Source organism: Gambusia affinis, linkage group LG14 (genome assembly GCF_019740435.1).
Source record: "Gambusia affinis linkage group LG14, SWU_Gaff_1.0, whole genome shotgun sequence".
NCBI lineage: Eukaryota > Metazoa > Chordata > Actinopteri > Cyprinodontiformes > Poeciliidae > Gambusia > Gambusia affinis.
This window is the reverse complement of record NC_057881.1, coordinates 26,528,090-26,672,268: the sequence shown is the minus strand read 5'-3', so window position 1 is coordinate 26,672,268 and position 144,179 is coordinate 26,528,090. Positions and strand designations below refer to the sequence as shown.

The window sequence follows — 144,179 nt, the reverse complement described above, 5'->3', positions numbered from 1 at the left end:
TTTCCTTTGTTTTGAGTTACTAATTTGTTTTCTTTTGTATTGCATGTTTTGTTTGTTCTTTCTTTTTTTTTTTTTTGGGGAATAATTTATATTGTCCTTATTTCTTTTGATTCCTTTTCTTCCTAGGGGCCGAGTAGTGGGCCTGAAGCCATGTTTTAATGCAATTGTTTAATAAATCATTGTGGACGATTCCGTGCTCTAGTGTGTCTTGTTTACAAAGGTCAACCCCTCTGGTCACATTAGCGTTGATGCTAATTTTCAGCATCAGAACGTGGGTTCCAACGGACGGGCACACTTTGGCAGGCCCCAGTTAAATTTCTTCAGGAATTTTAGAGTTTTATGTTAAAATGCATGATAAAGATCCCTCGGGTGCTTTCTGCAGTGCTCATGGCTTTATAATGCTAGGATTTTCGTAAGTAAAGACATTACTAAAACCACGTCTTCTGAACTGTGACCATAATGTTTGATCTGCCTTCAATCTTTTGTACTCTAACACGAAAAAACCCCCAACAAAAATCGGGTGGTTAATAAAATATTATTTTCCGGTTTTAAACCGAGAGCAAATAAAGTTGGCATCACCTAATCCAGGAAACTCTTCGAGTAGTTGTATTGTAACATATTTAAAGTCGTGAAAGATCCTGAAAGCCCATCTAACATCAAAAACACAGTTTTCAGCTCCTGTCAAAGTAACGCCGCTCTCTGTCCACATACAAACAGGAGTTCCTCTGGCCAATCAAATTTCTCTCCTCTCCACCGCGGAAAGTACTGACCAATCAAATATCGGCCTGAGTCTGCTTTAGAAACGAACAGCCACTCGTTTGTTAGTCTGGTTTTCATGAGTAACTGTCAGACCAATGAGCGTTCCTACTGTTTGCAACGAAGGGATGAGAGTCTGTCGAGGCCCAATCAGCGTGTCAGTGCTGCCTGCCGGTGCCGGGGACTGGTGGTGAGAATCCGCTGCAACGCGTCAGGGGGACCGGACCGTGAACCCGGAGACGGTACACAAGGAGGCGAAACGACACACAGGTGAGTCCGAGGACTTGCACAAGGCCTGACTTTGGGCTGAGATGTTTTAAAATCTCGACGGTGGAGTTCGATTTGCAGTAGAACGGCTAATTAGTTGCTGTGTCGGTTTTCTGCTGGTGGATTTGCTGATATGCTATCAGACAATAGAGTGCATTGGCTTTGCTATTTATTGATGCAGGCTGACATTTTTGCGACCAGCTCCGCCGCCTTGAACTGTTCATTTACCTTTAAAGGGATTGAGTCATAAGAAAATAGGTATTGTTGTCTTGACGGCTGCGGTGTTGTGTGTTTGTTTTCTTTTATAATAGCATTGTCAACAGAGATTTTATGACGTTGTGATGGAAGCGGGTTTTTTTTATTTGGAAAGCCTCCAGTTCTTTTCATTGTTTGATCCAGAGTCTCAAGGGGTTAACCGAAGACTGGAGAAAGAGCTGTGCTCATCTAAAAAGCCTACTTAACACTGCTGTTTGAAAGCGCACAGTAACGAATCGAGATGTTTTACATGGTTCATCCAGCAGTACTGCAGGGAGAGGCGGTTTTAAACGCGTCAGGAGGAGGCCCTGAGTCCTGATGGCCCTCGGCAATTAGGAAGAAAAAATTCTAAATGCATCAGCCATTTACGTGGAGACTCAACTAGCTCCATATGCACCTAAATGGCTGCCTGGCGCCTGACGGCATAACCAGCATTTTACAGTAGGGACAAAGCATTACGGAGACCAAGCGAACGTTTGCATCCTAATCGGCGGTTCAAGAGCAGTAGGTGAATTCCGAAGTGAAATCCATTTTTGATGCTTTCTGTTATTATTCTGCTACTCATAGTGGCTCATTTAGTGTAGAGATTGTGTTGTCCTGCTGCTCTGCTCCACTCGATTTGCATGCATGTGTCTAAAGCAATTTGAATGTTAGGGTCTGTGTTACTCAGATTTTTCTGGTATGAGCCATTGTTGATATGCAGCTTATAAAAGACATGTTTCTACAAAGGTTATCCGTTTGACCAAACTACAGACTTACGCTTATTATGTAGATGTATTTTGTATGCTTACCATATTTTTATGAGAAATCTGATCTTGATCAAAGCTGCTGAATGTAAAATACTACATCTCATCATTTTAAACATGTACAAGTGTGGACTCTGATCTTGCTGTTTTTCTCTCTCTCTTTTTTTAAGGGTTTTTGTAATCTCTTTAGGACAATATGCCACTAGCACTTGTCATCAGAAGTAATCACAAACCCTAATTCTGTGCTGACCATTGTATGTACAGTCAGGTCCCTGTATGATCTTCCCTCCCCCCTCCCCTTCAGGGAGTAATGGTGGGTCTGTATGAATGAACTGGTGGAAGAGCATGAATGAAGCGTGCTCTTTGTGTTCGAATTTTTGCTTTGTGGAATTTTCGTACTATCTTTATTCTCCTTTCTTGAAAACAACTATTTTATATGGCATATTCACTCAAAAGTTTTGACTATTTGATACAGGTGATTAAAAAGTTTTTACACACAGAAATTTACCTTAATCAGACTTATTCAGACAAAATAATGTTATAAAATAAGCTCTGTTTTTGAGGACATCCAAATATTATGATTTGTGAAGTTGCTGGGATAAATCAGTGTTGTGTTTAAAACAGTTTTACAAAATTGCAAAAAATGTATGTCTATATGTTTCACCTCACCATTGTCCGATTTTGATGCTGACTGCCTTTATCTGCCATTTGCTTATTGCTTTTTAGCCATGTCCAAAAAACATATAACTATTAATTATGATCTGTTAACATAAGTTGGGTATAATGATAAGTTTATTAATTGATCCACGGCTTGACACTGACACTAGCTACATGCATTGCAGGTAGATTGTAGTTTTGAGTAGTAAAACATTTACTACTCAAAACTAGTAGTTTTCTTCACACTGTAAGATTTTAAAATTAGTAGACCTATCCATTGTTTTTTGCACATTAAAACAGTGAAAACTTAATTATATAATTAACCATTGACGTTAAATGAAACAACAGAACAAAAAACACAGTGTAACAAATGTTAACGATGAAAAAAACAGAACAACTTACCTCCATGTATTAGTGCAGCTGCTGCTCGTACTGTCTCCACTCTTATCCACTGCCTTTTATTTTTGTTACGTCTTTTATTGCTAAGAATAAGTCCACAAACTATAGCTATTGTTTCTACATCATCGGCCATGTTTATTTACTTTAAATTCATATGATGTGGTGGGGTTTTACAGAATTTTATGTCTGGAATCAAAATGTTTGTGAGTGAAATCAGTTCATGTGTGGTGTGTTGTTCTTGCTATGTGGCTGGACACCACACAAGATACAATCAAACATGTTGTACTTAAGATTTGATCAAACTCCTCCTAGGGATTTTGATCAATTGGGTTCAAACTTGGTCAGTTTGTTCATAAGGAATGGCTGAATCAAAGTTATCAAAACGGTGATTTTTCTTGCATGCTGAAGGTGAATGGCCAGGCCTCAAAGTTTCACATTTTGCCATGAAACACAAAATTATCTCCTACACATAAACTCATGGCAACACCAAACCTTTGGTGATTGATCACCATCAAGTTCCCTGCAATACCCAATGGGAAAATGATGACATCACTTAAGCCACGCCCACCAAGAACAGGAAGTGTAATGTTTTACAATGATCTGTCCCTGTCTGAGCCCTTTGACCTAAACAACATGAAAGAGTGTCCAGTAACAGAAGACATGTTGATACTGGTTTCAACAGTGGTCAAGAGTGTGAGCAGCAAGGGCCATATTTAGCTGCTTGCAGGTTTGATGACGATTCTTCTGTCAAATGAATTGGCTTTTTGGAGGCCTTAACTAGGGATGCACAATATTATTGACATGGTATCGGTATCAGCCGATACTAGCTATAAAATGTAATCTACCATTCCGTTATAATAACTCACCGATATAAAAGGTGTAGTTTTTATATGACAAACCATTGACAAAGTTGTACTGTTTGTGTCATTGTCTTAGAAAGAGCTTATGTCATGAATATATGTAACATTAAACATAATGCAAGTTGAAAGTGTTGCAACATTTTCAGCGTCCATTTTACCTTTGCATTTGGCAGCAGGCTAAATTGACAAAGATGATGCAATATTTTAATTCCACACCAGAGAAAGCCATATAGTTTCAGTAAGTATGTCCATCCATCCATACATTTTCTGAACACCCTTCGGACCCCATTAGGGACAATGGGGTCGGGAGAGTTGCTGGTGCCTATCTCCAGCTGCGTCCCGGGCGAGAGGCGGGTTCACCCTGGACAGGTCGCCAGTCTGTCGCAGGGCAACACAGAGACATACAAGACAAACAACCATGCACACACACACTCACACCTAGGGAGAATTTAGAGAGACCAATTAATCTGACAGTCATTTTTTTGGACTGTGGGAGGAAGCCAGAGAACCCACCCATACACAGGGAGAACATGCAAACTCCATGCAGAAAGACCCCGGGCTGGGAATCGAACCCAGGACCTTCTTGCTGCAAGGCAACAGCTCTACCAACTGCGCCACTGTGCAGCCCTGTCAGTAAGTATGTATAGTAAAAAAATATTGATATTGGTGTCTGTTATCAGCCAAATGAGTTTTAGTATATCGGCATGTCAGATGTCGACCAAAGATCCAACTTTGTGCATCCTAGCCTTAACATATCTGAAAACTCACAAAATGTGGTGGACACATCAGGCCTGCATAAAAATGATGCATTTTAATGTTATTGCAAAAATCACAACAAAAATGCTTCAACAGCTCCCCCAGGCAACTTTCAAAACACCACATTGACCTTATTTTATCATAGACGCATGGAATTTGGCACACTTATAGAACTCTGGAAGACCTACAGAACCATGGTTTACACCAGGGGTGGACACTCCTGGTCCTCGAGGGCCGTCTCCTGCAACTTTTAGATGTATTTCTATTTCAACACACTTGAGTCAAGTAATGAGGTCATTAGCAGGTCTTTGGAGAACCTGACAGCATTTAGGAGGTGATTCAGCTATTGGATTCTGGTGTGTTGGACCAGGGAGACATCTAAGAGAGACATTTCCAAATGGAGACTGATCATAAACCTCTTCTGAATCTGTTGAGTTCCCAGATGTTAGATGCTCTTCCACCACGTATTCAGCGCTGTAGAATGTACCTCATCCTATTCCATCTCATATGTGTCAGGGAGACACCGGCCCTCGAGGACCAGGGCCGGTGTCCTGCTCTACACCCAACAGGAAATCGGCCATTTTGGGTTGAATTTTGGATTTTCACCCCATTTTCGCCGTTTACAGCCTCTGCATTTGATAGAACTCCTCCTAGAGATTTCAATCGATCGATTTCAGACTTGGTCAGTTTGTTCATAAGGCATGGCTCAATAATGGCTATCAAAACGGTGACTTTCTATGTCTCATTACAGACCAGCCCTCATTACATTGACATGGTCGTTTGGTGGTATCACTTAAGCCTTTTTCTTACTTTTACTCTTTGATTCATATAGGTGTAAACCTGTGCCAAGTGACATAAAAACACATGATGATGAACAGTCTCAATACTGGCTGTTGGCTGACACGTGTGGGCATGGCAGAATGGGAATTTCAGGCTCTCACCATTTGTAGAGATTGCAAATGGTGAGAGACCCTTGAAATTGGGTGTCTAGAACAAGATAACCACTTCACTGGGTTAATGTTGAACGTTAAAGCGCTCTAAAGCTTATATGCATCATCCAATTTGCACCAAACTGTTTATGAATGACCTTTGTTAACCTATAAGAGCTCAAGTGTTTGTATTGAAATTTGACTCCATGACACCCCCTAGGTGATTCTAACAGCTATTTCTCCCCGATGCATCATCTGGTCTGCTCCAGATTTTTTATGCATCATCATGAAGCATAGCTCCATTGTGGTACATTAATGATGTGACCAAAGCCCACCCATTCAGAGAAAATACTAGGGATTAATGGACTACTCATCCTTCATTCTGAATGTGATGTAAAATTGAAGCTGTATCCACTAACAGTGGATAACAACACATGAGAGCCATGTCCGAATCCAAGGGCTGCATCCTTCGAAGGCTGGATTCATAGACGACTTGCGTCACGGCACGGCAACAAGGCCTGTCTGAATTTGAAGACTTCTTCATCTGTGGCCTCCAAATGCATTCTTCTTTTCCCCACATTTTAAGGATGGGTCTGGTGTATTCTTCACAGCCCATCATATCCCATAGTTCATTGAGAGTCCAAACCAGATTTCAGGCAAAGCGGCGGTGCTGAGCGATAAATTATTTTGATATATTACACTTATCTGCTCATTTCATCAATGCATCACCTAATTGCAATATTGCACCAACATTTTCAGAGATGTCACGCTGCATTAACAGCAAGCTCCCCTTGTCAGCTCCACCCGCTAGCTTTCCCCAATAAGTGGAAGTTAAGCACCGATATTATTCACTCAGATAGTATCTAGTTGTAAAATGTTTGGTTTACTAAAGTATCTTATGTATGCCTGAGCAAATCGATTTGACTGATTAAAGTTAAGCCTTCAAACGTAATATTTGTTTCTATTCATTCATTGTAGGAATGTGCAATGCATGTTTGAACATTTTAGAATCAAACATTTTTTTTTCTATGGAACAACGTTTAATACAAAAGTTGAAGAATAATACAGAAATCAGGAGTAATACATGGCTAAAACACAGTGACGTGCGGTGAGGTTCATGGCTGCTGAGGCACTGACTTAATCAAAATCAAAATCATAAAACCAAAATCATGCTATTGTTTACATACGGAAATTTTGTGCATCCGGACAACATTGAAGGGCAAAAAGACTATACTTTCACATGCCATCCATGGCAGTATAGCCGTGCTGCCATGGTAGAATAATTTCGTTAATGCAATGAAACTTGGAAATATAAATATTATTAATTTAGTGCTATGGTGCACAGCAAAGGGAAACCGATTGAAGTACAACCCAAAAACACATTTTTCTTGCTCTCTGTTTCGGCCAAGCTGCACATAGAATCGTTGCGTGTAGCTGTGCTTATTTACTGTATGGTTAGCTGTTGTTACTGTCTCTTACTTTGCAGTTGTGGAGTCACAATGTCTGGGATCATGAGCGCCCCCTGTCATGAGGCAAGAGAACTGCCTGCCTCACCTCGAATCTATTTTCTGCCATTTCTGATCGCTCCTCAGTACACAAAACATGTTACACACACCGTTGGTGACAACAAACACTGTACATTATTTAGATAAGCTAAATTATGGAAAATCAGTTTAAATATTAAATGTTCTTTAGCCATTTTATTGGCGACGTACAGACAGGAGGAGCATGCTCTCATAGAATTGGAGCCAGTGCTTAGCGAGAGGTTGCGCAATCGCAGGTGAGGCTCAGCTCACTGCTGCCTCACCAGTTGCACTTCTGAACATTTGAATGGGAAATTGCAAAAATTTAGCAATTTTGAAGAAAAAATAATCAAAATTGGTGAAGCTAAATGAAAAATAAATACTTTACAGTACAAAACAAAGGATAAAAATAGGAATATAAATTATCTTATATTTTCCTTCCATGATGATCCTCCCCTGACTGCACATCACTGCTAAAACACAAACTTCAGCTCCGTTTTTTTTCCTGCTCTGTGCTTCACGTTGCTACGATTGCTAGGCAACATGAGTTGCACTGAAGTGGAGGCTAGACAGACCTGTCCAAATTCGAATTTGAAGACCGAAGAGGGACCCGGTCTATGCATGTCCTTCAAATATAGGCATAACTTTCTGAAGGACTGGTGGGGACATGTCCACACCAACATTGGCCAGATGGGGACTGTCCCCACCAATATTTCCTCCATCTTTTTTCCGTTGTGTACAGTAACTCGGCAGTAGTTGCAAGCTGTATTCAAAGCATTAACAGCCAGGTAACACTTCTTAAAATTTCTTTGTAAAACGTAAATGGCAAGTCCGCTCAGTGATCTAGTGACTTACTATGTGCAGCAGTTAGCCACATGCACTGTTGCTTCACATTGAGTCAAGAATATCGGTGGATGGGAAAATGACACAATCAAGCAATGAATCTGAAAAAGGGATGCAATGTTTTGATATTTAATGTCAATACTACGACAGCAAAATAAGGCCCAAGGGAATTATATTTCACAGGTCAGGTTTTACACTGATTTAATGGAAATGATGTAATAATGCATGCGATTTCCTGCCAAAGATAGATGCACTTTATTTTCAAAAGAACACTTAACACTGGAACCGATAAACAAAATGAACAAAACAACCAAAAACAAAACTAAAATGGATTCTCAGTCTCCATTAACAAAAATGTACTTGAATAAAAACACCAAAGTGGAAATAAATACTGCATTCAACCAAAAGAGTGCAGATTATGAAGACTGTAAACCATATTGCCCTTCAGTAATCATTAGATTTAAATAGAGAAGATGGAACATCGACTACCTGATGCAATCTCAGAACTTTGGCGTTCTAAGATTATCGCTTGTGATTTTGTAATGATCATCCTGCAGTGTGTGGTGCATTACGGTAGATCGTTGTGACCGCTCCGATCTAAATCAGGGGTTTTGTCGACTGGGAACCAAACTGCTCTTCCTGAATCCGGGGTTCAACAATCCAACGGACCCTCCACTCCAGAACCTCCGAATAGACCTTACCAGGGAGGCTTAAGAGTGTGACCCCACTGTAATTGGAGCACACCCTCCAGTCCCCCTTTTTGAACAGGAGGACCACCACCCCAGTCTGCCAATTCAGGGGAACTGCCCCCGATGTCCATGCGATGTTGAAGAGTTGCGTCAGCCAACACAACCCTACAACATCCAGAGCCTTAAAGACCACCGGGCGGATCTCAACCACCCCCGGGGCCCTGCCACCGAGGAGCTTTTTGACCATCTCGGCGACCTCGACCTGGCAGAACAGTAACGTCTGCCATCAAATAAAGACACATTTAAAAAAAAAAAACAAATATCCATGCAGCATTATTGTTGGATGATTTTCTGTATGCTCTCTGTCTGCTGGTGGTATGGGTGTGTTGTCTCAATGACAGGCCGCCCCACTTGGATAGTGGTAGGGGAAGCACTTCTGTTTTCAGCAGTGTCATTATACACTTATTAAACAACTTGAGTAAAATATGTGGAACTCTGGGAGCAGCAGGTAGGTACCAATCCAAGCAGAATGTAGCTTTGGTGATCACTGAGTAAAAACTTGCACATTGGAGGAGCACGTTTAGGCAATCAGGCAATCCAGAAGACTCGCTAAACCCAGAGGTTGGGGCACTGAGGCGTGCACCAGCAGTGCAACAGTGGTCCACCGGCGGTCCAACGTGCTTTTGTATTAAAAGATATTAAGTTGACAAGAAATTTAGATATATGTCACTGGAAGACATTGCAGACAATACTTAAACCCACAATGGAATCTTTAAAACAACAAATAAAAAAATACAATTAAAATAAAGAATTATTTGCACTTCTGTCTGGAAACAATCTTCATACATTGTTTTGTTACCATATCTACAATCTGATGCTCTGAGTTTAATCTTGGAGTGGGAGCTCTTTTTGTTCACAAATACAAATTAGTAAACTGCAAGTATTACTTGTCTGCACAGTGGCGCAGTTGGTAGAGCTGTTGCCTTGCAGCAAGAAGGTCTTGGGTTCGATTCCCGGCCCGGCTCTTTCTTTGTGGAGTTTGAATGTTCTCCCTGTGCATGCGTGGGCTCTCTCCGGGTACTCCGGCTTCCTCCCACAGTCCAAAAAGTGTTAGGTTAATTGGTTTCTCTAAATTCTCCCTAGGTGTGAATCTGTGAGTGTATGGTTGTTTGTCCTGTTTGTCTCTGTGTTGCCCTCCGACAGACTGGCAACCTGTCAAGGGTGTACCCTGCCTCTCACCCAAAACGTTCGCTTGAGATGGGCACCAGCAGTGTGTCACTAGTGGACAACGGATGGATAAATAAATATTTAATCCTTCTTAAATTTTTAGCAAAATATTTACACAAATTACTTTATTTCCTTTAGCTACAATTTCAGTCTATCTGGTTTCACAACTCGTCTCTCAAACCTGGTGCTAGGAGTAGGTGAGAGTTCAGGAAACCTCTGCAGTGAAGGTTTTTCAGGACTCTGTTAAACTTGTTCTGCAGCAACATCACCTTCCGGTACTGCTAGGTCTGCCTTGGTCTTTAATCCACACACCTTGTCCTGGAGTAAGTTTGCTGAGAACTCTTGCTCGGTGGCGTGAATCATATCTCTCTGCATCTTTTATCGTTCTCTCCTGTTCTTTTTGAGTTACGATCTTACTGTTCAGAAGATATTGCTTCAACAAAGATCGAAGTGTTGGCACCATCACGCAAAGTCTTCTTCCCATAAGGAGCTCTGCTGGACTGTATCCATTCCAGAGTGGTGTTGCACTATAGGCAAGTAAGGCGAGATATGGATCAGCTGGCTTCTTCAAAAAGTTCTTGTTTTAACAGCATGTTCAGCTTCCCTGTTACTTTGGGGATATTTTGGGCTACTTGTAATATGGTGAAATCAATGTAACTTTGCAAATGTAACATAAGCAGCACAGGAAAACTGAGGACCATTATTGTGATCATTACTTCTGGAATGCCTTGATGTGCAAACAGAGATTTCTGGTGAGGAATCATCTGCTGATCTTGTGGGACTTAGTTGAGCAATTTTCACAAATCTGTCCGTTCATCCATCCATCATGCCAGATACGTTCCGGGCAAGAGGCAGGGTACACCCTGGACAGGTCACCAGTCTGTCACAGGGCAACACAGAGACAGACAGGACAAACAACCATGCACACACTCACACCAAAGGTGAATTTAGAGAGACCAATTACCCTGACAGTCATGTTTTTGAACTGTGGGAGGAAGCCGGAGTGCTTGGAGAGAACCCATGCATGCACAGGGAGAACATGCAAACTCCATGCAGAAAGACCCCGGGCTGGGAATCGAACCCAGGACCTTCTTGCTGCAAGGCATAATCCACAACCAGAATATAATTTTTCCCAGTGGCTCATGTGATTTTCTTTCTCTCTGTTGCAGGTGTGGCATTTTAGAACCAGTTCCTTTAGCTGCTGGCTCAGTCGAGGCCACAACATTGACTGCCATGCTCGTTCTCAACATTTCACCATTTCCTGATGTCCTTCATGTAATCTCATGATGGACATTTCTCATAGTTGAAGGAATAACAAGTATTTCCCCCTTTAACAAAAGACTATCATTCACTGTAAGAAATGCCTTTTCAATCCAATACAGCCTGAGTGCTGGTTCACTTTTGTAGTGTGTCCCTACACACTACAACATCCTTCCTTACATAGCTGCATCACATGTGCACATATCCCTTTCCTTTTCAGCTCCTCTCTCAGCTCTTCAAGGTAACCCATGCTTGCAGGTAAGTTTTGTATCACACTATCCACATAAATATTATTTTCAGTTTCTGTTAAGTTTTCTGTGATGGGGGTATGTGACAGCGTATCAGCTGTCCACAGACGCTTCCCTGGCACATATGAGATGGAATAGGATGAGGTACATTCTACAGCGCTGAATACGTGGTGGAAGAGCATCTAACATCTGGGAACTCAACAGATTCAGAAGAGGTTTATGATCAGTCTCCATTTGGAAATGTTTGCCAATAAACCTTTCAGACACCCGCGTAAGACTCAAAGCTTCTTTTTCCATCCATCCATCTTCTTCCGCTTATCCGGGGTCGGGTCGCGGGGGTAGCAGCTTCAGAAGGGAGGCCCAGACTTCCCTCTTCCCAGCCACTTCTTCCAGCTCCTCCTGAGGAATCCCAAGGCGTTCCCAGGCCAGCCGAGAGACATAGTCTCTCCAGCGTGTCCTGGGTCTTCCCCGAGGCCTCCTCCCGGTGGAACGTGCCCGGAACACCTCACCAGGGAGGCGTCCAGGAGGCATCCTAACCAGATGCCCGAGCCACCTCAGCTGGCCCCTCTTGACGTGAAGGAGCAGCGGCTCTACTCTCAGTCCCTCCCGGATGACTGAGCTTCTCACTCTATCTCTAAGGGAGAGCCCAGACACCCTACGGAGAAAACCCATTTCGGCCACTTGTATCCGCAATCTCGTTCTTTCGGTCATGACCCAAAGCTCATGACCATAGATAAGGGTGGGAACGTAGATCGACCGGTAAATCGAGAGCTTCACTTTTTGGCTCAGCTCTCTCTTCACCACAACAGACCGGTACAGTGCCCGCTTGATGGCAGATGCTGCACCAATCTGCCTGTCGATCTCCCGCTTCCTACTTCCCTCATTCGTGAACAAGATCGAGATACTTGAACTCCTCCAGGACACCCCCCCTGACCCGGAGAAGGCACTCTACCCTTTTCCAGCTTCTTTTTCCACTTGTGCGAATCTCTGCTCAGTCTGTGTTAGACATCATGACATGTATGCAACAGGTCTCCATTCCTGACCCCATTTTTGAAGCAGCACAGTCCCCCCAACCATAAGCATACTAACTACATTCCCAGTTAGTATTGTACATAGCCAACACTGGTGGAGATGAAAGCATCTCTTTCAGTTCTTGAAATGCTCTGGCCTGATCAGCTCCCCATATCCAACAGTTTTTCTTTGACAAGAGATTCCTCAAAGGCTTGTCTCACTCCTTCACTGTGGAATAAACTTCCCCATATTTCTTTGTACATGGCATAAGGCAGAACTGTAACATCAGCACCAATGTCAATCTTGAATGAGATGTTTCTGTTATTTATTTCAACATCCCCCCTCCAAGGTTAATTTGTAATGCTGCCTAAGAACAAAGAATCGTCATCTTTTTCATCAGCATGCAGTCTTGAACGTCCTTCTACACAGTCTTTTGTAGTGTCCCTGTTTTCCACATAAATTACATTTCCCCCCGTTGAGTGGACGTAACGTTTGAGATTGGGTGAAGAACTGCCACACTTATAACACTGACAAATCTTCCCTTTATTATTTGTAGTAGTGTGTGACTTGGGTTGATATTTAGAATGGGCATGCTGCTTTTTGTATACCCTTTCAACAGATTTTCCATTTTCTATATTTGATCAGGCAGGATTGCTGCCGTTTCACCTCTTCACTTTGACTTGCCAAATTAAAGGCCTTTTCCAGTGTCAAATCTGGGTCAAGCTTTATACGTTCAGATAAATTTTATCCTGCATTCCCACCACCAATGTGTCGCAAATCAATTTATCATGTAGCGCGTCATAACTGCAATGTTCTGCTACCGCATACAGTGAAGTAACAAAGGCATCTACAGTTTCATGCTCCTCTTGTTTGCGCATGTTGAACCTGGCTCGCTCATAAATGACATTTTTCTTGACAACCAAGAAAGCTTGAAAACCATCACAAACTCCTTGATACATGTTTCTTTGATAGTCCCAGCAGAACATCATCTGCCGCATTTTCCATGCAATAAATGAGCATGTTAACTTGGTTCTCCTCAGGACTAGAGTTCAGGTTAGTTGTCAAATGAAACCGTTCGAATAGTCGTATCCACTTGGCCCACTCCTGCGGCTTTGTGAAGTTGAAAGACTTTGGTGGCTGGATGCTGAACGTTGCAGACGGACCAGCAGAAGCGACTCTGTGCGTTGTCATTAGCCATGTCTCCAGTACCTGAATAGAGTTGCAGCCTCACAATGACCTACAGCACTCCAGACACCAGGTTGTATTATTGAAAAGAGTGCGCTGAATCAGACTGTATCATCATGATTAGTTTATTCAGGATCAACAAACTTCCAGCATAGGCATCATCATAATAATCAGCTTCATCAGTACTACCCGACGCTCCTTTATGGTGTCATCACAAGTGGCCATTTGTAGTTTTCAACCATACTGAACATTAACACCACAACAGACAAATTAGTTTTTTAGGAGTTTGTGTGGAGAGACCTTTGATGTATGTTGACATGAAGTCCTTAGTGCAATTATTTTGCTCTTTGTCTTCAACTGCACATTCACTCACCTACCCAAAAATAGGTTGTCGTATTCTAAATATTGTCCTTTTCTCTTATCAGTACCAATTACCTTAACTTAAACTCCCCATACCTCAGGAAACAACAGAACAGGAATTGATTAGTGCTCTGGCTTAAAATAGATGACTGGTTGTCATAGCGACATTCACAATGATCTGTTGTCTAATGTAATAATAGAGCTGCGACTATCACTTTACCCATTTTATGGAAAGTGTGTATTGCCTTATACAGTAAACTGGCAATTTAAAGACAAGTAAATTTATATTAGTCTAGACTTAACTCATATTTTATCTTGGCTGACAACAAAACTTGTTAGTTAACTCATGTTATGGTCATTCCAAAGAGAGGCTTTGAAATGTTTTTAAAAAATCAAAACATTTTCCAGTCTTCCTTCTTTGCGCAGATTTGTGCAAATGAAATTCTCCTTCTTAAAGAGGGATGAGGGGAGAAACTTTTATGAAATTGTCATAGCCTTCTGTCATGTCATGTTATTCTCTCATCAAAAACATTCATGTGGCTTTGATTCTTTCATGCATGTTTGAGAAATAATGCAATAAAATGTTGTTTATAACTTTATGTAAATTTCAAAGTGCTACAGCATTACAATAAAAACCAATGTAAAAACAAAAACTTATTAAATATTAATCATAAGATCTTTGGAACAAGAAGTTCTTTTTTACTTTTTATTTTCAATACCTTTCTTTTACAAAAATATATACATGTCCACCTTTGTTACATCTCACATTTTGCATCTTATTAATCTATCGATGGAGAAAAAAAGCAAGCAAATAAATTTGCCTTCGATAAACATTAGCCCCATTAAGAGAAGCCAATATTCATTAACAACATCCATATATAAATCAATGATAATTACAGTGAAAGGGACAACAGTAAGCATAATCCAAATAAAGACTAGAGTAATAAAAGTACATAATAATAATAATAATAATAATAATAATAATAATAATAATAATACAAAACAAACTCTAAAGGTATCCACGCAAGTAAATAGAGGTGCCAAGGTTACAATATGAATCTAGTATTACGTTTCTACTTAGATTCAATTGTCTCTTTTTTAAGTTGTAGTTTTGATGTTTTTTTCTTAATAATGTGGACCTTTTTAATTCTATATCTCCACTGTGTAATACTGGAAGGCTGTGGTCTTAACCAAGTATATGCTATACACTCTTTGTCGAGCGTATCCAAGAAAATTATCCCTAAGATATACAGATGGGTCCAAATCTAAATAAATGCCTAAAATACTTTTTATATCTGCACATTTTTTTCAAAACCCGGCCACCTTCGGACAATCCTAAAAAGTTGGAGTGAAGTCCTCCAACTTTCCACAATTTCTCCAACAAAGCTGAAATGTCTTACCATGTTTAGATGTGGTAATTGGAGAATTAATCTTAACTTTCCAGTCAAACTCCCTCCATGATGGGCTTAGTTAATTTGTGGCCAGAGCTAAATGTTCCTCCCCAATCTTCATCTGCTGTTATTATATTAGCCTCCAATTCACACTTCTCCTTAATCTCCTTATTGTTAACATTGGATTCATATTGTAGGCTTTTGTATAGTTTTGAGATCAGACCTTTTTTTTTTGGTTCACCTTTGCTATCGATAAGAGAATTTCTTCAGTCTTGGTCTTATCTGTTGAACTTTTCTGCCATTCACTATGATTCTGGAGATAATGTCTAAGTTGAAGATATCTATAAAAAGTTGTTTGTAGATTAAATTCCTGTTGAAGTTGTTAAAAGATTTCTGGATCTGGATTCCTAGCTAGTTTTGATATAGAGTCAGGTAAATTGAATTTCTTTTTTAATCTTGACCAAATATTGTTCCTAAATCCAGTAATTTTGAATCCTGAGACTTTTTTGTAACCATCTTTGTTGTAAAGGTCAGTTTATCTGGAGACATATTTGGGCAGGCCCTTTGCTCCTTATCTAACCATATTGTCTCCTGATCCTTTGCTAGCCATAGGATTAGGATTCTGTTGACCAGCCCAGTAATAGTTCCTTAATTCAGGTAAACCTAGCCCTCCATTATTCTTTGAGGACTGAAGTATTTTGAGTTTCATTCTTGCCTTTTTATTTTGCCACACAAACCTTGATAATCTTTTATCCTGCTCTTTATAAAAGGAGTTGGGAGTGATTGGAACCTGGGAGTAATTGGAATACAAACAATAATCTTGGCAAGACATTCATCCTCATTAATTCTACCCTTCCACCTAGGGTCAGTGGTAAAATCTCCCATCTTCCTAGGTCTTTTATAATTTCCTTCATCAGCTTTTCATAATTTGCTTTGAATAACTGTGAAATTGGAAGTGTGATGCCCAAGTATCGGAACCCTTTATTTGTCCATTTGAACTTTACTTTTTCTTTTAGGCATTAACCTGATAACATTTTTGGTACGGATTTACTTTCGTTAGTCATATATCCAGAAATATTCCCGTACTCTTTAAGACTTTCTAATAGAGCTGGTACTGACCAGAGTGGTTCTGTTAATGCCACTAATAAATCATTGGCAAGCAATGATATTTTATGTTCCACCCCTCCCTCATCTCTTGATTTCTTTGACAATATTTTCATTACATATGATTGATACATTCATTCTTCAATATCTGAAACTAGGTTCATTGCCTATGCTTAAAGTTAACAAAAATATTTTCTATCTTACATTTTAGTTTCTTGTGTATATGTTGCCGAGATGTATACAAATAATCTATTTGAGAATAACTTTTATGTGGATTTGAGTAGAATGTGTAGTCTATTTTATTGAGGTTGATATTTTTCCAGGCATCAATGAGACTAAGATTTTGAATACTATTTAGCATTCTAGATTTTGTTGTCTGTGGTCCATAGTCAGAAGGGTACCTGTCTAATATATTATTTTGAACCGTATTGAAGTCTCCCTCATTAGTATCATTCCTCAAGAAAGTGTCCTTCTCCTCATTTGGGAAATGTACATACTGAAATTGTCATGTCTCCTATGTGTCATACAATTAGGCCTGTCGCGATAAACGATAAATCAATTAATCGTACAATAAATTAAAACTATTGACGTTATTTTAAATATCGGCATTATCATCTCTTCCGGCTTTTTTCTCTTTCTGTTGACACTAAGTGAAAAAAGGCTCAACTCCCGTGCTCTCCTCTAACCCCCCCTTCCTCACTTCCTTAGTGTAATGCCCAGCGCACACTGCACGATTTTAGAGCTGTCTGCCCATTTTCAAAACCTGAGAGACCACACTAGCCGACAGAAATCCTAGGTATAACGGTTCGATCTTGCCGTGTGGTGTCCAATAATGGGCACAAAATAATTGCTACAAGTCCAGTGAAATCATTTTAAAACCATACCTGCAATGCTCTAGTGTCAGCGTAACGTCCTGACTGAATGAAAATCATTATAAACTATTTATGTCACGTTAAGGAAGAACAGCTGAAAAGTTACCGGGTTCATCAACTGCATAGCAATTTTGCTCCAACTCCTCCCCTCCTCATTTCTATATTCTTTGCACGTAATGTTTTATAAACATTAATGTTGTTTCCACATATCATCTCCAATGTCCACTGCACTTTGGGTTGCGCCGTGTCAGCTGTTTGGGATTCCCCTCTGTAATTTTCCCTCAGAAAGCAGGAGGAGAATCCGCGCTTTCTGATTGGCTACCTGTCACATTCAACAGGCTGCGTTAACGCTCCCAGTCAGGGAAAACCTCTGATTTAGATCGGAGCGGCCACAACGATCTACCGTAACGCACCACACACTACAGGATGATCGGTTACGAAATGAGAAGCGACATACTTGGAACGATCAATGTTCTAAGATTGTCGTAAGGGGAAAATGTAGGTGTGAACTAAACCCATCCGCCTCATCCTCAACTCTTAAGTCGCTCCATTTCTCTGAAAGTTTGTTTCCCAGAGTAGAAATGTCACAGCCCTCTCCATCTGCCTCATTTTGTCTTCAGTATTTTCTAATCTTTCCTCCATGTGAACTACTTTCTGTTCTAGAGATATTGTCCTGTTCAGGAGCTCCTTAACACTTGTTTTGAGCCTAGCCAGTGCTCTCTTGTTGTGTCCTACTGGTTCCACATGTTCTTTTCGTGCTCGTGAAGTATAGCCGAATCCCGGTCTTTGTTCGGCGGCTTCAAGTGTTCCACTGCATGCCTTTGTACTGCCGCCATTCCAATACTCTTTTCTCTTGTGCCTTTATCTTCCGTACTCTTTACTTTTTTAACCATATTTTCCATGAGTTTTAATATCACTTTAAGAGTGGATTTTCCTTATGTTGTTTTTACCTTATTTTAATGCTAGTTTTGTTGTTGTTCTTCAGAGCAGCCTTTTCTCCTGCCTTTTACAGCATGGCGCCACCCCAGAAGTCCTCAGCTATTTTTTGAAAGACTTCATGGTCTGCAGTGCCCTCAGGTGGTTTGGAAGCTCATTTGTCATGGAGCAACCCGTCTCCCATTGATGTCAACTTTGTTTGAGGAGTATGAAGACGAAAAGAGCCAGCTACCTCCTCTGGTAGCAGCCTTTCAGGGTGCCTAAATTCTTGCTCATACAAAGCGTCTCCGATTCCCACAAAGCTCCTTCTTGGAGTTGCAGTCCACAGCACAGCTTCTGCCCCACATAGTTGTCCTCCTCCCCCATGCCTTCCCCACACAGCACTTCCAGTCTAGCAGCAATTATTAGCTAACACCTGGTGAAACTGAGTCTGCTGAGCTCATCACCCAAACTACTTCTCAGTCCAACACTCCTAAGAGCAGTTTCTCATGTGTGCAGGTAAGGTATGATAAACAGCAACTTTCTGTCTCTCACACATATTCGCACTCAATGATAAACAATCAAGTGTCCCTTTTTTTTTGTCTTAACCATCCTGCTACATGGGTATCTCTTCACCTGATTGGACAATATAATATGAACAAATAAAACTATATCGCTTTTACTACATTTAACTGGCCCCTGAGAATAGTTGTGTGTTTGTTCTTGCATTGACAAGGAGGAGAAAAGATGAATGTTTGAAAAATTGGGGGAAGGTAGAGAGGGGTTTCTTTGCAATAGTGTACAGCAAGGGCAGAAACAAAGTTTTGGAAAAAAAAATCCTGTTGGAAAGCTTTCAATCAGTTAGTTTAGTTCAGAAGGCTGTATCGTTTGTAGACGCTTTCACCACAAATTCTTCCAAATGTTATGTGAAGTTTCACTTCGGTTTATTTTTCCTGAGAGGGAAAGAGAGGGCAAAAAAGGGAGACAGGAAAAATACTTTCTGGCTCATTCAATGTAAAGGTGGTGTGTGCTTTTCTTCTAGCAGTTGGAAGCCAGGTCTCCTCTGCATGTTTTGTGCATGTTTATTTGGAAAAAGGAGCATTGGGAATAATGCAGAACCCCCAGGACCCAAATGTCAAAACTGAATTGCTTGATTTATAAGTGGTTAGTGCAGAGGTCACGCTACACTTCTTCGTTGTCTGTAATTTTGACTGATGGGGTCAAAAAATCCAATCATAACCCATTTTTACCCATCTATTTTTTAAATTGATATTTAGACTTAGACTTAGACAGACTTTATTGTCATTTTGTATGCACAGGGGTGTATACATAACGAAATTTCGTTGCATACGGCTCAGGACAATGTTTTGAGGTTTCAATGAGGTTACTCAGAATAAATAAGACACACAATAAAATATAAATATTAAATATTTAAATATAAAGTGCAGGAGTGACAGGTAAATAGAAGTTATTTAGCTATGTACATGAAGTGGAGACCAGTTATTTCGAGTGCAGTCCAGTTAAGAGTTCAGCAGTCTGATGGCAAGTGGGAAAAAGCTGTTTCTGAATCTGGTGGACCTGCACCGGATGCTGCGGAACCTCTTTCCAGAGGGCAGCAGGGAGAACAGTCTATGGTGGGGGTGTGAAGGGTCACTGACAATGTTTTGGCCTCAGGACACGCAGCGCTGGGATGAAATCTCCTGAATGGAGGGAAGGGGAGCCCCGATGATCCTCTCTGCCGTCCGCACCACTCTCCTCACGTTCTTCCAGTCGGAGGCGCTGCAGCCTCCACACCACACAGAGAGGCAGCTGGTCAGAATGCTCTCTATGGTGCTTCTGTAGAACGTCTTGAGGATGGGCGGGGGCAGGTGTGCTCTCCTCATCCTCCGCAGGAAATACAAACGTTTCTGTGCCCTCTTGACCAGAGTCGTGGTGTTCACAGTCCAGGTGAGGTCATTTGTGATGTGCACCCCCAGGAATTTGGTGCTGCTGACCACCTCCACAGCCGAGCTGTTGATGAGCAGTGGAGCGTGGCTGGGCCGGTTCTTCCTGAAGTCGACAATCATCTCCTTTGTCTTGTCAACGTTCAGGATCAGGCTGTTGTCTCTGCACCAGTCCACCAGCTGCTCCACCTCCTCTCTGTAGTCCAGGTCGTTGTCATCTCTGATGAGGCCCACCACCGTTGTGTCGTCCGCGAACTTCACGATGTAATTGGTGGCGAACCTGGGGGCGCAGTCGTGCGTCATCAGAGTGAACAGCAGAGGGCTCAGGACGCAGCCCTGAGGGGAGCCTGTGCTGAGGGTGATGACATCGGAGGTGTGTTGTCCGATCCGGACTGACTGAGGTCTGTCGGTGAGGAAGTCTAGTAGCCAGTTTCGCAAGGGGGTGCTGAAGCCCAGGTGTCCCAGTTTTCCTGCCAGATGTTGTGGGATGATTGTGTTGAATGCTGAGCTGAAGTCCAGGAACAACATCCGCACATGAGTGTTCTTCTCCTCCAGGTGAGCCAGGCTCAGGTGTAGGACGGAGGAGACGGCGTCCTCAGTGGAGCGGTGTGGGCGGTACACAAACTGGAACGGGTCGAATGTGGAGGGGAATCTGGAGACGATGTGTTCTTTTACCAGCCTTTCAAAGCACTTCATCATGATGGGAGTCAGTGGCACAGGCCGGTAATCGTTGAAAGAGGTGACTTAAGGTTTCTTTGGCACCGGAATGATGGAGGCAGTTTTGAGGCAGGCTGGCACTGTGGCTTGGTCCAGTGAGGTGTTAAAAATGTCTGTTAGGACACCAGCCAGCTGACCTGCGCATTCCCTGAACACCCGCCCAGGTATGTTGTCGGGGCCTGGGGCCTTCCGTGGGTTGACTCTTTTCAGAGTCTTCAACACATCAGCTGTGTCCAGACAGAGTGCTTCCTCTTCCTGGTGGGGAACAGTTTTCTTTGCCGGAGTACTGTTCAGTGCCTCGAACCTCCCATAGAAGTTATTGAGTCCATTTAGAAAGTCGGTATCAACTTCGCCCACTGGAGGGGAGGATGGATTGTAACCTGTGATGGCCCGTATGCCTTGCCACATACTCCTGGTGTTGCTGGTGTCGTGGAAAAACTCCTGTATTTTCTGACTGTGAGTACGCTTTACTAACCTGATAGCACGGTTCAAGTTGGCTCTTGCTGTCCTCAGTGTCTCCTTGTCGCCAGACTTGAAGGCTGAGTTCCGTGCTTTTAGCATTTCCCGTACCTCCTTAGTCATCCAGGGTTGTTGGTTGGCCCGGGTGATGATGTTCTTAGTGATGCTGACGTCCTCTATGCACTTGTTGATGTAGGCTGACACAGTCATGGCGTACTCATCGATGTTGATCTGGTCGTTGTAAGTGGCTGCTTCCTTGAACATCTCCCAGTCAGAGCACTCAAAGCAGTCCTGGAGTGCCTCCATGGCCCCCTCAGTCCACACCCTCACCTGTTTCACTGTAGGTTTAGTTTTGATCAGCAGGGGCTTGTATGCAGGAATTAACATGACAGATAGGTGGTCTGAAGAGCCAAGGTGGGGGCGGGGGGCTGCTCTGAATGCTTCTTTGATGTTGGTGTAGGCCTGGTCTAGAGTATTCCCTCCCCTGGTTGGAAAGTCCACATACTGGTTGAAATGAGGGAGAACAGTCTTCATGTTGGCCTGATTAAAATCCCCAGCAATGATGAAAACGCCCTCTGTGTGTGAGGATTGCAACTCACTGATGGTCCGGTAGAGAACAGTCATAGCCTCTTTAGTGTTAGCACTGGGGGGCACATACACAGCAGTGATGCTAACAACAGTAAACTCCCTGGGCAGGTAGAATGGTCTGCAGTTAACAGTCAGAAACTCGATGTCCGGGGAGCAGTAACTGGCGACAGTCATGGCATTTTTACACCAGTTGTTGTTGATGTAAATACACAGCCCCCCTCCTCGGGTTTTACCTCTGAGAGCGCTGCTCCTGTCTGCGCGGAATGTAGCGAGTCCCTCCAGGCTAACCACGTGCTTACGTATTTAAGTTGCATTTAATTGTCATTCGGTTTAATACTCAACAAGTTGAACAGATTATTTACATTTTGTGATCACACACCAAGCAGATGAATACATGTGACTTTTTCTCTGCAGTGACAAAGTTTTGAAATCAGGAAATATTTCTCCAGTTGAAGTGATCAGGAGTTGGCAAGAGTCTCTGTCATCTGAGTCCAAAACAACTCTTCTCAGCAGAAGAATCCAGCTGCAGTGGGGCAGCTGCATCACCCACTGTCCAAAGTTTATCATTCTTCAACATGACGCTGTCTACTCCCAGATAGCAAGATGCATGGTTCAGTGTCCAGAACAGAGATGATATTCTGAGGAAATTTTTCTTTTCTTGATTCATTTAAGTTACCTCCATGATATAACTTATTCTCTGTGCATAAAGTTAAACATGTCTGCACGGCAGCACCAAATGGTCAGGTCTGTGAAATCTGTTAAAATGATGGATGGCCGTCAGATTTTTCCATCATTGTTTGAAAAAGACCCTGTCAGACAGAAATATTTTGGTGAATATGACCAAAGTGGTAGTGTAGGTCCGTGTAACTCTTGTTCACTTATTTTTAGATGATAATAAGAAATTAAAAAATTAAACAACTTAATCATTTTCACGAGATTCAAAGAATACAGTATAGATGTTTTTGGTATTTTCAATGTAATCATCACATCAAAAATCAAACATTTATGAAATGTCCCTAAACCTTATTTGATTTTGTTGTTTTTTTAACATCAGGGAAAAACTTCTTTTCCCCTGCAAACACTGCAGTCAACAAGGTTTGAATCCCACAGTGTGCACAGCATTGATGGCTTAGCTGTTTCACATGGCTGAAATAGGTACCCTAAATGCAACGTAGATAGTTGTGTATGATGTGAAGAATGAACTACCCAAGGCATGAGATCATATTGAAATGGAAAGAGTATCATATCACCGTCTGATACTCCTTCCATTTCAATATGAGGCAAATCAACCAAGACCCTGCCGTCCCTCTAAACTTTCATATGGAACAAGGAGGAGACTGATCAGACATGCAGCCAGGAGGCCCATGATTATTCTGGATGAATTGCAGAACTCTGCAGCTGAGGTGGGAGAGTTTGTCCATAGGACAACAATCAATTGTACACTGTAGAAATCTGGCCTTAATGGAAGAGTGGCAAGAAGAAAGCCATAAAAAGTCTTGTATGCAACAAGACACCTGGGAAACGCACCAAACAAGTGGAAGAAGGTGTTCTGGTCAAATAAAACCAAAATCAAACTTTTTGGCCACAATGCAAAACGTTATGTTTGGTGTAAAAGCAACACAGCTCATCAGCCTGAACACACCATCCCCACTGTCAAACATGGTAGTGGCAGCATCATGGTTTGGGCTTGGTTTTCTTCAGCAGAGACAGGGAAGATGGTTAAAATTGAGGGGAAGATGGATGGAGCCAAATACAAGGCCATTCTAGAAGAAAACCTGTTGGAGTCTGTAAAAGACCTGAAACTGAGACGGAGATTTATCTTCCAACAAGACAATGACCCCAAACATAAAGCAAAATCTGCAATGGAATAAACGTATCCAGGTGTTATGGCCAAGTCAAAGTCCAGACCTGAATCCAATCGAGAATCTGTGGAAAGAGCTGAAAACTGCTGTTCACAAGTGTTCTCCATCCAACCTCACTGAGCTCCAGCTGTTTTGCAAGGAAGGATGGGCAAGAATTTCCGTCTCTCAATGTGCAAAACTGATAGAGACAAACCCAAGCAACTTACAGCTGTAATCACAGCAAAAGATGGCGCTACACAGTATTAACGCAAGGGAGCCGAATAATATTGTACTTCCCACTTTGCAGTTTTTTATTTGTTAAAGTTTAAAATATCCAATAAAATATCCAGACATCCCTCAAGCAGTTTTCTCGAAGCTTCTGCTCCACCTTCCTCCTGTAGCAATCTTGTTCTTCCCTCAGGCAACATTCCACTTCCCTCTGGAGTCCTAAAAGCCTTCTTCTTCTGGTTGAGTACAGTCAGGACTCCCTGTGTTACCCATAGTTTCTTTTTTGGGTAACATTGAACTGGGGTGGGAGAGAAGAATATTAAGATATGTCTGTGAATTTTGATCACACAGAAATTTAAATAATTTGTTAGACACTAAGTCATCCCTTCAATACCCTCACATACCAGATTGTTATATTATAATTGTCTCTCAGGGCCTCCTCTGCTTCAGGACTCTGTCTTCTGATAGAATGAGTGGAGACACCCTGCCTTTGGACCATGTGGCTGTACTGGGGCTGACTTGCCCAGTGGGGGAAGGGCAACAGCCCTGTATGCGCCATTTACATCAGAATAAATCAATTATCTTGTTTCTCCTGGTGGGACAATTGACAACCTGATGAAAATAAGCCATGGAATCCAAGGTGTGACATGATTTAAAAATAAATATAGACATGAATATCAGGGAGAAAATGCATATCCTGTCTGACCATTTGGTGCATTATCACCACCTTGCTGTTGTGTTTTAAGGAATGCATTACTACCATATTGTGTGGAAGGAAAAAATCCTGCTTAGCAAAGTGGTTCATTGTTTGACTTTGCTATTCAGTGACTATTTGGACTTTTAAAACTCAATGCACATTTTGATTTTGTAGTTTTGAGCAGCTGCTGTTTCATATATTTTGTTTGTATCATGTATCAATCTGCTTTGTCTCTTTTCACTTGAACAAACTTTAAGAGGATGTCACTTTTGAGGAGGAACAACAAAGATTTTGTCGAAATAGACCTGCACAACTAGACCTGAATGCAATATCACAATTGTAAAAGACTACTTCGATTATTTGGCAGTCTATAATGATTCATGCATCTGTGCATGTTGATATTTTGTTTGGTCAGTTAGTTGAACACCAACTACCCTTAATGTCAAAATGTGATGGTTCATTTTAGTGGCGAGATGCCAAAGCTCACTGTTTGTGTGGAGGGGAGGGATACTGTGCAATTAAATATTTTGGTCATATTGTACATCTCCTGTTAAAAACTGAAGTGTGGTGACTCAGACCAACAAAGAGTAGTTTTGGACCCTTTTGTCTTAAATCTGTGACTGAAGGCATGGTTAGTTTGTCTAATCTGACTTTGTTAATGCTTTTATTTCTCTCTCTCTTTAACCTCATAGGATGGAGCGGATGTCTGATGATACACTGAGGCTCAACCTGTTAAAGCGAGGTCTAGAGTCATCCAGTGAGAGGGAGGAGGCTCTGTCAAAGCGCCTAAAAATGGAGGGTCACGAGGCCATGGAGCGCCTGAAGATGCTTGCCCTTCTCAAACGCAAGGACTTAGCTGATCTGGCTGCCCTAGAGGTCCCAGGGACGCTTGGAGATGGAAAAGGCCCCAGTGCCAGCTCCCTCCACCACCAGAGTATAATGGGTGCGACCTATGAGGAGAAGCTGAATGGAAGTTTGAGGCTTGGCAGCCACAGTGTTCATGTCGGTCAAAGTAAGAATGGAAAGGAAAACATTATGGATGAGCCAGTGGATATGAGTGCTGGAAGGAGATGGTGAGTCAAATCTTTATTCCCTAAAAGATTATAGTGAATTAAATTATAGTGAATTATAGTAAAGTAATCTGGTATTCTAAATAGGGTCACACCTAGGACTGTCACTATAACAAACTTTGCTGAGCGATTAATTGTCTCAAAAAGTATTGCAATAAACGATAATATTGTTTGAAGACCTTTTTACACTGATTTAATGGAAATGACGTAATAATGCATGCGATTTCCTGCCAAAGATAGATACACTTTATTTTCAAAAGAATACTTAACACTGGAACTGATAAACAAAATGAACAAAACAACCAAAAACAAAAATAAAATGGATTCTCAGACTCCATTAACAAAAATGTACATGAATAAAACCTAAACAACATAAAGCCAAAGTGTAAATAAATACTGCATTCAACCAAAAGAGTGCAGATTATGAAGTCCATCCATCCATCCATCCATCCGTCTTCTTCCGCTTATCCGGGGTCGGGTCGTGGGGGTAGCAGCTTCAGAAGGGAGGCCCAGACTTCCCTCTCCCCAGCCACTTCTTCCAGCTCCTCCGGAGGAATCCCAAGGTGTTCCCAGGCCAGCCGAGAGACATAGTCCCTCCAGCGTGTCCTGGGTCTTCCCCGGGGCCTCCTCCCGGTGGGACGTGCCCGGAACACCTCACCAGGGAGGCGTCCAGGAGGCATCCTGACCAGATGCCTGAGCCACCTCAACTGACTCCTCTTGACATGAAGGAGCAGCGGCTCTACTCTCAGTCCCTCCCGGATGACTGAGCTTCTCACCCTATCCTGCTTCAGTGTTGGTCATGCTCCTCCAGGGGGTGTTCCTCCTTCCTCCCTGCATCCTCTGTTTTGCGTTTAGGAAACTCACGGACACAGCCACACGGAGACAGCCTTCTCTTTCACAACAACTTTCCATCAAGGGGTTAACCATTAAACTGTCTTATTTCTATGGTATTTAGTGAAGAATTGAACAAAAGAATATAATTTCCCATTGTGTTACTTCATTCCTCAAAAGTATTTATGTCTCCTGTAAAGTTAAAGACTACAAAATTAAGATGATTGCTTTGATTTATGTTACAGTTTACTAATACACTGAAAGTTTAAGATTGAAAAAAAACAACAACCTTGAAAACAATATGTTGGTGCATCCGAGTCTGTGGTAGACTTTGGCAATGTCAGTTTGCATCTAGCTGAGATCGAGCAACTATCTTAAAAGATAGGAGCTGTTCTTTTACAAGAGAAAGGAACAGTATTCAGAACCCACATGAACAAATAAACCTCGACTGTGATCCTGTTGATTGTTTCCTAAAAATCCAGCAACTGTTTAGATGCTGTGTAACCCAAACAATATGGCTCCCTTCATATCACTGCCTAGTGTCCTACTCTGAAAGTGATTCTTTGATTTTATTAAATCAGTTTCAAGAACTGAATGAACTTGTTACCCAAGATATTTCTCTTAGCCTTGTTTGACAAACACAAATATTGTTTTATAATTTACTTTTCAGCTTTTATAATACACTATATTGCCAAAAGTATTTGCTCATCTGCCTTGACTCGCATACGAGCTTAATCCCTAATCAATATGACGTTGGTCCACCCTTTACAGGTAGAACAGCTTCAAATCTTCTGGGAAGGCTGTCCACAAGGTTTAGGACTGTTTATGGGGATTTTTATACATTCTTCCAGAAGCACATTTGTGAGGTCACATAGTGATGTTGGACAAGAAGGACTGGCTCTCAGTCTCCACTCTAATTTATCCCAAAGGTGTTCTCTCAGGTTGAGGTCAGGACTCTGTGCAGGCCAGTCAAGTTCATTGACCCCAGACTCTACCATCCATGTCTTCATCGACCTTGCTTTGTGCTCTGGTCCTCAGTTATGTTGGAAAAGAAAGGGGTCAGCTCCAAACTGTTCCCACAAATTTGGGAGCATGGAATTATCTAAAATGTTTTGGTATGTTGAAGTATTCAGAGTTCCTTTCACTGGAACTAAGGGGCCAAGTCCAGCTCCCGAAAAACAACCCCACACCATGATCCCCCCTCCACCAAACTTTACACTTGGCACAATGCAATCCGACAAGTACCGTTCTCCTGCCAACCGCCAAACCCAGACTCATCCATCAGGTTGCCATATGGAGAAGTGTGATTCGTCACTCCATTGAAAGCGCTTCTATTGCTCTAGAGTTCAGTGGCGCTCTGCTTTACACCACCGCATCTGACGCTTTGCATGGCACTTGGTGATGTATGGCTTGGATGCAGCTGGAACCCATTCCATGAAGATCTCTAAGCACTGTTCTTGAGCTAATCTGAAGGCCACATGAAGTTTGGAGGTCTGTAGTGATTGACTCTGCAGAAAGTTGATGACCTATGCGCTTTCAGCGTCCACTGACCCCGCTTCATCTGTTTACATGGCCTAGCACTTCATGGCTGAGTTGCTGACTCAGCCATGTGTCTCCACACAGCTGACAGTTGACTGTGGAATGTTTAGGAGTGAGGAAATTTCACAAGTGGATTTGTTGCACAGGTGGCATCCTATCACAGTTCCACACTGGAATTTACCAAGCTCCTCAGAGTGACCCATTCTTTCACAAATAGTTGTAAAAACAATCTCCATACTTGGGTGCTTAATTTTCTTCACCTGTGGCCATGGAAATTATTGGAACACCTGATTCCGATAATTTGGATGGGTTAGCAAATAATGTATGTAAGCCCATATGTGTTTTAATTATGTATTGAGAGAAATGCGGCGTGATCTTTATAAGAAATGAAATCACAGCTATTCAAACCCGTTTGAATATATCTAATCTCTATGATTAACCTGTTTTGGATTAACCTCAAAAATGCATCAAGTACTTTTTTTCTCCATTAATATCAAAGTTGCAGAGAAGAAAAATCACAATTTTATCTTACCATGTTTTATCTTCCTAGTTGTTTGAATATTCAGATTTTCTAGTAACAATCATAGTGCTTGTCTCAAACCAGTTCCTTTAACACACTTTTCCACTTGCCGCCTCTAACCAGTTCGGTCCGGTCCGGTCCGCCCCCGACCAGATTCATTTTCCATTAGCAAATTCAGCATGACTGTGCAATTCTCAGATTTTCATACCTATTCAGGGGTAGTACTAGCTGGACCGAGTCGGGTATGCCACCAAAGCGATTTGATTGACAGCTGATGGCTTTGATTGGACAGGCATGTTATTACCTGACAGCAAACGTCACAGCAGTATTATGGTTTACCTGTGGACCAAGAGCTGCTCAGTACAAAGAAGCAGTGAAAAAAAAAACATACATCTAATTGATTTGTCTTGTATTGACCTCACTCTTTAGATGTTCTAACTTTTTGTTTTTGTTCTTTTTTTAGCGAGGTTGATCGTGACAGACAAACTCCTTCTCCAGATGTCATCATACTTTCAGACAACGAGGCGTCTAGTCCCAGGACAACACCTCGACCCGAAGAGCGCATGCACCAGGCTAACTTGGAGATTTTTAAGGTTCATTTAGAACAGCTCCCACTTTTCCTTTGTACACCACGATTCAATATTACCTCTGTCTTAATGTGGTTATGACAAATATTTAGCATACCTTTGGAAATTCATTTTAACGGACAGTAAAAAAAACTATCGCTGAAACAGAATTTAAATTAGTTTTAAAAATTCTTTTTTTGAAATTTAGAATTTCATATTTCATATGATTGGCAGCTTTGAATTTACTATTTGTATTTTACTGTTTGACTTAATTTTTTTGATAGATGGGTTTTTCAATTTAGGTACCACCTGGATGTATGGATTCTTTTAGAGCAAACAAATGGAAAGCAATTGCTGAAATGAGCACACCTGGTATGTTGTAGCACCAGTTTGCAGTGGACTTTCTGTGAATGAAGATAACCAGGAAATCAAATACTTTCCTGATTGGAAATATTCAATTAGGAAAGTATGAATCCTGAGAGTGGGGTACCAAACATAATGTATAGTTTGTGCTCTCGTTGTGTAACATTGGGCCCTGGAGCTTTCCACCACTTTCATATGCTTAAGGGAAACGTTGTGTTGTCAAAATAGTTCTAAATGTCAAAGTGGAGAGCAGGAATGTGAAATATATACGGTATATGGTAGAAATGTATACCGTATATGTTTCTACGTATACCTAGGCCAAAGTGCTATAAAGAAAGTTGGCCTACGATAGACGTCTACCAGATAACTGCAGTAATGCTTGTTTTTGATGCAATCATCCAGTATAAAAATAGAGCAAGTGGAAAGCAGCGTAGCTGAAAACACAAAGGAAGAGCTCGCTAAAAAGGCAGGTGCAAAAACTTAACTTATCTGGACTTAATTCAGGTTTATCTTCCTGTGGTCTTAGCGCGATCCTCAGGAGGAGCGCAGCAGATGTCACAAGGGGTAAAAGCTCATGTGGGATTGGTGCGAATCCCTCCATGATGCCCACAGGATAACATTTGCTGAGTCCAATGAACCCCAATTCTAACCCTCCCACTGTCTTAGTGCAATTGTCAGGAGGAGCATGGCAGGTTTCATGGTTGGACATTGTGGAAGCGCCATGGGGCGGTGTGACGGTCTGACAGTCTTTCTAAAACCACACAAAAAAACTTTGTTGGGGAAAAAAAAAAGCACAGATGCGATGACCCCACCAGACCATGCACAGAGTAAAACACTCAGATCAGGAGCAGAAAATTGTAATCTGTAAAGTGTGGGGAAGAGAGGACATACAAGCAATTTGTTTTACCACCTTAACATGTAGCATGTGCTTGAATACCAGAAATGCAGCTGACTGCAAGTTCCAGTAATTACATTGAGAAGACAAAGCAGGATTTGACGCAGACAACATTATATCAAAGTTATTGTGTTTTTAGCAAGAGATATATTTTTCATTTATTTTTTTAGCTTTGATTTAACCAGGTAGTCACCATTGAGATTATTCCCTTAAAATATTAATAAAAATCCATGACTGTAAAAGTCACAGTATAAAAGTAGTTACTGTGTATGTGGTGTGTTTGTGTGTTTTCTCCAGGGAAAAACAGGAGAGGAGCGACAGCAGATGATCAAAGCTCTGAGGGAAGAGCTGCGCCTGGAAGAGGCCCGTCTTGTCTTGCTCAAGAAGCTTAGACAAAGCCAGATGCAGAAGGAGAACGTTGTGCAAAAGGTTAGTGGTTTTTATTATTTGCATCCTTAGAAGAGAATAGGCTTTTAGGATATCAAATATACAAAAAACATTGAATATGAACATATCTATAAATAGGACCATTGTTCTATAAAGGATGTTCATTTTACATGCTTGTCTTAGATTAATATGAACCAAAACAGCTAAACAAGTCTTGTGCTCTAGACCAGTGGTCCCCAACCACCGGGCCGCGAACCGGTACCAGTACCAATTGGTACCAGGCCGCGCAAGAAATAATAAATAAATAATAAATATGTCCGTTCTATGTATTGAGTCTGGAGGAGCTTTTTATTTTGAAAATCCTAAACTGGATGCTGTCGGTTACGTTTTGTGCGCCAACATGCATCAGAATGAGTAAGAAGCAACGGCATCCCTCTCACAACCCCCCCACAATTTTACATAGTTAAATTGTTTTGTGACCATAGCTACAATCTGATCCTCTGAGTTTAATCTTTGAGTTTCAGCTCTGTTTGTTCACAAATACAAATTAGTATCCTGCAATTATAACTGATTGCTTTTTAGGTTGGCCATTTAAACTACCCCCTTCTCCCAGAATTTACTAAATCCACAGTGAAATGCTGTTAGTGGTGCTCAGGGGCGCAACTACATATTTTTTGAGGTGGATGCAAACCTCTCACCGGCGCCCCCCCCAAAGGACATAAACTTGTACAAGTGAGCCAAAGAGCCTCCTATGAGCTGCAGGTCTGAGGCTCTTTGTTAGCATGTTTTCTATCATTTTTATAGCTTGATAGGAAGCCTGATCCAAACTGGCAACCCACATTATTAAAATGGTGAAATAATATTACCACTAAACACTATTTATAAAAGATATCAACATTTTTCCTACACAATCCTAACAAACGTTTTTAATGTTCTCTTCACAATATTTATTTATTTACTATTAATCTATTTGAATGATTTGTTCTTTAAATTGCCATCTATATTATTGTTTTGGTCTCAGGAAATGACTGAGGGATGAAGAGACTGATGTCTGGTTCTTTAGGTTCTGCGGTTCCTCTCCTGATCCATTCTGTCTGATATCAAACCCACTGGGTGACACTGAATGTCACCGACACGTTTATTTTAATGCTCCTATTAAACTTCACTGTGATTGTTTAGCCCATGTCTTCCCACTACCGTCTGTATTTTTGCCAGAGCAAAAATACGCAGCTCACTGCGGCTGCGTAGTGTAGGTAACCACGACAACAGCGTCAGTTCGTGGGGTCCTATTTAGGTCCCGCAACAACAATTTAGTTGACCTTAATATTTTTCGTGTTTTGTTTTGGTCATTATTATTGCACTTATGGTTGAGATGTGTGTGATCGGTGTGTCTATCAGACATTTATAGCAATACGGAATAAATCGCGTCCCGTATTGGACAACAACAACCATCTGTCATTTTAGCCTAGCTTAAGCTAACCTGAATATTTACAACTCTCTTGTTGATACACTGACATTACTTACCTACTGTCTTTCAACCACTTTGAAAAGCTTTTCTTCGTCTCTCCAACATCTTTATCCTTCCCCCTCTTCCGTTTTCTGTTTTGTGCCTGGAGTTTTTTCTGCGCCCCATCTTTAGCTCCTTGTTGTCGAGAAATTCCTACAAATTTAAAAGAAAAAAACATGCCTCAGCACGTTCTCAAAGGGCCGCTGCTCAAGCTATCTGTACGGGAGGGAGAGCGGCTGGTAGGAGGGGAGGGGTGCCTAATCAGTGCTGTTCCTCTGTAATTGATCATTTCATACACAAACAGCTGTTAAGTACATAAAATGCTGACCTGGAAAGAATTCCCCACATTGTTTTTGCGCCCCTATGCGTTGCATACACTGCATACCCAGTTTTTGTGCTACTGGTGGTGCTGATGTTCTTAGCAGGAAGAGAGGCCCCTAAGTCAAATTTTGCTCAATGCCTCTTACGACCGTGGACTGGCCCTGCATGAAGAGCTAAATCCGCTGAATTGACCATTTGTACTGGATATAGAGGTATAAATGGGAGATTTACACCCTGTTCCAAATTATTTTGCAAGTGATATTTTCTCAGATTTTCTTAAATGTTCAATACAAATGATGGCCAGTATAATTTTCAAGTCATGAACTATTACATTATAAATCAAATTTTACTGAACAAAGCTCCCCATGAGAACAGTATTTTTTCAAAAAGAAACAACTCAATAGGTTCCAAATTATTTTGCACAGCAGATTTTCTAAACATTTTATGAATTATAAAGAACTGCAAATGGTCGTTCTTTGAATGTGCACCATTAAGTGGTCACATGTACTAAAATCCAAAACTATTTCAATCAAAAACATCTTAACAGACAGAGTTCCATGTTAACATAGGACTCTCTCTTTGATATCAGCGAATTCTTGATCCATTGAACTTGTGAGTTTGTTGAAAGTTTCTGCTGAAATTTCTCTGCAGGATGTCAGAATACCTTCCCAGAGCTGTTTTGATATGAACTGCATTCCACCCTCAGACCTTCCGCTTGAGGAAACGCCAAAGGTTCTCAATAGGGTTGAGGTCAGAGGAGGATGGTGACCACACCATGAGTTTCTCCCCTTTATACCCCTAACAGCCAATGACACTGTGGTATTCCTTGCAGCATGACATGGTGGATTGTCATGCATGAAGATTATTTTGCTACAGAAGGTACAGCTCTTCTTCATGAACCATGAAAGAAAGTGATCAGTCAGAAAGTCCATATACTTTGCTGAGGTCATTTTCACATGTTCGGGGACTCTAAAGGGGCTGACCATCTCTCTCCTCATGATTTCGGCCAAAAAAATGACTCTGCCACCTCCTTGCTGACGTCACAGCCATGTTGGGACGTGGTGGCCATCCACCACCAATCCACTACTACATTATCTGATGATTTTCGTCAGCAGAGAAATCTTTTCTCTTTCCCATATTGCTTGAAACCTGTGACCTGCTCAGTAATGTGGAACATCCTTCTTAAGTAGATTTCCTTTAATTGAGCTCACTAGACAAACTAATCAACCAGCTCTCTGAAATTAATTATAGTGATTCTAAGAGCCCTGACACACAGTACCATCTATAAATTTAATAGCACAATAAAAATTTTTATCTTTATGACACTTAAATCCAATTTGCACAATAATGTGGAGCAAGATGTAATTTATGTGGCTTTAGTAGTTTCATTTTGTGTGTGAGTTTTTAAAAAGCGCCACAGAACTGTTTTGGTTGCACAAGCTTTATAAAAAGAATTTTTAAGATCTCCATGTGGCCGCTCACATTAACAGCAGATTAAGGTATTATAATATATATATATATATATATATATGTGTGTGTGTGTGTGTATGTTTGTCAGACTCTGCGCTGCAGCTGCAACTAAACACAACTCAACTGGTGCCGCCTAGTTTTCAGAGATAATTCTCGTTTTATATTCATATGTTGTTTATTTTATATATATATATATATATATATATATATATATATATATATATATATATATATATATATGGATCCATTACTGGATTCTGTTTTGTTGTTCTTTGAAGGTTGGAGGTTTAAACTCAATCAATTCTTAGTGACCAGATATGTGAAAACTTTGAAGGTTTGATCGAAGCTACTTGGATTAGAAGGAATACAACTTTATTCATTTTCCAACTATAGCTTGAACATCAGATGAGTCATAAACATATTGAGTAATTAAAATCAATAGATTATTCAGGCAGTTCATCTCTGTAAGAACATCAGCAAAAAAAATTTAATGGCAAATGTTTTATCAGCGCATTGGACACATTTGATCCCTGCTTCAGAAAGGATGTCTCTGGACATCCTGAAGGTAAATACCGACTGGCAGTCAGGAAGATGGACATGATGAGATGAGACATCTTACAACTCAGAGAACTGCAAGAATAATCACACTGATGGTCTGCCAACATCTGAAACCCACTGGAATATATTATGAATGTGCTGTGCCAACATATGACAATTTCGATACTAATGTTATTCGCAACACCCTGGCTAAAAATAGCGTATGTATTTTCGGCACTACAAGTTTTAAAGCAGTTGTAATTCAGAAATCGGCGATAGCCTTTCCTGCAACTTCTGGGCCACCTGATTTCTTCTAGCTGAAAAGAGGAAATCAGCTGTCCTTCATATTTGCAGCATTCCTCACATTGTGCCTTTTCTCGAAATCTCAGAAAAATCACAATCAGGCTATAAAAAATAGCTCAGCTCTCTCCTCTTTTGTCTAGAAAAAATAACAACTTGTGTTTGGTCACACAGTAATGAAGCACAGTGCTGTACATGGTGCCTGGAGGTGGGGCTCTATAGCCCCCACCAGGAGGCATTGCTCCTCTACAAACCGAGCCAGGTCTGTGGAAACGCGGTTACTTCGTAGTAGAGCTGGGCCAAGTAGAGCAGGGCTGCTGCAGTAAAGCCAGTGGAAAAGGGGCAATAAATCCATGTGATTGAGGCCTTCACCTGTGTCTTTTGGAGTTTCTGACAAAGCAAATCAAACTGAATTGTGCAAATGCACTGGAGGAATCAAAGAATTTGATTTTCACATTGCTGCCTACTTTGTCCAGATGACAGTAGGTTTGTTGAAGCAGGTGTATGATGGCATCTTCAACTCCAACTTCACACCGGTCTTAATATGTGCTTATCTGCTTAATCAGGTGAGGAGTGTCTCCACAACCTTTATGAGGTGAGATGTCAGGGCAATAGGTCTGTAATCACTAATGACTGATGGGCGAGTTTTCTTCAGTACGGAAACCAAGAAAGGTGTCTTCCACAACAATGGAACCCTCTCTGGCTCAGGCTAATGTTGAAGAGATGTTGCAGAATCTCACAGAGCTGAACTTGAGGCCTTCAGGACTCTGGGGCTGACAGCATCTGGACCTGCAGCCTTGTTTCCGTGCCTCTTCACCTGACTTCTAAATACAGAAAAGTGGGAGGCAGAGGCAGAGGGGTGAACAGCAGTTCCCAATTTGGTTGAAGACAGATATTCCTCTGTTCCTCTACAGTTGATTCTCCAGCTTCTTCTTGTAATTCTCCTTACTGTCTGTAATTTTGTCTTTAAGCTGCTTCTGTATACTCCTCAGTAACTCCCTGTCTCATTCCCCAAAAGCTCTTTTTTTTTCTTTCTTAACAGTTCCATTAGTTCACTGGTGACCCAGGGTTTGTTATTCTGGAAGCAGCTCACTGTTCTGGTGGGGAAGTTTATGTAGTCAGTCACACATTCAGTCATGGCATTGATGTCATTTCGATGTGGCTGGCAAAAGGCAACCTCACCATGTTGTGACAGCAATCTTATGAGACAGATGATCTGTTAAAAGATCAATATTCTCTATCTCGTCCCTGTGCTGCTATTTAGGTTTCAAGAAATGTACAGCCGATGAGAGCCAGAAGGAGTGTCTTAGCAATGTCAATCAAGCTCATGTACTAGCTGAGCTAATGGCACAGAAACAACTCACTGTTACATGAAGACTGCTTGTCTGCCATCATTGGTGGCTGTCACTTCCACCTCTTCTTCTTTTTGATGGCAATAAAGAGTTCGTTGAACTGCTGGTTTAAAGTCAGCTTTAATGTCAATCTCACTTTATACCACTGACATAACACCACCGTCGAACTAAAATACAACATAAATTTAAGTGAGACGGTGTCAATAACGACAATAAAAACATAAAAATTACATAAATACATATAAACATACCTCGCTGGCTGACCCTTCCTTTCGAGGTAGAAATGAGATTATTAAATAAATTCTTAAACTTAAATGACCCTTTACAGCCACTTGTGAAAGCTATGCTTTCATATAGCGTCTTCTTTCTCTGGTTCCCTAGCAACATGCTGGATTCCACTACTACTTTAACCTTTCAAAATAAGAGTCGTAATAACAAAAAATATAAATAATACAAAGGGCTGCACAGTGGCGCAGTTGGTAGAGCTATTGCCTTGCAGCAAGAAGGTCCTGGGTTTGATTCCCGGCCCGGGGTCTTTCTGCATGTTCTCCCTGTGCATGGTGGGTTCTCTCCGGGTTCTCCGACTTCCTCCCACAGTCCAAAAACATGACTGTCAGGTTAATTGGTCTCTCTAAATTCTCCCTAGGTGTGTGTGAATGGTTGTTTGTCCTGTCTGTTTTCTGTGTTGCCCTACGACAGACTGGCGACCTGTCCAGGGTGACCCCGCCTCTCGCCCAGAACGTTAGCTGGGTATAGGCACCAGCAACCCTCCCGACCCCATTAGGGAAAAAGGGTGTATAGAAAATGGATGGGTGGATAAATAATACAAAATAAAACATGTCAACTAAAATAATGGCAGTAAAACTCCCACCAAATCACTAACCTATGGTGATTTTACTTGAAACATATAACATTACAATTGGAATATATTTACATTTTAACATTTACTCTGCTTCCAGTAACAACATAGTTTTATGAACTGGTCTATCAAGATACACTGGCTTGACAGTCCTTTTTCCATCCTTGTCCAAGGTCGAGTCACTTAGCAACAGCTTCACCTTCCTGATCCTTCGTCTGCGCTTGGATATATCTCTGTTACTCTTGCCAGTTTCCACTTGTTCCTTGGAGAACTGTCCTCTTGAAGAATAACAATGTCGTTCAGCTTTGCATTCCTTTTGTTTCTTTGCCAGATTTGTCTCTGTTGAAGATTAAGAAGATATTCTTTCTTCCACCTTGTCCAGAATTCATTGGCTAAAAACTGAACTTGGCGCCATCTCTTTCTCAGGTACAAGTCGTGACTCACAAGTTCACCCGGAGGAGGTAGAATAACACTGGACTTCATCATGAGAATATGATTTGGTGTAAGAGGCTCTGAATTTGGATCACTTAGGTTTTCTACTGTTAACGGCCTGCTATTTACAATAGCCATCACCTCATACAGAAATGTTCTGAGGGAAGAACTATCAAGTCTCTTAGAAGTTTTATCCAGAATAGCAGTTAAAATGCTTCTAATGGTTCTAATCAGTCTTTCCCAAACACCTGCCATGTGGCTTGAGGATGGGGTGTTCAGAACAAACTCGCATCCATATTGTTTCAACTGTTCTTTGTCACAGTCCTTCAGTGCATTCAAAAACTCTCCCTTAGCACCAACAAAATTAGTCCCTTGGTCACACCTGATTTGTCTTACATGTCCACGAATAGAAATAAAACAACGCAATGCATTAATAAAAGCATCAGTAGTAAGGTCATCTAACATTTCAACATGTATTGCCCTGGAACACATACATGTAAACAAAAGACCATACTTTTTAAGATCCTTTCTGCCTTCTTTTACATAAAAAGGTCCAAAACAGTCAACACCACAGTAAGAGAATGGGTGTTGTTGCCATTCTGTCCTCTGGTAGATCTGACATCTGTTGATCTTGGGTATGCCTCCTGTACTTTCTGCAGGTTGTGCACTTGTAGATGTGTGAAGCAACTGCACTGCTGCATCCTGTGATCCACACTCCATTGGAACGCAGCTCGTTGACAGTAATTCCTCTTCCTTGATGCTGCACCTTTTCTGTAAAGTTGACACATGACTTGATTTCAGGATAATGGCAGGATGTTTGATGTATGGGTGCAGGCTTGCTCTTGTTAAACGTCCTCCCACCCTGAGTACTCCTTGTTCATCAACAAATGGGTTTAAGCTATAGAGCCTATGTGTTTTATCCTTGAGTTGGATATCCTTTCCTTGGGTTAAGGCCTTGATTTCTTTGCTGAAGGTGTTTTCTTGTGCAAGTTTTATTATGAACAGTTCTGCTTTTCGTCTGTCCTCTATACTTGTTTTTTCACCTTTGCTTTGTGTGTCTCCTTTAAAATCTCTCACAAACTTCCTTAGACGAGCAATAGCTTTAACCGCTCGTCTTCAGTCTGAAAATTTATTGAGACGATCAAGTATTGTTCTCCTTTCTTGTACTTCCGTTTTGAGCACATGTACTGTTTTTAGCTCTGGGTCATTAGAAATAACTTCAATAGCCTTGTCAGTTTCAATGGGTAGCTCACTTTGCCACAAAAACTCTGGTCTTTTAAACCAGTTAGATTTGAGTAGCTGTTGACCACTTAGTCCTCTTGACGCGTGGTCTGCAGGATTATTCTCAGATGGTACATGATGCCACTGTTGTGGGTCTGTGAGTGACTTTATCCTTTGAATCCTATTTGCCACAAACACATGAAATCTTTTGGCATTATTCACATATCCCAACACCACTTTGGAATCTGTCCAGAAATGTTCTTGAAGATTGCTGATCTCCAGTTCACTTTTTGCATTACACTTGTTCTTGCTGTAACTACTGCAGCTATTAACTCAAGTCTAGGGACAGTAGTGACTTTGGTTGGGGCGACGCGTGCCTTCCCCATGACTAGTGCACAATGAACATCCCCTTTGGATGTGACTGTTCTTAAATAGCTACATTGTCCATAGCCTGTCATACTAGCGTCTGAAAAATGATGTAAATCACACTGAGTGATGTCTGTGTTTTCAGGTAGCATGCATCTTTGGATTCTCACCTTTGACAAGTTTTGAAGATCTAGGAGCCAGGATTCCCACTCTCTGTAGAGCTGATTTGAAAGAGGCTCGTCCCATCCGACTTTCTCTTGACATAACTGTTGCAGGATTTGCTTTCCTTTTAGGATGAAGGTTGCCACAAATCCCAGTGGATCATACACTGATGCTACTGTGCACAGGATCCCTCTTCTTGTCATTGGATGCTCTTTGACTGTTATCCTGAATTGAAACTCATCAGAGGAAATGCACCACTGAACACCAAGTGCTTTTTCCATCAGTGGCTCTCCAAGTCTTTAATACTGTCAGCACACTCTTCTCTGGGCAGCGACTTTAACACATTCTCACTGTTTGATACAAACTTGTGTAATCTTAGTTTATCTGTGTTACACAGCTCTCTTGCTTCTTTGACTAGTTTTATTGCTTCTGCTTCAGATGCAACACTTACAAATCCATCATCTACATAAAAGTTTCTTTGAATGAACTTCACTGTGTTTGGAGAGAACCTTCCCTCCCCTTGTGTAGCTAGATGCTTTAAACCAAAATTGGCACAACCAGGTGAAGAGGCTGCACCAAACAGGTGAACCTTCATGCAAAAGACTGAGAGGGGAACACTTAGATCACCATGCTCCCACCATAGGAAGCGTAAATAATCCTGGTCTCGGGGTGTTACATGAAACTGGTGAAACATACGTTCCACGTCGCACATTACAGCCACTGAGCCCTTCCTGAACCTACAGAGTACTCCCACCAAAGTGTTTGTGAGGTCAGGCCCTGTAAGCAGGTGTTCATTTAGTGAAGTAGCTTGATATTGTGCAGAGCAGTCAAAAACTACACGGATCTTACCAGGCTTTTGAGGATGGTATACCCCATGGTGGGGAATATACCAGGCAGGGGAATTACAGAGCTCCTTCTCTGGTACTTTCTCTGCATCACCATGTCCTCCGTGAACTTTGTATAATCAGAGTAGTACTTTTGATCCCTTATGAATCTGTGTTTGAGACTGTATTTAAGCGTTGCATTGCGCTTGACATGTTGGGAAGATTTGGTCTGTCATTTTTGAAAGGCAGAGGTATTTCATAGTGTCCATCCTGCTTTTGTTTGATTCCTTCTTGCAGCTTTCTTATGAAGCAGACATCTTCTTGTGAAATGCTTGTTTCTTCCACTGCTCTCTCTGTAAAATCTGATTCAAGTGCTTTGATTACATCTGGACCAGTTACTTCTTTTATTTGTGTCTTGCAGATGTAATGAACTTTATTCTTTAGCTTTGTGGTTGACTCAGTCTCTGATATTACTTGCCTTACTTGCATCTCAATGAGATGCTCCAAATGTGGCCATGACCCTGCCGTATCTGGAGTAGGAATATGGCTTTGATTGGCAGGTATAAAATCATGTGTGTAAGCAGCTGGCACCGTGAGTTTCTTTTTGGAAAACAATCCTCTTATTTGCAGAGCTTCAAGTTTTGTACATGGTACAGTTGTTTTCTTGGATGACATCGTCGATAATTTGAGTTTAACTTGGGTTTTAGCTGTGTCCAGATTGTTTCCTACTTCATTGAGAATAAAGGACGAATCACTCTGTGTGTCCAGCAGAGCATAGGTAAGTATTTCTTTGTTTGGCTCATTTTGCGTGGATACATACACAGGTACTATTGCAGATGTCTGTGTGTTTCTACTTTCATGAGTCACTCTGTTAGATGTACTTTCGTTAACTGTGTCTTGTGACTGTGTTACCTGTTGCTGGGTTTCCTTCCATTCAGCTACTTCTTGTTCTTTAGGTTGCTCTTTCTTTATCTCGTGTCTTTGTCTTTCTTCATGCAGACATGTGGGATGTTGTTTTGAGCATGTGTTGCATGTCATCCGGTTGCTGCAGTTCTTGGAGAAATGACCACTATTTAAGCAGCCGAAACATAGTTTTTCACCTTGAATGAACTTGACTCTCTCAGGAACTGGTTTCTCAGTGAACTTACGACATTTGTGTAAGCTGTGTCCTGCTCTTTTACAAAACACACAAGAAATTGTGCTTCTTTCTGCAGAGTTAGTTGTGAAGATTTTTGCTGTATCTTGCTTTTTATGAATGGGTGTAAGTTGAGGTTTTGTCTTTGGTTTGTCAAAGTCACTTTGTTTTATAGCTTGATATGATGTAATGGGATTACATGCAATACTTGCCTCCATTGACAGGAATGTTACAAAGTAACTGAAACGTGGGAACTGTCTGTGCTCTAGCTGGTACTTTGTAGCCTTTCGGTTCCGTCTGTTGCTCAACCAGTCTGGCATTTTAGCAGCAAGTCTTTGATTCTCTATTCCATCATTAAGGATGTTCAGATTCTCATTGGTAATCATTGCAGATTGACAGCTTTGTAAGAAATCCACAAACTTTCTTAACTCTGCACCGTCTTTACCTTGGAGCTTTGGCCATGTGTGCAACTTGTCCCTAAAGGCCTTAGCAATGACAAAAGGCTCTCCGTAACGTTCATTGAGAATGTTCCATGCTGTCATATAGAAATCTTCAGAGCCAATCAGAAAATAGCCATCTAAGGCTTCTTTAACACACCCACCTACATACTTCTGTAAGAAAAATATCTTTTCTGCAATGGGTATGTTCTTTCTCTCTATTAGAGTCTGAAAAGATGCCTTCCAATGTTTAAACTTAAGTGGATCCCCACTAAATACTGAGGGCTCTGGAATCGGTAGCCTATTAGCTGACATAGCTTCTGCCAAAACCCTTACAAGCTCACCTGTGCTCTCATGAATGACATTTAACTGTTGTGGTGGTTGTGTGGGTTGATTAGCAGTGTTCTTGAACTTAGTTACCTGTATGTTTGCAGGATTTGGAGTGATGCTTTCTTGCTTTACTGAAAAGTAATCTTCTTCATAAACTTGTAATTTTGCCTTTGCTGCATTGAGTCCTTTCAGATTTTCCAGTCTTTCAATTTCCCTTTTTAAGTCCTCAACTGACCTTTTCCTTGCAGCACTTTCCTCTTGTTGTCTCTTTATCACAGCTGCCTTTTCCTTTTCTCTTTTTAACTTGCGTTCTGTTTCCTCTCTTTCCTCTTGATGGCGTTGTGACATCGCAGCAACTTCCTGTTCTGCTGTTATGCGTTTGTCTTCTTCTTCTATGGTTTGCATTTTTTCTCTAAATTTCTCTTGTTCAGCCATTATCTTAAGCACAGCCTTTGTTGCTTCATACTCTGCTGCAGCTTCTTGTCTTTTGGCAGAAGAGCCATTAGAGTTAACTGTACTGGCTTTAAAATGACTATGAACTGAGACACTAGTTGAGCTAGAAGATGTAAATATAGAACTGGCATCAGGCCAAACAATCTCCTCCTTATTTGTTCCCTCAACATGGCATTGGATGTTTTGCAAAACTACCTTAGTCACTGATATACATTTGTCTAACTTGGATCGCATATCATGAGGTGGTCCATCTATTGCTCTGTATTGATCATAAATGTCATTAAGAGCGGCTAGTTCTCTTTGCACAATGTCCATGTGTCCTTCAAGAATGTCAACTGGATCTCCTTTAATAACAGATTTTTTAGCAACTTTAATTAATGCTTTCCATCTGTCATAAGTACTTTCAAAGTGACGTTGCAGCCCCTTTAGTTTTTCTTTATGGAATTCTCTTTTCCTGTTAGCATGCGAGGTCTTTCACTTCTACACAGCTCTTCTTGCCCAGGTTGCACTAAAAATGTTTCATCTACTTGATCTGCTTCGGCAGCTTGTTCTGCACTGGCAACTTCTATTCCTGTGTCATTTGTTTCTGACATTTTGTTTTACTTGAAACGTTACAGAATTCTTAATTGGTGAAAAATCTCCTTTTAACTTGACGTAAATCAACTCTGACCTTTGTTACATTACTTCCCTTTTCGTTACCTTGTTGCGCTGTTGTTGTCAGGCTTCACATAGTTCCTTGTTGTTACTCCTTCCTTGTGTCACTTTCCAAACATGAACTTAAATGTCTGGGTTCTGGACGTCTTTATGAAGAAGCAACAGTTGAACGTGTGTCCGTTAACATTTGCAACCATCCGGTCTTCGGTGCAATAATGCGAGAATCATGCAGCTCCAAGTTCGACTGTCACTTCCACCTCTTCTTCTTTTTGATGGCAATAAAGAGTTCGTTGAACTGCTGGTTTAAAGTCAGCTTTAATGTCAATCTCACTTTATACCACTGACATAACACCACCGTCGAATTAAAATACAACATAAATTTAAGTGAGACGGTGTCAATAACGACAATAACAACATAAAAATTACATAAATACATATAAACATACCTCGCTGGCTGACCCTTCCTTTCGAGGTAGAAATGAGATTATTAAATAAATTCTTAAACTTAAATGACCCTTTACAGCCACTTGTGAAAGCTATGCTTTCATATAGCGTCTTCTTTCTCTGGTTCCCTAGCAACATGCTGGATTCCACTACTACTTTAACCTTTCAAAATAAGAGTCGTAATAACAAAAAATATAAATAATACAAAATAAAACATGTCAACTAAAATAATGGCAGTAAAAGTGGCCATGGTAGTGATAACAGCCACTGTCAGATGGGCTGTGCCCCTTTTATGAAGGGCTTTGCTAACTACAGCTTAGCATAAAGCTGAACAGCACAACAGTAAATTGTGATCGACAGCGGTCAAACCAGCCTCTTGGTTCTGAATAGCACTGGAGAAGACAGAGGATATATATATATATATTTTTTATTTATTTTTTTTAAATATATTGCTGCAGCTTTAATAGCTTTTATCTGCAGTTTATTTATTGTCCTCACATTCAGTAGCAATGCCAAAAGATATCCGGTCTGTTCTTCTTGCAGTATTTTAAAACCAATAATGTATTATGATCAAAAAAAGTTGCCTCATGGCACAACTTACCCCGTGTATGGAGTAGGAGTAAATTGAGCATAGGTGTGGGGTAAATTGAGCCATATAAAAACATATGCTCCATCCTCCCCCCTAAGTTGACTCTACCCCTCACTCACCTCCTCCTAAACAAAAGCCACTTGTTCCCATCAAGCGCATTTGTTATTTGTACACAATTCATTGGATTCAATAATTTTTAGAGGCACAACAGTAGTTCAGCTGCACCAACCATGAGTCTAATTTATAGATAATACTCAAATGAGAATTTTTTTGTGGTTTAGTTAAAGGTAAAGCTGAGGTAGTTTTTTCTCAGCGTCCTCGCTGATAAGGCCATATAGAAAGACCTGGATGTGACAACAAGGAATAAAAGTGTTCTGCAGTCTCCAGCTGGCAGGCATAGGCAGCTTCAACAGGCATTTTCTTAATACAGTGGTCCTCTCTCTCTTTTGAGACATCACTCTGCTTAATGCACACACAGCCAGGATACAATAGGGCCAGGCTGGGCCCCAGAGTGCAAAAAGGCCTACTACATTATTTTCAGCTTAAATGTGGCAATACATTCTATGAAGCCATTTAGGAAGAAAAACATATTGTATAAATTTTATGTGTAAAAAAAGACTTGCAGTAAATAAAGACTTATTACAACCTGAATGTAGATTGCTATTTGTGTGCAGGTCCCAGCGGTCCAAAGCTCTGCATCCTCTGTTCAGCCTCCTCCCATTCACAGCTCTTCAGGTATCGGAAAGCTGCCTGTGAGGCCAGGCTTGCACAACACTGAGCCTCAAAATCTCCGAACTGCACAGGTATTTCAATGTGTTTTTCATATAAGGGACAAAATTAAGAATATTTTGTCCAGTGTTAAGGATTTGGGTTGAAGTATGTTTTACAAAATATCTCTGTCTCTTTATTTAGACTTATTGTCACATACATTTACAGTCCTGAAAATGTCAACCCCCTGTTCCTATTTCCTCCAGTCTCTTATAAATCTCAATGTAAGCTAAATGAACCCCCTTCTAGAATTTTTACAAGGTATAAAATATTCTTAAAATCGGTTTGTGTAGTGTTAGTTCTGTATCAGTAATATGTAACATAACCAAACTAGATGGCAGCCTTATCTGTGCTGGTTATAGCGTTGCATCAATTCCTGTCCTGCTATATCTTACACGCTGCTGTGAGATACTGGATGTTTCTCTGGACTCTGCACAGCCTGCACCTACACTGTAAAAATATCTGTAAAATGTATAGCAAAAATTTGTAAAGTACTTACTGTAGACTGTAACATCCTAAACATTATTTTGAAAATACATTGAATTACCATAACTCAAACATAAATTTCACATAATGTTTTCTACATTTCTGTTATGAAATATAGAAAACGTAGAAATTTATTGTAAAAATTTTAGAAATTGTAAAATTAATAGTTTGATATTGCTAGCAGTTAATAAACATAATATTAACACTACTCATAGGCCACATTTTGCAGTTGTATGATGTGAAACCTTTAATCCAGGGGTCACCAACCTTTTTGAAACTGAGAGCTACTTCACAGGTCCAGAGCAACACGGAGGGCTATTTGTTTAATACAGACATAAATATTCTTGGCTCAGCCTTTATAGCAATAATACATATATGTATATATGATTACATGCTGCCTGATCATATTAATGTTAGGGACTACTGACAACAGTTATCAGTAATGATTTACCATGGCAGAAATGGTTAATTACTATAATGTGATCAGAAGTTCTTTGTTCACAGAGTTTTAAGTTTTGGAGCTTTTCTGTGTGATTCTAAATTGCAAAAATTTAGCAAAATCGTGGAGAAAAGAAAAAGATCTTTTGTGCCAAAGCATCTCGTATGTAGCTCACATCGGTGTGAGTCTGTGGGGGTCAAAGGTCAGCCAAAGCCTAAATCTTATTGGTCAGTTTAATTTTTCTGTCAGCTTTACAGTGTACGCGGTTCTGGCGGGTCGCCGGTTTATTAGCTTTTTTTGTGGTTTCGTGAACTTAAAAGCTGACGGGTCACCTGTTGGCTGACACCAACAGATGTTGAAAAAATGTCTGACAGATCAGAAGGTACAAAACTATCACTGCACCTTACCTGCAAGAGCACAACCACCTCTCCAATGCGCATCATGTGCGCGTCGCACAAAAGCTGCACAAACCTAAACCACTAGAACAGCGCACCTTTTTTTTCGTTTTTGTTTTTTTTTTTTTTTTTTTTTATACAAACGATGCTAAATAAAGACATGGAAGCGAAGCCTACTGTGAGATCCACGGAAAGAGGAGGATGTAGATTCCCAGGTTCAGGTGGTGTCAGAGGTCCAAAGGAGGAGGTGAAGCAACAATGTTTGCTTAATTGGGGAACGTTTCAACTAGATTCAATTGTTTAATCCAGTCTTAGTGCGACGCTCAGGAAGAGCGGCATATGTCATCTATCAGCTCTCCAGTTCGGGAAACATCAAAGAAGCTCATAAACAAGTGACCCGCCAGAACTGCACACGGTAAAAAGCTCCGCTGGGATCCAAACCGCTCTTAGAACTACCGGAGGTTCAAACTCTGCTCATTCATTTTTAGCTTACAGAAAAAGCACCAAGCCGGCAAAAAAAACAAAAGCAAACTGACCAATAAGATTTGAGCTTTGGTGTGCGCAACCCCACAGACTCAGATGTGCGCTACACAAGATGTTTTGACACAGAGGATCTTTTTTTTTCTCCACAAAGAGGGTTTGATAATAAAAATTTCAGAAATTATTATTTTCTTTTTTTACTTCAAGGAAAATCTTGAGGTAGGCAGAGTATGTACAGCTGTACAGCTGCAGGCGCTGCTGCCCTCTGATAAAATCCTGCAGGCGACTGCGCAGTTCTGAACTTTAACTATAGAAAAGAGTTTTATGCATAAAGCAATTTATTTTAAACATTTTTTATAATTTGCTTTTAAAAAATCTAAGTATAAACAAATGTTATTAATTCAATGTAAAAACATTACATTAAATCATTCCTTTGGCAGTGCTCTCTAATGACAATGACTATTTTTAGAACTTGCTCCGCGGGCGACTGACAAGGTCCCCTCGGGTGACCGGGGGCCCGCGGGTACTGTGTTGGTGACCCCTGCTTTAATCAAACTGCAGAAATTTTTATTTTTTTTTTTAACAGAGAATAGAATGCTGGTATGATATTCTATGGTAATCACAAATTTTTTTTTGTCTTAGACATTATTCTTATTTTTCCATCTTTTTACATGTCTTTTTGTAGGCCTTAACATATTCAAAAACTCACCAAACCTTGCCCAATATTTGCCCAGTGTGAAATTTTCGGATTCCGGTGGAATCGAAAGTGGGTGTGGCCGCAGTGCTCAACATTGCCCCCTATCAGGAGATAGGGCAAACCATACACTGTGGAGATCTGAAATTTTGTACGTAGGTAGCTCACCCCAAATGAGGAAAAAAGATCTCCTGGAGGTTTGCCGTAAAATGGACAGGGAGGCAGCCATTTTGGGTCAAAGGGCAAATTTTGGCCATTTTTGACATTTTCACACCTTGAACTTTAACAAACTCTTCCTATGAATATTGAGCTATCAGCTTCATTTTTGGTAAAGGGATGTAGTTAAGGGATGGGGCATTAAAAGTGATCAAAATTAGGAGTTTTAGAGCATGTTTAGGTGTGTGGCCAAGCAGCAAACTCACCAATGCAACGAAAGCACTATAGAAAGCACAAGTCATGACAGGCAAAAGTCGATGCGTTTGAAAGACCAGATTTATAAGCATGACTAAAAATTGCATACAAGTGAAAGCTACCCTGCTTCATCAATGTAGCCTGGAGTACAATTGCTAATAACACGAAGTTAGCTGAAGTGTTATCCACTATCTCATAGCAAAAGAAAAGTACCACCTACTGTTCTATGTGCAACTTCAAATGTCAAACAAAGTTGGAAGTTGTTGCAACCCCATCTGAGATATTCTTGCAGGTTTTGCATGTTGCATACTTCATAATTCATGTACTCAAAAAAATTATTCGCAGAAGCATATGTGCTTTTAGCATTTTTTCATTCCCCCCCCCTCGCTTTTTAATTAAAAACAAAAAACAAAGTAAAAATAGAGGGATGGTCTACGTCTGTTTACACGGAATGAGTGAAACAAATTAATGGGACCCACTTTATAAATAATGTGTTTTAAGCTATAGATTTTTACAAAAATATCAAGTTTTTTCAAGTAAACAGGTTCAAGTCCAATTCAAGTCTTGAACCTGTTAAGAAGTTAAGTTCAAGTCTCTGAGCATTTTTTCAAGTCAATTCTAAAGTCTTAGTATTATTGACTGGAGTCCAAGTCAGGTGACTTGAGTTCCCACCTCTGCAGGTAACAAGTTAGTCTTATTTGCTTTAAAGTACAAAGAGTTTTTTGCTGGAGGCCATGGGCTTGGCGAAGTCACAGTTCACATCCGCTGCCGTACGTTGGCTCTAAATTCCACATATTTCAGCTGAACTGTACCAAACTCACTGTGATTGGTCTTAATCCACCCACAACAGGAATGCAGTCCAAGATTTGGTGGGTGTGGCCTAATTTCCCCACGGCACCCTCTAGACTCTATACTTTAATCACCCCCAACCAAGCTTTGACTGACAATCATGAAATTCAGCATGTGTATTTTGACAGGACCTTAAAAAGTCTGTTGGAGCCATGACGTCGGCCATTTTGGATCAGAGCCACTATTTTGCGTCTTTTATAAAAGTTGTATCTGAGCGAACTCCTCCTACAGCTTTTGACATACAGACGTCAGAATCCCTCAGCATCGTCTTTTGAAGCATTGAAGGTCAATAGTTATCAAAATTCTTTTCCTACATCAAAGCGTTTGGACGTGGCCAACCTCAAAATCTGACCATTCACCATAAAGCATCAAGATGGATTAACTTCCACACAGAAGCTCTCAGCTGCATCAAACTTTCTTTGTGTCATAATAGACCAAACCTAATAATATGTACCTGGTACATTGGTGACATCACCAATTTGCCATGTGAATTAATTAAATTGATTATATGTAATTTTATACCCACCATACATCTGTCATATAGTAAGATAGCTGTATGTTAGGCCCTGTTGTTTGCAATGTATTCTAGTGGGCAAAGAGGTAGTAGGCTTAGGACAACAAGACTTGACAGTTTTTCATGCGTTTTTCAGATAATTTTGTGTTAGACTTCAAGGTTTACAGTTAATGCTGTTACTGTTGTTTGTTATGTAAATATAGAGTTCCCCAGATTTTATTTCTGCTTGTTAGCAACACCACTATCAAGACTGTTGTTAAACATTTTTAACTTTGCAATTGTACAGTTGAGCAGTAGCTCTGAGCTTCCTGAACTCAACACAGTGTTGTCAGTCCAAGTGCACAAGTGCTAGCTAGATCGCGTTAGTTACTGGTGCCGAGAGTGGCTAGGACTGGTCTGTTGAAGGCTGCGGTCCCTGAATTGAGACGCAACTTTTGAAATCAAGTTTCCGCTACTTCTGCACACTCAGAAGGAACTCCAGGTAAGAATCTTTCAGAGTTTAAATTGAAGCTATTTTTTACCAACTGATAAAATATATATATATTTCCCTTTAATTAATGTGAGTCATGCTGGTAATTTACATGCTTTGCAGCTGTTAGGAAAGAAACATTTTTGCTATACAGAACATTTAATGCAAATTTTTCTCAGAAAAACAATCCTACTATTTATATTTATATTAGCAGTTATTTAATATGGATGTATGTAGATCCTTCAAATTTTATTTCCAGTTTACTTTAGACTGCATATGATTTGAGTTATTGTTAATGGCCGAAGCAACTTCTTCAAGTATTGAATCACTCATTAAGTTGAATTACTTGGAATGAAATGTTCATGCATTCAAGTTAAAATAGTGAAGAGCGCTTTAGCTTTTGTTTTGGTGCTTTAATAATTCTTGGAAGAAGATTCTAAGCTTACTATCAGTGATAAAATGTTACTTTAACCTCTTAACTATCACCCCCAAAGTACTTGCATGTAAGTCACTGAGTCCAAAAGGACAATGTTGTCCTCATGACAGTTAAGAGGCTGCAAGTTAAAAAAAAACTTAAATATTAAATATTTTACAGTTTTTCTCAGTTGCTTATGTGCATTTCTCAGAGCAGAATGTAAATTCTCAAAACTACTTGTTCAGTCTTCGAATTATTATGTAAATTGTTCACATCAAAAAAGTAGTTTCTCATTCCTTTGAGGAAGTTCAGCTGTCTCAAGTGAGGAGCTAGCTGTGGCTCTGCAACGCAAGCAAAACAAGCTCCAGTAAGTACATACTTAAAACAAAAGACATGTATCACCTTTTTTTACTTCCACTTCTCAATGGAATGAAATACATTAACAATAAAAATTATTTCATTATTTCAGCTGAATCATGATAAACTGCTTTGTTATGCCCAGAAATCAAAACTAGCCACATTGCATTGATAGACTTGAGCTTTTTTTATTGAAGGTGGCAAATATTTCACCGTTGATAAAGGTGAAATATTTATCAAAGGTAAATATTTTTTAAATATTTATTTCCATCAAAATTGCATTTAAGAAATCTCCCTGCTTATTGTGCTCCCAATCATAAAATGGAATTTTCTCTTAATTTCTTAACCCATTGATGAATTTTTCTCAGCACAGCAATGGAAATTATAGTGTGATGTAATTCCTACCACACTCCATGTACAATTTTCCATAAGGAGATTGTCATATGTTTCCATAATTTTTTTTTGTCTTTGTTCTCTGCATTTCTGTTGTTGTGGGAATTTTCTAGAGCAAAGAGTGAGGGAAAAAATGTTTCAAAAACCAGAGAACCAGAGGAAAAACATATACTCTTACTCGGTGTTTATCTTGAATTTTTAATTGTACATGGATTGAAGGCTTAACAGGGTTCGAAGACTCTGCTTCCTGGACACAATCAGGAGAAAGAGCCCCTAACAGAACACAGCATACAGTTTTATAGGAAGGGTTTCATTCCATTCACAGTTTGACAGTCTACTTAGTTACAAACAGATAGAAGGCATACGTATCTTCTTTAACAAGAAACATTAATCATTCAAGGACGTCAAGAGGGTACAATCAAAGAAACAATTTAATAACTTTATTGTAATACAGAGGTCAGAGAAAGTTTCAGAAGACTTTTCCATGAGCATGTGCATTACACAAGAATCGTTATACTGTTATGCATTGTTTTACTCATAATCATAGTAACCTTAAAATTTTCCTGTCTTTTCCTTTCTGAATCACTATGGTGTAGTCTGTCAACAAAATACATTAAAAACATAAATGAATTTTATCAAGTCTCTTGGCATTGATCTCCAACAATTATAGTTTACAGTTCTTCTCATCAAAACTTTAGGCATAGTCTACCACAGAATATCTCTCCAGACTGCACTGTTGTATTGAAAACATGACTAGTCAATTTGACTGTCTTATCCAAACACAATGTGCCTCATTCTTAGGCACTGATACAGATATTTAATTTTGAGAAATTAAGTATTTCTACAAATAAATTTGCTTTTGCAAGCAAACAAATGCTGTTTTGCTGTTTGTATGAATTGTTCTGAGAAGTGCACTTTCTGGTTTGCAAATGTCAAATACACCATACTGACTGGGAAAAACTGTAAATTGTAACATAAATTGTCTTAACTATCTCTTTGCCTGTATAAAAAGTGTAAATATTTAGGTTTTCATTTCAGTAACTTTTCAGGGATTGGAATTTATATAAACGGCTGAGGACAACTTATTTGCCTTCATGACACCCAGACAAATGGTGAGTACCTATTTTATTAAATGCTCAAAACAGGTTTTGTTTATAACTTTTAAATTTGATTTGTATATTGAAATTTGGTCTTAAAATTGTTTAACATGTTACAAGGGTTTTCTGTGTTTGGGGACATAAATTTGCAAAAAGAAGAAAAGACCAAAGGCACTTTTGCCAAACAATAAAATGGCTGTGGGGTAGAATCCAGACAACATAGCACAAACTGCTTCAGGCACCATCAAAACGTCTTTAGAAATCCTTATGTTTACCTTTATGTCTATGTTTTGAGCTGTACAAAGTTTTTAGTGTTTATACAGTACAAGGTTTGGACACACCTTCTAATTGAATTGAATTAGAACGTGAATCTGTACTGTATTTCAGTTTTATTTGTGAAGGGCCACCTACTTGCAAGGCCTAATATTTTCCAACTGAGCTCATAGCTCAGTAGCTCAGATACATGAGATGGACCCAGGTTTAACAGACATATTTAAAAAAAAACAAAAAAAAAACTGTTTATGCTGATGGGGAGTGGGATATTTCCCATTGCCATGTTACTTCTGCTTTTAAAAATGGGAGTGTTGTGTATTTTCCTGGAACTGTTCCATTTTACACAACTATTTTCTTCAGTTGTTATGAAATTGCTATATTCATCAAAATTAACTTAAGAGAATTTTGACTTCATCATAGACAACCTGCAGCTGACGCCTTAAAATTGGCCTTTGCCTCTTTGAGCACCTCCCGGCCTTTCCGACTCTCTACCTTTTGCTCGTCACCACAACAATGCCTCTCCTGCCCATTAATGGCATTTATAGCTGTTCTTTGGAGCTCAACAGACGTGCATTTTCACTAGGTGTTTTATTACTGTTCCCATTAGTCTGGTGAAGATGCATGAGAGAGGGGTGCTCTGTGGGGCGGGGGCTCAGCTGAGGACTTCTTCTCCAAGACAAAGCTTTGTGTAAATGGGCAGCACATTGCATGAGGAAGCATTTAGGCACCATCGAATGGCTGACATGGGAGATCAGAGGATCTCTATAGCACGTTTTGATGAGGAAATGTCTCATTATGAACATGAAATTATAACAATATAACAAGATATAAAGCTCAAACCTAAACAGTCGATATACACACCAAATAAGGGTTGTTTATTTAGAACAACCCTTATTTGGTGTGTTCTGAAATTTTGGTGGATTTTTTTACATTTTTTGGACAGTGGTATTAGACCAGAGTCTTTCTACATTGAGTTTGTCTTGTGTCATTTATCCTGAATAAGTGCTCCAAAAAGTAAAAAGCTGTAAAGAGAAACATTTTTCTCCCAAGTGGGACGATGGAATTCCTGTTTTCCAGGGAATTCAAGGAAATTCTCTGGAAAATAGGTCTTTGTCTGATGTTTTTTGTTTGGTTTTTGTCTGGTTCCAGAAGCACCTCAGTTGACAGAAACACTTATTTAAGACCTTAGGAATTTTCAATCAGAAATGACCACACCACCTGTTAAAAGTTCCAGTCTGTATGATACTCTGTTGAACCAGTCTTAAGCCTAGACCCAATGACTCAGTCTTGCCAAGGCAAGACTTGTTGAGGTAATGTTGAGGTAAGCAGTGGTTAATTTCACAGAAGCAAACAATGCCAGATGTCTTTATTTGTATTTGTAAGGTTATACATTTTCAGGCTTTGCGTTTACTGTACAACCCTGTCAGTGTGCAATTCAACAAGGGTGAAAGAAACACAAACGAATGCTGAGTTTATAAGCCGTTCATGTAGTGCATCATTCTAACTTTCGCTTTTTTTCTGTTTTCCAACTGCAGAGGATCTTGGGATGAACACCTGACTGACGACATATGAGTCTCAAGCTCAACTGGTGATTTTAAAGATGATGTCCATGTTGCATATCCTCTTCGGCAAAGTCTAGACTCAGCCACTTGTTACTGATGATCAACCCAGAGCAAAGAGTCCTTTTCTCACATCAGTTTCTTCAGTTTCCACCATGAATTTTTCTTCATGTGGACACATGCTGGGTTTTTTTCAGATCTTGGTAGTGCCATGTGAAGATACTAGACAGGAAATTGAATCAGTTCTGTTTTTAACTGAATGTTTAAGTAGAAATTGTTTCGGTAAGTGTATTAGTCATAGCCTGTATTTGTTTACTTTGGACTTATTTCCTTTATAATTTCCCATTTTGAAATACTGACAAACTACATTCCCTTGTGTGTTGTGCTGTATTTTTAAAAGTAAAATTTTGGCATCTATTGCTGCCGGTAATTTACCATAGCCTTGATTTTTACAATAAAATTTCATAATGTATTATGCAGTTTTGCTATGTTTTTTACTGATGTACATTAATTATGTTTACGGTATATCTTTTGTTTTTATAGTAATTTTCTATAAATAGTTTCAGTTTTATTAGTTTATTCGCTCCATTTAAAAAAATCCATGATAAACTTACAACACATTGTCTGGGTTTGGCGGTTGTAAGGAAGAACGATATTTGTCTGACTGCATTGTGCCAAATGTAAAGTATGGAAGGAGGATTATGGTGTGGGGTTGCTTTTCAGGAGCTGGATTTGGCCCCTTAGTTCCTGTTCCGGTACCAAGACATTTTAGATAATTCCATGCTCCCAACTTTGTGGGAACAGTTTGGAGTTGGCCCTTTTCTCTTCCAACATGACTGAGCATGTTGGAGCACAAAGCAAGGTCGATGAAGACATGGATGGTAGAGTCTGGGGTCAATGAACTTGACTGGCTGGCACAGAGTCCTGACCTCAACCTGAGAGAACACCTTTGGGATAAATTAGAGCGGAGACTGAGAGCCAGTCCTTCTTGTTATACAAGAAGGACTGGCTCCAAGTGCATGTGTGACCTCACAAAAATATATGACCTCACAAATGCACTTTTGGAAGAATGTACAAAAATCCCCATAAACACACTCCTAAATTTTGTTAGCAGAAGAGTTAAAGCTGTTCTAGCTGCAAAGGATTATGAATTGGATGTCAGTTAAACTCATATGTGAGTCAAGGCAGGTGAGCGAATACTTTTGGCAATATAAGTTATTACTGAAATGACTGGAGAGTAGGGTAGGACTCTCTGGTCCAGTACTCAGATGGTTTGAATCTTACATACAGAACACAGATTTCTTTGTTTCAATGGTTAATTTCTCATGGAAGAGGACAGAAGTTAAATGTGGGGTATCCCAAGTTTTGATCCCAGGACCCCTCTTACTTAAAATATCTACATTCTCCTACCAGCTCAGGTTATAACAGGAAAGAAGATGGGTTACCATAACTCTGCAGGATGTTACGATGTCACCGGGCAACTTTGAACCCATCAAAGCACTAAGCAGATGCAGACAAAACTGAAATTATCATCTTTGGACCAATCTAGAGTCAACACTTAGCTTCAGCTATTACTGCTAGAAAGTAGCAATCATGCCTGAAATCTGGGAGTAGTGATGGACTCTGACATGAACATTCAGAGACAGTTACAAAGTCAGCCTTCTATCACCTGAAGAACATTTTTAGGATTACAGGGAATTTTAAAGGATGGCGTTCCAGTCCTTAAGGTAGCAATCCTTATTTCCTTCTAATGCTGATTGTTCGTTCTTCCTTTTTTAGGGTCATACAGTCATTCGTTCAGCCAATACCAGCCTGCCTCCAATGCTTATGTCCCAACGAGTGATAGCCCCCAGTCCATCCCAACTACAGGGCCAGAGGGTGTCCTCCAAACCTGGGATGCCACGATCCAGCTCATCCAGCATGACCAGTGCGGTAAACTATCAGCAGGTGGGAATTTCTCTTGGCCTCATTTATTCAAGCTGTAAGTGTTCTTTTTTATTGTTGTTGTTTTCTTGACCAATGAAAGAGAATTGGTCAGTGGTTGGAATAAAGTTGTCAACCATAGCCTAATTAGGGTGTTTGACAAGTTTTAGTTCTGTGGCCAGAGTTACTTCACTTACTTAAATAGATATTTAGAGATCATCTCAAGGCAATAAAAAGACAGTCATTTCTGTTCACATATGAACAATCAGGCTTTTAAATAATCTATGGAGAAAAAAAAACCATCCTTTAACTTTGTTGTAATCCTGCACAGAATTTGGGCTGGGAATCAAATCTAAGTGTTTGATTCCCAGCCATTTATTGGATGTCTGTCTTTGCACTTCTTTCCTGACTGCATCACCAGTGCCAAAAAAAACTTTCAAAAAATATTGAGTGGTTTTATAATATTTCTCTCCACTTCATCTGAGTAAACCATAATTAGAACATTGTAAGTTAATATTTTGTTGTATACTTTACAAAGCCAGAATATTCTGCTGTTAAATAAAGTTGGTGTCATTTTGGTGAAAAAAACAATTGTTTGAGCATGTATTTGCTATGGTTTGTGAATATTTGTAATCCTTACAAAGCCATAGACTGCATTTGATCCAGAATGTGTTCCAAGTGGAACTTGTTAAAAAAGTTGTATTATTTTATTTCTTCTATGCAAAAATTTGGCCTAAAATTTTGGGGAACAAGTACTGTCAGTGATACTTCCTTATGGCTGCAATTCAATAATTTGTTTAAGTGTTTTGTTTTTGATAAGCCTAATATGCCTTACAGGCCAGCCAGCAGGTGGCAGCTTCCCAGCGCTCCAGCTCCAGTGCCATGTACATGAACCTGGCTCACATGCAGGCAGCAGCAGCAGTGGGGGCCAGTGGTGTGACAGGTGGTCTTGCTGGAGCTTCAGCAGTCAGCCCATCCACCATGTCTGGCTCAGCCAGTGGAGCAGTTAGCTCCATGGCTGATCAGGCCAGCAGTCAGGCAGCTGCCAAGCTGGCTCTACGGAAGCAGCTGGAAAAAACCTTGCTGGAGATCCCTCCACCCAAACCCCCAGCCCCACTGCTCCACTTCCTCCCCTCTGCAGCTAACAGTGAGTTTATCTACATGGTGGGCTTGGAGGAAGTGGTACAGAGTGTCCTGGACAGTCAGGGTAAGTACTAAAAGAAACAGTTTAAGATTAGAACAACAAAAAACAACTGAGATGTACAGACAGACAAAGTATGAGTAATAATAATACCTTATTTGTAGCAAGGTACCGATGTGTAAAATGGCTATACATATGAGCTCTGCAGCGAGTCTGCCTCTTTTGTAGAGAAAGAAATTGGTTTAAGTTTATGGAAATTTGATAAAAAGTAGAAGAATGTTTGTCAGAGTACTTAAAGTGATGGATATCTGGTGCAGCTTGTCAGTAGTTGTGCTGAAACAATGTGTTTTGTGCAGGTAAATTCAGGGGGTCTTTGGCCCGTATGGAGCCTTTCTTCTGTGCCCAGTGCAGAACAGACTTCACACCCCACTGGAAGCAAGAGAAGAGTGGCAGAATCCTCTGTGAGCAGTGCATGACATCCAATCAGAAGAAGGCTCTGAAAGCAGAGCATACCAACAGACTGAAAAATGCTTTTGTGAAGGCTCTTCAGCAGGAACAGGTCAGCATTGATATGGTATTGACCAGTTACTGGTCTGAAGGTACACATCTGCCATAAAAAGCTACACTTTTAAATTGGGAAGATATTGCTTTATAAGATGAAACAAGGAAGTAAGACAAAGTTCTGGGGTGAGCAGAGTTCAGATCAGAGTTTACCCTAAGCAAACCTCCTTCACCCATTTTAACACATTTGGTCTCTTTCATTTTTGTTTTCAAGAATGATAGCAGGTGTTGTGCACAAACTACTATTAATATTGTAAGGCATTTTGAAAGTTAGGTTGTCAGTCTAAAATTCAAAATCAATATGTCTAAAAAGTCCAGTGCAAGCAAGCTAGTAGAGCCTAAAACCTGGATAATTATCCAATTAATGTTAGCTTCATATATTAATCATGAGAGGGCAGAAAAGCAAACCCTGCAATAAACACATTTCCGTAATAATTTCTACAAAAGTTGGCATATGTTTATTTAGTCTGTTGCTTTGATGTTCCACCAATAAATCTTTTGAAGTGACCAACTATATCAACAGATACTGACTTTTATCCTACTACTGCATTTAATACTTGGTTTTTCTAGATGTTTTTAGCTCAGAAATTTTATTTATAATGCATTGACACATAAAAGTCTGTTCTTAGAGCAATTTGTAAGGCACCAAATGTGACAAGTTTTTGTTTTTTGTTGGCCATTGGATAATTCTATCTTGTATTTTTAAAACATCTGAGTAAAAATACCACAGCTTCACAGTATCATAGTACTGAGTCTCACAGGGTGAGAATCTAATGTCAGCCCATGAGCACCCTGATTGATGTTTCATTTTCCCAATAAACACTGTAAGTTATAAGGTTAACTTTGAGGTTTGAGGACAGAACTAAGATCTTTCTTTTTCATGTGCTACTTAAGCTGTTTTTGTTATCCTTCCTTAAAATCACACTGACCAAGACTATTGGTAAGGCTTTACCTCAAAGCTTTTCATTGAGAGTAATGAACTGTAACTGTGTGGGTCTGTCAGGAGATCGAACAAAGGCTACAGCAGCAGGCAGCTCTCTCTCCCAGCTCTGCTGCTACTGGCTCCAATGTCTCCAAGACTGATACGATGATCCGACAGCATGCCCTGCGCCAGGTACACTGCATCACTCTTCATAATGTTTTAGGAATGTGTGCTGGAAGTATTTATGTTACACCAATAAAAAAAAAACAACAACATTGCATTCATGCCAAATTAAATGTTCTCTATTACTTTTGGATAATTGCAGTCTATTTGACAAATTTGATGCTAATTGAGAAGATATAGAAGCACAACTGTTGCAAAAACGGTTTATATAAAACCAAACATTAACTGAGTTACATTGCTATAGCAATTGTGATGTTCAACTTTAAATAATTCTAGTGTTTCTTCAGGTGTATTTTTGCAGCAATGGTTTTGGTTTCTTCCTCAACCTTAGAAAAATGAGCTGTTTATCAGCAGGGTTTACTAAACATTTAATAATTCACAGAAATGGGTAAGGGAAGGGAACAAAAACCAGAGGATAAAGAACTGTAGAATTTCCTCCATTTTCTCTTGAATTTAATTGAAAATAGTTTTGGAATGATATAATCAAACCCTTTGGTTTCAGAACCAAATAATTTAAATGTGTTCCTTGAAACTGGATACCACCAACCATCTATTTCCTAGTTACCAAAAGTTACATAAGGAGCCCAGTATTTGCCCCCTGGCTCCCTTTTGGCAGATTGCAGTGCTCAGGATCAAACCTTCTACTTTCTGATCAGAGCACACCCACTTTGCTAAATACTTTAATTAGTTATTTTTAGTAACCTTAATGTCCAGGGGATACTGGTGTGACCAAAATTAAGATATCTTTGTTTTTTGGCTTTCGATTCTTTTAACAATAGGGAATTTATCATTATGGAAAAATATCTAGTTCTTGTATTGTGGACAGGAATTGTTTGGTTTTTTTAATTGAGGAATTGTTGTGTAGTTGAAGTAGATTATTCACTAAATCTCCAAATGTTTTCTTAGCAACTACTTTAAGTGACTAAAATACATAAAATTGAGCTGCGCAATTTTACATATAAGGTGAAGTTAGCAATGATGTTTTGTTTTTTTGTATCTAGGCTCAGCAGCCTCAGGCTTCTCTGCAGCGAGGTTTGTCTAACTCTGCAAGAGGCGTCCTTTCCAACTTTGCTCAGGCTTCTCAGCTGTCTGTGGCCAGCAGCCTTATGGGAATGAGCAGTGCTAAGCATTGTGGTAGTGGTGGGAGTAGTAACAGACTGCAGCATGACAGCCGCCGTCAAATCTATAACATCCCAGGTAAGGACAAACTGTTAGTTTTCTTTTTTCACATAGATAGACATGAATAACTTATGAACAGCAGAATGTATATTACATTGTTTCAGTATTTGTAAAATAAGGACAATTCAACAAAAATTGTGAAATATTTCAACATCTTAATTTTGATGCACAAAGACAAATGTATGAACAAGTCGGCAGAGCAGAAACGGAAAATAAAAGCTAAAAAACTGTCTGAGAAAACAGTGATTCTTGTTCAGGGTTTGTTGGGCAAAGTACACTAGTTCAGGTCATAAAGAAACACTTCCAATCTTCCAAATTTGGTTATCTGAGATTTTAAAATTGTCAACTTTGTGTTTGAATTCAGCTTGTTTAGAGTAAATCTGAGCCGTTTGAGAAGGTTATTTGAGCCAAGGGGGGAAATTCAAAGCTGACTAGAATACTGGGCTTTATGTTTGCTCAGTATGCTAGACATAATTGAAGAATTGTTGTTCTTGTATGCTATGTTGCTAGCATACATAGCATACTGTATGCTAGGCATATAGTATGCTTTAGTTCTGGTTTCGGCCAGTAAGTTGCAAATTTGAAGTAAACACATGGCTCATTAACATCTCTCACACATTACTCAACCCATGCTGGTAACAGGCGTTCAAATACTTCAGAGATGACATCATCCACAATAAACATACAGGAATGTTTATGGTGGATAAACCATAAACATACTGAATTGATGTCCTGTAGGTGAGTGACAGAACATATTGTGTGTGCCACCGGCAGCAAGGTGGCACACACATTGTGTTTTACACTTCTTACACTCTATTACTAACATTTTTTTTAGTAATAGCATTCTAAAACATTTTGGCAAATTGGTGGCGATGCAGTTTTACCACTGCCTCGCCACCAGTATAACCATGACAAGGCAGTGAACAGTGCACTGCACACAGGAGGATGATCAGTTCCAATTATCATACGCGATAATCTTAAAACGCAGAACGTTCTAAGATTTTCAGAAGGGAAAAATCGGGACCAAAAATTGTGCTGCGTGAACTAGATTTAAGACAAAAACCTCACAGCCTTGTTGGAAAATGGAACAAAAGCTGAAAACTTTTAAAAATATGTATTTCTAACTAGATAAGCCAAGTCATACCTCCTGAGAGTATCGATGTGACCTTCCCAAGCAATTTAATACTTTCTATGCTGTGAACGGTAGAACTCGAGTCTCAGTTAGTGACGGCTGTTCTCATTTTTTTTACAACTTAGCTTGCTTATAATGCTCTGCACTCACTTCAATACCTATTGTTATTTTTATGTAACTTAAAATGATTTGACAGAGTTATGATATCTTTTATGGTGAAGAAGGGATTTTTGTTTCACCAAGAGCAACTGAAGTCTGTTTTTCTTTTATCATTCTAAATTAAACTTGCCCTAAAGTGTTATTAACAGACACAACATTTGTAGTAAAGAACATTATATGGTAGGGTAGTTGACATTTATAATTGAAAATGTGTTTTAAGGAAATAGCCATTTTTAAGGTGGTTGTTTTGCAACATTCAAATATTAATTTTACTTAATATAGATGATTATACTTTTTGTGAATTTCACTCATAAAAACTATATAAGGATAAAATGATTTTAGAAAAATTGCAAATGTTCAAAAATGTAATTTTTTAATGACTCTTTATTATCCTGAAGATTCAGTTCCCTTCAAAGAGCCATAAGTCCCATCAATAGTTGACAGTCAATGCTGGGGTGGGGTTATTGCAAAATCATGTAAATGATCGCCTTTAACACCCCCAGATTGCTCAGCAGGTTTGGGGAGAAGCTTTCAGAGCTGCTTTCTCTGAAATCTCGTTTTCTGACTGCCAACATTCAAATAGCCATATTTTCTTCATTTGTTTTTTATTCCCATGTGTTTGACATAATTGGAAAGCTTAGAAGTCACACTTTCAGAATCTGTAAATAATTCAAAATGTCCCCCTGTAGACTTGTTCATGGTTTTATCATGGCCAGTCACAATCTTTTGTTCATATCCTTATTTAAATGTACAGTATGCTGGTTGTAAGTGGTGGTATTGTGTACAAAGTGTTTCCTGTGTTGTTTAGTGCATCAATCTTTTGTGCTCTATATTTGTCTGATTTGTTCCTGTAGGGTTAAATATTGCCTACCTGAACCCTGCAGCTGTTGGAGCCCATAAGACTTCCAGCTTAGCAGACCGGCAGAGAGAATACCTGTTGGACATGATCCCACCTCGGTCCATATCGCAGTCCATCACCGGGCAAAAATGAGCCCCATTAATTTCTCATGTGTGTCAGAGGCCAGCCTCGTTTGATAACTTCCCCCATTCTGAGGCACTCCCAGATCAGCTGATATGTCCACCCCACAGTTTCATCGCATGCAGTGCCTGTCCGTGTGCCTACCTTAGACCAACCCATGAGAACCTACTAAGCTGAACAAAACACAAGCTGTCAGTGCATCTGAGTTGTTCTTATTATAGCAGAAATTCCCTTCTTCTGTAATTCCCTTTATAATCACTGGTGGTAGCGCCTATACTTGCAACTGCCATTTAAGCTTAAGTTAGTGTTATTCATTATTTTACAATTTGCTTTTGAAGTGTTTGTCTGATATTTCTGTTTTTCTATTGTTTACCTTTTACTTCAAGACACCCAGTCATTGTCAATTTAGTGAGATAATTTGAAAATGTTCTTTTTTTTCTCACTTCCAAAGCTATTATGACTATTGATGAGAATAGAAGATCAGCAGGGTTCACTCTTGTTGCTATGCAACATAAAGTTACTCTAAAGTTTGTAAACATGATTTGTTTGCCAAGTACTATTTAAAGAAAGTGAAAAATTTTGTTGGGAACAAAAACAGATCATATTAGGCAGAATTCAATCTTGAAAGACTATACTGTTTTAAAGAATTGAACATTTGAGAGCAAAGTGCTTTCCATGGATCATCTCAATGACCTGCTTCAAAGACATCATCAGAGTCATCACAGCAATCCACACCCAGAACTGATTTCAGCCTGGGATTCAGGGCAACACCTGGATATCTTGAAGTAAGCCCCAGCCAACTTCAGTACCCACCAACTGAAAAAAGAAAATTATGTACAAAAGAGAATCTTGTGGAAATTAAATGTGGAAACCCTCTCCACCATTCTTCAGCAAGGGGTTTCCTTTGCTTTAGTTAGGATGTCAGTCTTCTGCTGATATAGATGTTTTGCTGACATGTGTGTGTAGGACATTCTGTTACTAGCACCATCGGATGAAGGATGTGGCGGGCTGATGAACGAGAAGACAGAGGTGCCTGAACTGGCTAACTGTTGAGAAGCCAGTTCACATCGTTTGTCCTCACCTTCCAACAACCTCTCCATGCAGCTGTCCTTCATAGTTTTACCTCTTCATTATTCACATTGTGAACTCTTTTTATCCCAGCAGTTCCTTTACAGAATGTACCAAACATACAACTTCAGACTACATCCAGATCACAGATTCTTCACCTAAAATACCCAACTCTGGGTTCTGGTTCCAGTCTGTGTTCTTACTTTTTTTGTAATTCCTGCATCTGTTCTTTCCCATTCTTTATATTTGTTTCTTTTTTTGTGCGCCGTCTCCAAATGATTTGGTGGCCTACCTGAGAGGTGTCGGCTACTGGAGACGATAATAATCTAAGACATTAACTGTTGAAAAATCTATGGATTGTGTATAGATACCTAACTTCAGAGAATAAAGGGTGTGGATGTTTTACAGGAGAGACTGGATCAATCAATGTGTGCACATTGTGCTCACAAGTTGCCTCACTCAAGAGGAGCACTTTTCATATTTCCAAATGGAAATTTTGTTTGTTTTCTGGCAAGGAGGAAATGAATGTTGGAATGAAAGAGCATATGCATTGTTTATTGCTGATTAAATGTTTAGACCCCTGAACACATACCATCCTAACTATAGTACTCTGTCAATCTATGAAACAGATTGACAAGTTTAAAGTGTGCCCAGTTTAACTTTTTACTGTAATGTGTTTCATTTTCAATGCCATGTTAACAAATATTAGTATCAGATTCTTTTCACTGATACAGCCTTCCTCTCACTTGTACCTTTCTTGTAAAGAAAGGTATGACCCTACTTTCCCAACACCTCAAAAATTACATCCAGTTTTTCACCTTTCTCTGCTTTGATAGACAATCTCCATTCTTCTGTGAAATACTCAGTGAGCAGGATATGGGCTCTGCTGGCAGTTCAAGATTTGACCTTTTGACTTTGATGTTCTTGGCATTATAAGTCTCCAGCATGAAGGTGCAGTACTTTGTGTTTTCTGTGATAGATGGTCTTGTTGAAAGGGACCCTTTATGGTGAAGGCCTTTGCACAGTTTCATTGTGTTGATGCCAGGTCCAAGTGGTTTCTGGCCCTCTTGTCTGATGAGGAAAACTTATGTGATAAGCTGGTTTGCCAGTTCATAAGAGGAAATGAAGTTTGAGAGATTTCTTATCTCTGGAGCTTTTTGAATTCTTTTATTTGTTCGTGAATGATGACCTGTACAAATTTCGATAAAGATTTACTCTTTGCACAGTAATTTTTATTATTATTATTATTTTTTTTTTTAAGTGTCCATGTTGCTTTCTTCATTCTGACTGTGGTTATATTTGCACACTTCTTTGTTTGCAGGGTCTTTAGCTTCATCTTTTGATCCATATTCACACTTTGTTGGCTGGAGCAGGACTTGAAGAACTTATAATAAAATGTTAGTTGCACAGGTCCTTGCATCTACTTGGACTCTGAGACCATAAACTGCATGGTAGACTGCCCAGGCCACCTGACTGAAGCTGTCTGTGTTGTGTTTAGTTAGTTTGCAATAACTCAGGTATTTCAAACAGTGTTCACTCGGTCTTCAGTATTATTCATGGATATGGTTACCACTTGACGCAGGGAATTCTACAGTGATTTTGAGGGGAGGTCGATTCAGTTCACATTGGGGTTGCCACAATGCGAAAGTTTCATATAGATGTTAGGAAATACGCAATATAGAATCAACTTTTTTTTTTTAAAGAAGGCTCCTTTCTAGTTGAAAGCAAAAACTATGATTAATTAAAATATGATTAAATTTGTTGCTTCCATAGTTTGGGCATAACCAATAAGTATTGAAGAATTTAGCTTTGTTTAAAATTGTATATATATATATATATATATATATATATATATATATATATATATATATATATATATATATATATATATAAAAATCTATATAATATGTCTTTTGACATTTATCTTTTGTCTTTTTGACATTTTGGACAAATGGGTCAATTCTTTATATCGAGTTTGATATTTATTATTTTGACAACCCTAGTTCACAGTACTCTGGACTGAAACATTTCCTACACCAGATTTTACAATCTTCAGTCATCTCAGAAATCTGTCTTACCTAAATGAAAGCAAAATCACATGGAATATTTTTAAACTCTAACCCATCTCTGCATCTAGATAGGCACACATTCACTTTTAAAGTATAATATTGTGCCACATTAGAATCAACTGTCTTTTCATGTTCCGAACAAAATCAGTTTTTCTAAACAGATTTTTCTTCTAATTTAACTGTAGGTATGATTCCACTACATCTTATTTTTAAACTTATTTGGTCTTCATGCAAGTATTCACCTTCAATTTCCTTAAATTTGATCAAAATTCAAACAAATTCACTTTGCTTGAATTTGTTTAGGGCCACTTCAAAAAATCTTCCATGGTGCTCTACACAGTCAGTACAGCGGTGCATTATAGTGAACCTATACAGTTGAATAAATATATTGGTTAAATTAAATAAAATCATTCAAGTTGACGTCACCATTAATTTACAACAAATGCCATGTCTAGGGAGAGAAAATGATCAATTCATATTCAAGTCATTTCAAATTCAGTGCATTTCATTGCAAAACATTCATATACTAAGGTTTGAACTCAGTTTTACAATTTCCTACACATTTAACATAAATTTATCAGAAGATATCAGTAAAAAGTTGCAGGAAGCCCAGTCGATATCATCAAGTCATTGACATTGCAGCAACCCTACCTCCTGAGCTACAGTGTGACCACAATAAAAATGAAATATTCCCTTTGAAATTGGTTTTAAAAACTGCAGCTTGGTTTAGTATGAGTGGCCACTTTCGAGGACTGACCACGGGTTAAAAGTCAGGAAACAGGCACTCAAAACAGACGCCCCAGTCCAACAGTACAGTAAAACAGGAAACCAAATCTATGACTTTAATAGTAGCATTAGCTTCAGCCTGGAGTTTTAAAAACTGTCTGAAATTTTAAATATTTCCAAAGTGAAGGCTAGTGCTCAATATGTCCTTCTGTGGCCAAAGCCTAAATGTGAGTAAAACTTTTATCAAAACAGAGGCTTTGAGCCTAGTCTTAAAAGTAAATTAGGTGTTTGTCTCATGAAAAACAAACAAACTGTAAGCCATTTTCATCCAATAAAAGTCTGAAAAATGAATCATTATTTTGTTAGCCAGGTTATCTGATAGAAAGGTATAGAACAACCAAATTTCTAAAATTCACCTTTGTTATTTAGAGAATTATATGTATCAAGAATACTTTTAAATTCTGTTCTTAAACTTACAAGGAGCCAGTAATGTGAAACTAAAATTGGATAAATGTATCATCTCCTTTACTTTTTGATCCAAGTAAAGACCTATTTTCCTAGATCTTTTTATGTTTGTTTGTTTTTGGCCTTTCTAATAATTGAAACTTGTTGTATTCCTGCCAAGGCCTACTTTTTCTGGACCACTTGGGACGTTTAAAATTTTGACAGTTTTGCACATTGACATGCAATATTTGTAAAAAATTGTTGTCCTACAATCTTACTACAAATATTACTGTAGTTAAGAGCACAAAGACGTGTGGTACTCCTAAACCTTTTGCTTATGTTAATTTATGTATTAGCATGAACAAACTGAATTCTGTTGGACAAATATGAACCAGCCAACACATTTTTCAATTGGGCCTAATTAGAATGTTATTGTATTTATATTGTTTAAATACAATAACATCCATAATTGTATTTAAAGGCACAGATTTCTTTTAGTTTGGTTGATAAGGTTATCTTAATTAAAGTACATGACTCTTAGTATCTTCATTTTCACGATACAGATCAGTTTTTCATGTTTTAAATAATCCCGATAATTTATGACAATGAAGGATGTTACTATGGCAGCAACAACTCCCTTTGTCTCCCTTGCTTAGTTCTTTCCTCTCATGCCCTTAGTCTATCAGTTCATCAAGCACAGCTATTTCAAAAGCATCCTCACTCCATCAGATAGTTATTCTGGCTATGCCTGATATGTTCTCCTTTCAGTACATGTGATTAAAATTTTTATTATCTTCCACAGGTAAGATATTCTCTATCCATGGCCTCTGATAAGAACAACAGTTCAAACAAATCTAACTTTTATCTGTATACTTTGAACTGATTGAAGTGAGCCTTACACTGTTCTGTTCATTGCTCTTGTTCTTTTATAACAAACTGACCAAATGTCAGTAACATTTAGCTTACCAAAACATTTCTCCAATAATACAATGATTCTAGCCTCTACAACTGCTCATAAATGTTTCAGTTGGATATCAACTTTCTGCATCTTGGAAATTAAAGCTGTATCTTTTGTGTGTGTGTGTGTGTGTGTGTGTGTGTGTGTGTGTGTGTGTGTGTTTTTGGGGGGTTTTTTTTGGCCGCCCATTGAAGCTTTTAGTATCGCAGTAACTGCACCATGCACTTGTACTGCACGTTGTGTTGATTTATTTTTCAAGTAGACATCCACATGAGTACAAGATGGTTGTGTTGTAGTAACTCAGTCCTGCCAGTGTCTGCACCACATTTATACTGAAATATAAGCATTAGGTGTATAATCTGCTTAATTGCTTTTTTGGTTTTCTATTTAAGTTGTCATTGACTTAAGTTTTATAAAGCATTATCTCTTATCCAGTTGGAGGAACAGTTTAACTTGTATGTAGCAATGTTATATAATTTTTTTGCTATCTGCACCATGTTTGGACTACACTAAACAATGTGACACAGTTTGTGTTATAGTTCTCCTGCCAAGTGTAAAGTTGAATTTGAGAAAGAACCAAACCCTCCTGTGTCTCATACCTTTCTGCAGATGCATCCATGTACTTTTATGTTTGGATATTTTTTTTTTCAGCTACATGTTTTTAGATTTCTGAAATAATTTTATTCTGATGTCTTGACTAAGTTCCATTTTCTGTTTTATTGCAGTTTAAAAAAAACAAATGTATTGACTATTGAAATAAATGACACAATATTTGCTAGGTTTGAAGTAATAACTTATTGTACAGAAGCATTTTCCTCCCTTGTACTGAAAAATAAATTAAATGGGTGTACATTGTGTAGAAAAGCAAACAAAAAGCCATGAATATTGTGAAGCTTGTCATTTTGTTTTGTGATCACTGTGTATTATTGTGTAACAAATGTGCAAAACGTTAGGGATTCCATTTAACCCTCTCCACTCCCCCCCACCCATCCACCCAACTCCATGTGGTCTTGCTAGATGCAATTGCTTGATTTTATTTTTTTTGTTTGTTTGTTTGGTTGGTTTTTTATTTTATTTTTTGGACTAAAGTTTGCAGTAAAGTGTTTACTGATTCAGGTGAACAACATTTGCAGTCAATGACTGAGCTTTTGAAGCATTTAAACTTGATGTGTAAATTAAGGTGGGAATTGAAGTTTTTTTTTTTATTCAATTGCTATTCTTGTTTGATCATGGTGTAAAGAAGCACTTATATATATGTTACAGTAGCTTATAATTTGTGAAAGTCCAGCCTACTCAGACAAGATGTGTTCATGCTAAAGGATGGTGACCTGATCATTCTGAATCAGTGATCGCTTTTTTTTGCCAATACCAGCATACAATAGTTGTGTTCCTGCACTCTTGACTTTCTTGTATTGGTTATTGTTGCTTATGCTGGAAAAATACACACCGCAGAATCCAGTTCATCAAATAATTTTATTTGCATTGTGGTGATAATGTTGAAACAGATGTTGAAATCAACCAGAGACTAACTGAAGACATTTTTGTTTTGCTTACATCAATCCTGACCTTTTGCACATACTTGATATTTAACTATCTTCAAGGGTAAAAAATAATTCTGTTTGAATACTGCCAGTTGATTGACAATTATGCATTGATTGAAAAAAATAAGCTAATTTTGGAGGAATTAACTTTGTAATATTTATCTCTTGCAAGCTATGTTTAATAAAGGTTGAAACAATTTGCCTCAAAGTGTGATGTCATTACCTGAAATCCTCAAATTTTGTATTTTATCTACTCCCGTATGTAGGTCTAACTACCTCCCAGTTTGAAGTAATGTGTAGTAAACAATACCGTGATTGTAATATTTCATCTTTACCCGGGAGAAAAGCTGCAAACACCACAATAATGGAGTATTGCTAAGTATGGTTAATGTGCTCAAAAAATCACTACCCTGTTTTTGTTTTTCCTATTTTGAATTTATATTTGCTCTTCAAGTGCATGTGTTTTGCACAGCTACAAAAGAAAATTCAACCTTTTGTCGGAAATATTGCATTGGTAGTATTAAAAACTGCTAATGGTTCTCAAAGTGCACCATCAGCAGTTTTTGCTAGCTTTGATTTTTTTTTTTTCTTAAAGAACCGGCACTATATTCTGCTGTGACATGCAAAACAACCTCATCATCCAGCTGACCACCACAGCTATCAAGTATTTTAACAAAGTTGTCAGGCTGACAATGGCTTCATTCAAAGCAGCTATCCCCTGCATACCTGTATCAAAGATGAGGCTTATTTTCAACACAGAGGGAGGGGCCAAACACACTTTCACAACATTTAATAGTTGGGATAGTGGTTTGTGTAACTCTACTATTAAGCATTTAACTTATACAGTTGTTTTGTCATATCTGTGAAGTAACTAATTTAGCTGTGCAGTTTCACAATCAGTACAACTTAATCATGAAGTATTAGTTGGGCTTCTGTTCTAAAATTCTATTAAATTCATAAGTCTTCTTATGAAATTTAGAGATTTCATAACAAGAAATCTTTGATGGTGCTCAAGGAACTGAGCATCATTAAAGGTGAAATTCTACAGTCACACCTGTATCAAGGAGATGAGCAATTTCACTTTTCAGGATTTTTGTCATGGTGAGATTAAATTTAGAGCTGCAGTTAAACAAAAATATATTGCAGTATATTAGAAAATATTTTGCGATACATTAGGTAAGGTAAATCTATTTCTAAAGCACATTTTCAGTAACAAGACAATTCACAGTGCTTTACATGAATTAGAAGGAAATACAAACAAACCAAAAGAAAGAAGAGATAAAAGTATAAAACTACATTTTGGTTCCTCATGTTTAATAAGAAGAATAAGTGACTTCTTACAGACTTGTAATTAATAAGCTAGAAAGGGTTTCTCTGGATTCTTGATTTGATGCAATTAGATGTTGGTTCTCTGTTTGGTAAGATTGAGGTACAAAACTAAATGTTAGTCCTCCAAGTTTTATTCTATAAAGTAGATGGTACTTTCTAAGTTCAAGATTTGTAATCTAACAGGAATTTCTCTAGTCTCTGATAAGGTGGTATTAACTAAGAGCAAGTCCTTGGAGTGATTGCACAGATGTTTTCAGAAGGGGAGAGGAGATGGGAAGTAGTCCCTTTGTTTACATATCTTCCAGGAGATTTGAGATAGCCAGCCAGTAAAGGCTGACCCAAGGGAGCTAGTTCAAATTTAGAGCGGGTACATTTTAAATTTCAAACTACCCTAGAGTTTCACCAGTACTTCTCTGTGGATTCCAATCATCCAAATTATTGTGGCCGTTGGCCAGACCGAAACTAGCAACTTCTCCAAGATTGATTCCATCCCACTAGTGAGTTCTAGGATCCATAGCTGGGCTGCAAGTATTAAGAAGAGTCACATCCAACTTGCGCCTCTGTCCCAACAGCATGTCAGGCTGAATGTTCGCTAGTTGGCCCAATCCGTCACAAATTTGTTGATATGCCAGGTATCCGCCAATTCCAAACAGCAGAAATTCTGTTATCATGAATCCAAATAAATCAAGGATGTATCCCACTGGGTATGTCCCTGCCTGAGAAGCAGGTTCTCCTTTGCCCAGTATTCCTGTTGGGAAAATTTGATCAATTGGATTTAGAGACCGGTTGACCAGATCTATAATGTGCAAAGAAAGGCTCCAAAAAAGCAGCATAAGAATAGAGCAAGCAGGGTGAAGGTGGGCAGAGAGGGAACAGAGGAAAAGAAGTGTTATGTTAAGTAATATATTCCCATGTGAGATTTAGTATTTTACAATATATCGCAATAAAAATATAAATTTCATATTTGTATATATTGACAAATACAAAAAATGTATTGCAATGAAGACAAAAAAGCAGCACTATATTTTACATGTAATTTATATGCTACAAGATACTCCAATATTGAAACTAGATATTTGCATACACTGAATAAAAATATACATTTTTCTCACTTTCTGAAGTTAAATCAAACAGCTTTAACTTAGTCAGAATTACCAATATTTTTTTTTCTATTTGTAAATGTTTTTTGCTTGTTTTTTGGCTGGCTTTGATGATGTTAACTTTAGCGCATGTTGAAATATTAACCAGATCATGATTGTTATGAGTAGGCCACAATTTAGGTTAGATTTAGATTCATGATTTAATCAATACATAACTTAATCAGTAGAACATTTTTCTTAGATATAATGATCATGATTTGATTAAAATTAGTCCATGTAGTAGAGCTTTTATAGTAGATCACATTCTTAAGTCCTTTATTCCTCTGTGAGCTCGTGCGGTAGGAACCACTTTGAGGCACTTTGAAAGGATGAAAAACACGAATAGCTGATAAACTTCGGTCTGGCGTTCTTGAGTAAAAGGTTTCCGTTTGAAATGAACATATCTATTGTTTGTAGCCTGGGAAAGTGCGCAGGGAGGATGGTTTTGACAGCAGATAAACTCAGCCCTGACCTTGGAAACAGCACCTGCATGGTCTCTGGTGTACAGACAGCATGTAATGATAAGGTGCTGTTTGTGCGCGGGAGACCGTCTCTGAAACAGTGCGTCAAAACCCATCAGAAGTAAAGAACCCGCCTTGATGAAAAAGTAATTGAGCTAAAACAGCTAGTCAAATCACTGGGGTGGAAATGTCTTTTTTTCTTTCCGCACGTGGAAGGAAAAAAAGACACTCCAGAGATTTGTCTTTGCATTTTTCATTTTTTCTATGGTAATTAATGTTTCCTTTTTGGCTTTGTTATCTGATGACCATGTTGTGATGTTGGTGTGATTTTATGCATTTGATTGTTGGAATAAATTCTGGTAGATTGTGAAGTTGAACAAAGACTGTTGCCTGACATTGAACGGAACTGGGGAGATGAGATAACAACATTGTCCTTAAGCTATTTTGTAACCACTTTGGGCTGTATGCTGAGAGTTATTGTTCATTTGGAATACCAATATGTGCCCAAGCTTTTACAGTGAGTATCTAAGTATTCAGACTACTTTAAGTTTTCACCTTTTTTTCACTGCAGCCATTTGCTAAAATCAAATAAGTTCATACTATTTGAGATGGGATGAGATATTCTGTCAAGATGTCATCCCATCTTGACAGAAAAAACAGACGTGGAAAGTTTTGAAAATGTATTTAAAAAAGAAAAAATTTAATATCACATGGTCATAAATATTCAGACCCTTTGCTGTGACACTTAAGTTGAACTCACATGCTGTCCATTTCTTCTGACCCTCCTTGAAATGGTTCTACTTCTTCAATGGAGTCCAATGAAGAAGGTGTGTTTAATTTAACTGATTGGAATTGATTAGGAAAGGCACACACCTTTCTTTACAAGAACTCAGCTCACAGTTCATGTCACCCTAGTGAAAAAAATAAATACTATAGTATATTTCAAGTTAAGTATACTAAGTATTAAGTGTACTATACTAAAAGTATTCTTGTACCAATTTTGGTATTACAACTTTAAAAACACTTCAATATAATTGTACCAAAATACACTTTTAAGAAATATATTAAATGAAAGTATATTTTTAATTCACTTTAAGTGAACAAAATATGTATTTGCCCAAGTGTACCAAGGAATATGCTTTTAAAAATATTTTAAAATCTATGCTCAAAATAGAATATTTAAAATTCACTCAATGCTTACTTTAAATTATTAATTTTAGTATGTTTTAAATTACATCTGAATGTATACTATCAACTAATAAAGTTAAAAATGGCAAAGAATCTAAAAAAAATAACAATCCTTATAGTGGAACTTGAGGTAATGTTGTTTAACAAAGTAAATAATATGTTCAAGCCTCAAAATATCAAACATTGACACTTTGGTGACAGAGGTTCTACAACAGTGTTTCTCAACCTTTTTTGGGCCAGCGCCCTTCGGCCCATTATCCAGGTCCCTCATCGCCCCATCAAAGAATTTGTAGGCTACTTTGTCTACTTTGTATATACTTTAAATAGAATTGTATTATTAATATTACTATCACTATTGTTGCGTTTTATGGTTGTTTCTGTATTTATAATCAAAAATAATTTCCAAGAGAACAAAAAAGCCATGTGAATAGAATTTATTTTTACAGGCATCTACGAAAAAAAGCAATGGACATTCAACTTAAAATCGGTACGCCTACAAGCAGCAGCCAATCAGAGAGGAAAAAAATATTCTTGTTCTGTGCCAATTTAGATGTTACATTTTTCACAAAATGACCAGAAAAAAGATGTACAACAACTGGCATTGTTGCCAATGCCAGATGTATTATTCTCTCATGGTTTATTGTTATGTCCGCTTTAGTCTCTTTCCTGTTGCTAGTTTTATTTTATCGTTTGTATTGACGCTCACCACCAGTAAGCTTCACTCATCACGCCATTCACCTGCTGCGCGGCTTAATCATCATGTGTTTCACCTAATTAGCCACTCATTGATTTTTCGCTGTTCATTGTTCTTGCTCTGCTCTAGGCCCTTGTTCTTCTGTTTCAGAGCTTTGCGCATCGTTTCTTTCTTTTTTTCTTTCAGCACCAATGTTAACTATATAAAATGAACGCTTTCTATGGCATCACCCATGGAGGGATTTCTTTATTTAAATTGGTTCATTTTCCCGAGGGATACACGATGAGGGTAACATGATTTTAGTCTTTGCATGTTTATAAGAGCGATACTCCATTGTCCTTCCATGGCAGCGTGCAGCAACCAGAAGATCAATAAAACATTTTTTTATATAAGTTGCTGCTTTGACATGAATACAGAACTGCCAAACTGCCAGGCATACGGTCCCAATCACCATCATCAGTTTTGATGATGTCACATACATAGCAAGTCCACAACATCCTAAAATTGTAAGTCGTACTTTTTTGTTGGCCATTTTTCTGTATTTTTTAAAATACAGAAAAATTAAACAGTGCTTTCTCTGTTTAATTGCTCTATTGTTTTGTCCTTTTTTGTAGGTTTCCATAAAGTGCAGTGGTCCAGTGAATAGGAATGTTCTGTCGTAGATCCTCACTGTTCTTAGGAAGGAGAAATGTCTGTTTGTCTGGAGTAAAACTGGAATACTGTGACATTGTATTAAAACAATACTCTGTCCTTGGTGAAATATTTTCACATTTCCTCTAAAGTGTACCTATGATTTTATTGTGCTAATTTTCATAAGCATGTATTTCTTTGAATGTATTAACAATTTGTACAATTCTGTGATAGTAAATTGGTAATGTACTCTTGAAAAATGTGGGTAAGACTTTATTTAATGGGGTGTGCATAAGACTGACTGTCATAAAGATGACATAACACCTGTTAGGAACATACTAATACGTGTTATAAAATGTCATAATGAAACTTTTAATGAGAAGTTGCTTTAAAAGTTGGATTAGAAGTCCACAAACAGTACCAACTTTGCATTATTATGTAAATAATGACACATTGATCCAAAATTGGCACTTTTGAAGGACTTTTAATCTAACTTTTAAAGCAACTTCTTGTTGAAAGTGTCATTATTTACCAAATTGCACTTCATGACAACAGTCAGACTTTCATAAAGACTCCTTCATGTTCATATCAGTCATCAAATAAAGTGTTACCAAAATGGTAATATATTGAAAGCACTAATTAGTTCCACCTGGAAAGTGTGTAGTAATTGATCCTGTTGTGTTTTGGTAGCCTGATATCTTTGCAGTTCTGCAGTGTGTATGAAGCATGTAATGTACAAAGTGGCAAAGAATAATAATAAAAGACATTAAGTAACTAAAACGTGTACTAATAAACGAAAAGTGTAATTGTTGCATACTGTAATCACACTACTAATTAAATATGTAATGCCAATATACTTAAAATACATTTTAAGTATATTTTAAATGTAATTCAATCACCAAATAGTACACTCAAAATATACTAATCAAGCATGTTTATATTACATAAAAAGCAACATGTTAAGTTACTAACTGTAACTTAAGTCATTCAAAAAATGTATGTGAAAGTACACTAAGTACATTTTAAATTGTGCTTTAATACAATTAAAATACTATTAAATTGCACTAAGCACAAAATTTGCCCTGCGACAGACTGGCGACCTGTACAGGGTGAACCCCGCCTCTCGCCCGGGACGCAGCTGGAGATAGGCACCGGCAACCCTCCCGACCCCATTAGGGAAGAAGGGTGTATAGAAAATGGATGGATGGATGGATGGATGGATAAGCACAAAATTAGTTGTTCCAAAATGTCACACTTTAACTAATTATACTTGAAGTTTACTCATGATTATCGTAGTCTGACTTAAAGTATGCTCAAGTAAACTAAAATTTAACATACTTAGTATATTTATTTTTCACCAGGGCAGAGCAAGTAAGAATCATGAGGTGGCTGCCCAAGGAGCTCAGACACAATTGTGGCAAGGCACAGATCAAGCCAAAGTTAAAAATAATTTCTGCAGCAGTCAAGGTTCATAAGATCACAGTGGCCTCCATAGTCCTTAAATGGAAGGAAGTTTGGGACAACCAGAACTCATCCTAGACCAAACCTCCCAGTTAACTGAGCAATCATGGGAGAAAAGCCCAAAGGTCACTGCAGCCGAGCTCCAGAGATGGAGATGGGAGAAAGTTTCACAAAGTCAACTATCACTGCAGCCCTTCACCAGTCGGGGCTTTATGGCAGAATGGCCCAACAGAGGCAGTGCAAGACATATAAAATCCTGCATAGTTTGCCAAAAAATACATAAAGGTTTTCCAGACTATGAGAAATAAAATTCTCTGGTCTGACGAGATGAAGATTGAATTTTTTGGTGCTAATTCTAAGTGGTATGTGTGATTTTCTCCACGCATGTGGTTTTTATGTGTGGAGGAAATCACACATACCAGGTTCAGCACCTGTCCAATTCAAACTCAGCAGTGAAACCTGGTTGTGCAGCATTATGCTTCCGGGATGTTTTTCAACTGCAGGGACAGGACGACTGGTTGCAGTTGAAGGAAAGATGAATGCGGCAAAGTACAGAGAGATATTGGAAGAAAACCTCTTCCAAAGTTCTCAGGACCTCAATGGGCCAAAGTTTAACAAGACAATGACCCGAAGCACACAGCTAAAATAGTAAAGGAGTGGCTTTGGAACAACTCTGTGACCATTCTTGACTGGCCCAGCCAGATCCCTGACCTAAATCCAATTAAGCATCTCTGGAGAGATCTGAAAATGGCTCCACCAACGTTCACCATCCAACCTGACAGAACTGGAGAGGATCTCCAATTCCAGGTGTGGAAAAACTTGTTACATCATTCTCAAAAAAACTCATGGCTGTACCAGCTCAAAAGAGAGCTTCTACTCAATACTGAGAAAAGCATCTGAATACATATAATCATGTTATATTTCAGTTTTCTTTTTTAATAAATTTGCAAAAATTTCTGCACTTCTGCTTTTTTTCTGTCAAAATGAGATGCTGAATGTACATTTATGAGAAATATGAAATATGAAAATTTAAGAATTTAGAGGAGTCTGAATACTTTGCATACCTACTGTATCCCTGGATGGATGTTTTTAGATGTTGATAGAATAATGCTTTAGATGATACCATCTAATTTTTTATTTTATTTATTTTTTTGCCTTTCATGTCTTCCTAGTATTTCACTCTGCCCGTGGGCATATAAATTTGCATGAAAAGACAGAGAAATATTTAATAAGACCACTTTAAAACTGTGCAAAAAATTAAGTTTTTTGGGGATGAAAAAATTACCTAGATGACATCAAGACATCTGCAGGGTACAATAATTGTTAATTGTTTTAAACCAAGATATATCAACCCTAAGGGGGCAGCATTGTATCACAAGAAAGTACAGATGCAAAGGTGTTAGGTCAAAGCTGAAGAATTTTGGTTAACAGAACACCTTACTATGACTAGAGCACAGTAAGGTGTTTTATTTACCAAAATCACTAGTGACTAGTGAATAGTCTTATCTTTTTGTTTTAATTTGTGATTGATCTAGATTTTATTCCTTACTAAAAGAAAACAACTTAAAGTCTATGGAGAACACTTAAACTATGGAGAAAGTCCCTGTGATGGACCGAGTAAAAAAAAACAAAAACAACAACAACAGGAGTCACAAGATATATTAGAAAAATAGTTTTTTTGTGTGTGTTTTTTGTTTTTTATTTTAACCCAGAGATTTATAAATGACAAGATAAACTGAGCTCATACCATATGACATACATGTCAAAGAAAAAAAAAACTGAACTCAGGCAAAAATGCAAACAAACTGGCTGCACAAACAAACATAACTGACCTAACAAAGAAATGACACACAGGGGTTTATATACTGGCTGATCAGACCAATTAAGACACAATAGGGGTAACTAAAGAGAATAAAATTACTATCACTAATGACTAATAATAGTATTACTACTGTTATTAGTCAAACTATACAGCTACTGTTATACTATTCAACTATACAATTTGACTAAACTAAACACCCAAAATGAAAATCAAAAATATTACACTTTAAATACTACTATTTACTTAAATACAAAACATATCTAAACAAAGAAGCTACAAATTCCCTCTGCCAGCAGGAACTAGAGGTGCAGTCCAATCAGCATTTAAAGCTGCTGAGCCCCGGCCCCCATCCTTTGTCTGGCAACTCCATGGCAGGTAAGTACCGGCAAGAAAACAGGAGTTAATCTTAAGCAAACAAATTAACTTTACGTTGATATAAATACATAACTAAAATAAATGTGCGCACCAACAAATAGAACAAATGTATTCATATCAACTAATAAATGTTTTTATTGAAACTAAAGTGTTGTGTTTGTATGAAAATTGTGCATAAAAAGAGTTACCAACATAGGAGTGTGGCCATGGGTTTGGCCATCACAGTCCACAACAGGCATTTTACATTTATGGCATTTGTCAGTGATACCGACATTCAGTTTACTCAACTTACACTCACCAGATACTTTATTAGGTACACCTGTCCAACTGCTTATTAACACAAATGTCGAATCAGCCAATCACATGGCAGCACCTCAGTTCATTTAGGCACGTAGACACGGCCAAAACGATCTGCTGCAGTTCAAACCGAGCATCAGAATCAGGAAGAAAGGTGACCTTGAAGGTGGGATGGCCATTGGTGCCAGACGGGCTGGTCTGAGTATTTCAGAAACTGCTGATGTACTGGGATTTTCACACAAAACTATCTCAAGGGTTTACAGAGAATTTTTATTGGTCCACAGGAACTATAGCCATTCAGTGAGACAATTTAGGATTAGACAAGGAACAATACGGCCTAGTCTTTATTTTAATAGTTCCTGCAAGGGAAGGCAATGCTGGCAGAACAGTGGCACCGGTTGTTGCTATGTACCTATCTGGAGGGAAACTGCCCATCCATCCCAAACCCTTTATCACGTTCTGATTGGTCCAGTATTCAAGCTGGTTCCTTTCTCATTTGTAAAGATGGCAGAGGGAGAGAAGAAATAGTGCAACTAGTTCTGTGCAACAAGTAGGTTGTCACAACATTAAACCCCTGGAAAATGTAAAGTGTGTAAAAACTAGACATGCCTGTTCGAGTTCCAACTCAAATTAAATGAATTCAGAAATTCATTTAATTTAATTTGTAAAGAGAGTCATCTTCTCTTTAAAATGCCTCTTTGTATTCATATGATTACCTCACAAAGAGACCACAGTTTGTGAGATTGAAGGACAGAGTGTCTAAGCAGGTGGTCAGCAACACAGGAACACCTCAGGGAACTGTACTCTCACTATTCTTCAGACTTCCAGCACAAGTTCGCCTTCTGCCATCTACAGAAATATTCTGATGACTCTTCAGTTGTTGGGTGTATCAGAGACGGACAATAGGCTGAGTACAGAGAACTGATGGACCTCTTTGTGTCATGGTGTGGGAACAATAATCTCATTTTGAATGTAAACAAAACAAAAGAGAGGATTTTAGATTTCAGGATCAAACCCTGTTTCCATCATGGAGGAAAAAGTGGAGGTGGTTGAGGAATATAAATACCTCAGTGTTTGCCTGGACAAACTGGAAAGGAGACAGAAGGACAAGCTAGACTGTACTTCTTGAGGAATCTAAGACCTTTCACACTCTTTTGCCTCAGTCTCAGATGATACTCATAACATAACTGAGTGAAAAATCACTGGAAGTTAATTGTATGGATTTCTTTTTTTATGTGTTTTGTGATCTTAAGTTATTTAAGTCAAAATCTTTCAGCATCTTGCTCAAGGTTTGCAGCAAGATACTGCAGATATTCTATAAGTTTGTTGTTGAAAGTGTATTCTCTTCTACCATCATCTGTTGGGGCAGCAGCATGAGAACCAGGGACATAAAAAGGCTCAACATCCTGATAAAGAAGGCTGGTTCTGTTCTGGTTCTGTTCTGGTTCTGTTCTGGTTCTGTTCTGGTTCTGTTCTGGAGACAACGGTGAAGCCTCTAAGATGACAATGCAAAGTAGGATTCTTTGTAAAATCAAGAAAATAATAGACAACCCTGACTACTCTGTTCATGAGCCTGTCTTTGGGAAACAGAGTGTCTTTAGTTAGAGGCTTCTTCAAATTCACTGTAATACAGACCGTTACAAGAAGTCTTTCTTTACCAACAGCCATCGCTATCCATAACAACTCTTTGAAGAATTTGAATTAATATGAGTTACATCACCCTGTGCTTGGGATCAATAAAGTATTTTTGTAATTGAATTGAATTTGAATACAATTGAAATAGATTTTTGTACAGTGTATTTCTACATATTCTAAGTGTTCTCTGAGGACAGTCATCAGTTAAGTTTTCTTTGTAGATATTTCCTTCTTCTAATATATATTATGCAGGCTCTGTTAAATAGCTAAATGTCATCTGTTAGTGTGACTCATTGAATTTGTACACAGGAAATGCAGTGACATTTGTTCAGTCTATATTAGTTGTTGATATAATAAGAGGTAAACATACCAATAAAATCATTTTTATTTTTTTTTCTGTTAGCAGATGTTCAGTGCACATCTGGCACTGAACAACTGAGTGACGTGAGGTCTGGTGCTGAACATGCCTGAGGACAGCTGCCTTACTAGAGTAACGGATGTGTCTCATTGAAGGCATGGAACATGAAGTTCTTTCTTTGTTTATGCTGACATTCTGCCTTAATGACAGCCCCACAGAAAGACAATACATATCTAACACATATGTTAGATATGTATTGTCTTCATTTCCAGTGTATCCAATTGTAGATACAAAAATTTTCATTTATATGATAATTTTAAACCCTCTAATAAAAAACTTTATATATATATTGGAGTTTATTTATGAAACCATGCAGCCATTTTAAAATGTGCACTTAAGTCTTATGCAGTCCTTAAGTTCACATAGTAGTCACCACTTTAAAACAGTTTACAGGTGAGTTCATCCGAATGCCATTTGTTAGTTAAAGGTATTCCACATATTTCTTTATTGCTATGACAAGTCACATTTTGCAGTTAAGTAACTCGAGATGTAGACAGTCAACAATCCAAATTCTCTCTGTCTGTCTACGAGTGTGCAAGATTCATTCCTCATTAAAATCATAAACAATATAGAATAGATCAAGGTCTCTCATCCAATTTAATAAAAGTTTTTTTAAAGTAACTGCAATAAATTCCTCTCCAGCACACCCTTTTAAATAGTAAGCATAGCATTTGAGGAAGACACTTTCAGTAGAACTCAGAAAGGACATAGGTGAGAGGAGAGGCTTTGTTAACATAAGAGCAAGCAACTTCCATGCTGTGTGTGTGTGTGTGTGTGTGTGTGGGTGGTTGAAGATATGTTGAAGAGCAGAAATTTGGCCTCATTTAAGACATTTCTTTATTCAAAAAATGACCCATAGGGTTCCATACAAAAATAACTCATGTAGAGACAAAGCATTGCAAATATACAGTCTTACACAACAAACTCATTTTGGGCCCTGAAAGTTCAGAAATTAAAGAATGAGAACAACATAGATGTTACTGTGAAATGCCTTCTTAGACAACTGCAAATTACATAGAAAGCTTGTGTTCACATAAGGTGCTTTTACAAGAAAACAATCTGGGCATGTTGCCACTTGAATGAATTTTGGCACTTGCAATGTTAAATGGAAGTCAAATATAGACAATTTTTAACAAGGTGGATTTTTCCCCAGGAAATATTTTACTTTTACATCAAAATCCAATAAGCATCAAACAAGATTGATGGTGTAAAATGTGGCTTAAGTGGATGCTCAAGACACTGGCATACATAGAAAAAAGAAAGCTGTTTATGGTTCTTTTACCTGTTAAAAATTTGTTCCCAACAAATTCTTTACAGTACTCCAACACAAAATAGTGAACCTTCCTCTAAATTCTCTTAAAAATCCAAAACTTGATTGGAATGACAGAGATTCATAATTGAAAGAAAACAAATTATAGCAGGCTGGGGTTTGACACATCTGATGCTTGATTCCCACAGTCTTAAGAAGGAACAGCTTACTCAGAAATGTAATGAGCCACAGAATCTATGACGTCAGGCCATATGCAAAACAAGCACCAGCAGGAAGACTTTGGATCAACATAGGTGATGAAGCACGATGATAAGCAAGACTCTTTGTCTTTATCTTTATATCCCTGGCTTTACATCCACCATCCCATTTCATCTGGTGTGGGCAACTCAACTCCATTGTAAGTGCCTTTGAAGAATAGTCAGTAAATACATCTCCAGGATCCCCACTGATGAGCTTCAGCAGACAGGCAGCATGACTGAATTCCCAATGTACTCTTCCTCTGTCTGGAAAAATAAGAAATAAGCACAGTTTAGTTGTGGTTTAACTCTGTGTCTAACCTCATCATAGAGCAGAGCCTGAATTCACTTTCTAAAAAAGGGATGAATACACATTTATATTAAGGAATAATTTGATTTAAAATGGTATTCTCTTTTGAAAAACAGAATATCCATTTTTTTAAAAAGTGAACTGGGGAAGTATTGTGATCTAAAAAGTACCCCTTAAATAGTAAAAAAGTACACTTTTTAGGGGGTAGGTCTAGTATACAGCTCTAATTTGTCTCTTTCTTCCTTCCTAGTTGTTATTTACCCGTTTGGTTTTCTCTCCACCTCTTCTACTTCAAAACAAATGGAATTAAGGAAAAACATATTTGTAAGCATGGAAAAATAGTCAAGAACTGGTACAACTTGTGAGATTAAATGTGGTTGTTGTCATATTCTTACTTTTGTTTAACACATTAATTACTGTTTCTTTTTTGCCTATTGCTCATCATAACTGCACCTGTGGCTTCTTGTCTTTTATTTCCGTGATCTACTGTTTGTTGTTCTCTCTCTTCTCCACTACATCTCCCTCTATAGTTACAACTTGGTTGAAAAAAATTCTAAAACAGTTAAAATGCTCAGATCTTTGGTGAACTTGCATGGGGGATCGTCTAAATGTCACATTGCTAGAATTTGTTGTCTCTTTTCCCAGTTTTTGGACTGCATCATTTTTCTTGCATCCATCTTTTCCTTCTCCCTTTTTTCATATCTTTTCAGAATAATGAAAAGAAACCAACTTTTAGTAGTGCGTTTATTGATAGGGACAAAAAAGTGTGGTAAAATTAGAAGTAACTGAATTGATGAAGTATTTAAGGTGGCAAAAATTACACTCCACAAGTAAAAATAAGAACTTTTCCAACTTAACGCCTTGGGGGGGAAAAAATGAGAATAAATACAAACATTTTATTAAATAATTACAAAATATGAAAAAATATCAACTGAAATTAATTAATAGAACAATAACATAAATATAATTAGAAAATAGTGATAATGTAAATTTATACTGTTAATACTGTTTAAAATGATAAAGAAATTCTACTTTATGTCAAGATGTATAATTAAGGAAGTTGGGAAAGTTCTCTTTACTTTTTGGGAGAAAGATTAAGATGAACTACTTAGTCAAGCCAGTGATTTATTTCTATTGTTAATGCTAATTTTGGCAGGATCATTCCTCCACACATTTCATTTTCACACTGCACCTGTGTATCCCTAACCTTCACATATTTGTGATGTTCATCACACATCAAGGTAACTTATTTTTTTGCTAGTTTTTGCAAATGGAGATTCAACACTGCTGCTACATTTTAGTATTGTTGCTTTAGCTACAGATATATGATATCAGTAAGCCTGAGTCAGCCTAAGTTGAGCCTCCTCTGAGGAAATTACAATTTGGATCATTACCAACACCACTGGAATCAGCAACGCCTCTAGCGTTCTTATAACCTTTGTTACTTTTTAATAAATAGTCCATTATTTGATTATGTTATAGTTAGAAACTGTTAGCAAACACTTGGCTTGCTAACAAGCAAGCCGTTATATTGGGACAGCGGAGTAACCTCATACTTTAAAAAGAGAAGGGTTCGTTCATTGAACCGTTGCAAACACCCACATTATTACACATTGCTGTAATTGTGTGCGTGAATTTTCCACAATATAAAAACTACATTTGAGAAATTTATTATATAATGTACCATAAAGCAACAGGATGTACGGTCAATCAAACATCTCCTGGCTTGTCTAGGAGATATTAAAGCTTGGTTGGCCTTGAACTTTTTAAACTTTAATGAAAACAAAACAGAGGTGATGGTGTTTGGACCCAGTGGCTCCTGTGAGTCCTCCTCTGTTGACCTGGGACCTTTGGAGGAATATTTTAAACCTGTTATTACAGATCTTGGTTTTAAGGTGGATAGTGATTTTAAAATGGACAGCCAAATTAGAGCCGTGGTTAAGTCCAGCTTTTATCATTTAAGGCGATTGGCGTCAGTGAAATCTTTTCTTTCCAGGCAGCATTTTGAAACAGTGATCCATGCTTTTATTTCAACTCGATTGGACTACTGTAACGCACTTTATCTGGGAGTCAGTGAGGCGCTGCTCTCACGTCTGCAGCTAGTACAAAATGCTGCTACACGTTTGTTGACAGGTACTCGAAAAAGGGACCATGTGACCCCTGTCCTGGCCTCACTTCACTGGCTGCCTGTATATTTTAGGATTCATTTTAAAATTCTTATGTTTGTTTTTAAATCATTGCATAATCTTGCCTCACTGAGCTTCTTCATCCCCACATACCCCATCAGTCGCTCAGGTCAGCAGATCAGCTGCTCTTGGAGGTACCGAGGACAAAAAGGAAGCTCAGAGGGGACAGGGCTTTCTCTGTTATGGGCCCCAAATTATGGAATGACTTACCTTTGCAGGTCAGAGAGGCCCCTTCTCTGTCCACTTTTAAAGCTCGTCTTAAAACTCATCTATTTAACTTGGCTTTCAACACCAGTGAGATCTAGTTTAAAGTGAGATTTAGTTTAAAGTGTATGTCTTTGTTTTTAAACTACTTTTAATTAAAATTATTTTTATTTTGTTGTGTTTTTGGATTGTACAGCACTTTGTATCAACTGTGGTTGTTTTAAAGTGCTTTATAAATAAACTGGTATGGTATGGTATGGTATGGTATGGTATGGTATACCAAAAATACTGCAGTGAATATCAGGCATCGATGTCTGATATTTGCTCTGATACAAGCAAACCAACTTGTCTTGAGATGCCTACCTCGGTGTATGTTGGAGGTGATGGGTACTGGAAGCTCGGTGGATTCATAAAGATGGGACTGTCATCACAGTCAACATCATCCAGCAGCGGGGTAAGAGGCTGATCCAGGCGGCAGTCCTTAGTGATGTCACAGTAACTTGGAGGCTCAGAGGGCATCCTGAGGGACACCCAACTCTGAGACGCATTGCTGACTGAACCCTCTTGGCTGCTAACACTGTTGCAACGGCTACCAAGACCAGCAGTTCCAATAACCAGAGGTAGCTCTAGAATTAGCTTCTCACTACCTGGGATGTGGACATAAATCTGCCAAATGAATGAGGAAGGCATAGATTAGGAATGTTCTTCCACAAAAGCAAGTGAGTAACACTCAAACTGGCACAGCAGACTTACCATTAGTGCATACTCCACACGAATGATGTTGCAGCCAAGCATGGACGGTTTGATCTTTGGCACCCTGATAGTCTTTCCCTGCCAGGCATCACACATGCCTGAGATAATGTGGTTTCCACGCACAGAAGAAAGCTTCTGACGGAAGACCTTAGTGCGGCCATTGGCCTGGTATGTATGTTTGGCGATGATGGCGGCCTTGGGCACCACAATGCGTGAGCAAGTGTTCTCAAACTTCGCATTGATACAAATGTCTTCGCCCTCGCAGAATCCACGTCGGTCAATTTTTGCATTCAACGACACTTGACCGTCAGGGATGAACATGCAGGTGACCTTCTTCTCCTTTGTGCCACCTGTGGGAGACTAATGGCACACAAGAAAATACAAATCATCTCTACTGGTAACTTTTTCTCCAATTAATCCTCAAGGATTTTGTACAGGTATGCTTAAAATGCCTATTTAAAGTTCCTTTAAATGGCACAAAAATATTTTCTGAGGCCAAACTGTAAATCTGGTGGCTGCATTTTGTCTCTTTTAAGCCAGTGAATGTTTTGAAGTGTTGAATCAATGGAAAAGGTTTGAAAAGATGCACAGTTTGCATGGTGTAACTGGAGGTGGACAGAGCCCACCAGCTGCAGTCTGATTCCTGAGCTCAAGGAGGTTTTGTTCTCTCGGGTTGGTTAAAACCTGTTTATGTTTGGCTGGTCAGGCTGCAATTGATCTGGACATGGTGAGGGGACAAAACAACAGGGAAAAAAATAACTTATTTTAAACTTAGGTGAGATTTATCCAGGTGGGAAGGCAAGATTTTGCCACCAACAGTATGTCAACTAACATGGCAATCTGCAGTTTCCACTTCTACCAACAGGCTTACAAAGAGAGTGACCTGAATGAACACTAGATGGGATCCAGAAGAAATGACCACATCAGACTGAAATCCACAGCAGTAACACAATAACACAGCAGAGGCAGCGAGCTGAAGAACAACGCTGATGGAGAGCAGAGAAAACAACAAAACTTTGAGCTGGAAGAAGGTCGGTGGAGAAAGTAAGAGTTGTTAAATCTTCCAGAGATATTAATATTTTTTAGCCTACTTGTATGTATGATTATTATTTATCTATCTTATGTTGGTAGATATATTCCCATAAAAATATCTAAAGATCTGTACATGTAAAGATCCATTTCCAAAATTCTCTTAGAAGTTAACACTGCAGTTAGCATTTCCCGGTCTGTGTGCATGTTGCTTTCCATTCCAATATCTGCTCTTCTATCATTTAAATGATCTCTGTTTACTATGTAGTCAACCGTTGGGGCTTCTGGCTCACCTGTGAGCCTTCAATCTTAAACTTGTGACCAATTTAATGCTAAGGATTGGTCAACTCCTCCAGGTCTTATTTGTTGTTTTTAGCTGCACAAGAACGTTCTCCTCAATCGACCTCAATCTACGTCATTAACGGTCATCGCTAAGGGCGCCATTTTTAGGTGGAGCAGTAAGCAGGCTAAGTAGAGGCAGTCTTGTATCTTTTATTTTGAAATATAGGCCATTTTTGCACTGAAAATGTGAATTTCAGACCATTACAATATAAAGGCTTCAATATGTGTTTAAAATGAAAGTCACATTTTAAGGTTTATGTATCCACCATTTTCTACATGCATCGTTTATTTCATGATACAATACACTACAGGCCATCCATCTTGCTATCAGGTTAGAAAATCTGGGTACCCATTTACCACAAATACACTGAAATTGTAACATTTAGTTCATATGGCTTTTCTACCATTACTAAATTTAGTCTTAACAGGGATATTTCATACTATTTAAAAGAAGGAAATACATTCTTCAATTGAAACTGACTGAAAAGATATATAATACTGAATGAAAAGATATATAATTTGAGGATTATGTGTGTGTTTTTACTGATTTGACTTTGATGGTTGCAAAAAATATCTTAGGTCATCAGGTCATCTTACCAGCAAGTCTGGTGTGTTGACATCCAGAGGTTCCTCCACCTCGAAGCACTTCTTGCACTCCAGAATAGGTTGCTGTGGCCTCTCCATCAAGGCTTTCACATAATAGTGGACATAACCAAACTTCCCTTTGTATGAAGACACCAGCTGCCTGTGAGTAGAGAAATTAGCATTTCAAAAGGTAGGCTAGGTGCAAGAATTCAGTGGAGAGAGATGTATTGGATGTAAATAAATGTGAATTCTGAGACTCTTACCCTTGCTGAGGAAGATCAAATCCAAACTTGTACTCATATTTATTACCAGGCCTTAAAACAACTGAGCCATCGGAATCTGTAAAGAGAAGTTTTAAAGAGATTTTAATAACTCTTTACTGAGAAAATATTTGTTTCAATACAAGGTGGTGTTGTGAAAGTCAGCAGGAAAAGACGAAAATATAATTTGAGCCTTGTTTTATTCTCAATGTCTTCCAATCCAAACCAAAAATAGGATTAAATACAACCGTTGGTGTCTTCTCACCTCACCTTCTCCCCTTCACAATGAAAGTATACATTCGGGTGTGAAATATATACATCGTATACCCCACAGTGTTAAATTAAATAATGTTTCCTTCTTTGGCAAAGTGGGGGCATGCATAAAGTTAACTTTGTAATCATGCCTTTCTTCATTTGTTAAAAAAGAAGAAAGAACAGCTACATTTAAAGTTCAATGTTTTACTGTTCCCCTGGAAAATGTAAAATAATAAGTTAACATACAAAAGCCAGAAAGTCCGAACCTGTGGGCTGCTCGCTCAACTGCAGGATCTCTTCATAGCGTAAGTACTCGGCCTCCTGGCGGCACCGTTGCTTTCCTTTAGCGTACTCCACTTTGGCGCAGCCCAGAGCCAGTATCTTCATTGCAGACACCCGAGTCACCTCGCTCACCTCTACTTCAATTCGGCCACACACCTTGTCCCCGCCGCAGTAAAAGGACTTGTTTGAATCCGATAGGGTGATTTGGAAGGTTTTCACCTTCTTCGTCATTGCCACCATAACTGCGATGTGATCCTAGTTATGGTCGATGCTGTTAACTTGTACTTTTTTGAATAAAAGCACTTGAACGTAATAGAACACTATGCTATGCCGTTCACTTCCCTTTACAGTAAACAAAGACAGCTCAGAGGTTTTATATGACGCACCCCAGCTGAGCATGTGCTGCCAGGATGGAAGAAATGGCTCAGCGCGTGCACACTGTTCCTATTGGTTGAAAATCTTTGTTTGTCTCGGGTGTAGCCAACCAACACACGGAACCGACGCGTGGACAGTGCATGTTTCTGAGAACAGAGAGCGTGCTCAGCAGATGTCAGGACAACAGGGATGTTGAAGGCAGATTGAAAGTACATTTGTAGTAAACATTTGGAAACTGAAAACCTTGAGACAAATGAGTCATTGTAGTTTCATGTCTTTTACACGTACACTCAACTAGCATGACATGGTTGTGCTGGAAATATCATCATTTAACAGTGATTTAGACAGTGATTATTAAAGCTTTGGTTAGGAAGTAGACGTACTTTTACAATTTTAAAATTAATTAGACAAAAGTTTTATTTACACAAATATATTATTAAAATGTAAAACCAACATAGACAGTTATCACTGTTTGTCTATGGGCAAGTGGTTGCCATACTCCTCTATTAAAAGGAGTATGATAACCTATTTGGGAATGTTTTATTTTAAATTAGAGATCATTGAACTTCTTGTCTCTTTTAATTACATAATAATTGTATTATGACTAGACGTTTTAGCGATTTAAGATATCTCTAATTACATTCTGACTGGTCGAAATGAGGTCAGATTTACCACTGACTTGTATGGGGACTTCAATTCAAGATATCTACAATTAAATTACGACTAGTCATAAAGTAAATTCAAGATATCTTAGGGTGACCATATTTTCATTTGGGAAAACCGGGACACCTTTCACGTTGGAGGGAGGGAGTGGGGAGGGGGGGGGAGGGGGGGGTGAGGTTGGAGAGAAACCGCAACACTTTGGACCGGGTCCTGCAAAAAACAGGACAGGGTCCTCCAAAAAACAGGACAGGGTCCTCCAAAAAACAGGACATTTCCTCACTTTCTAAAAATATCCCGGGACGCCCGGGACAGGACGTGAAATACGGACATGTCCCGGGAAATACGGACGTTTGGTCACCCTAAAATATCTCAATTTTAGTTTTGACTAGTCATAATTCTAATTAAAGATATCTCAAATGGCACCATAATACAAGATATCTTAAATGTATTTTTGGATAGGAGAAATGTAGTTTTGACTCGTGAAAACTAAATTACAGATATCTTAAAAGCAAATAATGACTAGACAAAACTATGGCAAGCCGTTTTACAAAACTAAATTTAAGATATCTTGAAATGTAATTTTGACTAGGCAAAATTCCTTTTGAGATATCTCTAAATGAATTAGAGATACCTTGAATTATTCAGCTTTTCCATTTAAGATATCTTAAATTGACATTCTGATTAGTCAAAATGACATTACTGATAAATGACATTACATTACACTGAAAATGACATTACTAGACAAAATTTGCATTTTGTCTAGTCAAAACGTCACAGATTTACGTAACATTTTGGCGGATATTCTAGACGAGATTCAGAAAAACCCTGCAGTATTTCATGAATTGTTTGTCTGTGAGGAGAAACCACTCTTGGCACGGGACCTGTACACACTTTTCCAAGTGTGTTTTTCTGTGCAAGGCAACAATAAAAGAAGGATAGAAAATCAAACCATATGCTACTGGAGAGACTGGTTGGTGGATATAGAAGGTACAATTATTGTGATACTGTAAGCACAACCAGTATCAATTACATTTTGTGACCGACTTATCACCACTGTCCAAAAAGAAGTAATCATAGTTTGAGTATAGAGGGAGACTTTTTAAATGACTACTGATAGGACCAAAAACAGTTAAATTACTAGAAAAGTCTCTTTCCTGGAATGAATTTTTGTTAAGCTGCCATAGAAATTGTCTGTCTTTTACCAGTGAATATATATTGGATAATTTGTTGCATAAATGCATACTTTTACATACTATTTACAATGATCATGCTTAGTCATGGTTCGTCTTCAAAATGTTTATTGATTTATATTTACTAACAAGAAATGCAATGTCATCACCAATATAACAAGATTAAGGAGGAACAAGGACAGACATTTAACACATTTTCTTCCATGTCTTTAAGAGTACACAATGGATACTTTATTACAAAGTTCATAATTTCAACATTTTGTCTTTCAGAAGGAGAATGCAGAACCCTTGAAATGATACTGGAGTTTGCTTCTGGAGCATCCACGGTACCTCCACTGGACTTTCCCCATCGTCCACAAATTGAATTCCTCCATGAGGTTAACAGAGTCTTCCCAGAAGCAAATTCTTGCCTGATAGTACTACGCCTTCCTTTACACCCAGACTATGAGTCTTTCACAAAGTACATGACAGACAGGTGCTACAGGCACCTACCTTTGGTGTTGTATAATCAGCTAATAAGTGTAATAAGCAGTTATTTTAAAAAAAGAGTTGAAATTTTTTGAAAACTTAAGTGTTTTAAAGCAAGTTATAGTAAAGGTAATGTAATGGCCGAACGTGGAAAATATTGAAATGTAAATACAATATTTGCTTTTTTTTGTGCAAAGAATAGGTGTCTTTTTAATCACTTTTTGGTTTCACAATTTAAAGGTGTATGTTTGAGCCACACTGCAAAAACATAAGGTCTTATCAAGTATTTTTGAAATACTTTCTAGTGCAAATATCTTAGTACACTAATGATAAAACTAACTTACATGTAACTTTTCATCAAGATATGACCTTAATAATAATAATTCTTTAGTATTGTTGAAAAAATAGTAGTTACATAGGCTTATTAATTTCACTTATGACTGGACATCTTTCCATTGCTATAAGTAAACTAATCTGACAAGGTAATAAGTTCTTCTGCATCAATATTAAGGAAAAAATGGCTTAAAACAAGCTCAAAACCTGATGAAAAGTTACTTATATCTTACTTGTCTTATTTGAAGTGTAGAAAGATTTTTGCACTGGAAAACCCTTGGTAAGATTTTTTTTTGTTTTTGCTGTGTAAATGGCATTGTAGTGTAATCTTTTGTAATGATTGTTCTAGTTCATGTAATGAACACTGCTCATTTGGATTAAAAGCAAAATCAAATTGTAAAGAACCTCAAAGGGTCCAAAAGATGCATTTGAAAAGGGGGTTGGGAGATACTAGTCATTTCTACATGAACATTTTCAAAAGTAGAATTTTTATTGTTCTTTCCCTCTCCAAATGTGTAATTTGTCATGTCTTTAAACACCTTAACATTTTATAATTAAATTTGTAAGGTTACCTATTCATGTCAATTCTGAGTTTTATTTGTAGTAATTGTATCTTTAGAACAATGCATCTGATCAAATGTTCTTGATGTTTGTCACTCCTCAAACATAGTGACATGTACTTAAATCAATAAAACATTTGCAATTTCTGCACAACAGACCTGGTATTTCTCCTTCAGATTTGAAATATGATTGACTACAAGATTAACTGACTGAAGTTGCTGCTGACTGAGCCTGGTTTGGGTTGGTTCTACATCTACACTAGGAACCTCTTCACCATCAGTGGTTGGTAGTGGCCAAAGGCCATGCTGTTGCAAAAGTTCTTCAAGAGACTCTGGTGCGCTGGAATTTTCACCAAACACGTTGTTAGTTGCTGTGCTGTTGGCATATCTTAAATTATAATTACGGATGTGTGACCCTTCCAATGACGAATCTGGTGACGTTATTTGAGATATCTTGATAGGAATTTTGACTAGTCAAAATGTAATTGAAGATATCTTGAATAAGCTATTCTTCCTAGTCAGAATGTAAATACAGATATGTGAAATTACCATTCCGGATAGTCAAAATGTAGTTTTGTCTAGTCAAAATACTGGATTTTAGATATGTAGAAAGTAATTACGGATAGTCAGACCAAACCGAATTTATGTTAAAACGGCTTGCCATAGGACCTTTTCTTGTTAACAAAAGTAATCTGTAGTTATAATAACATTGCAATAACTTACAACATAGCTGTATTGTGATTGGTCCAGACAATAAAGACAAATAAAGAAAATAAAATAATTTTTATTATCAGTTGTCTTTCTTACCTTGGAATGAACAATTTCTATCCTGGTGTAGCTGTGTATTAACTTTTAAATACTGGAATAGACAGAGGCATGCTGTTCCAGAGTTGATTACTTTAAGAAAAGTAATGGCTGTAGAACTACAATTATTTAAAACTACAGTACACTTTTTACAAAAATATGTGTTATGCATGTTACAACAGTCACCATGTCGTGACATCAGCAAATTATATGATGGTGTTATTGGAGTCTGTAGGATAGACTCCAATAACATCCTGGTAGAATGCCAGGGTGTGGAGTGGGTTACACATGCCTGTGGTGAACCTGTGCTGAGCTTGAGAGAGGAGGACCAGCAGACTTGGGGCTCCAAGTCTGCTGGTTTCAGGACAAGCAGTAAGGAAGTTTCTGATCATTCACAGATGGCTAAAAGCCGGGTGTTAAAAGCAGAGGAATAGTCCACAAAAAGCATTCACACATAATTGCCCCAATGTTCTAGGTGGGACATGCAATGCTTATGGTTGACATATTTGCCTTGTATACAAACTGGTAGGGATCCAAAACAGGTGGGAGCAGGTGTTCAATATGCTGAGCTACAAATCTCTCAAAGCACTCTCTCAACACTGAAAATGGGGTTATGAGACAATGACACAACAAATAATTAATGTTTGTTTTCTTTGGATTTTGTTAACTCAGTTTTGTTTTTTCCATTTGTTAACTCCAGATGATTTTCACATACTTTGCAGAGGAGGCCCAACGTTTCCCCCTGCCCCAACCTATGGAAAATATTCTAGATCCATCACTGTGTTCACAGTAAAAGTTCAACAAAATTGATGTGGGGGCAACTTGTGGGTAAATAACACCTTTCAGTACTGTAGGAACTTGTCACAACTTCACAGAAATCTTGTTCTCCCCAAAGTTGATTTTAACAGAAACTCAAAGCCTTCTATTTTTAAAGAGGGATCTTGGTATATGGAACTATATAGATTCTGACTGACAAGTGGCTTTTAACGACCACTGCTTCAAAATGTAAGATTTTAGTACCTGCTTTAGCTTAATATTAACTCATTTTGCACAGTGGCGCAGTTGGTAGCACCGTTGCCTTGCAGCAAGAAGGACCCGGATTTCAATTCCCGCTCGCTGGGGATAGGCAACAGCGACCCTCCCAACCCCACTAGGGACAAGTGTCTACAGAAAATGGATGGATGGATCTTTTAATATAAGTTTTACTTTTTCCACAGAAATTGAAAGCATTTTATGTTATGATTTTTTAGGCTGTGAGGAAATTAAAAATGGAACAATATAGTAAAGTTTTCTCTCAAGGGTAGAGTACTCGGCTAGATAAAACTCAAAGGCTATTTTAAAAATGGTTAGACATAACACTTTCAATGTCAACATCATGAAAGTTAAACCCCTCCACTTTAAAACTATAGTGGAGGAGATGCTGTATTCAGACTACAAACACAGCTTGATTCCAAGGAATCAAGCTGTGTTTGACCTCAGCAGGAGGTCCTGCTGAGAAGCATCAAATGACAGGCCCAGCTCACTGTCATTGTTGTTGCTGAGACTTAACAGTGTTTTTGATCTGACACCATGCTGCTGGCGGTAGCTGCTACTTCAAGCAGCTGTCTTTCTATGCATCAGAGGGTTTCTCCTATGAAATTGCATACTCCCTTAATAAAGGGAGGTGCTTTCCAAACTACCTTTATTAAGTAAAGACTAAGGATAGAACAATTCTTTATGAAATTTAAATTTAAAACCCTTAGAAGTTGTTTTTTGCCCACAGGCTGGATAGAACTGCAATTGTTAGCTCTGTTACCTTGCAGTAAGAAAGTCGTGGGGTTTGAATTCTGGCTTGGCGTCTTTCTGGATGGAGTTCATATGTTTCTCTGTAGCTTCTTTCTGAGTTCTCATAGTTCTAAAATATGCACAGAATTTATAGTTCCACTAAGAGATATGCATCATGTCAAATTGCCTTTGAGAAAAATATCCTTTAGACAGTTGGCTTGAGCCATGAACTTAAACTGGATTCAGACTGGGGATATTTTAGATATATCCCCAGATATATATTAAAGGTGACTTAAAAAGAAGTCAGATCTGTGAACATAACTTCATATCATGATTAACTTATAGGCCTTCTAGGGATAAGCATAACCAATTAGCCATGGTTATTATCAATGCTAATAATACTGTTAAAAGTATATAGTTGCCCAACCAAATAAATAAATAAAATACTTGTTAAATACGTGTAACTCTATATATCAATTTAGAAATATACAAACACACTCACTCAGGAATGAGTATGTTTTATCAGACTTAAGCTCAAAGAAGAAGCTTAGGGAAAATCAGATATGGTGTTGTGCTGTGCCCTAGAAAAGTTTTTATAAGGCACAGGACAACACAACAACAAATTATCTACAATTGGGCCATGATTTCCTCATGCCTTCTCTTGTACTGACTTTGGCTGTAGTTTGCCGTGGTGGGAACAATTTTCATGTATATGTACTTTACTTTAGTAGATTTTTATCTTGGATACTTTCGACTTTTACTCCACTACATTAGATGTCTGTCTAATCGTCAATAATAGAATACCGCTACATAAATCATCAGATATGGCGACATGTAAATTCAGCAGCGCTTCGCTTTCACAAACGGTGGGGACTTCTTCCAACTTTTATTGTCACTTGGAAAAGAAGCTTAAAGAAAAGAAAGCTATGTGAACATAGTTCACAAAAGTTGTCACTCATTGTGGTGAATTGTTGTGCAGGGGTGTTGACTGACGTGTCACATATATGTGACAACGCTGTGACCAAAAGTCTGCATTATATATATTCCTGAAGGATCCAATTCTTCTGAACGGCTCTTACATTGTGGTAGTTATTATTTTATTTAATTAATATGTATATCGACTTATTTAATTGGCAGATAAATAAAACAAGAATGTAAGAGCATGCATAGCATGCTTACTGCTCTTTGATTGTTTTTGTCTCCTGTCATGGTGGCAGATGTTATATGGGGGAGTGTGAGAAGAATCACAATGCGCACCTTCGGCTTGTTGCGCCTTGGACAGTGTTCATAGTTGAGTGTTGTTTACCATTAGGGCATTGTCTTAATTGCTGTGTTTAATGGTGTAGATAGTTGTGGTTTCTGACATGGGCAATAGGGGCAAACGCCCAGGGCATTATCTTTTTAGAGATGGCATGAGACCACCGCGGTTTGTAGCACAGCAATGGAAGCAAAGCAGAATGAAGAAGAGTTTGAATTGATGACATTGGTTCAACTTATTTCAGCTCTAAGTAGTTAATATATATGTGTTTTCATGGGAATGTGGATCTTTCAGATAAATTTGAGAAGCTATTTTGATCATATTTCATATTTTATTGTGTCAAGTAGCGCAGGGCGCTGGTCTTGGTCTTGAGGTCTTGACTACGTCAACCAAGGATGTTTCGACTACGTCCTTGGTTGTAAATCTAGATTTAAATTGGGTCGCAGAGAGTAAACACAATAAAAACATGCTTTATCCGTGGCATTGTTCATTAAATGTATTGCTGATGTATTGAAATTAAATATAAGTGGACTTAATGTCATTCTATTAGCAATTGGGTATTATCCTGGCCCACAGCCGGTGTGGGTCAGAATCAGATATGCTGACTATCGCGGCTGTCACGGCAATGTACCTCAAAGCCCCAGTACCACCTGCTCGCTCTCTCTGCTTCACCACAACATAACGTTACTATGCACCACTGCTTACTGGAGGTGAAAATCCATAAGCAGCTCCGCCCCGCAGGGTCGGCCCAAGGTAATATGTGGCTTTAGGCAGAATTAGATATACCTTCACCCCCAGAGGGGGCCCAGGTTAATTAGCTGAGTTTAAAATCAATCACTGATTGGGCATTATGTATTGTGATGCATTTGTGAACAAACCCAGTTCAAACACAAAATTTACAGATAGCACCATATTGTTATCATGGTAACATAATCAAACTAATATGATTCTTTGTACTTTTACAAAGCGAACTTCCTAATTAAATCTTAAATGTCAATTTAATTTTTACATTTGTATCTCTGCTGAGATTAAATAAAATGTAATAGCATCATCGTTCTCAATAAATGAATGCTGAAGTTTTAGATCAATAGCTGCTGGTAGGCATGAATGGGGAGCTACCAGCAGCTACTGAGTTTTCTTTGCCTTGATATGTCTTACAATTTTAGATCTTTCAGAGGTGCCAACAAATCATTATGTAGTTAACCCCTCTGAGCATTATTTGATCTTTAACGCAGTCTGCACCTGTGGAGGTTAAACCGATATTAGGATTTATTTAGTAAAATAGCAGCAAATTTGCTTATTTCATAACATACTTTATAACCAGCGACCTTGTCTCCTATGGTCTCTCTCAGATCAACACAATCCTCCAGCACAGCCAGCAGCAGAAACGGCAACATTATACATATCAGGGAAAACAGACTAAAATTGCTTTGCTTTGTGCCCACATTACACCGATATAGTAGGATCTGATTAAATATTAGATTCTTGATTAAAATGAATCTAATATATTGTGTTATTCAATATGCCCCTTTTAACTTTGAGCAAGCCTCTTCAAAGGTAAAAAAAAACAACAACAAAAAAACCTTTACTCATGTTTAAACCATATTTCCTAATTTGCAAGCTAAAGCATGTAAAGAAGCGACTGGCCATTGTCAATACATCTTTAGCCCTTGAAATTCATATTTTATTCAGCACCAATCAATGGTAAGAAAATAAAGCTCCCTATCAATTTAATAATCAATACAATCCAAAAGAAAAAGTTAATGGAGACAGTGTAAGGAAATATTTTAGAAATGAACTTCTTAACCATACCTAAAGAGACTTTTTTATTTTAAAACAAATATTTTGCTTCAGGGAAAACAATTATAAATGTTCCACAAAATTACCAAATATAAAATGAGAAAAAAAAGAAGTCTTAAAACTCTTCTCTTACATTCCGATGCATAATTTAAACAATGTTGTCCGAATACAGTTGTTAAGACAAGTCAATGAATTTCCTCCAAAGTCTAAGCAAAAAAATAGTAAAATCATTTCAAAAAAAAAAAAAAAAAAAAAAAAAGGATTCCACAGGGAGGGACATCTCCAGGATCATGGACCAGTTTTACAAGTTTTAAACACAGTTTTGACTCAAAAGCAAAAATGCTACCGATGATGAATCAAGCTCTGTAGACATCAGGACTATTCCACAATGAAAGGGTTCTTCCAACAGGTAGCTATTGCAGTGTTTAATATTAGTCAGGTGACACTGCTCCTTTTGTCAGCAGATCCATCTACTGCTAAACTATAGCCCTGACTTCAACTACATAGTTCATGTTCAGTCCTTTACTCCATGCTGTCTGGGTCTGCCTGGGCCATGTAAGCATCCAGCTCTGCGTCCAGGTGACCTTTGGTCTTTGACATATAGGCATCAAGTTGGTTGTCGAGCTGTTCACGGGTTACAGCTGGCCGACCACTTCCTCTACCCCGCCCACGACCACGTCCTCCTCTACCAGCGAATCCACCACGTCCACGAAGTCCACCACGACCTGTACAACAACACACAGAGCAACATAAATTTTGCTCTTAACATTATGTTCTCTATGGTGAGATCGCAACTAAGCAAGTCAGCCCTTACCTCTTGCTACTCCACCTCGACCTGCTCCTCTGGACATCACTCCTCCTCGTCCAGCAGGTACTCCACGGTAGCGACCTCCTCTACGGATCGGCATGCGGCTGGCTATACCCCGGCCTCGCATGGGGCCACCTGTAGGAATTCGCTTTCCTGAATTAATAAAAGCCATTGTATCTTAGGTCATATCTTGCAAAATCATCATTTAGCTTAATTGGCTGCAAAGCTGTAGATACAAACCCCTCAGGGACAAAGCCCCTCGCATGATTCCTCCTCTGACTCCTCTAAATCCTCCTCTGGTCAGTCCCCGCAAGCCACCTCTGCTCCCAGCAGGTCCTCCACGCATTAGAACTCCAACAGGCCGGCCTAGTCTGGCTTGGATGCTACCCTTACCCAGGCGTTGCTTTAGGCTCTGACATGAATTGAGGAGATGCATTTGTGACAATTAACACAGGAAAATTAAACCTGGAACAACCAATCATTAAAGTTTACATAATGTGCCATTAAGAAAAATATCCACTTTAAAATCCACAAATACATTTTGTGGATTAAGCTGCTTCTTAATATTAACTCAAGTCATTTAGACTAATTATGGAACAGAATCATACTTAAAGGGCAATGTGCTTCCTCTACTTCTTGGCAAAACAGAAGGATAGTCAAAGGGCAGTCAGCTAATAACGGGGGTTGCCCTCTGTAAAATATTGGCTCCAAACCCAATGGCTAGAGAATTACAACTTGGACGGAGCATAACATTGCAATGAAGTCAAAGCTTCAGGAAGGGCACTAATAAAATCTTTAAACAATTTCAAAGCTTGTGTTTTACAAAATTAATAGAAAATACATAAAGAAACAGAACATTTAAAATGTATTTGTTCAGTATGCAAGCAGCGGTCAAATTAGGGTAAACTCCACAGTTAATCCATGCTTTTTATTGTCAACAGTTTCATTTGAAGTAAAAGCCTGGCCATCTTCCACTCACTTGGACAGGTGTTTAGTCCCTTTTTATGTACATTTAGTCCTATTAACACTTGCTTCTGTTTTTATAGCGGTTTGGAGTAGATTGTGGACCTATATAACAATTTATTTCACATGAGATTTGAAAATTAAACAACTGCAAATATCTTCAGCAATCAATATCCCTTTGTGTAATTCAGTGGAGATTTAGTGGAAATTGATGCCTAATGCTCCTTTTTTCACATATTTAATCATGTGCTTGCATGATTCCATTGCAGTGTGGAAACAGAATGAAGTGGATCTCCTCTCTAAGCTGAGCTTGCTGTTAGACTGATAACTTTTAGGCCTGTCAAGATAACAAATGTTACTGGAAGATAAATTGTCCCAGAAGTTATCGTGATAAATAATAATATTTTTATTTTCGGACCAATTTTGTGTAATATAATGGTAATGGTGTAAAAATTCAAGAACACATTCTTAAAGATCAATGAATTTTAAATTCTCATGAACATTTAACATTGGAACTGGAAGACATTCTGATCCAAAATAAACAAAACTGAAAAAAATTAAATAAACTTAAGTTATATAGTGTCTGAAAGAAAATTGTTCTTCACAAAAAGTGCTAGTTGAGACCAAATCACCAGACTGAAGACATCATCCAGTATTTTTGTAGAAAAAAAGATAAATCATGCAAATGGAAATTATTGAGTTTGTCTTAGTTTATCATGCAATGGAATGATTTGCAACCTGCTTTAGAGGTGACACTGCTTCCTGTAACTGCAGTACTACTGGCGCATTCCCATTTTGTCATCAAAGTCTCCAGTAAACCAGAGAAAATTGATGGACTTGTTGCCAGTCTTTTTTCTTTTGAAAGAATGTCACTGGAAAGATCATAAAAGTCACTAAATACAACGACAATATTGTCAAGTTGGCAACAATGCTCCCAATTCAAGCTGATCCCGTGTTCTGCTGCTTTATGGATATCACTGTTGCACATGTTGTTTTGAGACAGTCTGATTCTGTACCACCACATAACAGATTGCTGTTATTATTACCGTTTGTACTTAGAATACATATAAATATATATCTAAACCCTAATCATTATTTAACGCCTGACTCCAATCGAGTCTGAAACTACGTGATCAGGACATCCTTCTTTTAAATGCTTTAGCTTTAAAGTATGTTAACATCATCAATCCTGGTCCTCAATACAGACATACCACAGGGCTATGTGCTTTGTCTGGTTCTTTTTACTCTGTTCACTCATAACTGTGTGACCATCCACTCTTCTAACAGGGTTCTAAAGTTTGCAGATGATGCCAACATAGTGGGTTTGACAATAAACAATGATGAGACCCTGGACAGAGAAGAGATTCAGGACCTGTTCCCAGTGGTGTGCACTGAACAACCTGGTGCTCAACACCAGAATGTCCAGGAAGACAGTGTACCCACCTATTACGATTCAAGGGGAGGAGGTGGAGTGCTTGGACAAACATAAAATTCCTGGGCAACGTAAATCATCTTGGATTTGAGTTGGTTGCTGAACACCTTTTCTGATGAGAAAGGCCCAGTAAAGACTCTTTTTCTTCAGGAAACTGGAAAGGGCTGGACTCCTGCTCAGTTGCTCAACAACTTCTAGAGCCATGACTGCCTCAGTATGACTGTGCAGTATGGCACATACAGCACCGAAAGGACTTGGCCCGGGTGGTGTAAACTACCCAGTGGATTGTGGGGAGTCAGCTATCAACCCAGGACTTAACATATGCTGGCAAACTGCATAGGAAGGTCAGTCGTATTGCTGCTGTAAACTCTCTCCCAGGGAGGATGGCCGCCTGAAATCACACTCAGACCCCTTTGATTTACTCATCTATTTATCACTGAGGGTACTACTCCAGTTTTTTTATGTTCTAGAAACACAAGTACATATAAAAAAAAAATCTTACATCTTATGCAGTTGCTGCTGGTAACTGCTGCTCAATCAGACAAAATGTATAGGGGAAAATCACTTTTTCACATGCGGCATTGTAGGTTTTGATTGTTTTCTTCCTTAATAATGAATAAAACTGCATTTTGTCGTCCATCTTTGACTAACATTTGAATTGGTTTGATGTTCTGAAATTCTTAAGTGTGACAAAGATGCAAAAAAAATAAATCATGAAGGGGTAAGCACTTTTTCACACGACTGTACTTGTTTTGCTTCAAACTGTAACCACTGAGACTAGCTGAGGCTGGTGAATAATTTTATTTTATTCACCAGGAAGTTCCCCTGATGCAAGAGGAGGTTAACTCGCTTGAGCTGTAAAAACAAGATTCAATATTTTTACAGTGCTCCTGGAGAAAATCCACTACTGGCAACAACTTATTTTGGCTACCAAGCAATTTTTAGTTTCATTATTATGTAATAGAAGGGAATAGAGCTTCCGCAGAGCATTATTGGAACTTGATTTAGTCACGGAAACCTGACTTGGCCGTAGTTTATGTTACCTGTTCAGTAGCCTGTTCCAAGAGAGCCAAAACCCAAACAAGTGGTTCAGCCTTTTTTCTGAACAAACACCGGGACTCCCTATCCAGAAAAGGAAATCAAAAGATCAGATGTTTCATCTTACCTGCTTGTGATTTAGAGCTGCCTGGACTGAGGGGCGGTTCTCCATCTGCTGGGCCAACCGGCGATTGCGGGCACTAGCCAAATGCTGCTGTTGCATGGTGGCTCGAATGCTTACTGCAGTAGGCTGCTTGTTCTTCAGCATGTTAGTGAAGCTTCAGATGTGGGAGGGAAGAAGAGGAAGGAAGTAAAAGACAGGGATGGGATGGGAGCAGGAGGAGGAAGCATGGTTCCACATCAAAGTTATTACTCACATTATAGATGCGGCTATAAAGATTGTCGGGGCTCATTTCTGATTCATTAGATGGCACCTTTTTTCTTTCCCATGATATACTAAATAGTATGAATACTAAATTATTCATAAATTATTCATGTTTAGGCTTAGCATTACAATTTTATACACAGGAGAGGCGAATTAGAAAAAAAGAGAGAAAAACAGATCTAAAGAGGAGACAAAAGGTTTTAGAAAAAGAGCTACACTTTGCCACTTACAGGCCTCCTGCTGATTGGCAGGGATTTCACCATGCTGCAGCAGAGGCCCAGGACATTAGTTGCAACTCAGCCACTTACAGCATGGACCGTGACTTGCAAAGAGCCCATTGAATGTGTGGTGTTGGGCAGGGAAGGTCAAGGGGGAAAGAAATAAAAGTTTTGTCACGTCCAGGCTTGGACTGAGTTGTGAATCTTAAGGAGGGAGAAATAATAATAGAAATGTGTGTATAAATAAACATATGCTTCTTTGAGAGAGAAAAACATGAATCAGTAGCATAAGGAGCTGCAGCATTTCTCAGTCCTGTTTGAGCCCTCCTGCTCATCTTTAAAAATGTATACATCATGTATACAGTTCCGTGTGTTCATAAACATGAGAGACTGCCATGGCTTTTTTAGGACAGTGGTGTGTTTCAGCACATGCTTAACGGCTTACCATGCATGACCGCTACCCTTTTTTCTTATCTACATGTATGCACTGCTTACACAAGTAAGTTAGCCAGGGCAGTCCTCTTTTATCTAGCATGGCTTTGACATTAAATCCACCAAATGTGTTAGAAAATACTGATAAGGAAAATGTTGAATGGGCAGTGCACACACTGGGAAGGGTCAGAACAGTATCCATGTTAGGTTCAGTCCCACACAGCAGCCTCTTGAAGAGATTACAATCTTAACAAGCCAAAGTTGGACTTGCATGGTGCCTCACCGCTCATTGAGAGACACTTTGGTGGTGCTTTTCAGGACCACTTTTTGGGATGCAGCAGCACTCATTTTGAGAAGTTTGATTGTAGAATCCTGGAAAAGAGAAAAAAAATACATCACATAAACTGAAAAAATTATACTCTTCTATGCTAAACCTGCAATAACTACATCGAATCTGCTGCCTCGTTAGTAGGCAAGTGGCAGTGGAATTTTTTTAAAATTTGTTTTACATCCACAAATGCACTATACATTATCTGGGGACAATAAAAAAAAATATAAAAATAAATGAAGTGCCAAAGAGAAAACAAATACATTTTTATTGCATTGCTTTTCAAAGAGTGTGATAGAGTATTTAAGTTGAGGATTTGTTATATCATACATCACTTTAGAAGAGTGTTTTTTCAAACTTTTTCAGGTTTAGGACCACTTGCTCCATTTAATAAACACTCGAGGACCACCTAATTTGAAAGTGTATCCACAATAAGACATCTTCTTAACTCATTGTGTTTGTTTCTTCTAAAGTGAAGGGTGGTGCTGTTTTGCAACAGCACCACCCTTCACTTTATTATGACCCTTTGTAGCTGGCCATAATAAAATCATGAATAAGTCTACACAGGCAGTTTGAGTTATTTACAGACTCTGAAAGTATGGAATCAAAGCTTTACAATGATAGAGATTACATGGAAATCAAAAAAGTTATTTACTGTTGTGTGTGTTGTGTGCATTAATAACATTTTAGGGCTATTTGTAATTTAGAAATATAATAAAAGAAACAAATAAACTTGGTTGCTTTGGCAAAAACAAAAACATTTTTAAACCACTTGTTAGTCCAACATAAATAATTTTATTTTAGGTGTTAAGATGCAGCTTGTCAGTGTGGGCTGCAGCTCTGTTCAAAGCCTTGTCACCATAATATCACATTCAGCACTGCCACAGACCTAGAGCTGCATGCCTGTGGCATACAATGTATTGACATAGTGTTCATCAACAAAAGTTCTGAAAGATAAGATAAGATTTATTTGTCATTGTCATCAACAGATTACGAGATTGAGACCGTGCTTGACTCGAGTTAAAGTGCAGGTTATATACACATACACAACACACAATATAAATATATATAAAAAGATGAAGAAACAAACAGCATAAAACGAGAAATAAATAGACATCAAAAGATGGTTGCAGCGCCTGGAGGTGTCACAGAGTGAACAGAATTTACATTTTTAACAGAGTGATGTTAAGAGCAGAAGTTCTTAAACTCACCCTGATAAACTTTCTGCCAGTATCTTCAGGTTTTCTTTTTTGTGACCTGGTCTTAAGCCATTTATCCATTATTATTTTTAAACACAATCCGTCGCTAAGGTAACTATCATCACAGTTTGCGCTTTCGTCATGGCAAATTAATGGTTGTTTACATGAAGGACCTCGCAGACCATTGGGCCGCCCACAGACCACTGGTGGTCCATGGACGACAGTTTGAGAAAAACTACTTTAGAAAAGTACCTGGGACTGTGCACAGTCAAGATAATAGCCCCATCAATTGATGACTTTTACGTTTGATATGGCTGAAAACCATGTTACCATGTAAATAAATAGTAAATTGGTAAATGGCTTGGACTTGTAACTCACTCTACATTCAGTCATTCACCCATTCACATGCTGATGTTGGCAAGCAACTGGATAGTAGGCACGGCTGCCATGGGGCAGTCGGACAGAGTAATGGCTGCCATGGCACTGGTACATGCTGGTGGCCTTCTGACAACCAGCAGCAGTTGGTCTTGCCCAAGAACACCACAGTGGCAGAAGGAGCAGGGATCAAACTTGCAGCCCTGTTTAACTTTTTGAAATGACGTTTCATAGTTAACTGCAGGCCTGTCACAATAAATCGATTAAGTGCATACCATATCAAAATGAGGTCAATAATTTCCATTTGCATTTGTTTTTCTCTCTCTTTTCACCAAACAATGGATAATAAAGACATGGTGCACTGGACTCAACTAGCCCTTTTTTTTGAAGGAACAATTTTGTTTAAAAAAAATTTTGTTTATCTATTTAGCATATTTAAAATGCTATTTAAAACGCCCAGAAATTTCTAATTTCTGGGCGTGCTGTGGTGGGCGTAGGGGATAGCACGACCCAGGTTTGGAGGCCTTGAGTACTAGACGCGGCCGTCGCGGGTTCGATTCCCGGGCCCATTGACATGTCTTCCCCCCTTTTCTGTCAGCCTACTTTCAAATAAGGGACACTAGAGCCCACAAAAGACCCCCTGGAGGGGAGAAAAAAAAATTAATAAAAATTTCCAGTTCCAGTGTTAAAATGTTCACTAGAATTTAAAGTTCATTCATCTTTGAGAATGTGTTCTTGCATTACTATTCCATTACCGTTATATTACTTCAAAAGTTTCTCAAAACAACTATGTTATTGTGTGCTGCAATAACTTCTGGGACAAATTATCGTCCAGAAACTAATTTTTGGTTGACAGCGATCCATTTTCTACATTTTCCACACTTTTTGTCAGTGGGAAGAAGATGGGCACTGGATGGCAGCAATTTCGGTGAGCTATTAGAGTAACGGGTGCAATTTCCTTACATCATGAAGGAAATTGGTGCAATTTCCTCATCTTTTTACCACAGGTGTGGTAAAAAAGCTGAACACCTGTCAGCTGTTTACCAGTCTTAAAATTTGGTATTAACATACAAGACAATAATGCTAAGCAAATGCATCCTTACAGCCAACCTAATCAAGGCTGGTGGAGTCAAGTACTTTGATAAACTAATAAAAACTTGTTTAGTAACATGCCCACCAGCAAATCCATGTTTTCCATACTCGGAAATACTTCGCTGCTCAGAGGCCCGCACTCGAAGAGGACTGTGAAAGTGTGGTAGAATCAACTAACTAACTCACTCACTCCGTCTTTTGTTACTCAACCTGTTGACAGGTAGTTTCAGGTTTCGCAACCTTGCCTTATAACTGCTTAAAAATAGAATATGGCATGGAGTGAAAACGAGAAAGATGAAACAAGAAAGGTAACTAGCCATCAGTTAATTGTGGCTAGTGGTATCAGCTTTAGTCTCCAAGCCAAGCTCCAACCCCAAAGAGCACCCACCCTTTGCAATTCCCCCACTCAGCTTTCAGAGTAGCACCAGCAGTGAACTGTGTACTTGCGCATCTGCTGAGTTTATCAAAGTAACACCTTTTCAGCGCAACACTCCTAAAAACAATGTTAAAAAGTTAATGGAGGAATGATATTATGAAGGCAGAATGTTGGATGGAGCAGAAGCTAATTAAAGAGACAGAGGCCCAATTTCAAGTCATACAACTGTAAAGTCAAACTTCTTCAAATCATGTTTGATATGTACAGCACTTTTTTGATCGTGTTATATAATGGAAAGATGGAAAATACATAATACTGCACCTTTAATCCCTGGAGATAAAAAGTGTCCCAAAATGGTACATCTTTTCAAACAGTTATGAAAATTCTACATATATATATACACACACATATATATATACACACACATATATATATATATATAACTTTTCAAATTAAATCTATTCAGTAACTTCAGACATGTCAGAGATATTAAGTTTTTAAAATTATTAAAATATTCTCTACATACACACAAATATATATATATATATATATATATATATATATAATAACCAACTTTCCATCTGTCATTTGTGATGAAAAATCTAATTCCTTGTATATGCAGGAGAAAATATGCTGCTTGTAACTGAAATAAATGTAACATTCATTCACAGAAATCCGATGAGTTGCGGTGAATTATGTTGATTCACAATTAATAAGATATTTTCGTATCACTAACAATACAACTAGACGTGCTTTTTTAACCCTAACCAACAAATATACTTGCTTTGATATATCTAATGGTAGCAGAGTATTTGTTTGTACTTACTGTTGCGTCTTATGAGAAAAGAATCTGGTGCAGTTAACTTTAGCACCTAGCTTCAGTGGTTTCTCTTCCAGTAGGTATCCTTGTTATACTCGGTTTAAATAAAACGGGTTGGCTTCCTATTCAGTAGATGCATAAAGTAAAAATTCAATTAAAGAACCTCAAAGTAAATGAAGAAAACTACAGAACCCCGTCCCACATCGGTTCAACCACCTATGTGGCTAAAATGGTGCTGCTGGGAGGACTTGGGCAGGAAAATGGAGAGTCAGATATGTTCAATGTATGTAGGAATATAGAAACCGCGCATAAGACTGACGTCAGTTCCGAGAGTATTTTTGGTATTTTAACTAGTCTCGTAAAGGATCTCGCAACTAAGTTTGTTGTTGTTATGTGCTTAAATTAAATCACACATTTCCTAATATGTCACAAAGTTTTAAAATAGATTTGTTGACGTTTTACAAAAATATCTATTCACTTATGAAGGTCGAAATTCCAACTTCCGTGTTTTAATAGAATGTAGCATTGATGATGGTTTACCGGCGTCACGAACACGTGGCTTCCTGACTGTAGTTGTTGCTTTCTGAGCGAAATGGCTGCCGTCGCTGTGGTGGAAGCATTCTCTGGTACAGATCCTGTTGCAGAAGGACTTTTCGAACTCATCAAACCTGCAATCCATCAGCTCGATTTACACGTCCACTCAGTCAGGTAAACTGGATTATGAATCACAGCACAATGCGATCAATTGTCTTGACAATCACATGACATCTCAGTCTAAAATAAGTCTAAAATAAACCCCGTTTGCTACAGTAGTATACTCGTAATTTATATATATATATATTGTGTTTTGGCTATAAAATCCAGACCGCTCTATATGCCCAGGGAATTTAGCGTCATCGTCATCACGGCTGTTTATATCCCTCCTAGTGCCAACATTAAGGAGGTGCTCTATAGTTCCATCAGTGACTTGCAGTGTTTCCCAATTCCAGTCCTCGGGGCCCCCCTGCCTGCATGTTTTAGATGTGCCTCTATACCAGAACAGCTGATTCAAATGATTGCATGACATCTTCTGCAGCCACCAAGTACTGCAGGAGCCTGTTAATCACCCAAAGATTCAATCCAGGTGTGTGGCAGAAGGGAAACACCTAAAACATGCAGGCAGGGGGCCCCCCGAGGACTGGAATTGGGAAACACTGATAACATCCAGAGGGTGTTTTCATTGTTGCCGGAGACGTCAATCAGGCCAATATGAAAACAGTTCTCCCTCATTTTCATCAGCATGTGAACTTTTCAACCAGAGGTTCAAACATACTGGATAGAGCCTACACAAATATTAAGGCAGCATTCAAGGCAGCACCCCGCCCCCACCTAGGCTAATCAGGCCATCTTTCTGTAATGTTAATTCCTGCATATAAGCCCCTGCTAATCAAAGGAAAACCCATTGAGAAGCAAGTGGGAGTCTGGCCTGCAGAATCCATGTCAGCATGAACTGTTTTGAATGCACGGACTGGGACATGTTCAGGAAAGCTGCAACTGTAAACGGATGCTGTTCAATGCTAAGGAGTATGCAAAATATGTCTGCGTTCATCCTGAAGTGCATGGATGATGTCTCTGTGACCAAGATCATAATTGCCAGGGCAAATCAGAAACCTTGGATGACAAAGGAGGTCCATGAGCTCCTGAAGGCACAAAACGCTGCTTTTAAATGTGGGGACAGAGAGATGCTCAGGTCAGCCAGAGCCAACCTGAACTGCATCATCAGAGTTGCAAAACGTGCCTATAGTCAGAAAATTTGACAATTTTTCCATGAGTCAGCAAACACCAGGCGCTTATGGCAAGGCATCAGGACTAGTAACAGACTACAAGGCTACTCCTTTGTCCTGTGAGGACAGAACAGACTTTCTGAATGCACTTAACAACTACTTTGGTTGTTTTGAAGTCCTCAACAACACTCCTGTGAGAAAATCCACTTCTCAATCAGGTGAACAGATTACTCTGTCTGAGAAAGGTGATGTTCTGACGACCTTCAGAAGAGTTGAATGCATAAAGCAGCAGGCCCTGATAACATACCAGGTCTGGTTCTCAAGAATTGTGCTGACCAGTTGGTTCATGTCCTCACTGTCATATTTAACACCTCGCTGAGCTGTGCTGCCGTTCCATCCTGCTTCAAGACGGCCATCATCATTCCAGTGCCCAAAAATCCCACAATTTCATTAATGAATGACTATAGTCCTATTTCACTCACTCCCATCATGATGAAGTGTTTTGAGAAACATCATCTCAAAACTTCCCTCCTCTTTTGATCCGCTCCTGTATACATACCGCTCCAACCGCTGCACAGAAGATGCTGTTTCCACCACACTGCACCTGAGCCTGAAACACCTGGAGGAGAAGAATACTCATGTGCAAAAGCTGTTTCTGGACTTCATCTCAGCATTCAACACAATCACCCCCCAGTACCTAGTGAGCTTTGGGCTCAACAACCCCCTGTGCAACTGGCTGCTGGATTTTCTCACAAACGGATCCCAGTTTGTGAGGGTTGGTAAAAAAGCTTCAAGGGTCATTTCCCTCAACACTGGCTCCCCCCAAGGCTGTGTACTGAGTTCACTGCTCTTTAAACTGGCCTACAGAGAGGAGAAACGTCTGGTGGACTGGTATGATGCAAACCATCTAATCCTGAATGTCAACAGAACAAAAGAAATGATTGTTTTCAGGAAAAATCAGCCAAGTCACACACCCCTCCTCATCAATGATGCTTCAGTGGAACAGGTCAGGAACATTAAATTCCTGGAGATACAGATCACTGATGCTTTGACGTGGTCCCTCCAAATCTCTGGTCTGGTGAAGAAAGCTCAGCAACAGCTGCACTTTTTACGTTGCTGAGAAGAGCAAACCTCCCCCTCCCATCTTCACCATTTTCTACAGAGGGACAATAGAGAGGATACTGACCAGAAGCATCTCTATGTGGTTTGGATTATGCAACACCTCTGACTGGCAACGTGTGGAGAGAGTGGTGAGGACAGCTGAGAAAATCATTGGGACTGAACTTTCTTCCATCCTTGACACAGCTTACAGTCACTGCCTGACGAGGGTTCAGGCATTTATAAAAGACTCCTTCCACTCTCAGTATAGTTTGTTCTCCCTGCTGCCCTCCAGGAAAAGATTCAGCAGCTTCAAATGCAAAACCACCACATTCCACAACAGCTTCATCCCTCATGCCATAAGGGATACTAAACTCCCATTAGTTTAATTTTTATTATATATATTTACATTGATACATTTATTATTACTTACTTATTTTTTATTTTTGGAGCCTTGCAACAAAATTTCTTTCAATTTGTACATTTTTAAATGTACAATTGAATGACAAAAAATATCTGTCTATGTCTGTGTGTATATATATATGATTTAATTTCCTGTTTATTGACTGTTCTCACAAATGTCTTTTGCAGAGAAAGCCAGGTGGAATTAAGAGAACATATAGACAACTTGGCAGCTGGTAATCTCTAATTGTAAAATAACACAAAACTGTACTATTAAAGTGCCAGTGTACTGTTTTATGAACAAAAACAAAATACGTAATATTGACAATTGGACAAAGATTATGTAATAATTACATATATTTTTTGTATGTGCTTCACAGAGTTATTCAGAATAAATGAACACCAGAAGATTGCACTAGACCTGGATCCTTATGTAAAGAAGCTACTTAATGCGAGGCGTAGAGTGGTGCTTGTGAACAATATTCTACAGAACGCTCAGGTTAGTACCTGACCTTGGTTTTGGACCTTCTTTTTCTTGACTAAACCTCTTCCATACTGAGGATTAACAGAAGACCACCAAAAGACATGTGGAACTCAGTAACTCTTACATGCATGCAGTAAGCAAGCACAGTTTTTATGGAGCCAAAACCTTCTTTTTTTTCCAATTTAAAGAACGCAATTTTGTGTCCATCAACAATAGGAACATATAATTTATCTCCCAGGGTTTATAATAGTGAGTACAAAAGAAATAGTATTTCTCTTGTCAAGTTGTGGTGCTGTATTAATACAGTGCCTTGCTGGAACAGATTATGTTTGGCTTGAAGCTTGGCTATTTCTTTTTGTGAATGTGAAATATTCTGAAGAGGAGTAGAAGTTTTTGAAGTAAATCAAGTCTTTTATTCATTGCGAGACTTTACTTCAGAGACATTGCTCCATAATACTTCATTTGCTGTACTGCGGGTATGGCAAATTATAATATATAAAACAAGCAAAGTGATGTGTGAATCTTTTAGCTTTCATATATATAGATATCATATATATGAATGATATCTATGGTGTAAAAACATAAATTCCAATTACAATAGGCCTTTGCAGCGCTTTGCTGCGCGGGCCTAATTATGGTTAGAATTTTTTTGTTTGTCTGATACAATGGTTGGATCAAAAGGAAAAGTGGGAACTATAGGACAGAGGGTTGAGAGGTAATTACTTTTAATAAGGGTAAGTTATAAGGGGAAGAGGAGGGCGTGGTAGCAAAAAAAAAAAAAAAAAGATTCAACTAGTTTATACATCTGCAACAGGCTGACGACCTGTCCAGGGTGTACCCCGCCTCTTGCCCGGAACGTTATCGGGAGAGAGGCACCAGCAGCCCTCCCCACCCCTCTAAAGGACAAGGTTGAACAGAAAATGGATGGATAGATGGAAGTTTATACATTTGGAAGACCAATCTGTGGCCAAGTTTTAACTTCCTGGTTGGTGTCTTTAGATGTCATTTCAGTATTTCTACATACAGTTTTTTAAAGACAAACATTTTATAAAGTTTACCTGTTCCTTTTGCAGCAATATAGCCCAACAACACAATGCTACCACCCTACACTTCTGAGTTAGGAGAGTAAAGGAGTCAAAAATCCATCCAAATTGCCTATAAGAAATTTCTTGATCGGGTATCTGTGACGATATGCCCGATCCATATGATCAATCTATTAATTGTATTTCTATGCTTTGTTCTCTGAGTGAGCGTAAATTATAGCGGTGCAACACCACGGCAAAATAAAAGCCTTGCACATTCAGAATTAAGTGTTTTTATTGTTTGTTTTCAATGATAAAACAATGTAAAATATGACATGCATATGGTTTGCATATATGTACTAGCCAAAGCAGTCATAAACGTAAAATTTTACCTTTGGAAAACCAGCACCTGGCATAACACCGGCTCTTGCCTGTCTACCTGCACTGTTTCAGGAGTTGCAGAGGGATAGCTTAGACTTGATTATTATACCAAGTTTTATTGGGTATTTACATGGTTTTACTTTGGCTTTGAACAATAAGTTTCAAGTTTGAAATAAGCACTTGGCTCATTAACATCTCCAACACTTTACTCAATCTGTGCCAGTGTACTATCTGTGCTACCTATCAACCCGTCCAGCCTTGTGTTAATGCGTAGTACTGACTGGCAGACATAGCTATCTAGATGCACTACGGTAGGAAAATCTAACAAGGTCGCAAGACAGACAGACAGAACAGACAGACAGGTTGAAAGACAGGACTCAAATCTCAGTCAGTGAGAGAGTTAAGTTATTTTTTTTATGACTTAACTTGCTGATAATGCTCTGTACACACATCAACAGCTATTGTTGTTTTTATTTAATCTTAAATTATTTACAGGCAAACACAATTGATAAATGTAATTGACAATAATGGGTGGATAATTTTTATATCTTATATTGCATTTGCAAGCTGTATTTTGGCATTTTATGCTTCTTTTGAAGTAAAGGTTTCCTCCTCACTGAAAGGCCATGATGAAAGGCTTTGGCCCATGACGTTGCAGGACATAATTCACCTGGATAATGACGCTGTCTTTTTAGCATCTTTACAAGGTCTCTTGTCCTTTTGTTTGTTGTTTTGTTGTAATTTTGGGCCAAAATATATTCATCTCTGGGACACAGAACCCATCTCCTTCCTGAGCGGTATAATTCCCATCATGTCTATACTTGAATATAGTTGTCTGACTGGATGAATGCAGCGCCGTCCAGCATCTAGAAATTGTTCCCAACAATGAACTATACATGTGCAGCTTCCCAATTCTCTTCCTGATATCTTCTCTGATTTCTATTGACTTTCAAATTGTGTAAAACAAGAAACCAATGTGTTCCAGTTGTAGCCTTACAAAATTAAAAAAACTCAAATGTGCCATTAAAGGTTTGTGGAAGGAAAAAGTCATTCAGTTAAAAAGACAGTTATCCCTAATAATCGCACTAAAACTAGTGGCAAAACATCTCACTACATTTTCCAGCATTTAAAAAATATAAATAATTTAGGTAATTCTAACTTGCCTAAAACAAGAAAAGCTTGGGCTGATTTTTGCTTCAGACCTGTATGTCTTTTTTTCCAATGTATGTAAATATATAGTTTCAACTGTACCATCCTGCATACAATTTTTCCAGACATGGAAATAATAATTTTCAATCATATATTTTTATAAATGAGGTTGGAATTCTGGGTAATTAATCCAATTGTTTGCTTTTAGCTAGAAATAATCCTGTGCCTTCAAAAATAGTATCTAAAATGGCATTAACTATTTCTCTTGTTATTGGTATCAAATTTGAGATTTCTGTATCATCCAACCATTTATATGTTGCGGGAATAGACTCAGGCTTTCCATTCCCTAGTCACTTGGGCCAGCTCCTTCGGGGGAATCCTGAGGCCAGCTGAAAAACATGTCTAGGGTCTTCCTCTGGGTCTCCTCACAGTGGGATATGCCAAAATACATCACCAGGGAGGCGTCCATACCAAATGTCCAAGCCACCCCCTCTCGATGTAGTGAAGCACCAGAAGAATAAATTTCACCAGCCAGTTTATAATGACTTTAGACATTCATAATATCCATGACTAGCAACATCGTTACAGCTACCATATATGTTGTCATTTTTAAATGCTGTCATCTTTTCTACTTTAACTGCAGGTTTTCCTTTATTTTCTCATTCATCTTCTCCTTGAATATTTTAGTTAAGAGATTAACTGAAATATAGACTTAATAAAAACTCTGTTTACAGGAACGTCTGAGAAGGTTAAATCACAATGTAGCCAAGGAGACAGCACGAAGGAAGACCATGCTTGAAGCATCCGGAGTGTTCACCCCTCGCTCACCTAGTAAACCATGAGCCCTGTTCCCTGCTGCGCCGCATGACTTGTCCCACTGAGGCATGAAGGACTAATACTAGAAGTTCAAATAGTCAGTGGGCCCATCTCTCTGGAATATTTAGATGTGTTTGCTGAAGAACTTGATGTTGTCTTGTATTGCTTAGTTTTTGTCTTTATATTAAAAATGTGTGTTTAAAATGAGCACAAAATAACATCTGTAAAAATTACTTAAACCCCTTATGTTTCTCATTCTAGTAATTAAAAAAAATAGTTTTCAACTAAAGTGTCAATATTATTTCCATTAAAAGGCACTCACGAAGTTAATGTTAATTGTTTTGGACGGCTCTAAACTTTACATTTGGACCTAGACTTTCTGGGTTTGAATGGCAGTATTGAGTTTAACTATGGCCACATACAAATGAGGGTTTCATGGGGACTTTCTTTGTTGATTAACAACTTTAGGGATGTCCAACTTAGTACCTTTGTAAAAAGTGCATATTGCATGAGTGGAAACGAATAGTATAGTGATGATAAGCTGCTTGTATTGCTAAGAGTTGCTGTTTATTGTAAGTTGAAATCACTTATCATTCCTGGGTATTCCAAAGAATAGTTTGTTAATCAAATAATGTCTTATCAAAATAATTAATTTTTCAGAAATGTGATTGCTCCATGTTTGCTAGTTGAAAGTAAAATGGAAGGCAGATCTTATAGTTGTCAGACTTTCCTTCTGTGGAACCATGATCCAATTTTTGTCTGTGAAGTAGACAAATACTGTCTACTTTTAAGACTAAGCAAAAAACCTTTTGTTTTGTAAAAACATACTGTTAGAGTATCTTATGTTATCCTGAGCTACTTCTATAGGTATTTTTGCTAGGCTTGTACTGCTATACTGTTGAGCACTTTTCCTTGTCCTGCTACTTTTTGTACTACGCAGTACAAAAGATTGCTTTTTAGGTAACAACGTGATGCAAAAAACTTGATTGCTTCAGTCAGTTACTTGATGCAATCAATTGGGGCTATTTGGGCAGAAAAACTTTTACAAATTAGATTATAAACTGAATTCAACTCCCCATTGTTTTATAAATAGGATCAAAGTGAAAAGTCTGTTACTGACAGTGATTGGATTAAGTTTATCTCTGTTCACAAACAGGATTTTGTTTTTGTGAACTACCCTGACATCTGTTGTGAATTGGCACGTTTAATTTATTTGTAATCTGAAAAAAGCAGCCATAAATAACCGTCATTTCAGTTATTAAAATTTTTGTAGATGAAATGACAACTCAGCTGTTAGATTTAAAGTTTTCTGGCAATGTTTGTGATTTTTTTCTTTCATTTTTTCCTCATTTTTATTTCTCATTGATGTATGATCCAATTTAGACTTTGTTCTTGTGTCATGTTAGACATGACAAAAGAACAGTGATCCCAGGTTTTTGTACCAATGAAATAAAGGTAGCTTTATGTCAATGAAACTCTTCGTGTCAATATGTGATGGTGAAGTCTTAAAGATTATTTTGTGATTAGGCAGTTATTGTCGTCGTCAGAGGTGCACAACTGCTGTTCCCAGAGAAGGTGTCAGCCCGTCTATATAGTAGCTTACCGACACCGCCTCCTGTTGGCTTAAATATTTCTGTTACTCCTTTCTTTTTAAACATGGATAAACATAGTTAAGACCTACCTCCCATGTCAATTATATGTTGTCTCCTACCAGATTCAGGTCCACACAGAACCAAATTCCAGTCGGTGTTTTTTCACATTGGCAATAATTTATTTAATTTGATGTGATTATCAATTTTTTCCGCTCAGTTACTGTCCTTTTAGAAAGACCTGTTGTTTTGCCTGTTGGGGGCAGTATACAATCTAACAACAAGGTCTACTACCGGAAATTCAGAAAACGTTTCAACGAAGTGTTTTCAGCGTGCAGACTTCATAGAGGAGGTTCTAAGCCTGCCATTACTGGATCAGGACTAAAAGGACAAGGCAGCACAGCCTGCCAGCATTAACTGCTCCATAGGTTTACAGCCAGCCAAGTAGTCCTAGGCTCGGAACACCGTCATCCAAGATGGACTCCTGGGTTCGGTTCAATGCCCAGAGTCAGGCCAAGGAGAGAGTTTTGAGGTAACACGGTCAGTGTGGTCAGCATTAAAGAAGCGGGGTCCTTAGGCTAGAGGTGCACATTGTCCATTCTCAGTTTTATTTTAGTATATTTTGGGTATATGGGTCTGAAGTATATTTTTTGGGGGGAGGGAGGTTGTATATAATATGCCTCTGTGAGATGCTTAAGTGAATACTTTAATTCGGACTATAAATAAACATTTACATTTACCAAAATTTAGAGACCGGTCGGAGGGACGAAACCAATAAAAGTCCCCCGCCATTCCCCTTTCGCATCTCAACAAAGCCTCCCCTTTATGCTTCCCAAACTTTGTGGGAAACAAACTCAGGGCCGGCCCAAGCCTTCATGGGTCCCTAAGCAAAATTTGGTTTTGGTGCCCTCTAACAATGTGGATTGCTGCAGTCAACAGTCAGACGATTAGATCATTCACACACCTTATTGCATCTCTCATAGTGCTGTTTACATTGTATCCTACTGCATAGAGGAGGTACTAAGCCTGCCAAGGATATATGCACTTGTGGTAGTAAAAGCAACAACAGCAAAAAACAACAAACTAGTATGCTCTGGATTTAAGATGAATAAATACATGCATAGGCCTGTCACGATAACAAATTTTGCTAAGCAATTATTTGTCTCAAAAATGATTGTAATAAACAATAATATTGTTTGAAGACCATTTTAAACTGATGTAATGGTAATGACATAATAATGCAAGCACATCCTGACAAAAGTTGATACATCTTATTTAAAAAAGAAAAACACTTAACACTGGAACTGGTGAACAAAACAAACAAGAAAAAACTAAAATAAAATGGATTCTCAGTCTCCGTTAACAAAAAATGCATTTGAATAAAAGCTAAACACAACATAAAACCAAAGTGAAAATAAAAACTACATTCAACCAAAAGAGTACAGATTATGAAGTCTATATACTATATTGCCCTTCAATAATCATTAGATTTGAGATAAAGATGGGCATCTCTGACTACCTGATGCAATAGTTCACTCCTCCCTTACGCTAAAGAAATGAGGAAGGGAGGGGTCAGTGGAGGGCGACAGGCCTATACATATATGTGTGTATTCATTGCACATAATTGATATGTGCATATGAATTGATTCCTGTTGGAATTAGGCATAATTTCAATAGCTAAAAATTACAGTAATACTAGGCGAGTCTTTCTTGCCCAAGAATGTGGATAGATACTGGGCTGATTCTGGGCTGGCAAATATTTTTAGAAGTGCTGTTAGAGAAGTTTAACATAATTTATAAATTGATGTAAAAATAATGTTTGTTTTAGTCACATAAATTATCATGCGCAGCAGCAAACAAGATATCGGCAACTACACCTTAAAGTAGCTCATGTCAATGTAGTAGCCAGGTAGACTCATGTAACAAGATTTAACTAGACAATGTCAAACATTGAGAAATTGTAATTATTGTCATCAAACTTGATCAAACATGCTGTCTTGAAGACAGTAAAATAACTTAAGAAATATATAGGCCCAACAACAAGAATCAACTAATTTAAAGTTAAAACTCAGTTTCACACAAATAAGAAAATGCTAGCATAATTTCTTAGCTGTTGTTTTTGATAAACATTAGATTACCAGATGGACTGTCCAGGACTGTCCTCTCGCCCGTTGACCGCTGGAGAGACATGAGACATGCAAACTTATATCTTTGCATATAAGTTTGCAAAGATATAACTTATATCCAAAGATTATAGAAAGAGTACAATAGTTTTTTTCTACTCTTTCTTTTCTCTGTCCCTGAAGGATAAGTCCTTTTTCACAAAATAGTTTTGCTTGCATATCTTCCACCAGTGCTTTTCAGGTTTGGATGCGCTCTGCACATTGCACGGCAGCACTAGGGAGACCCCACCAACCATTTAGTTTTTCTTTTCCTCATGTAAAGAATAATTTCTACAAATTTGGATGAAAATTTGTGTTTTTTACAACTGTATATTTGTTCTATCTTTCTAAAATCAAAGTTCAAACCATAACAAATAAAAACATATCAATATATCACTGTAGGCCACCTATATCGATAAAGCAGAAAGTAGAAGCACTTCATTGTGAAAAATTTTTATTTTAATTGTACTGGCGTACAGGTGGTGAAAAGTAACTAGTTGAATTGCTGTAATTGCAATTTGTCTGTACTTTTTATTTGTTTACAAAACCAGAACTTTTCAGTAAAGTGTTTTACTCAGTTACATTTGAATCATATCCATCAACTTCATAATTGTAGTGAATAATGCAGAGGGTTTGGTGTGGGACAAGGGTGCTGAGGTGTGGAAGATGTTCTGCTGACAGAAGATTATTGGAAATTAATGTTCCTTTAAAATTACACACATTTTATGTTGCATGTTTCTAAAGTTGCCTGTTTTACTAAAACAGTTTTAAACCAACTTGTTCTCATTTCCTTTGCGATCACTGGAATGGTTAAGCAAGTAACCAACGTACTTTAAATTAAAATTTTAACAAGGTGCTTTTTTTTGTTTTATTAACTGCAGTTAATCACACGAAAGCTTTATCAAAATAGCTGCATTTTACAACCTGTGTTGTATAAAACTTTTGTCATTCTGTATATGTAAAAGCTTCACAGGATGGGTTTCTGGAGGGTATTCCAGAAAGGTAGTGTTACCATAACCTGAGCAGGAAAGCCCTTAATTTCCACAGCAGCTGATATTAGAATATTTTACCTTACAATTAAAACTGTCTATGGTATTAGGAATGTGTAGCTGCTAATTTTCTTTATATGCTTGTGAATCAGTTTTTAAAGTATTACGATTTTTTGATTTTTTTAAAAATGCAGTTGATTTAAAGTTTGGCTCAGCTGGGCGTGCCGCGGTGGCACAACCCATGTTTGGAGGCCTTGAGTCCTTGATGCAGACGTTGCGGGTTCGACTCCCGGGCCCTATGATATTTGCTGCATGTCTTCCCCCCTCTCCTTTTCCTGTCAGCTTATTTTCATATAAGGGACACTAGAGCCCACAAAAGACCCCCTGGAGGGGTAAAAAAAATTGGCTCAGCTTTGATCTGTAGTTATCCTTCTTTAATTTGGTATGAAGCAGTTCTCGCCTGAGAAATAGCTATCTGCTTACAGACTGTTTTTTCATCCACCACAGGGCTGCACAGTATGCTTGCATGTTGTTGGGCTACACTCTGCACAAAAGCAGTGTAGCCACTGAACTCCAAAGAACGATCAGTGAACTGGAAGCACATATGAGCCTGACAAGAAAGTGTAAGTGTAAAAATCCAGTATGAGTTTTGAGTACAGAAGCTCTGCCTGTTCTGACTTGTGATTCCCCACAGTGCTGCGTCTGGGGAACTCAGTGGAGGCTCTGCAGGCGGCCAAGATGACCATCCATCTTTCTGACAGTGTTCTGAGGCTGTGCCTTACCATTGGTCACCTGAACAGAGCCATGTACTTTGCTTGTGACAATGTTCTGTGGGCAGGAAAAATTGGCATAATTTCCAAACTTGATCAACAGAAATGGAATCATAGATCTTTCAGGTAAGTTGCATATTATTTTTTTCTGTGGGGTTTTTCTCAGGATTCTGCAGTTTCACTATTTAAAACTGTCTGAAATTGGTATGTTCTTAACAACTTTTATATCCAAAGCAAACAATTAATCTTATAGGCCTTTAAATCACCTATTCAGTGATACAGAAATAATGTGTCTGTTAAAAACTCAGAGAGTTCAAGCCTTTTAAAATGACGCAAATATATTTAGGGCCAGCTAGAGGATGACTCTCCTCTTTGTACCAAGTCTTTCACAGATAGCCCTGTGTTTAGCTCCATCCATCTTTCTATCAGGCATATTTATCAGGTATAGGCATTCATGGCTTGCTGGAGCAGTTTGCAGCTGAGTGTGAAGCAGCCAGGACAAGATTCAGTCCTGGCCACTAAAATCCAAGACCATTGTTTCTAGATGAAAAAGGGTAGAGTGCCATCTTCAGGTCAAGGTCCTGCCCCACGTGGAGGAGTTTAAAGAACTCTGGGTCCACTTTATGTATCACACGAATCAGGTAAAATCAGAGTGGGAAATCGATAGGCGAATTGTTGCTTTGATGAGGACGCCCGCCTCTCACCCGGAACGCAGCTGGAGATTGGCACCAGCAACCCTCCCGACCCCATTAGGGAAGAAGGGTGTATAGAAAATTTATGTATATATATATATATATATATATATATATATATATATATATATATATATATATATATATATATATATATATATATATATATATATATAAATTAATATATAAACAATCAAAATTTTTGTCAACAAGTGACATGTTCATCTTAAACTGTAAATGAATGAAATAAACAAATAAATATAAATCTACAATTGAAACATGTGTTGATTTTGACAGGTACTACCTATTTGCTCTGATTCTCAATGTCACTCGAGATGTATATGAACTCTGCCTGCTCCTGGACTGCGAGGATTGTTACAGAAGTACCAAATCACCATTGTCTACTAGCCCCAGCAGTGCCATCCCTGCTGACCAACTTTCTTCATCATCATCATCTTCTTCCATTCCAGTCACTGCAACTCCTGCTGTCATGTGGGTCTGGCTCCGCAAACGCATCCATCAAGTAGGAACTGTCCTGTACAACAACCCACCACTCCTGTTGGACCTGCTGAAGAATGGCTGTGATATTTTTATTCCACTGGACAAGCTGGGGATTTATCAAACAGGCCCAGGCTTTGTTGGGACTTGTGGGTTGCTCTCATCAGTCCTCTCTATTGTCACCATGCTCCACCCATGGCTAAAACTCAAGCCATGAACCCAGATAAACCACACACACTGGGTCATCACAACAAATTCTGTGAAAGAAAGGGTGTCCTGCCATCACTGTTCCATGTTATGGTTCCATCCAACAACAGGTGGTTTATCATTCCAAAAAAACATATCCTTGCTCCACCTGGGGCCAAATATATTAAAAAAGACACCAACAAATGCATGTCACTAAAACTGTGCACACACAGCAGAAATGTTTGACACTTTAAATGTTCATTTTTTATTGGTCCATTGGTTTATTCATTTTATTGCAAAATATAAATTTTTACAATAACTCATATCAGAAAGATAGTTAAATAGTTTCCAAACATACATAAATCACATAGCTACGGAAGAGGACTAGGGCCACCAGAAAAAAAAATTCTGAGAATAAAGTCAGAAAGTCAGAATTCTTTTTTTTTTCGGTGGCCCTAATCCTCTTCCGTAGATAGCAGCACCTATACACAGGAGTTTGTTTTTCTGCCTACAGACCAGTAGACAGTAATTAATAATTAATTAATAATCTCACTGGACAATGTGACTTTCTCTTTAAAATGTGCTGAGAAAGGTGGGTGGCTTTGTTGGAAATTTAGTTTAGCATCTGATCCCTGTTGTTGCAGTTTAAATTTCAGTTTTTCAAATAATTATCAGGTACTAATATCTAAGAAATATTATGTTATTTCACACTGGGTTGATACACCATGACTTTTAACTGATCAAAGTGCAACTAAAGCATGTTAACAAGATGCATTGTCTATTATTTCTCTGCCATGTGTTTTTTCTCAGATGAAAAACCACTATGATAACGTGTTATGTTATCATATAAAGTACCCACCCTCCCCTTATGTTTTTTCCAGGGGTTAGTTTGTCAATAAGGGGAAAAAGAATTGGGACTAAAATTTGTTCAGAAAAAAGTAAAAGATTGCAAACTTATGTCCTGATGTTGGACTCAGGGGATTCAACTTGATGACCTCAGTAAGTACTTAACTTTACTGTGATTTCAAATTACAGGTTTTAATTTGTTCAGACAATGTTGAATCTTTCGTTTTTATTTAGTGTTAGACATGAGCCATCTTGGTTAGAAAATTTCTCACCAGGACACAGACTATATGTGTCAGCCAAGGAAACAAAGACACGGCTCCAGAAGAAACATATCAAGGTCATGGAATGGCTCCTGGCTAGTCTCCTGACCTCAATCCAATTGAAAATCTGTGAAGAGAGCTGAAGCTTCGTGTTTACAAACGCATGCCTAAAAATCTTAAGAATTTGGTGATGGGCCAAAATTACTCCTGAAGTGTGTGCACACCTTATGAAAAACCCCAACAAAAACTACTGACTGCTGTGCTTTCCAACAAGGGTTTTGCCAACAAATATTAAATGATGTTTCACCTGGGGATCAAATACTTAATTCCTTCAATAGAATTCAAATTATATATTTTTTCTAATTTTTGGTAATTTTCTGTTTTTCTTTTGATATTCTGTGTCACTGTTAAAATAAAGCTGGCATAAAATTCTGATTATATATGTATGTAAAAATGTTTCATTTTTTGTGTAATTTTTTTTTTTAAGTCAGTGGGGGATCAAATACTTATTTCCTCCACTGTAAATAAACATACAAAAACTTGTGCCTGAAGTGGTATTTCTAACCGATGAATCCTAAGTTTCTCTTAACTTAATATATGTAACTGGAGCACAAGACAATGTTACATTTCTGACAATGGAAGGTTGACAATTTGGACAGGATCAGCACCCAGAGAGAAGAAGAGGGAGGTTGTTGGGGAGGAGTAAACAGGCAAAACAGGAAGAGGCAGAGGAGGAGATGCCAATGTCCATCACCATCATGTGGTAGTTTGTAATGTAAAGGTTTGTGTCTCAAAACAGAATGCCGGTGGAGTTCCTATCACCTTACTCTTCATTCCTCAACCCCATGAGAAAAATTTTCGATTTTTTTTCTCAGCATGTGGAAATGGAAATATGGAGATGTAATGCAGTTCCTACAATACTTACATGTACCATTTTCCTTAAGGAGATCTTATGTTCTCATTTTTACTTTTTTGTGCTCTTTTTTTCCCTTCTATCAATGACATGATCTGTCAAATTGCTGAACAAATTAAAAGTGAATGTGAATCTTGTCTCTTGCCATTAATCTTCTACAATTACAATTTACAAAACTTATAAAGAATTTAGCTATAGTTTACAACAGAATGTCCCTCCAGAGTACACTGTTAAATTGACAAGATGACTATCAATTTGTGTTTTTACAGAATAAAACGGACTTATTTTGTTGCCACACCAACATGTTTGACAAATCAAGACCAATGAACTAAGAATTTTTAGAAAGATGTGGTATGTTACTGTTTACATGAATTTTGTGGAATACATCTGCTTCGCAAATGTCAAAGTAAAACTGTAATAGGAATAATAAATTGATTAAATTAATAAAAATGTAGGGTGTTGGAAAGAGCAGCTTCTTAAAGAGACAAAGGCCCAATTTCAAGACATTAAATTGCAAGGCAAATTTTCTTTTAAGTCATATTTGATATACACATTACTTTTATAACAACTGAAGGTTACATAATTACTTGATTCTGCTATAAAATGGCACTATGATCCTGGAAAACACAATACTGCCCCTTTAAGTCAATCAATCTGTGGATTATGGAAGTTACTCTTATGCTGCACGGGAATCAAAGTTAGTAACTGATTTAATACACTATTTTCTAATGGGATACTAATGGGAATAAAATATTTCTAATTCATTTGAAAACCTTGTATCTTGAAAATCTACAAGTGGAAACAATACTTCCTATGGAAAATAAAGTCCCTTTCTCCCCCATCAAGCTTCAACATATGAAGGTCTTAGTCCTCAATGCGGCTGTCACAGGTTCGATTTGATGTCTTCCCCCTTCTTTCATTACCCAATTCACTATCAAATAAAGGCCACTAGAGCCAATAGAACCTTAAAAAAAGCTTTAACATAATAGATTTAATTTTGCTAGAAGCAAAGTATTGGTGCTGCTAAGCAAAAAATGTGCTGTGGGTCAATCAACTGTCGTGTAAAGATTGGATGTTAGCAGTTAGTCTATTATCACTTCAGCAAAGACGGTGCTTGTTATGCTAAGGAAACTCAACACACTGCTGACACTGCATGTTGGTTAAAACATTGTGTAAGGGATGTCTCTAGGGTCAGTTAGAAATCATTCCTTAACTTTACTGTGCAGTTATGCTTTGCTTTGTTTGGATGATGCTCTGCTATTTTCATATTTCACTTGATTGTTTCATGAACAAACACATAACCCAATCTGAAAACATGTTTATTCAACTTTTACAAAGACAAATATAAAACCAAATCAAGGGAAAGAAAAACATCTTAATAATTAAAGGACAATACAGTTCCATTTTCAGAAAATTCTGGCTTCCAAGGGAGCTCCTCTGATAGGTTCCTCAATGTACCCCACATCACCCTTATTAAGATCAGCCAAGTTCACTGTGAATGAAAAAACAGCAATACAGACATGGTCATTTTGGAGGGTTCTTAAAGAACCATCATTTAACACAACATGATACTATGACGCTGAACAAAAGCACAAAATAATCCCTTGTAAATTCTGATATTATAGACCCAGGTACAAAATAATTTTGTGTAAACTAAACTAAAACTGTGTGACAGCAGATGAAAGGGCCTTAACATTCCCTTCACTGTAATTACTCATTTATTGGCATTTTTGTAAGCCATGGCAGCCATGTCCACACACAATGCAGTGTGAGGGAAGGTTCTCCATAGAGAGAATATCAAAGATTAAAAAGGGAATGCTGACCCATGCTGTATTTTGAAAAAACATAACCCCATTTGAAACTGGGGTCTGAAAAACCATCATGGCAATCTGCGCTAACATACATTAATTGAAATCAGGCAGAAATATATGGAGTGAAAATAGCATCAAAATACTTGTGTGCGTGTGTGTAATACTAGAGTTGTAATCAGTGTAAGCATCTTTGTATGTAACTTTGGATAGTTGTATCTGTAAAACATAATTTGTAAACCCTAAAGAGGACATTTGTGCGTAACTGGTTTGAATTCGTAATTATCAGATTTGTGACGTTGAAGTTACAAAATTTGTGTGCAGAAGATTAATGTTTGTAGAAATTGTAATTGTGTGTGTGTACTTATTTCGTATTTGTAATTTCTTAATTTTGGTGTATGCATTTGACCACATACTTACAAGTATGCACGAGTCGCCTAATACACAAGGACAAAACTGCATTTACGCACAAATCCGGTTAGAGCGCACAAGGATTTTTGAGACTCATATTTTGCTTCCGACAGCGTCAGATTTGTGCGCAAGTGGTGCACTTAAATGCTGGTGGAAACCCAGCATTTTTGCTTAGAGTCTAGTGTTTTTACCCTCTGAATGTCTGTCACTGTGCTGAAGTAGCAAAGATGTTATTTCGTTGGAAAACAAAATATCTCAGCACTTCTTAATAATACTCCAAAATTGTTTGTAGACATATTGTGTATTTTTGAGTGGTACAGATGAGATTATATGGTTTAAAAAATGAATACAGGGTGGCAGAATGTTTCGTTGGGTGAAAAAACAGGCTGTCATAGAAGAGGGAGCATCCCAGTGGTGTGCCCTCAGAAGTAAATAAAAGGTAAACCTGCACGCTTTGCTCTCCATTGAAAAGGACACATCGAGTTATCTTAGATAATTTCAAATTACGTTTTATATGTCTGATAGTTTGATACTCTGTCCTCATATTTTTCTGTTACTGGGAGCGAATATCTAGATGTGAGCTATGCTACTTTAGTTGTTCGTAGCTAAGTCTAGTATCGTTAGTGTCAACACTTCAGCACAGATGGATCATCTGCTCTTTATTTATTGTCAGGCGAAAGCAGTCAGAAAACCACCCGAGATGATGGCATTTCTGTATTTATATGCAGAGATATATCGATATACATCTCTGTGTATAAATTTACTTTGTATTTGTGTAAATAGGGCACATGCATCAGACAAGACAACAGCCATTTACCTGCAGTTAATTTACTTATTAATCCTTAATCACATATTTCCAAATATAATGGTCAATTTAATTAATTATAATTGATAATGTAGCTGGATGTTGGTCACTATCACAGTAACCATATTTTGTTTCTTAAGCAGTAATGAAGGTAGACCTGGACCTGCCAGGAACGTCATCTGCTGCTAGACGTTACTCACCAGAAGAAACTGAAAGGGACCGTCTTTATCTATTTTAACTTCTCCGCATAAATAATGATTTAGACTAATGTTCACACAGCCTCCAAAATCTTCAGTTCAAACTGTATTTGTGTCTGAGTGAAATGCACAAAGACCCCATTTCATCAGCCCTTGAAAAAAAACAAAACTTAATCTGCAAACCAGGACAAACCTGGTTTCATTGTTCTTGTCAAGTTGATTAACCCCTTAATCCTCACCCCAAAATCACCAAAAACATATGAAAAGGTATACCCAAATTAAATCCGCTGCTGTTCTTGAACCATTTGGAGTACATGCAAAAGGTTGGTGTCTTTATGAAGATGGGAAGCAAAATTTTCTATTTTTGTAGTCAAAAGTGCTTTAACTGTGAGCAATTTGTAGCTATTACATTTGTAACACGCACAAATAAAATTTGCTTCACCCAGATTTTTCATTTTTATTTCTTGTTGGGTCTGTCGCAATAAACGATATATCAATTAATTGTACAATAAATTAAAACTATCGACGTCACTTTAATTATCTCCAGTATCGTCTCTTCCAGCCTTTTTTTCTTTCTGCTGATGACACTAAATGAAAAAAGGTTCAACTCCGCTGCTCTCCACTGATCCTCCCTTCCTCATTTCCTCAGTGTAATGTCCAGTTCACACTACTTAGAGCTGTCGGCCGATTGTCGGCCCATTTTCAAAACCTGAGAGATCACACATTAACCGACAGAAATCCTAGGTATAATGGTTCGATCCTGCTGTGTGGTGTCCAACAATGGGCACAAATAATGGCTACAAGTCCAGTTAACTAATTTTAAAACCAAGCATTAATCAATGCTTTACTACAATCTACCTGCAGTGCATGTGGCTCTAGTGTCAGTGTAACGTCCTGACTGAATGAAAATCATTATAAACTATTTATGTCACGTTAAGGAAGAACAGCTGAAAAGTTACCGGGTTCATCAACTGTGTAACAATTTTGCTCCAACTCCTCCCCTCCTCATTTCTATATTCTTTGCATTAATTGTTTTATAAACATTAATGTTGTTTCCACATATCATCTCCAATGTCCGATGGACTTCGAGTTGTGCCGTGTCAGCTGTTTGGGATTCCCCTCTGTAATTTCCCCTCAGAAAGCAGGAGGAGAATCCGTGATATTTGATTGGCTACCTGTCACATTCAACAGGCTGTTTTCCCCACTCCCAGGCGGGGAAAACCCCCTGATTTAGATCAGAGCGGCCATGACAATCTACTGTAACACACTACAGGATGATCAGTTGCGAAATCACAAACGACAATCTTAGAACGATCAACGTTCTCAGATTGTCTTAAGGGGAAAATGTAGGAGTGAACTAACGTGTAGTGTGAACTATTGCATCAGGTAGTCGATGTTCCATCTTCTCTATTTAAATCTAATGATTACTGAAGGACAATATGGTTTACAGACTTCATAATCTGCACTCTTTTGGTTGAATGCAGTATTTATTTACACTTTGGTGATTTTATTCAAGTAGATTTTTGGAGACTGAGAATCCATTTTATTTTTGGTTGTTTTGAATAGGGGGGGTTAGTCAAACCTCCTCCCCCTTCTTGCAATATGCTGTCTGTCCCCGCCAACCCCCCCGCACTTTAACAATACGCTAGCAACCCCCTCAACTTCTCTCCTTCGCCCCCCACAACCCTTCCTTCTTGCCCCCCTTAACTTCTCTCCTGCAGATGGTAAAATATATTCAGATGGTTTAGATTTTCACATCAAATTTGTTTTGCAATTGATATTTTGAGAATTAACAGCTACTGAACACATACTTAAAAAAAATAAGTATTTTATACATTTATTTAAAGCATCGCTGCCAAAATAGCCTTCACAGCAAAACATTTAACACATACAAATCAAAATAAAATAAAAAAAATTCTACTTATATATTGTAAAGATACAAGTAATTTTCAGGTTCCGTAACTGTCAAAATCAGATTCGTCAGTGGCAAACATCTTTGCCTCTTTGGCACAAGCACAGTGACAGACATTCAGAGGATAAAAACACACAAAAAAAAGTATCACAAAAATCAGGTGACCCAGCTGGCTTCCAGCATTAAACGCACCACTTACGCAAGAATCTGAGGCTGTCGGAAGTAGGCCTGTCATGTTAACAAATTTTTCTGAGCAATTAATTGTCTCAAAAATTACTGTGATAAATGATATTGTTTGAAGACCATTTTAAACTGATGTAATGGTAATGACATAATAATCCAAGCGATATCTTGCCAAAAATAGATACAACTTATTTTCTAAAGAACATTTAACACTGGAACTGGTAAACAAAATAAACAAAACAACCAAAAGCAAAACTAAAATTGACTCAGTCTCCATTTACAAAAAATGCACTTGAATAAAAACTAACCAACATAAAATCAAAATAAATACTGCATTCAACCAAAAGAGTATGAAGTCTGTATACTATATTGCCCTTCAATAATCATTAGATTTAGATAGAGAAGACAGGCATATCCGACAACTTGATGCAATAGCTCACTCCTCCCTTAAGCCCAGTTCACACTACACGATTTTTTGCCCCGATTTTCCCCTTACGACAATCTTTGAATGACCATCGTTCTAAGATTGTCACTTGCAATAACTGTAACCCATCCTGTAGTGTGTGGTGTGTTCCAACTGATTGGGTCCAGTCGGTAGAACCTCGAGGCTGCTCGAGGTTCTACCGACTAAATCAGGCATATTCAATCTAAATCAGGCATATTCAACATGTTGGATTGTCTTGGCCAGTTTATCATTTCACAGTGTGGTGTTTTCCCCGACTGGGAGCAAGATTGCAACCAGTTGAATGTGACAGGTAGCCAGGGCATGCTGTGGTGGCGCAGGGGGTTAGCACACCCCACATTTGGAGGCCTAAGTCCTTGACGCAGACATCACGCGTTTGACTCCCGGTCCCGGCGACCTTTGCCGCATGTCCTCCCCCCTCTCTTCGCCCTCCTTCCTGGCTGCCTACTGTCACAAAAAATACGGGCCACTAATGCCGCAAAAACTCAGAAAAAAAAGTAGAGAGAGAGAGACAAAAAAAATAAATAAAAATAAAGAATGTGACAGGTAGCCAATCAAAAAGGACGGATTGAGGGGAAGGCACGGAGGGGATCCCAAACTGCTGACACGGTGCAACCCAAAGTTCAGCGACATCAGAGATGACATGTGGAAACAACATTAATGTTTATTCAACATAAACATTAATGATATCCACAGAAATGACAAGGAGAGGAGTTGGAGCGAAACTGCCTCCACAGTTGATAAACCCAGTAACGTTTCAGCTGTTCATCGTTAAAGGTACATAAATAGGTTATAATGATGAGGTTATTCATTCATTCAGGATTTTACACTGACACTAGCCACATGCATTGCAGGTAGCTTCTAGTAAAACATTGATTAATGCCTGATTTTAAAATTAGTTATCTGGACTTTTAGCCATTATTTTGTGTCCATGGTTCTCAATGTAATTTCAACATTAAAATGGTAAATACTAATTAAGCAATAAAGCTTAAACACACAAATGGTAAAGACGAAAAAAAAACAGAATAACTCACCTCCACATCAAATAAAGCCCCATCCTCCACTCTTTTATCCAACGCTTTTTCTTTTTGTTGCACCTTTTATTGCTTAAATAAGCTCACAAACTATCGCTATTGCTTTTACGTCATCAGCCGTGTTTGTTTACTCTAAATTCACATGTGATATAGTGGGCTTTTATGGAATTTTCTGACTGAAATCTGAATGCCGGTGAGAGAAATCTGTGTGTGGTGTGTTGCTTGTGTGTTCCCGATTGAACCCGTTACACCTACGGTTTGTTGTCTGCTAGTTTGTCTGTTAGTTTGTTGCTAGATAACTTTCATTTATTGAGCGATTAATTGATTTATTGTTTATCACGACAGGCCTAATCGGAAGTGTGAAATGAGTCTCAAAAATCCTTGTGCACTCTAACCAAATCTGTGCATAAATGCAGTTCTGTCTGTGTGTATTAGGCGACTCGTGCATACTTAGACATTTGTAGGTGTAGGAGGTTTGAATTCGGAATAATCAGATTTGTGAGATTGAAGTAAAAAATCTGTGTGCAGAAATTTAATGTTTGAAGAAATTGCAATTGTGTGTGTACTTTTATTTTGTTTTAGGAATTTCTTAATTTTTGTGTATGCATTTAACCACATACAAGTACCCAGAGATAAGCACAAATTTCCTCTTTACAGTTTATAAATCATGTTTCACAGATACAACCATTCAAAATTACACACAAAATTGCTTACACAGATATAAATCCAGTATTACACACGCTCAGGTATTTTGAGACTATTTTCACTCCATACAAATAAAATGGAAAAAAGTGAAAATTATTTTATAAAATATTAAGTTATTAACCAGACTATGAGTGTAAAGAAGCTACGGCCAGACAAAGGAACACTTACATTTTGATAGGTCAAACATTTAGTGTTGACCCCATTTCAGAAATGATGACGCTTGTTGAAACAACAAACATTTTTCAACAATGCAACCTTTTCTGTTGCACTGTATTACAGAGATTCATCCCCTTCTGAAGACGCAAATGAAAGCAAAAGCTGTGTTTTGGTTTCAATAATGTTTCAAGCTGCTCTAACCTTCCTACTCCTGTGTCTCCATGCTCTCATCTTCTCCATCTCCTCCTTCTTCCAGGCCTTCATCCTCCTCTTCTTTTCTTTCTGGGGGTTTCTCATATGCCTTTTCTGATGGAGTGACAATTACTCCATCCCATGTAGACATTTCTATGGCCAAATCTGGGAAAGAACAGTTTAGACTTAATCTTTTGTTTAGATTTGTGACTAAACATAAAATATTTAACTGATTATCTGAAATTGTAAGGAAAGTTGTAAGGAAAGCAACTAAAAACTAAAACAGATTTTCACAAAGGACCAAAACTCATCCTGAACCTAGGGCAATATCACTATATGGCCCACTATTTGTAACCAGCTTTTGATTTCCAGTTCTGCAGATGTAGAAAGGTGGGTGGTGATGCTAAAGCTCAAAAGGCAGCAGTACACCCATCCAATGTGGAAAATAACTAGTTACATTTACTCAAACTAAAGCAATTGAATGAAATTTGTATTTGTATGTACTTGGTACTTGTTGCTTTAAAAAACTCGAACTTTTATGGGTATATTTTTAAAGAGAAGTGCAAGTACTCAATTACATTTTAAATATCCATTTATGATTAAAACCTAAAATGGTAAAAAAATAAAACCATCAGAACAACAATGATCCTTCTGCTGGGATAATAATCAGTTACTGTGTTTGGCACAGTAACTGATTTGCTAGTACTCATGAGGCATTAACCAAAAAATTGAAGTGCAGTTCAAATCATCCTCTGAGGGGAAAAAAAGTTGATCTACATTATATTACAGATAAACAGAAAGGCAACAGCTTTGTCATACAGTATAAATATAGCTTGGTTTATGTTCAAGACTGTGACCATGTAAACATTCTAAATAATATTTTAACAACAAATGTAAATAACATCAGTTTAATCTGGTACCTGTATAATTTGAATTAAAAACAGAGCATCATTCTTAGTTTGAAGTCTGTTACTTAGAACTGTTTGATAGGAAGGACAGTGGACATTTTGGATAAAGGATGTAATGAAGATCAGAATTGCCAGGATTTGAGAAAGAGCAAAACAACAGAAAAGCTTCATAGATGTACAGAAGGATGGAGCAGGTTTGGTGTGATAAGAGATGGATGCTGAGATGGGGAAGATCATCTATAGAGAACTGGAAAGACTGAAGCTGACAAAAGACATGAGGGATTGAACACATTTCCCAAATATTATTATGTATGTTTTCCTTTTGATATCTATAAAAGTTCTTCTTTAATTAATAATTTGAAACCAATATGTTCTAATTTTCTTTGTGAAATTCACAAGCATAAACGTTTCATATGCTTAAATATGTTCTGGTTTGCCTACAGGTAATTCTAAATAAAAAATAAACGATTCCAACTGAAACATAATGACAAATGGTCTGTTAAATCAGAAATCCTTCTTGTTTCCAGGAGGCAGCAAAGAAAAGCCATTTTCTTACAGCTGGCATCTCCCTCCATGCCAAGGATCTTTCTGTAACCTCCATGAGAGAGCACCCTTACTAATGTCTGCGCAGTGAAACACACCATATCCTAAAGAAAAACAAAAAAAATCATTATCAGGTTGTCATGTTTCAGTCCTGTCTTCTGTTCAGCTGCTTTGTGTCTACAACCGCTCTTGCGGCAAGTTTATTTTTTCTATTTGCAAGATATTTATCTGAATCCTACATTAAGAGAAAATTAATAATAATAAATATTGACCAACATCATGGATGTCCCGCAGTAATCCACAGTGCCAAGCATTTACCTGTTGTTCCAGAGTCATGACTGTATGCACCCTAAAGTTTCCACTTTCACAGGGGTCAGTAATTCCCACAGAGCCAGGAAGAAAGAGACCAGCAGCCAACATCTGAAGGCAACGCCTAAACAAATTCAGAACAATGTTTCTATTTAGACAGATTAGTGTGTGCAGATTTTGAGAAGCATACACATTTTTGTTACAAAGTATGTCAATACTTCAACAAATCCACATAGGGGGTAGCAGATTCTAATTTCAAAGTATACACAGTATGCAGTGCTCATGAAGTGCACTTTTCCAACTAGTATTCAGCAAGATCCTCTATACTGAGATTTGCACTGTTATTGATGTAGGCCCAGCACTGAAAGTATGAAAACATTCTGATGTAAAGGCAAACAAATATCTCAAAAACAAAACTAAGACTGCATACCTTATTTGCTTGCCAACATTTTAAATCAAATAACCTGACAGAAAACTATTGACAGTTGTGTATAATTAAATATCACACATTGCTCCACATATTGGTGTCCAGTCAAAGAAAGAATACTGTTCCACAATTGTACAGCACAAAGAATAGCTAATCAGCAGCTTTGGAAAATGTGTTGTGTTTGTACAATCTTCTTTTACTAACTTTATAATATTAAGAGCTGTAATAATTCCTCGAATGATTCAAGTATTCAACAGCCAATTATTAAAATTCCTTAAGTCAAGTCAAAGTTTATTTATATAGCACATTTACAACAGCCTCAGCTGACCAAAGTGAATCACAACAAACATCACAGGTAGATAAATAATAAAATAAAAAATAAAATTAAGTTAGGGTTGTTAAAATAATAGGACAAATATAAAGGTGGCAAAAACACCAAAAGCTAATAGTATAAGTAAAAACCAAATAATACTTAAATTTTAGCTGCAGCAATTTTCTTCCATCCTCGAGGAAAATTACCTGCCTCAAAGTTTTGTTAAATTGTTTTATTATTTAGCACACCGTGTTTCGGTCTGGTGATTATTTCTGTTGCACAACACTCTCACTTCTGCCTATGAGTTGTTGACGAAAGCTAAGTGCTAGTAGCACAAAGTTAAATTTTTAGGTTTGGTCCGGGAGTATTTCATTGAGTTATTTTTTTATCATTTTTGGGGGGATCAATAAGCATCCTTAAATTGACTAGTGCGATGCATGGTGTATAGCAGCCTTTCTCCTCCTGGGGCTGGTGCCTGGTTCAGAGTGAACGGCGGGCAAGATTGTGGTATTTATACAGGTGAGCGGATAAACTAAACACAGCTTGCTACTGCTCTGTAGTTGATGCTTAACGTAAGTGTAGCTTTAAAGAAAAATAAACGGAAAAGAAATTTAATACCACCCCTGTCGCAAAAAATGGGTCGGTAGAATGCGTTGTGGCAGGCAGATGTGTTTCTGTGTATGATGAAGGAGCCAAATCCAGTCCCTCATATGGATGTAGAAGTTACAAATGGCTTGGAGAGTTCACCTATTAAATTAACTGAAGATGAATTCATAAACTAAAGACTTGTGTATAGAAATTGTTTAGAAGCGTCTTTGTGAGCCTGCCTTTTTATTATTAAATTGAATATTTCAGATTTTTGTTCATTTTTTTGTCCAGGTCAACTTAAAAAGTGAGGTACTATTTTTACAGTTAATTTTCTAAACTACCGAAAAGCAATTCTAGGGATGTACAAATATAGAAATTGGAGCTGATATTAATATCCGATAATAATACTGCTGTTTATAGTAGGATTTACCAATATTTTATTTTATAAAATTTTTATTCCATTACTTGTCAGAATAATAGAATACTTGATTCCTAAAATAATCCTTTACAACAACCCTAGAATTAAGCAAGGCATTATTGTTAAGCAAATAATGTACTGTATGCTAAGAGTTTAAAAATAGCACCCCCAATTACAATAATCAAATTGCAGTCTTTTTTATTGGAATATGGATTATCATTGATTTGTTCTTTAAATTTAAATGTTAGTGTTTTTTCCAGGCTTATTGATTAATAAATCAGAGTTAAGCTCATTTAAACAATTTGTGTGAAAATGATCAAATCTATTTAAAGCAATGATGCCCAAACCTGTTGAGACCAAGATCTACTTTTTCTCTCATCAGCCAACCGGGATCTACCACATGATATAAAAATGTAAAATTTTTAATTGAAACTCTATTAACTTATCTTATATGCAAATATACATCAATTATAGTGGACATATAAAAGGGATACAAAACCTAATGCAGTTTCTTCCTCAGTGAAATTTTGACACTGTGAGGAGGTCGCTGGTTTTTCATAGTCAGGCGCTGGTTGCAAACCTGAGGGCACTAGGTATCAGTCAGTTATGGCAGATCTTTGGTTTGATGACCTCAATATTAGAAATTTTATACTGACAGGAAGAACCAAAGAGCAATGTTAAGATAAAAGCACATCTTCTGAAGATGGGATGTTTTCCAACAGGTGCTATAAAGTTTGAAAAGGTTGTCATTTTGCAGAAAATCTCAATATCAATATTTAAACTAAGAGACAACACTAAATAGCATGTTTGATAGAGAAAAAGCCTCTCAGATTCTGAGCTCAAAGCAAGAGCAAGAGAGCACCAAACAATTTTTTAAAAATATTAGTCATTTTATTTCACATAGTTATCACGGCAAAAGCCATTTGTTTGTTAAATACTTAATGAAACATATGTACCGTTTTTGATGTTTATTGTAAATGACATATACTAGCAAAGGGACGAGGTAATTAGTCCAAGTTTGTTCAGAAATTACAACGGCTGTAATGCGCCACAGGAAAGGTAAACAAAGGTAAAAAACTCGAATAGGTGATCAACTCAAAACTACTCCTAGCTTTTTACGCTCTCTCTGTTATTTAAGCACACCCGTTGCCTGGCAACCAGCTGCCCTCCACAAGCAGAGCAGATGTTATCTTAAAAACGTAGCATTCAGTCCGTTACAATATTAGGTTTTCATGTTTGATATTTATTTTGTGATTTTTGGTAAGCGCTCCCTGAACATAGGTGGTTGATTAGCTAATTTTAAGCTCCTGCTTTGCTAGTCAGGGTCAGTCTTTGAGTTGCCCTTGTTCATTATTTTTGGTAATGGGACCGAAGCACACAGAATTGCACTCCACCTACTTGAAACAATAATTACTGAGATTATTATTTTTATTGGGTCATTAATTTGAATACTTATTCTTTAATAAAGTTACAAATGGTTTGGAGCTTAGTGAATATTTTTGATATTCACTAAGATGACTCCGTTTAGTTTGTCACCTACTGCCACAAAATCTTCCTGCGATTGATGTACTGAGCACTCCTGATTTAAAGGGACACAAGGTAGAAGCTAAGGACCCACTGGTGATAACTTGCATAACGTCTTGTACTATCCCCTCCCCATGGAATTTGACATTTTTATGCACAATTTGCTGTTCCTATTACTACCTGGACGTGTTTTAAATATAATTTGAAAATGCTTAAAAAGTGGTGGGAGGTGTAAGAACCCCTTAATTAAGAACAGACCTGTAGGCTACATTCAGAGACAGGGGTTGCCTGGATGGGTTGTTCATCACAGCAGAATGACCCTGGAACACAATCAACATAACATTGCCAAAATAAATATGGAGGAGTGTCTTAGCACTGTCGATCAATCTCATGTACTAGCTGTTTTGTGTGCCTATGGCCTAACCATTTCAGTTAAATATCACACATTGCTCCACATACTGGGGAGCATACTGGTTTCCTGTCAAAGAATGAATCTTGTTTCACAAATGCATAGAACAATGACCAGCTTTGCATGACGTGTTTTTACAATTCTCTTGTGCAAACTGCTTATCTGCTGCCACCAGTGACCATGCCAACTAGCCTGAGCATTTCCAAAAGGCTCTGCTGACAGAGAGAAGTTGTAGCATAGCAGAGAGCAAATGGAATCTGTGTGCAGCGCATACGCAATCGTGCAAAAGATCCTTGTTCTGAGGTACACTGGAGGCTAACCTTCTCCTACCCAGGAAAGGGGTCTAAAACTCTTCTCCTGTCTATGATTGGTTGTTTCTGACCAAGTTGTGTATTTCTATTTTTAGCACTGGGAAAAATGGGAGAACACAAAGGAGCCTAATTTTTTCACAGATTATCTGTCTCGTACTATATTGTCACAACATAGTGAGAGTTTAAAAAAAAATGCATGTGAAAAATATTTATTATAAAACTTGCACACTGCAACTTCAAAAGTGGGTGATATTGTTCTGTTTTTGAATGTGAAGGAAGAGGAGTGTGTCTTTCTACAAAAAAACCACAACCTCAAACAGACGTTTGCTGAATAACGGACGGATGGTTGCTTTTACAGTTGACATCAACCTTGAGTAACTGGAAAGATTCTCAATATACACAATTAATTAAAAACAAACACATACAAGTCAAAAGAATGCCCAATAAAGTTTTAACAATAGCATGCTTATGCGTTTGTACTGCACAGCTTGAATAACAGCTAGATCTGCTATAAGTGATGTCCTCCTACATCACTTGTGGCAGACTTAAGCACAATAGCTTAAGTCAGCAAAGAATCCCATGTTTTCACAAGTCAACATTTCAGGAAACACTTTACTAATTGACATGTTTAGAACAATACAGTTTATAAAACGTCAGATCAATGGAACTTACGAGTAGGTCCAGGATCCATGGAGTGAGAGGCTCAAAACCAGGGAAACGAGCCCTTAGATCTTTCAGGAGGCGGATCAATACCTTGACTCTAAAGATTAAAAACAAAATAGAAAAGTTTAGGTGATTGGAATTGTAATGTAGGAGTCAGTACAGAAAAAAGAGCTGTGATGTGTGTTCACAGAAATGTTCTTACGTTGATTGAGAAGCATTCTCTTCAAACCAGCGCGCGTGGCGGATTGCAGCGAGGGCACTCTGTAGAACCTTGATGTCCACTAACACATAGTAAATGTGATTTTTATTGAAGAGTACCATCCAACCTGCTTCAACAGCCAATATTTAAAATTTTCTTGAGATTCATGACACTTCTGTCTTCTAAGTCTGTCAGAACATAGTGTATGTCATCATAAATTTTAAATAGAAGAATATGGTTACCAATACTTTTACGTTTAATCAAAACATTGAACTGTGTAAAATTGTCATACGCTATTTTTTTCTTCTAATTTATAGAAACATACAAATGTCACCAACTTTCCTTTAGAAAATTATATTTAAAAAATATTAAACTTTTTTTTAATAGAACAGACAATATGTCAATTACCGTATTTTCACGACCATAAGGCGCACATAAAAGTCTTAGATTTTCTTCAAAATGTGAGGTGCGCTCTATAGTGCAGTGCGCCCTGTGTGTGTTGTAAGGCGGACGTATTAGAGAACACCATGAGAACGTTAAAGGGTGAAGTGGGCGTGGATTGTGTATAAAAGAACGGGTATGTGCGTTATGCAGAACATTGTTGTTTTAACAACCCCTAAAAATGGCGAAGAGACACGCATATGAAGCTCAGCTTAAACTGAAGGCCATCAGCTACGCGGAGGAACATGGGAATCGTGCAGCCGCAAGAGAATTTAAGATTAATGAATCTATGGTTCGCAAGTGGAGGAAGCTGAAAAACGAGCTCCGACAGGTCAAGAAGACGCAGCTGAGTTTCCGCGGACATAAGGCGAGGTGGCCCGAGTTGGAGGAAAGACTGGAGCAGTGGATCATCGAGCAAAGAACGAGTGGGAGAAGCGTTTCGACGGTCACCATTCGACTAAAAGCAGTATCGCTGGCAGAAGAAATGAAAATCGAACATTTCCAAGGAGGTCCGTCTTGGTGCTTTCGTTTCATGAAACGGTGCCATTTTTCCATCCGGACCAGGACTACGGTAGCGCAGCAACTTCCAGCGGATTATAATGAAAAGCTGGCCGCCTTCCGCTCCGATGTTAAAAAACAAGTAAAGCAAATGAACTCTGAGCTTGCTGTCATTCCGGGAGGCCTGACAAAGGAAATACAACCGCTGGACATCGGTGTCAACCGGCCGTTCAAAGTCAGGCTGCGAGCGGCGTGGGGGCGATGGATGACCGATGGAGACCACAGTTTCACCAAGAGTGGAAGGCAGCGGCGGGCGAGTTACGCTACAATTTGTGAATGGATTGTTCATGCTTGGGCTAACGTGTCTGCTGACACTGTTGTTCGAGCGTTCGCAAAAGCCGGCATCATTTCCGAGGAGCAGCACGGCACGGAAAGTGAGTCTGACAGTGAGGAAAGTGAGCCTGTCATGTTAGATAGAAATTTAGCGCTGCTGTTCAATTCAGACACACAGGGTGAGGACTTCGAGGGGTTTGACTGATGACATTACCGGTAAAACATTGATGATTGATGTTAGTACCTTGTAATTAATACTTAAATAAAGCACAACCAAAATCAGTTTTGCTTCCACTCTATTTTTAAATACACACTTGTATGCTTGTGTGTGTGTTGTTGATGTAAAACCCGTGCCCTATAACACGGTGCGCCTTATGTGTGTGTTAAATACAGTAATGGCACACAAAACTGAGACTGCGCCTTTTAGTACGGTGCGCTCTATGGTCGTGAAAATACGGTACTCTTTTTAGGTGCTAACTTTGATACAACCACATTCATTCCCACTGCCACAGCACAAAGTAGTCATCCCTGCAGACATGTGTCGGACATGACATGATGCATGATGTGAATGGTCATACAGTGCAGTTCTGGGTCAAGCTTGCGAAGATTCGGTGGTACGGTGGTGATGAGAATCTTAACAGTAGCATCAGCTGAACTAATCTCAAAGCCCGTCTCATTGGTCAGCATGGACAGCACTGAAAATAGACATACACACAGGACATTTAGGGTATGAAACTATTTCAGTTAATTTAAACTTAATACAGGATAAAAATCAATAACAAAAAATTTTGTGATGTAGAAAATATTAGAAATACCATCTAGATTCAATATTGTACAAAACAGTAGAAGTTCCTAGATTCTATTTGCAATTTTCCTGTAACAGCAAATAATATCTTTATTTATAGTTCTCAACCTATTAAAAGTAGAACTGGATGATATTTTCCATATTTCAAAAAAAAATTTTCACATTTAACATTGATATACATTTTCAGAAAAGTCTTTACCTATGAACATACAATTCACAGGAACCTTACTTTTCCCTAAAAGTCCTGAACACAAAAACTCAGTGTTCAGTCTGTTTCAGGAGGGCAGCCCAATCCAGGCATCAGTAGAAACAATTAAGTAATCCAACAAGAATTAACATGAGTGTTAAGGTAGAGGTTTTACAACAAATCTCCATTTATTGAGGGATTATTTGCAAGGAAAACGAGATTGAGGGGGTTAATGTTAACCAAAGAGTTTAAATAATTTTGCAGAATCACACTAGAGGAGAGAAATGTCAGCTCATTTAAATTTGAATTAGTTTTCAAAAATGATTTGTCAGATAATTTTAAAACAAGTCAGAAAACTCAGAACATTGTTGGGCGGCTGTCCATGGCTAAAGCTGATAAGAGACATCAAGCATCAAACAGAGAACCTGAAATCATGAGCAAGAAGCCAGCTTGGTCTACAGATTTATAAAGAATTAATAACCAACCAGATCCAGTGGTGAACTTTGTTACTATTCATTCCCCCAATAAAAGTCTAATTATTCTACTTTGCAAAACAGCTTTTATTCTGATCTCTTTCAACTGTATTTAATGTAATCTTAATTTACTAATATTGTTTTAAATGTTGACAATTCATTTCCAAGCACGATGGTGATGCATTTATATGCAACCAAAAGCAGATGCTTATAGACAGTTATTGCTCTAACACAACATTGTGGTTTAAAGGGCTGCTCCCAAAGCACAAGTCTGATGTTTCACAACTCAGTTCAATTGTGCATTCTCATCCTGTTTAGAAGGGGATTTTTCTTTTCAAATCATTGATCACTCTTTTCAGGTCAGTATAACAGCTTTGAGAAGGTATTTGCAAGAAAACAACTAGGCTAAATGACTCTTTGTAATGTTATATTGTCCTATATTGATTAGAACCTAATGTGTTATAAAACAAAATGTCTGTATATGTGTTTGACAAATTGAAGTGAATGTTCTTTCGTAGAATATTTTTCATTATTGTAAAATTCCTGTTTGATCTATGGCCTTTTTTTTTTTACTTGTATTTGTTTTTCTTGTAGTTACCTTTATTTTAAATTTATTGTGTGATCTCTGTATGGTATGTGTTTTTTTTGTCTATGATGGATGTCAGGACCCCAGGGAGAGTAGATACAGCTAATAGAAATCCAAATAAAAGAAAGAAGGAAAGACTTTGTGAGCAGATGTTTGGTAACATGGATATGTCATATTTTTTCTGAAATTATTGGTTACTGGATTTATTGTTTTTTTGCCATTGTATTCACAGGTGTAATCTACTTTTACATAATAAACACAACTTTAAGAAAAAGCCTAAAGGAGTGTAGCAAATGCCAAGGATTGATACAACTTTTTCAGTCTTTTCCCACTGACTTTACCTTCTGTGGGGTCTTGGGTGCGAAGGGTCTCCACAACTTTGTTTCCAAGAGCAGCTACTGCCTCCACTGTTTAAGATTAATACACACATATTACTAAATTACCTATGGCTTTCCATAAAAACTCTTGATTACCATATAGCGATGATTAAAAGTTTGTATTAGGACATTTTTAGACTGAACTTATGTAGCTAAATTATTTTTTTAAAAATTCACAAAGCATACCACAACATTTGTAAGTGTACAACATGCGTAAACATGAAACATGTAAAACTGAGAAACTGTTTATCCATGTGAATATTTAGGTAAGCAGTTATGCATCGTTTCATACACATTTATGAATTATGTCGTACATTTTGTGAATCTTTTTGAGACAAACTTCCATATGAACTGATCTCTCATTGTTTTTTTTCTCTACACACATCAGTGGCTGAAACCAGTACTATGTTAGATCATCAGTAAGCTTAAAGCCATTGCTTCAGGGTTCATACACATTTTTCTCATCAAATTTCATACTTTTCCAGTGCTTATTCATTAAAAGAGAAATAACTGGATGAAAAAATATAACATTTAGACAATGGGATAAGGAATACAGTACAGAAATATTGATATTTTTCCAAAGACATTCAGACTTGGAAAATACATAGTGATAATCAAACTGCAGCCTGCATAAGAAACCTGAAGCCATAATGACTCAAAGGTAACACTAGAGAAGTGATACATACTGAATAAGCAACAAAAAGAGCTTAAGTTCCTTCACTGTAACCTTTACTCACATGTTGGGAGGATTTTTAGGATGACAACCAAGTCAGCAACATTATGTCCTGTCGTCATAGTGCCCTTCTTGTATGAGCCAACCTGACGGACCTCTTCAATTTGCTATTAAGTGTTGCACAGAGATTTTATTTTTTGTTTGTCAGGAAAGTATACTTACTTTTTGCAAAAAATAATTGGTCTACATGTAAGACGTGTTACTTACCACTTCGAAATTCCCAGGTGCTACAATCAGGTTGTCGATGACGTTATTGATCTTTGTGACTAAAGATAAGATGGAGGACTAAAAGATACAGAAAAGGAAGGCGGTCAGATTGTCAGAGAGCATGATGTCTGATTAAAAAATTTGATAGTACGTTGACGCAGGCAGACCTGCTCTGCTGGTGTGGGGCTCAGATCCTGGTTTCTCTTCAGGAGACATTCGCTGAAAGCAGTTTCGTCAGGCATAGGCTTTACTCTGGGGAACGCCATCTCACACTGGTGCCAAACAGAAAACTGCTTCAGTACTCATAGGTGCTCATCAATGCTTCTACTTCACTAACAGCTCATTATAATTGTTGGAAAAGACAGTTATTGTGTGATTAATGGTGATCATTGTGTAACACTATACAACAGAACCCATTCACATCTAAAAAACTAGCTTTGCAATCTACTTATAATGTCCATTATCACTGTGCAGTTATGGCATTTATATCACTTACCACATAAAAATCAAATGGGATGTGTGGGACAAATGGGCGATATCTAAACAGTAAAAAAAAAAAAAAAAAAAAAAGAGTACAAAAACATTAGCGGTTCTACATTTGCTGTAGAAGTAAACATCAGAGCAAATATTCCAAAGAGCAAAGAAACAGCAAATGCAAATTGTGGCAGTGGCAGCTAGTAGTGGACCTTCCGGTGCCAGATTGAATATGAATATGTTCATTTCCAACAAATCAATGAAAAAAGAAAATTGAAAAATAATAATAATAAAAAAGAAAACAAGAATACATATAGACAGGGAGATTTTATTGTAGATAGTGTAGTATATAAAGTGGATCTATTTACTTCAGCGGAACCACTCCCCTAGCTACTGGGTTTACCTAGAAGTAATCCGTGCATTGATATGTAACCTGTGAGACAAAAGTAAAGTAACGTTCTTTTTCCTTACCACCAAGTTGAATCTTTATCTAAATATACTATGTTGGAGTAAAGACACAACAGATAGATATGGTTTTTTCTTTATCAAGTTATTTACAATGCAATAAACATCAAATAATTCAATCAAATCACCCTGCAATGAATGCACCATCAAGTTTGCAACTTCTACACTCTTTGGCCCGTAAAATTTCCGATGCAAACCTGTTACACAATTTCCGTGAATCTGATCAGTGCACCGTTTCTAATATATTTATATTATACACATTTCTTATTTAACAACACACTCACCCCTGAACCAATCCTCCACGGCCCCCAAAGCGGCCCCCTCGGCCTCTGCCGCGGTCTCCTCTGCATATTAACACAGAAACATGTTATGCACAGGAAACACATGACGCTAACGTTAGACTACTAGGACGACACGTTGGCCGTGCATTTTGAGAAAAACGCCAGTCATTAACTTATACATAGTAAAATAAAATTAGGTTTTAAAAATTTAACTTTTAGTCAAAAAAATAAAATAAAACGGGCAATTCATTAGCTCCTATAAAAACTGTCGTATTTAACAGTCACTGAGTCAATCTAAAAGGATGTCAATAACTACAGATAACCTACTGCACACCATAAAACCACGAATCGAGGTTCAGTGAAGAACTGATTCCTTTCTTTGGAGTAATTCTAGGTCAATGCTGCTTCATACATTAATTACAGCGCTCACTTCAAATTAGCCTTCAGCTGCGCAAGCTAAACCAAGCTAGGCTACTAACGCATAATCATCTATATCAGTAAACAAACTGCTCCTAAGGCATGAACTATACCAAACAGAATTTAATCATAATTACCTCATTGCGTACGACGTTTTGAATATTGTAGTAAAAAATAAAGAGAGAACTGCTATAAACCAATTTTATGGTTGAAGCTACCACAACACCCAATGCGTTACTAGCACACAAAGAGTCCCGATTTCTTCTTTTTGTTTAATGGCGCTTGGCAAAGCAACGTTTTCGCCCATTACCGCCACCTACGGGAATTGAGTATAGATCGGGTCGCTAGATCCATATTTGAAAATAGACAAAAATCGATATTCTTCCCATTCACTTCGTCTTTTAAAGGTACTTCAAAAAAAAAAAAAAAGAATGATATTATGAACTGAAAACTTTGTTCTAAAGATCTTGCATGTGCCCGTAGTGCACATGCAAGATCTTTGCATGTGCATTGCAATTTGTTTGCAAATTGCAATGCACAATTTGCAATTTGCATTGCAATTTGTTTTCTCGACCGTATACTGGGAGAAAACAATACATGCTCCATTGTCTCAATGTAAAAGTTAATTTTGGAAGTATAGAATAGAGGACCGAAAATTACAGAAATAAAAACAAAAGCAGGAATACAT

The 144,179-nt window shown here is 38.2% G+C and overlaps 5 protein-coding genes across 7 annotated transcripts; 2 read left to right on the top strand and 3 right to left on the bottom strand.

Moving 5' to 3' along the window:
* Nucleotides 1–836: 836 nt before the first annotated feature.
* Nucleotides 837–64,937, top strand: gatad2b (GATA zinc finger domain containing 2B). Its single transcript, XM_044139151.1, has 11 exons — nt 837–1,026; nt 25,419–25,799; nt 29,150–29,279; nt 30,808–30,939; nt 44,965–45,093; nt 55,669–55,836; nt 56,650–57,019; nt 57,310–57,512; nt 58,518–58,628; nt 59,621–59,816; nt 61,944–64,937. The coding sequence occupies exons 2-11, from the start codon at nt 25,420–25,422 to the stop codon at nt 62,078–62,080; spliced, it is 1,956 nt and encodes a 651-aa protein (XP_043995086.1). The 5' UTR covers nt 837–1,026; nt 25,419; the 3' UTR covers nt 62,081–64,937.
* A 16,205-nt stretch (nt 64,938–81,142) lies between these two features.
* txnipa (thioredoxin interacting protein a) lies at nt 81,143–88,559 on the bottom strand. The gene is made up of 6 exons (XM_044139150.1): nt 88,020–88,559; nt 87,502–87,577; nt 87,251–87,398; nt 85,283–85,642; nt 84,893–85,195; nt 81,143–82,096 (listed from the first exon to the last, which is right to left on the bottom strand). The coding sequence occupies exons 1-6, from the start codon at nt 88,273–88,275 to the stop codon at nt 82,049–82,051; spliced, it is 1,191 nt and encodes a 396-aa protein (XP_043995085.1). The 5' UTR covers nt 88,276–88,559; the 3' UTR covers nt 81,143–82,048.
* An 8,704-nt stretch (nt 88,560–97,263) lies between these two features.
* On the bottom strand, nt 97,264–107,703 carry chtopa (chromatin target of PRMT1a). 3 transcript variants are annotated; one of them, XM_044139147.1, is made up of 6 exons: nt 107,257–107,703; nt 102,810–102,898; nt 101,619–101,769; nt 98,299–98,470; nt 98,065–98,211; nt 97,264–97,975 (listed from the first exon to the last, which is right to left on the bottom strand). In XM_044139147.1, exons 1-6 carry the CDS (start codon nt 107,377–107,379, stop codon nt 97,773–97,775), a joined length of 885 nt encoding a protein of 294 aa, XP_043995082.1. In that variant the 5' UTR covers nt 107,380–107,703; the 3' UTR covers nt 97,264–97,772. The 3 variants fall into 3 exon arrangements, with proteins under 3 accessions (XP_043995082.1, XP_043995083.1, XP_043995084.1); XM_044139148.1 differs by having other exon boundaries at nt 98,065–98,193; nt 107,257–107,424; XM_044139149.1 differs by lacking the exon at nt 107,257–107,703 and adding an exon at nt 106,723–106,989.
* Nucleotides 107,704–115,713: 8,010 nt separating this feature from the next.
* On the top strand, nt 115,714–122,873 carry pex11b (peroxisomal biogenesis factor 11 beta). Its single transcript, XM_044139146.1, has 4 exons — nt 115,714–115,952; nt 119,079–119,194; nt 119,266–119,467; nt 120,331–122,873. Exons 1-4 carry the CDS (start codon nt 115,897–115,899, stop codon nt 120,746–120,748), a joined length of 792 nt encoding a protein of 263 aa, XP_043995081.1. The 5' UTR covers nt 115,714–115,896; the 3' UTR covers nt 120,749–122,873.
* Nucleotides 122,874–124,037: 1,164 nt separating this feature from the next.
* ilf2 (interleukin enhancer binding factor 2) lies at nt 124,038–143,791 on the bottom strand. The gene is made up of 15 exons (XM_044139144.1): nt 143,629–143,791; nt 143,078–143,137; nt 142,351–142,393; nt 142,022–142,126; nt 141,855–141,932; nt 141,652–141,754; nt 140,879–140,944; nt 139,065–139,181; nt 137,218–137,296; nt 137,025–137,112; nt 135,891–135,952; nt 132,372–132,486; nt 132,067–132,157; nt 130,612–130,767; nt 124,038–124,228 (listed from the first exon to the last, which is right to left on the bottom strand). The coding sequence occupies exons 1-14, from the start codon at nt 143,631–143,633 to the stop codon at nt 130,616–130,618; spliced, it is 1,164 nt and encodes a 387-aa protein (XP_043995079.1). The 5' UTR covers nt 143,634–143,791; the 3' UTR covers nt 124,038–124,228; nt 130,612–130,615.
* Between the last annotated feature and the right edge of the window lie 388 nt (nt 143,792–144,179).

Excerpts from the sequence above, each read along its gene's own strand:
- gatad2b (XM_044139151.1), top strand. The coding sequence starts at position 25,420 with ATGGAGCGGATGTCTGATGATACACTGAGGCTCAACCTGTTAAAGCGA. Across the intron at positions 25,800-29,149 it reads ATGAGTGCTGGAAGGAGATG|CGAGGTTGATCGTGACAGAC; the intron begins GTGAGTCAAATC and ends TTCTTTTTTTAG. Across the intron at positions 57,513-58,517 it reads AGGCTCTTCAGCAGGAACAG|GAGATCGAACAAAGGCTACA; the intron begins GTCAGCATTGAT and ends TGGGTCTGTCAG.
- txnipa (XM_044139150.1), bottom strand. The coding sequence starts at position 88,275 with ATGGTGGCAATGACGAAGAAGGTGAAAACCTTCCAAATCACCCTATCG. Across the intron at positions 87,578-88,019 it reads GTTGAGCGAGCAGCCCACAG|ATTCCGATGGCTCAGTTGTT; the intron begins GTTCGGACTTTC and ends TTCTCTTTACAG. Across the intron at positions 82,097-84,892 it reads CACCTCCAACATACACCGAG|ACAGAGGAAGAGTACATTGG; the intron begins GTAGGCATCTCA and ends TTATTTTTCCAG.
- chtopa (XM_044139147.1), bottom strand. The coding sequence starts at position 107,379 with ATGAGTTCGAAAAGTCCTTCTGCAACAGGATCTGTACCAGAGAATGCT. Across the intron at positions 102,899-107,256 it reads GCCACGTGTTCGTGACGCCG|GATTCTACAATCAAACTTCT; the intron begins GTAAACCATCAT and ends TCTCTTTTCCAG. Across the intron at positions 98,471-101,618 it reads CAGCTCTAAATCACAAGCAG|AGCCTAAAGCAACGCCTGGG; the intron begins GTAAGATGAAAC and ends AATTCATGTCAG.
- pex11b (XM_044139146.1), top strand. The coding sequence starts at position 115,897 with ATGGACTCCTGGGTTCGGTTCAATGCCCAGAGTCAGGCCAAGGAGAGA. Across the intron at positions 115,953-119,078 it reads GCCAAGGAGAGAGTTTTGAG|GGCTGCACAGTATGCTTGCA; the intron begins GTAACACGGTCA and ends CATCCACCACAG. Across the intron at positions 119,468-120,330 it reads TGGAATCATAGATCTTTCAG|GTACTACCTATTTGCTCTGA; the intron begins GTAAGTTGCATA and ends TGATTTTGACAG.
- ilf2 (XM_044139144.1), bottom strand. Across the intron at positions 137,297-139,064 it reads GCTTGACCCAGAACTGCACT|TGGACATCAAGGTTCTACAG; the intron begins GTATGACCATTC and ends ACTATGTGTTAG. Across the intron at positions 137,113-137,217 it reads GAGAATGCTTCTCAATCAAC|AGTCAAGGTATTGATCCGCC; the intron begins GTAAGAACATTT and ends TTTAATCTTTAG.